Genomic DNA, 131,592 nt, shown 5'->3' on the forward strand with positions numbered 1-131,592 from the left:
ATCACTATATTGCGTTGAGCGCGTGCTTGGGATACATTGCGCGTATTGTGTAGTTAAAAAGTGTACTGTATCGTGTGATTTCCCTTGAAAGCGTGATCCCGTTAAGGTCGATCTTTTGTGCCTGTAAAGCCGGAAAAAAAACCACCACATAAGCTCTACTTATTTATTAAGCTAGCTAAGTTAAGCCGAGGTCTCTTTTTATTTAAAAAAACTTAGAGCTTTATATAAGTACTTTATAAATAAACTACTTAAGATTTTACTTAAATAAGGAAACCTCGCTAATTAAGTACTAAATTTCCTTATTAAGGGTATTTATATCCTTTTATAAACGCTAAATAATATAATAAAGTTTTTAAATAGTTATAAATATAATAAATAATAAAGAACTTAGCCCTTAAAAAGGTAATATAATTAGTTAAGAATTATAACTACGATTACGGATCTTTTTAAATATAATTTATAAATTATATAAGTAAATACCTATCTTTTTAAATACTAAAAGAATTATAGAATATTTAAATACTTTTTTATAAATAAACTATATAAAACCGAGGAATTTTAGTTTAGTAATATTAATATAGCCTTTTTAAACTACGAGGTTAAGTATTTTAGTATAATAATATTTAAAGAGCTAAAAAACTATAATATTAAGAAGTTAGAGAATATATATACTATATAATAAAAATTTAAAAAGGATAATATTGTATTTATTATAATACTTAATAAACTTAATAATATAATAAGATTTATATTTATTTATAAGTAGTAATCTCTTAGCTCCCCTAGTTCGACCCTTTATATATATATTAAAGTATTTAATCTAATTTAAAGTTATTATATTATTTATATAGTTAATAAGTAAGACTCCTATAATAATATTAAATTTAAGCTCTTTAATACTATATTACTTAGTTATATAAATAGAGCCACTAAGGATTAAAAAAGCTAATATATAATTTTTAGTAATAGAAATAGTTTTTATAATAATAGTAAACTCTTTATTAATTAAAAAGGTAAAGTAATAGGCCCTTTTTTTTTATAATAATTATATTAAATTTCCTAACCCCTATTTAAAATCTAATTTTATTTATATTTTATATATTAAAAAGCTAGATCTTATACTCGTTAATGACCTCTTTTAGCTTAAAAAAGTAAAAATTAATAATATTTTTATTTTTAAATTTGCGCCGCTTAGTATTTAGTACTTTCTCTTTAATTAGAGAATAATTATACTTTTTAATAAATTAACTAGTTTATTAAAAGTTAATAATTAGAGGAGGAGCTAGGTCCTTAGTATTATTAATATTTATAAGGTCCTATAACTTAGTAAGTAAGTAATTAGTAATATTAATAACGAGCTCGTATTTTATAAATAAGTTAATTTAGTTTAAATAGTTAATATAATTATAAATCGCTTTTTCTTAGTCCTAACTAAGCTTATAGCCGTAGTTAGTACGCTTTTTTAATAAATATTTACTAAAAATCCTCTAACTAAGCTTTTAGTACGGAATAGAGTACTACCGAGCTATTATTATAATTAATAATTCTAGGTCTTTATAAATAACTATAATAGCTACTTATATACGCTCCTTTTTAATAATATTAAATTTAAGTATTATAATAAAAAGTAGTAAAAGTGGTAATATATAGAGATAAATTGCGATAATTGTGCCCGTATGGCTGACGTGGCCGTTTGGCTAAAAAGCACCTACTTTAGTGGGTGATGAGTCCCGAATGCCCAAAAAAGTAGGGGCGGGCACGAGTACTGCGTAGACATGTGTTGAATGCAAGGAGTCTCAATGAGCAGTTCATTTTTGTTTTTTCAAAAGGTGAGGTCAGGGCTCAGTAGACATTATCTTCATTACTCATAAGCTAACTCAACCAAAGTGTTGGCTACATCTACATCCGCCGTGACCGCGACGCTGCTACATCTAATAGGCGGTTTCTTCACCATTGTCTCAACAGCACTTAGTAGATCTTCTTCTCGTCGTTGTGAGAGCATGTCTTGCCGTGGCTGGTGTGCTCAGCCAGAGCCTTCCAGCGACGCATCTGCTGGAGAACACCAGCGCGGCCCCGAAGGATCGGGGTAGTGTTGGCGCGAGGGGGGACACCCTCAAGAGAGTTGGCAAGGGTAGCAAGAGCGCGGCCAGCAGCCTTGGTGTTGACGGTGATGGCATCCCAGTTGATGTTGTCAATCGTGTCGCAGGCCTGGTGGTAGCAAGGGTCGTTCTCGCCCTCACCAGTGAAGATGGATGCGACCGGGATGCCGAGCTCGACGAAACCGGCGTAGTCAGAGCGGCCGTCAAACTCGGCGGAGATGGTCTCCTTGCCGTTGGCCTCGAGGTAGTCGGCGATAAGCTGAGGACCAATACCGCTGTTGTTGTAGGAGGCGAGCTCGTAGATGGGGTTAGGGGATCCGATCATGTCGTAGTTGAAGTAGTACTTGATCTTGTCGGCGTCCTCGGAGCTGAGGTGCTCAGTGTAGTAGTAGGATCCCACCAGGCCGGCCTCCTCAGCGGCCCACCAGGCGAAACGGATCTTGTGGGGGAAGCCGCTGTACTTTTTGACGGAGCCCATCAGCTCAAGGAGAGCGGCAGTGCCAGAACCATCGTCGTTGATGCCGGGACCCTCAAGAACGCTGTCGAGATGGGCGCCGAGCATGATGACCTTGTTCGGGTCACCCTCCTTAGTCTCAGAGATGACGTTCCAGGTCTCACGCTCCTCGAAGATGGCATCCACGATGAGGGTGACGATCACCTCCTCGCCGGCGGTGAGAAGGGCCTTCCACGCCTCTCCAGTCTCGAGGGTGATGATACCCAGGGGGACGAGGAGACCAATGTTCTCAGCACTGAGAGTGGGCTTGGTGATATCGTCGCCAGGGACCTGGTTGTACAGGATCACACCGAGGGCACCAGCAGCCTTGGCGTTCTTGATCTTGTCAGAGACGGCGCATACGCCGCGCTTGATCAAGGCAAGCTTGCCGGTGGCATCGATGCCCGTGAAGGCCTCTGGGAGACATCCGGAACCATTCACGTCGTCGACGGGGGTATCGATGAGAGGAGCCGTGATACCGCCCGGCAGGGGAGTGGCGGTGTTGTACTCGGCACTGATGACAATGACATCGCCGTCGGGTCCGGTCACGGAGATGGCGTTGGTCTGCTCAAAGGTGTGGTTGAAGGGCTGGAGGTAGGTATCCATCTGCTTGGCGAAGCGAGTCTGGGCGCGCTCCAGGACGAAGTCGACTGAGGCCTTGTAGCCCGGTGTGCCAAAGGCGCGGGTGCCGCCATTGTCGCGAGCGATCTTGTTCAGGTTCCAGAGAACACGCTCAAGCCTGTTTAAGCCTTGGTTAGCCAGAGCTGCACATCATAGGAGATCGTGGTAGCATGGAATTGACTCACTCAACGGTCTTGATGTCAGCCTCAATCTTGTCAGGAGTGAGGGGATCGGTGGCCAAGGTGGATGTGGCCAGCGCCAGAGCGGCTGCGGAGAGGTAGGCGGTCTTCATCTTGGCGGATGATCTGGTGATGCACTCAGCGAGACCAGGAAGGAGACCGCGAGAAGAACAAGGCGGGTTGAGCTCTCAGAATCTCAGAGACGCGCTCAGGGGCATTGCCCGCTTCTTTATAATGATCACAGCATGCAAACACCGCATGTTGAGTTGCTTTTTCACCCTGGCTTTCCATGTCGAATGGCACGCTGCGCGGCGACATTGCGAGGTCTTGCCTAGAGTCAGAGCTCAAGCTTCTGGTTAAGCTTGGCATGCATTTGGACCTTGCCGATTGCATGGGTTCTGGGGCGGGGAACATGAAGGCATATCGAATCAGCGGGCCCAATTGATGCAACTGATAAGCAGAACTCGAGCCCAGCAAGTTCTGTCAGCAAAGCCGGGCTCGCCTAGCCTGATTGTTCTGCTAGCCTTGGTCATGCAATAACGGGTGAGTGTTACCGCAAGTAGTTTGCCGTTGGGAAAGAAGGCGAGAGGCATAGAAGAAGCACTTTCGATGCTGCTGCACCCGAGGGCCAAGACGCGGGTCACAACATCTTGGCTCAAATATTCGCACGCCACGATGTAACCCCAAAGGGCAGGTGCCAAGACTTTTTCATATCGCGGGGTGGCGGGTTGGGACCAACTGTTGCTCAGCACCGCGTCAGTTGGATAAAGGACCTGCCCATCTTGCTCTTCTGCCGATGCCAGGGTTCTCGTTTGGTGGTTCAGTAACACGGTTCTTGGGCCTAAAGTTTCTTCCGTAGTCTTGTCCGCCTTCTCGGCTTCCGTCCGGGATGTGGCCACGGCGCACGACAACGCTGCTTCGCGTGGCTTGCGGGGTTGGGGATAAGGGGGACTTTTGGAAGCTGATGTCTTGGACGGTCGGCCTTAACGTGCTGCACCTGCTCTCTTGGGGTTCATTCCAGCTTGTTGCCAAGACATTAAACGAGCTTTTGATCGGTAAGCCGGCTCTGTCAGATGTGATGCATGGCAGAGTATCTGAGCGTCGGGGAGTTTACCATTTGCAAACAACAGGGGAAGATAACGCGATAATGACTTTTCAGGACTACTTATGGCTGAAATATCGTCATGGTTGTGTCTCATTGGGGGGTTAGACGTGGAGAACTGGGAAAAGTTCATCAGTTGCGGACTCTCCTTTACAAGACTCCGTGTGTTGAAGTCTAACTATAAAAAAAAATATTGAACTTGATGATGGGTAGATTTGCCCCATTAGTGACCACATCTGAGAGTTCAACAACCCAATTCAAGTACCTTATCAAGAGTCTCAATTCGATATTCTTGTCTTACCAGAGATATCGAGACTCTTGGAATGACACGTTCATTGTTGGCTCTTGGGCAGTAACTGCACGGCTTTAGAAGAGGGAATAGGGTCTAGCCAGTACCGTGGCTGGCTGCAACGTTAGGCAAGAGAGTCCGTAGAAGTTCTCCATCTACACTTGTCCCCGATGCCAGTTTTCCGGGCCGTCCTGCATTATGCATAGAATGTTGATCTAGATGTACCTTGCTCAATACTAAGCTGCAGAGCCAGCCACATGGCGTCCTGACAAGTCTCCGAAACCATCACACATTCAATACTTCCATAAATGCCTCCTTACATAGCCTTCTTCAACAGAAACTAGCATTCGTCAGCACCCGATCGATGGCTCAGGGTCGGCTCACGCGCTTGCTTCCCTATTGGGCTGACAAGCCTGACCTCGTCACCCTAGTCAACAAATAAGCTTAACAATAAACTTTGGAGTTAGCACTGCCTTACTAAAACCTTGGGCGGTTGATCAGGAGCTTATTCCCCGCTGCCTCCAAACCTGTGTGACTCTCATTGCAAACGCTTATTGTAACTCCTGATTGCGAGAAGTTCTCTTCTCCTCAGGATGGTCCTGCACGTCATGACTCGCCTTGCAGTTGCTTCCGAGGACTCTACAGAAATTGGCTAATTTCCAATGACCTCAGTTATCAATCATTGCGGTTTGCATGTTGATGAAATCGAAAGCAAAGCCAGGACGGCTTACTTGTGGTTGGTTCTTGCCGTGATTTGAATTTGTGGATAAAACCGAATATCAGACGCGCGCATTTCGATCTCTGAGCAGCCTCCGCCCGTTGGCCTTTTTCGGCAGATCTAAATCCAAGTAGATCGAATCCTCATCTTCCACCACTTCGATCAGACCAGGGCACTTTACTCGTCCTCCAGAGCCGGTGTGATGTGATCCCTCCCTGCGACCTGCCAGCCTGGGCTTGCTACATGAGATTGGCGCTGATAACTGTGGCGCAAATCTGGTACCGTTGTTCGGCGGTCTTTCGGTATTATTCCCAGCGAGTCGAAGAGCTACGGCAGTCCGCCTTATTCATTACTCGTTATCAACCTGCAGAATAACCTGCAGTCTGGATACAGAATGCGGCTTTGACAGCGTTTGGAGAGACCATCCACCGTCATTATCAATAAAAGGAGCGGAAGAAGGAGGTCCCGATTGAAAGAAGAAAAGTAAGATCCAGTTCGGGTATTGTTCAGAAGCTGAATATGCAAACATTTCTGAAATTCGCGTTATGCAGATTAATCGTGCCGAAGTCGACAAAGTACTTAATCAGCGGCCAGACATAACAACGCGAACCATTGGGTCTGGTATCCCAGTCCTAACATACCGGTTACATGTTCGCATAACAATCAATCGGATCTTGAAGGTGCGAAGGGCAGAAGTAAATGGATGGATAGATGGGGAGACCCGAGGCTCTGAGGCTCGTACATAATGTCTCCTGACAAGAACTACCTTATGTCTTATGTCAAAGACAACTTCGCTCTGGGGGTAATTCTACAGCATGAGATACACAAGTCTAAAACACTTACATGGATGCAAGAGGTTGGCTATCAGCAGTAGTTCAGTGGTAAATATGTGCCTTGCTCACACTGTCACATTCGAATTTCCGAATCCAAAATCCCCATAGTGATAAAAGTAGAACAGATCATAAGAGTAGCTCAGTTTCGAAGATGAAGCAGACGCACTATCGAGTACGAAAGCAGATATTTGAGCATTTCATAAGCCCGCGCACGTCGTCGACATGTAGGTAAGAGAGCCTCACTCCAGACTTAGACGCCCTTTAACTAAAACTAAGTTGACGGCCAAGCCAATAAGTATCATGTGGCTGTTCAGCTTACTGCATTCTGACTATTCGTGAGCAAGATGTCACATTCCCGTTCGGGGAGAAATACATGAACAACGGCAGAGGGTGGGATGACCAAGAGACGACACGGAGGCAGCTCTTGCGTTGTTCAATTCGGCTTCCTGATAGCTCATGCCACAATTCATGCTTCGTATTGGTCAGTATCTGCTCGTTCCAATTTCTGTATTGCATTCTCCATCGCAATTGGGCCCCTAAATTTCAAGGACTTCATCAACGCGTACGAATCTCTCAAACTTCAAAGACTCATCTTCAGGCTGAATTATTTGTTCTTTAGCTATTTGAGAGATTGTCTCGAAACGAAAATGTTTCCTCGGCATTGCCCGCAGATTTACAAGCATCATGAACCGGCATGGTGACACCGCAGATCCCCCCGCAATCCAAAGCCACGGCACACAGCATCACGGAAGCCGTGCAAAAGTTTGTTGCGCTCTGTCGACATAGTAGTAGCAAGATCCAACCTTGCTTATTCGTCTTTGTTGTTCTCTTTTAATTAAAACACGGGTGGCATTGGCGTTTTGACTTGCGACGATGGCTCGGCTGATTAATTGGTGGAAACCCCGCCTCCAAAGTGGAATGCGGGTTTTCCCCATTTTCATTGGCAATGCCCCTTGCCAGAGTTAATAAAGTCGAGCCGTGGCACTCGCTCGTGTGGTTCCGTTGTTTCCTTTTTGCGCTGCCCTCTTAGTTCCCGTGATGAGATTCTAGGGGGGTGGGATGAGGAGGCAACGTCGTCGTGCCAAGGAGTTTGCTGGCTGGCTACGCTGGCTTGGTGTCTTGGATTGAGAGGAGTGGTCCCCATTGGAGACGAAAAGGAGAAGAAAGGATGAACTGTTTTTGAGTCGGGGTGTTGATGATATATAGCACGGTGGTTCCCATGTAAGAGCAAGTTTCTGGATTTAAAGTGCTCAGCTCCAGGCAGGCAGTGTCAGTCGTTACGCAACTTGCTCTTTGTCGCAGCCGTCGATCTCTCGCTTTTGTCCATCAGACGTTCGTCCGAGATATTCGAAACATGCAGATCGCTGCTTGCTTCCTAGGCCTTGCGGCTCTGGTCGCTGGTCACGGATACGTCGACAATGCTACCATTGGTGGCACCTACTACCAGGTTTGTCATGACATATCTTCGTGTTATGGATAATGGTTGCTAACTCATTTTCAACAGTTCTACCAGGTACATTAGACTATCAAAGATACAAATGTTCTATTGTATATCTAACAACAGACACGTACCTAGCCTTACCAAGACCCGTACACGAGCCCTACTGTAAGTCTAAGCTCTAGCTTCATCCCCCATGCGAGGATATCACAACTCACACAAGTTTCAAATAGCCCCAGAGAATCTCTCGCCCGGTCCAAGGCAACGGTCCAGTCGAGAGCGTCGACTTGATCGATGTCCAGTGCGGAGGATACACAGCCGGCGGCGTCTCGGGCTCGACGCCCGCGGCCCTGCACGCTACTGCTGCAGCGGGATCGACCGTCACCCTGCGATGGACTCTCTGGCCCGATTCTCACGTCGGTCCTGTGATCACCTACATGGCACGATGCCCCGATTCCGGTTGTCAGGCATGGCAGCCTGGCACTTCGTAAGTAAAAAGTAATACGTAAATGTGTCTAGGTGCCGTGTCTAACCTCTGAGACAGTGCTGTGTGGTTCAAGGTCAAGGAGGGTGGACGCACCGGAACCACCAACACTTGGGCTGATGTAAGTTGGACCTGCGATGTCCAACTCGATTAGTTGGCACTAACATCTGTTAGACCCCCCTCATGGTTGCCAACTCCGGCTACCAGTACACAATCCCGTCCTGCTTGAAGTCGGGCTACTACCTCGTCCGCCACGAGATCATTGCTCTGCACGCCGCCTACTCGTACCCTGGCGCACAATTCTACCCCGGATGCCATCAACTCCAGGTCACTGGTTCCGGCACCAAGACTGCGACTTCGCTGGTTGCCATCCCCGGCGCGTACAAGTCGACTGATCCTGGTATCACCTACGATGCCTACAAGGGTATGCTGTACAATGTCTCTTGGATTCTTGACTCTTGACAATTGCTGACCTTTGACTTTCTTTGAAGCTCAAACTTACACTATTCCCGGCCCGGCTGTGTTCACCTGCTAAGCACCTTCCGATTGCTGTTGACAGTAGCAAGGACTGAGCTCGTCCATTCATTTAAATTCGTGTACATATTGAGACAAGTGAGAAAGTATATACCTTTGAACACGATCGACGAGCTTGCCGTTAGGCTCGATCCATCATCCACGTCAGATGCATCAACTCAACTGGGAACATGTCATTTGACGAAAGCTCACAGGGCACCACCCGTGCATTAAATTTCAGTCTCAGGCGTGGCTCAAATCCAAAACCCAGTTCAATCAATGAAGACTGCCGAGGGTGACTAGGAGTGCCATGTGCCAATCATTCTTCTTTCTTGCTAAGGATAGATTTATTGCTATGACTTTCGGATATGCCATCGGTGTTGAGGTTGCGCGTTGCATCAGCATAAAGTAATAACGTCCTGTCTACATACTTGGTCAAAAACCTGTGAGCTTTGCACTTCAGCACATAATCAATCGAATGAAGTTGTTTGCCTCACTGTTTGCCATGAAACAATGAGAAGAATTCAGCTTCAAGGGGGATTGTTGGCGGGGACGGTTCGGCTGAAGCCTTGATCTAGGCACTGAGGGCTGTTCCCGTCAACCAACTATCACTGGATGTCAACATCCACCAATCCCCGATAGTCTAGTGGTGAGGATATCTGCTTGTCACCGGGGAAATCCCACGATTTAATTCCCCGTCGAGGAGTCTTTCTTTTGCTTTTTTCCCCACACCATGTGGGCAGTTCTTTTTGTTTTCGGGTTGATCTTGTGTTGATTAAAAATGTCGCGTGGCCAGGCCCTTTTGTGGTTCTGCTGGAAATGAGGGTCGGGGGCCCGGGCCACTTTACAGTCCAGGGGTATGCCATGTAGGGATCCTTGTAACTCGTGTGGAAATGAGCAGTCGTTTATCTCTTGGTTTCTTGGCACAAAGGCTTAAAGCAGAACATGGGTCAATTGCGAGCTTGAAGATTTTGGAGTCACGAAGAAAGGTAACGATGAGGTTCATCCAGTATGTGATTGGATTCGTATGTATCTCGCCTCAAGACATCTTGAGAACGACAAAGGAAATTATATACAGGAACAAATTTGCGCCCGGCTGACTACTTTGCAGACACGGCTCAACTCATTACAAGAAAGTCCAGCACAAAACAATCCGCGTCAGCGTTCCCACCAGGGAAAAGAGACTAGCACCCCCGGGTGGGTATCACCGACTCAGAAGAGAGCGGCCGAGAAAACTCGCAAGTGCGAGACGCTTAGCAAGCAGCACCGCTGCCGCTGGGGATGTTGGAGCACTTGGTGGACTTCTTGCCACCGGTGACGCTGACGCCGCTCCACTTCCAGTTGCTGCAGGCACCGGAAGCGCAGAGGATGTAGACGTTGGTGCCGGAGGAGGCGACGGAGCCGGTGATCTTGGAGAGGGTGAGGCCGGTGATGGGGACGCCGTTGGTGGGGGTGCCGGTGGGGGAGCCGTTCTCGTAGTCCTGCTCGATGACGATACCGTACTTGGCAATGTTGGAGAGGGTGATGCCGGAGTAGGTGACGCCGGAGACGGAACCAGTGGCGCCGGAGACAGTCTTGATGCGGACACCGTTGTCGGAGTTGACGATCTTGGAGTTGGAGATGGTGACGGTCTTGACGGTGTTGTCGGAGCGGCCGCCGACGGAGCCAATGGACAGACCGTGGCCACCGGAGCAGGTACCGCCGGTGAAGGTGATGTTAGTGCCGGAGTTGATGGCGAGGCAGTCGTCCTGGTTCTTGACGTTGGCGCCGGAAATGTAGACGCCGGTGGAGGAGCCGACGTCGAAGGCGTCGGTGTTGTGGCCGCCGGCGGAGTCACCAGCGGAGTTGTCAATGGTGACATCGTAGACACCGAGGGTGGTGGCGCTGTTGATGGAGAAGGCCTGGACGGGGGTGTTCAGGACGTTGAGACCCTTGATGTTGGAGCTCTTGAGGCTGTGGGCGTAGAAGAACTTGGGCTTGGTCTTGCCGCCGTTGCTTCCCTTGGAGTCCCACCAGCGGGAGCCCTGGCAGTCGATGGAGTGGCCAGAGGCACCGTTGATGTTGATGTTGGTACCAGAGAAGGAGATGAGGGGTCCCTCCCACTCCTTGTAGCCGAAGGTGGTCTTGCCCTGGAAGGTGACCTTTTACGGTGTCAGCTTAGGTGTTATTCAGTAGCCAGAATCTCCAAACTTACAGTGGTGCCGGACTTAAGACCGGTCATGTCGAGGGTGGTACCGGCAGGGACGACGATGCCGTTGAGGATGATGCTGGTGCAGCTAGCCTTGCCCTTGATGGCGGCAGCGGCATCGGTGAAGGTGCAGCTGGCGCGAGCATCGAGGGGAGCAGCGATAGCAGTGGCGGCCAAGGCGCCGAGGGCGAGAAGTGAAGAAACCATTTTGTTGGAAGGAATTTGTTTTGGTAGTAGAGAGTGACTTGATACACAGTATCAGAATGCTTGTTAAAAAATAAGACGAAAGAATGAATGAGCCAAGACTCTAGAATGGTAAACTGGATGAGATCTGCGGGAGTGATGTCTTGGAAGCTTCTTGGCAATCTGGGGAGGAACTGCAGGATGGTTTATATCCAAATCGACGGGATCTCTTGGCACAGCCTTGCCAAGGCCTGTCAATGAACTGCTCCTGTTTACCATCCTCCTCTGCTCTCTTCCTATCCAGTACGGATACCTTGTTCCACGTACCGACTGCACAGTCGGTCGTCTGGACGCATCATGGGAACAGGGAAACACTGGCCGAGTCAGTTAGATGGAAGATGGAGCTCGACCGGGCCCCAGGCCAGAAGCAACGCGAGTGCCGGGGATGGCCCTTGCTCGTTATAGTCCCATGCAGGCAGGCAAACCCCACCGATAACTCCTGAATTTCTGGAATCGCACTAGATTCTGCCCAACAGTGCCATCTCCGCGATTGACATAGACGAGCACCACTGCCACCATGAGCTCCGCGTCTGTGGACTACTTTCGTACGCCGCCAAGGCTAAGGCTTGTTGAAGCAGGGTCGTCCGGCCCTTGCACCGATCGAATCTAGGCACTCTATTCAATAGGTGGTTGTATCAATCCTGGATCTCAAGTTGCCGAGTTCCGTGCCGTTCTTCCAGCCGCAACTTTCAACTGGGGCTTTCGTCCCATTGTGGTAAACATCGAACCTCCCAGCATTTGGGGGGGCATCATACAGAAGGAGGAGGGGACGGGAGCCGCGAAAGGGGGATTGCCTAGGAGCACTGGACGCGTAACGGACCAATTGTTCCCCAGGGATGCCAGTACCGGGGCGGCTGGTTGGTGGAAAGTTTATGGTCAGACAATGTGAGCTTTAAATTGAACAGAGTTCGACTGATATTGCGTGCCCTCAGGGTTAGCTTGGTTGAATCGTTGGTAATGTGATGGTCATGGCCTCCCGAACACGTATAGCTGAAGGGACTTATGGGAGTGGGGTGGGGGGTTGATCACATCACGGTACGGCAGTCGATTGCAATAGAATTGACTTTCGGGGAGCGTCTACCAAAAAGCCACGAGAATTGGTGCTGCCATGGAACATTTCTGCCTATTCTGCCCATGATTGGCGGGAAAGTTCAGAGTTTCGGGCCCATCCTCAACTGTTTTGCTGCCCTCCAAACTTCCTCAAGATGGCCTAGTCATGTTAGCGCTGGCCCGTCACGCGTGCAGAATGTGCAGAATATTGCCAGAACCGGGTCCCCGTCGACGAGCTAATTTGAGTCTTGACCATGAAATGTCGAGCATCCAACACCTTCGGCTGCTCGCGCCTTTTCGCTTGACGGCGCGACGTAACTGATGCAGGTGTTTAACTCACTTTGACTTGGCAGATTTTCTCCTTCCCCCCTCTCACGATCCTGAAAGGGAATTAGAGTTTGCGCCTTTCTTCGTGTTGACCATGTTGGATGGCGGATGAAACACAAGTCATCTGAACGGCAGCTAGGGAGTTGACAGTCCTTGAATTTGCACCAGTCAAAACTCTGAATCTTCAATTTCAACGTCGCATCATGTTTGGTTTTTCCGTCCGACTTGCCGGCTCTCTTTCTACATGGCACCCTCAAGTCTCAGCCGCATATCATCATTCAATAGCAAACATGACATCGACATGACTCTTGAATAGCCGGCAAGCGGCACAAGTCTCTAGAGGCAAGACAACGTCCATCTAGATGCTTCAGCGGCTCCATCCTAATGATGGGTTGATGGGGCGCGCGTCCTATCTAGCTGGAATCGTTTACCCCAAAAATAATATGGAACTCGGCACTGACATGTATGCAGGTGGGTGAAGAAAGATAGGACCAACATACGAACAGAGTGCGATAAACTGGGGCGCGAGCGCCCAAATGCTCTTTATTTCCGACTCAATGCGACGCATCAGTTGTCTCTTGTTTCAACGGGCCTTTTTACATCAGAAAACTGGAAATCTCTGTCAATTTCGTACTACACCTCTCCTTTTTTAACTTTGAGAATTTTATAACGGACCGAAAAGTGACGATCACAGATTGGCAGAAAAGGTTGCAACGTGGAAGTTCCAACAACACTACAACCAATTCATCGCAGAACTGCAGAAAGAAGAATTAAGGGGCCCAGAACTTCGCCTCTCATTGCGGAGCCCGGCGAGAAATGGGCATGATGGCAAATGGGATTATGGGACCACACGGATGATACAGCACACGTGCACTCATGGGAGACCGGATGATGGGTACTGCGGAATCCGGTATCCGATTGAGTTAGTACGGGACCCGTTTGCCTATTTCCTAATCTCTTGCAATATTCAATGTGCCCCCTGTTCAAGCAACTACATGCAGACTAGCCTGCTGAGAACCTCTAGACTCTCAGCGGTCTAGATCGTCGGGCCCAATTCAACTTCCAAGCAAGTAGCTCCTTTTCTGGTGCGAAGTGCAGCCAGCGCACTTTCCGTCATGAGTCGATGCCTCAGAGACATGAAGCCATCGTATCTACGAAAGGAAGGAGCTTCGGAACTGCCGGTACTATTGAAGCTGTCTTGTCCTTCTTAGACACAATGTCTCGGTACTCGACCGGTAGATGTCAGCAACTTTCTTTTGCAGAAGACTTGCTCCGTACATACGCGGAGAAGTGAAAGGCGATGGAAACCTCTGGTGGATCACAACTCCAATGAGCAAGGGATAATGCCGAGGACCACAACGCCTTGCCCACGGGGGGCTTGACAACAAACGGGTTGACAAGGGTACTCTAGCCGTCAGTATTTCGCCGACGGACTTAGTAGAGACCTGACTGATGGATGGATGGATCCCACAACAGCTGATTTCTGATTCATTACAGGACGTAAACAGATGGAGCGTATGCACTCGACAATTTCCCCGTGGGTTAGACCGTTAGAAGCGGTGTAATTATCACGGGGAGCGGGTTCCAATTGTCCGCCGAAGCTCTCAATCTCTCTTTGGGAATGATTGCTCTCCGAGCAATAGCACTTACTAACCCTCTATTTACAGAATCTCGTATTTACTCTCTCAACCAAAGTTCCCAAACCAAATGTCATCACTAGGCCGAACCCCTTTCTCGACCCCAGGCAACCCGCAGAGCCTTACTTCCTCTTCGCTCGCCACCTTCCACTCTTTGGCCGTCTCGACTCTCGCTGCAATCATCATTACCATGCCCGCCTCTGCGTGCCATGCGTTGTGGCAGTGGAACGCCCACACGCCCGGATTGTCCAGCAAGACTCTGACGACTGCCCACCCGTAGCCTTGGACTGTTACGGTGTCCCTTCTGAGCGGGTTCTCCAGAACACCCGAAGCCGCGAGTTCTGCTTCCAACTCGGCCATGTCTTCGGGTGGGTAGCCCGTTGGAGACTGCTTCAGTACGAAGAACTTGTGCCCATGGATATGGAACGGGTGTGCGCCGTCGTCAAAGTTGCTGATGATGATGTTGACCGTTTGGATGCCTTGCGTCTGGTACACGAACTCATTCTCTGGATTGAAGGTAATGTCGTTTACGCCGGTTGTAGACGGCAACAACGTGTCATTGTCGCTTTTCGCGGCGTCCATGAAGCGATACAGAGCCGGCGAGGTGGCGTTGGCGTGCCACGTCGAGGCGTTGAAGAAGCCCCGCGATAGACGCCATGCTCCTATTTCGAAGTTGGCGCGGAGGTACATTGTGGCTGTGACATTGGGTGCTGGAATTGCATCGACAGGTTTGAGTAAAGTTGTGTTCATGTCTCGACAGTCGACATCTATAGCTTCGTCCCAGCTCTTGCTTTGTGGTTCGCTGAGCTCCGATGCCGATTCATACGTCTTTTCTTTGCTAGAGAGTCCTGGTGTGGCATACCGGATGATCCCCTTCACTTCTGAATCGAGCCAGGGATTTTCTCGTGCGAAGCAGTGCGTGGTCATCCTAGCTCGCAACCAGAACGAGTCGGCAGTGGTGAGATTGGTCTCAATAATCACACTGTAGCGCTGTGCCGGAAGGATATTGAGGCGGTGGAAGGGTTCAGGGCGTACATCAGTCCCATCAACCTCGGTGATGTAGAGCGGATGCTCGTCGATTTCGATCTGAAATTCGGCAAAGGCACCAGTATTTATGAACCTCAGGCGATGTCGCTCATTTGGAGCCAGGCTAAAGGTTTCCAACGAGGATACACGAGATTTCTCGTTCTGGCAACTCCATCCGTCGAAGTCGGCACAATCGCGATAGTTGCGCCCGTTGATGAGGCCACTCGACGGCACAGGCTCTTCATTCTCCTGGTCTGATTGAAGATAGTCCATCAACAACTCGGCCGATGTGTTGTGATAGTGGTCTGAGATCATGATAACCCGATCAGTCGAGTACTGATCTCTCGTTCCCTGGTTGTTTCTCGGGTGGATGACGAGAGGCCCGACGAGTCCATCAGAAGCTTGGTTGCTGTGATGTGCGTGGTGCCAATACGTTCCTGACTGGTTCTCGACCGTGAACCTGTACGTGAACGTCGCGTTGGGTGCAATAGGGCACTGCGTCACGCCGACGGTGCCGTCCATGGAGTTCGTGCCGTTTTGATACATGCCGTGAAAATGAATGGCTGTGGCATTGACGGCTTCGTTGCGGACGTGGACAACAATGGTGTCTCCCTCGTTGCACTCAATGAGAGGTCCGGGAAACTGGTTGTTGATGAGCATCATCGGCCGAAAGATCCCATCAGGGTTGAAGATCGCATCGCTGATGGTCCAATAGTACTCTCTGATGCTTGGCACGGCGTTGAAGTCCCACGAAGAGCCCAAAACATATTCCGACGAGTCCCTCAATTGTGGCGACGATGGTATCGGTTCTTTGACCACATAGACCGCCGTTTGAGAACGATGCGGTGCAGCCGCAGGGTAAAGCAGATCTGATGCATAAAAAATGAAGAAGAATATGAAAACGCCAAAGAAACCTGTAGAGACTCGACTCAGTAAAGCGCCCTCTGATTGACTCCTCAGCAGTTGCGGTGTCTCATCATCATCTTGGGGGGGAAGAAATGGCGATTTCTCGCCGTTGTCCTCCGTAGCTGAACTGTAAGACGAAGATTCCAGATGGTCCAAGTTGAAATCGGTGGAGATCGTTAGAGATGGACTCAAAAGCCTCTTTTGATCGCTTCCTCGCTCAACGTCGTCCATGGCGTGAATCTCATTGCGTCTTGACGAATGGACGGAATAACGCAACGCAAAGAAGAGATTCAAATTCAGACAAGAGGTTGAAAATGCGAACAAAATGCCGCTCACGAGCCGAACTGCCGTTCAAGGCAGGTAAGTTTTTGGAAAATGGGGTGGCGTAGCATTCTGTTTTGTTTCTGCCCGCTCGTTGCCGCCCTCTCGGGAAGCCGGCATGCCTGTCCTCTTACACGTGCGTTGGAAATGGCCCAATCAGACCTCACACTTTGACAACCTGCGTCTGCAATTGGAGTTCGGACGGTCCAAGTCGACTGAGGGGAAATGGATTCAATGCCATCCACTAGATCGAAAAGTACTGACAGGCTCCTTTTTTCGTCCCATCCATCTGTTCGTTTAATGGATCGACGAGCGTTCCCGTGCGCAGGGGTGGCGATGCTGTCAGCCTGTCAGGGATGTGACCTTCCCCATTCCTCGTCTCGATACTACAGAGTCACCGACACGGAGGTGCCCGACAGCAAATCATAGAGAATATGAATAATCAAGGAGTCCCGGCCTTGAGGCTCTTGGTTTACTTTGTGCTCGCCACGTCGTTCTTTCAACCACTCGTTTGAAGGCCTTTTCAGCTTCATCATCTTCCACGATGCATTACGCAGTTGCCGCAGCTATCTTCGCGGCCGGCGCCCATGCTGCTGCCGTAGCGCCTCTCTGTGCTCGAGCGACCTCTTCAAGCTCTTCTGGAGGTTGGGAGACTCGGTACACTGCCACCGGCACCGCTGCTGTCGCTGCTGCTGCTGCCACAGCCAAGACTAGCAGCCCAACCAGCAACGTCAAAGGCAAGGCTTTCGACCGCTTTGTCATTATCTGGAATGAGAATACCGATTACGATAAGGCTATCGGTGATCGTTAGTGCTTCCTTGAGCCCTTGATCCCCTCAGAATCTGACCTGTCGCAGCCAACTTTGCTTGGCTTGCCAAGAAGGGCATCACGCTGTCCAACAACTTTGCCGTCACTCATCCTTCTGAGCCCAACTACTTTGCATCGGTTTCTGGAGATTATCTGGGCATGAATAACGATAACTTCAATCGCGCCGATCGCAATGTTTCTACTGTGTTTGATCTCCTGGACACACAAGGAATCTCATGGGCGGCCTACCAGGAAGACATGCCGTTCTCAGGTTTCGAAGGCATGGCATGGGTGAACCAACAAAACGGAGCTAACGATTATGTCCGCAAACATGACCCGCCAATCTTCTTTGACAGCGTCACTAGTTCGGAGCAGCGCCTGTCCCAGGTCAAGAACCTGTCCATGGTCTACCCGGAGCGATCACAGTTCCACAAAGACCTCAAGGCCAATAAACTACCCCAATGGTTATTTTGCACGCCGAACATGACTTCGGACGGTCACGATGCGTCTGTCACTACTGCAGGTGCTTGGAACAGGAAGTTCCTTGAGCCACTGCTGGAGGATAAGAACTTCATGAACAACACATTGGTTTTGGTCACTTGGGACGAGAATGAGACGTACACGCAAAAGAACCGCATTCTTGGCATTCTTTTAGGAGACTCAATCCCTAAAGAGCTCGTTGGCACTACGGACTCAAACTTCTATAACCATTATTCTGAGCTTGCTACAGTTGAGGCCAACTGGGACCTCCCGACCCTCGGAAGGTGGGATGTCGGCGCCAACGTCTACAAGTTTGTCGCAGACAAGACCAAGAGCGTCATTCGTCAGTGGAGCAACACCTCGACAGTGCCCGACCGCTACTTCAACCAGTCGTATGCTGGTTTCTTCAACAGCAAAACCGCGAAGCAGTACCCAAAGCCCAACTTGGCTCTGGACGAGAATGCAGCCGGCAGGAAGATTCTCGAGTCCATCAAGGCGACCTGGAAAGACAGCAAAGCTCCTACGTACTACGAGGATACTGTTCAGGTTTCGGACGGACTTAACCCGCCTCCTGGCTACAAGGCATAAAGTCTCGGGACAAAGCACCTAGTAGATACTAGCATTGTAATGATAAATTTATTATTACGACTTTGAATGAATATCCTCTAAGTAATTAAGTTATAATACAATTAGAGTCTAGATATTTAGGTCTTATAGGATATACTTCTAATAAGAAGCCTTGTTAAAGCCTGTTCTTTTTTATAACCTTACTAGATTTCTTTACTAGTTTTCTTTAGCACTTTTTTTTTCTCACTTTTTATTATTATCTCTATTACAATCGTCTAAAGTATACGTCCTCGAATATGCGTACATGTATCCAAGATGATAGACTATAGAGACGCCAGAGGTACCTAGAGCGACAGAAGTAACAGTCGCGACAGTGATAGAGATAATAAGAACAACACCGCTCAGAGAGAGGGCAACGGGAATGGCATCGGACTTGGCCGAGCAAAACCAACCACTCAGTATCTAAAATACGTCACCCGGATGGTACACGGCATGCAGAATCAGCCCTCGTGATGTCGACGAGTCGTTCCACAAGGATGTTCATTGACAACGGCCCGAGCAGGGGAAATGTCGAGTGGAGAAGAGATCGTCAACGGCTATCCCTGCATTAGGAGCCCAAAATGTCCTTCCTGGTCGGGAAGGTGAGAAATTCGTCTCGATTCATTGGCCCAAGATTGAGGGGTTATATTCTCCGGACTCCACACACGTGGTCGCTCTTGGCATCGCCTCTGGGCGAAAGCTTGTGTCTTGACAGATGTTTCTTGCTCCCCCACACCCCTCTTCGACTTCGATGCCGACTATTTCTCCACTAAGGGAAACATTTGGGTATCACGGCATCTCTCAGCCGACTTTTTGGTTGTGTTGTGGCTATGCTGTATCGTCCACTAAGAAGCGCAGAAACTGCGCGTGGACAGAACCGTTGATGAATGGGAGACTGAGCCATGCGTGAGGGGCAAAATGCAGCCCGTCCTTTGCCGGTGTATCATTCCCAGGATTCTGCTCCCGTTTCTCTACAGCTTGAGCCTTCTGGATTGGAACCTCCAAACTCTGTGTTTCGATCGCCGGAGTTCAATGCGAAGTTGCCCCAAATCTCATTTGTTTCACTCAAATCAACAACCCAGTTCACCATTCCTGGCAGCCTTGATTCAGCCCGACAAGCCCCTTTCAAAGTGTTGGGTGGTGAACCCCTCGCTCAAATAAACTCCCCAACTCGCAGAACACATACATCGCCTCCACAATGGTCTCTCCCAAGCTTTCTCGTTTCCTCTCAGACTTCACACTCGGCTTCTCAGATGGCCTTACAGTACCATTCGCCTTGACCGCCGGTCTCAGCTCCCTTGGCCGCAGCGAGACGGTCATCTACGCCGGTCTCGCGGAGATATGCGCGGGATGCATCAGCATGGGAATTGGTGGCTATTTGGCAGCGCGGGACTCTTCACATAATGACTCGTCAACGGTGCAGCCATCACCGGTAGATGAAGAAGAACAGGGCATGCTGTCGTCGGCAGGAAGACCCAGCGAGGACGAAATCGATGACGAGAAGAGCCTGACAGGCGGAGCGATAGACGGAGAGGAAACAGTGCTCCGATATCTCCAGCCACTGGGCTTACCTGAGACAACCGTCGCGATGGTGATTGGGGCCGTGAGGTCTCGGCCGGGAGGGTTAAGCTGGGCTTCGGAGAGAATCAATGGCACCCAAGCTAGCCGACTCCACGCTCTTGTTGGAATTGACAACGTCGACAAGAGCCATCTGCTGATATCGCCAATCTTTTCGGGCCTGTCAATCGCTATCGGATATCTTTGTGGTGGGATGATGCCCCTGTTGCCGTACTTCTTCGCCTCGAGCGTCGGTCACGGGCTTCTGTGGAGCATCATCGTCTGTCTCATTGCTTTGTTCATCTTTGGAGCCGGAAAGAGCTGGTTATTGAGCGATAAGAAGACATCACGGACACGATGTCTATGGGAAGGACTTCAGATGACGTTGTTCGGATGTTGCGCCGCGGGGGCTGCGGTGTTATGTGTACGGTTGGTTGACCAGAAGTGGACGTGAGGTGGCATATCGATAGAAGAGAGTTGCACGTTGATATGATCACATTCTTCAGCAATGAGGTGATCGAGCATGTGTCGCAAAAACGACGCAGTTAATTGCAGGCGGCAATCAACGCCACATATACCCTACTACAGCATGCAAAAGCCCGTTAAAAATACTGATTAGAAGTTCTGGCTATGCCTTGCCCTGATATCATTGCTGAATACTACGATTAGAGCTGCTGCGCAATCCGAGGCAGAGGACCGTCTGGATTTGTTAATGACCAAGTGAAGGTGATTAGTGAACACGAATCGAAGGAGTGGCGGGGCTGACGGATGCGGCGTGGGTTGATCACTAATCTTTAGTGATGGGCGATGCCTTGATACAGCTTGAAAATGCTCACAGCTTACGCTTCCAACTTCCAAGCGATCCTGATAAACTTGGGATCATCCGCTTTGAGATATTCTGAGAAAGCTCGGAGTCTCAGCCAAGAAGGCCCCTTATTTGATAAGACAAGGTGAACGAAAGAACAGGTGCTGTAGCGTAGGACGAAGTCAGTTCCTCAGCATCCCACGAGGAATATCTTAGAAAGAGGCAGCTATCAATACATTAGACACGAGTAATTCTGAGACCCAGTGATTTACGTCGAATATCAAAGATTCAGCATCCATGATCGAATTGAATTCATTAAATCGGATGAAGATTTTTTGAGGTACGGGAATGCAATTCCAAAATATACGCTCAAGTTTTGAATCTTGGAACAGGCGCCAGTGATGCTTTTGTACTCGTCCGAACGTCCTCATGTTCCATTCTCCATCTAGGCTACCTAAATTGGATGAATCGTGCTATGGTGACAATGCTTGCCATGAACGACATGAAGTAACCTAGATCCTTTTAAGGGTGAGCCAATAAACTTGTCGTCTTACTTGTGAGAAGCTCGCTAAGGGAAACTTTATGATCTTGACTGGCTCAGATGATCTTATCAGAATGGCAAAGCCCGTAACGCTCCGGAACAGACCGCGAGACTTTCAGACGAGTATCAATAATAAGTAATTGAACAGAGCCTTGATATAGTCTCATGCTTTGTAATGATGCAGGTGAGCGCTGAGCCCGCATATTTGGCGGCGCGCACTACTAATCCCAATCCCATTCTTAGCTCGTAGCCATGTTTCTGGATTAGTGAACAGTACACACGCCCAGACTTTTGATACTGCGACAGGAACTCTGCCGTTCCCAAAACTGCAGTCCATCCGAACCACGATTATCAATCTGTTCAGACGCTATGCTCGGCCCCGGAACTGAATGGCGAACCCTGGGAGTGGTGTTCTGCAACACTTCGATTCCCTTCGAAGATAGGCTACTCCGCAAGGCGTGCGAGCATGAGATGTGATGCTGCATTTGTCAGTCCATCAGAAACTATGAACGTGTCAACTCGAACGATGAATCTACACAAGTTATTTAAGATGTCTTCTTTGGCCTCGTTCTGCTATTTGAGTGAATCCTCATCATATTCCACCTTCCACAACCTCCATCTCAACATCGACTAACTCAATAACAATCACAACCCTTCAACTTCATAACCTCAACTTCCAAAATGTCTTCCGGACTCACTTATCTCATCACCGGTGCCAACCGTGGAATCGGAAAGGGCTTCACCACCCTCCTCCTCCAGCGCCCCTCAACAACAATCATCGTCGGTGTCCGCGACCCAGCCGCCGCAGCCTCCAAGGCCCTCTACGACCTCCCTAAGGCCGACGCCGTCTGCGCTGTACGTCGCGTTGGGTGCCGAGAAGTTACCAATGGCGCCTTGGACGGTATCGCACATTTCGTAGAAGGCAGAGTATCCCGAGTACAGCTGGATGGACTGCCAGTAGCCAAGGGGTCCGACGAGAGCCCTATAGACATCACAGATGTGAGAATCGGATCCAAAGTCTCCATTACAACCAAGGCTTCAACTTACGAGGCAAAGTCCTCCTTGTGAGCAAGGTCCTGGAGGCCAAACTTCTTCTTCAGGGAGTAGATCTCATCATCACTGCCGGTGAGCAAGACGTTGTCCACGTGGTCGACGATCCGCTCAAAGTCGCGACTGCAGTTCTTAGGCATGCCGTTCTGGATGGGGAGGAAGTAGCTCCAGTAGTCGTAGGTCGCTTCGACAGGGCCACTGCTGGAGTGGTAGGCCCAGAAGGTTCCCGGAGCGAGCTTTGCGATGGCTGCGGCCAGGACGCCGGAGTATGATCCGCCGGTGTACACCCAGGGCTACGGGTCGTCAGTTTTGTCGGTCTACTTGACAAAGGCCTGGGCTCGATACTCACTGCTTGGGGGGCGTTGCTGCTGCCGTTCTTGTCGAAAGGCAGTTGGACGTTGCGGGCAAGGTTGGCAAAGTCGAGGACAGCATTCGTCATGGTATGCTGCTGGAGGTTCTTGGTGTCTTGGACCGCGTACGGCAGGGAGGTTCCCCAGTTACGGTCTGCGCAGCATTAGTCTTCTTGGCTCTGCTCCAGTGTCTGTGGCAAGTTCCATACGCTCAACCATAACGACGGCACCGCCGATTGCCTTGGCAATGGCTCCTGTGATGGCCCGATCCGTGAGGTATCCGGTGTAGGGGGCAGCCTCTGATTCTCCAGGCGTGAAGAACACCACCTACAATTCATGTCAGTGAGATGGTCACAGCATCAGGCGAGACAAGTCGTACCGGAGAACCAGGTCCCTCCCAGTACGTGGAGTTCCACCAGTATCTCTGCTGGAAGGTCCCGAGAGATGGGTCATTGTGGTCAATGAGCTGCTCAAAGAAACCGGCTTCTCTCTTGGAGAGGACTCCTTCCTCTTCATCTTCAGCCCTCAGAGGAGGCTGGATGGGTTGGAAGGCGAAATGGGCCTGGGCCACCGCGAGGCAGCTGAGCAAGGCGAGTGAGACCTTCATGGTGACGTAGAGCCGAGGATCTTCAGAACACAGAACGACTGGCTTGGCACGCTCGTCAACCAAGAAGGAATTCCAGCTCCATGATCACGGCCGCGGGGGAGCTGCATCTTTTAAGAGAAGCGTTGTACATGGGTCCAGGGCGCAGACCCCGTATCTCATGGTAATACGAAGCGATGATCGGGTCCGCTTAAGCAGCATGCCATGCAACAGCGCATGCCTTGACATTGTCGACATTCACAGTATTGCAACAGTGAACAGGAACAAGCTTTCCAAGTGTTGGCGGGAGAGGTACTAGCCCCGGTGCGACCCCGGCATCGCACGGGGCCCAAGGGCCAAATGCGACGAGGTCTCCATAATGAGACCGGGGGGTTGTAGGCGGGTTGACAACGGCTTTACGGTCTCTGATAGGCATTTGCAGGTGATGAGAAGTTCGTTGCGTGGGCCGACAGGTTAGCCGGAAGCGGAAGGTGAGCGTTGGGAGATGGCGATGGCCCCAGGTCGGGTGGCACGCCTCGGCACTCCGGCAGGAACTATTGTCTCCGGTCCAAGGGCCGACCTGCGACAATGGGAAGGTGTTTTGGGGTTCTGGATGAATTCATAGGAGTTGGTTTTGCGTGATCGGCTCTTGTGCAGAAAAGTCTCGGATGGTGAGCCTCTCAGCTCGGCTTAAGAGGCAAACATCTTTCCCGTGGAAACGTCGAGACGTTCTGCCATTGAGAAGTATGTACTTGGGGGGAAGAAATACCGCACAGAGCTCATCGATAATGAGTTGAAATGGTTAGATAGACTGAAGGCCGCTGCCGACGATCGACTCAGGGAATGTTACGTTGCTGCAGGCGGGCTTGAAGGGTTGCGCTCACCACCACCCCACGGATGATTTTACTTGGGTACCTCGCCATTCACCACACAACTTATCAGTGAATCAGGGATTTGTAGATAACCAGATAAAGAGACTATCGCGTTCGGGAAGTGGGTATGCTATGTTATGTGGTTGGTTGCGTACAGACTGAGTACTGTAGGTACATGAAGAGTGCGTACAAGTCGTCGAGTTAAGGGTGTAAGCAGCTACAACTTAGAGCTTGTAAAGGCGCCCGGCAATGTAAAACCCGGTGTAAAGTACTCTGTAGTGCAGTATGTAGTGTAATAAAGTTCAAGTTGGTAGAGACATGGAAGAGGACTGAAAAGGAGGCTTCCTGGCTCTGGAGCGACCGTGCTGGTGGTGAACCCACCCAACCAATCAAATGCCCCAAAAGGTAATCAACCGCTTTTAGCCTCACAAACCAGGCCATCAGGGAATTCACTGTCGGAAGCTCCACAATCCAATCCAAAGCTCCGACGACATTTCAAGATCCAGAATCCCAATTGACCATCGACGATAGCCTCATTCGCCCATTACAGACCCCAATCGTCGTCACAATGGCCGGAGACTCAGCACCAAGGGGTCCGTCTCCCCATAATATCACCCCCATGCTATCCACCCACCCGCAATGGCTGACATTCCTCTCCAGAAGCGACCCGCGAGGAGATGCGGGAGGCGAAGCTCCCCCTCCCGTACCGCGACAGCTGCGCCGGTCTCCTCATCCCCCTCAACCGCTGCCGTGTCGACACTTGGTACCTTCCGTGGAAGTGCAATGTTAGTCTTTCTCGCCCCTACCATCCGCCCCTATCCGGCCTCCCTCTCGACCTCTCAATCGACCCGTCCGATGAATCCGAGAACACAGTTTGTCGCTAACCTAGAATCCAATCGAAACAGGACGAGCGCCACAGCTACGAGAAGTGTCAATACGACGAGTTCAAGAAGCGTGTCGCCAAGATGAACGAGCTCCGCGCGGAGAAGGGAACGAGAAGCAACTAGAGTGGTAGCAACGGGACGAGACGAACGAAACGAGCCTGGGACGGCGAGCGTCTGTGTACATAACCTGTTATTTGAGGATCAAGGGGCCAGAAAAGGGCAGCATGGGATTGATCTTGCCGCGAGGGTCATAGATCGAGCCGAATTGACGTCTTTTTGCGATTCCATTATGGCCCGATGATGAGGAAAGTTTGTTGCGGTACGAGGGCTCGACATGGCGAAAAGCGCTACATCTGCGAGGAGGACGCATCACGAGAAGTCAAGTGTCTTGAAGTGTGGAAGTGGAAGGGACCATTTGCGTCATGCGCCCTGGCAGTAGGAGAATGACATGACAGAGTGACAGACGAATATTCCACGAGGGCTCGTGGGCAGGGGTTACTCTGAAGACAAAGCTAAGCAACTGGCCATTCAAACTTAGATTGCCAGTCGGAAAGAAACGACAGGGTGGTAGAACTAAGCCTTTCGATTTGACTGCGCTAAATTCCAAGACTCTACAGTGGCCCAGGCCGATGCATCAAGATGCCTTCACCCGATCCAGAAAGTCCAGCAGTCGCTTCTTAAGCACAACGCCCAGGACCTTCGATGTCTCCGGCTCAAGGATGATGATGTACCTAGGGCCCAACTTCCCGAACATCTCCAAAACGTGCTCCATCGGAGCCTCGGCGCAGACTGTGAGCGGCGTTCGGTCAACCAACTCAGTCATGACGCCAGTCCGCAAATCAAGTTCCTCCGCTTCGCCGCCAGTCAGCACCGCATATTCTACTTCTGCCTCGGGCAGATAGCCAAACAGCAGTCCAGCGTCACTGACGAGAACGAGGCCCGCATCCATGAGTCCCCTGGCCTTCAGCTTCCGCAGCTTCTCCGCCAGCACATCCCTACGGACGCGGTACTCGCTGCCCACCCACAGAGTGATCTCCTCCATTGTCCCGGCCGGAGGAACCAGCTCACGGGCGGTGGCTTCTCGCTTCCGCACCACCTCGTGAGCTTGCTCCGCATCAAGAAAGGGGTGGCCTAGCAGGTGTTGCGAGAGATCGTACACTGATTCCCCCGAGATCGCGTCCGCCACCCATTTGGCGGTCAGGATGGCACACATAAAGGCTGGCACGTACGTCACCTCGCCAGTCAGCTCAAACATGATAACAGCCAAGCTCACAGTCATCCTGCTCACGCCCGCGAGGAAGGCCGCCGCGCCGACCATTGCGAAAATACCGGGTGAGATCCCACCAACGAACTGACCCACCAATCGTCCAAAAAGAGCGCCGCCGTCGAGAGCGGGGATGATGATGCCAGAGGGGACTTTACATCCAAAGGTGATGATAGTCAGGAGCAACTTGATGACCGTGCTGCTTGCAAGCTGCAGCATGTACAATCTCTTGTCGTTGCTTCCCTCCTGCTGACATATCCAGTTACCGTCTGGCTCCTTACAGTCAACTAGTAGCCTCGAGAGTGCCACGTCGCCCGTGTCGCGGATGAGCACGTTTGGGTACTGCAGCAGAGCGGTGGCCAATACGACACAACATAGCTCGAGCACGGGATGCTTCTTGACGATGTCGTATCTGCGGAAACGTTTGGACCAAAGAAAGTTGGCCTTGCAGAATACTCCGCCGAACACGCCGCCAACGACACCCAGCAACACAAACACCAAGTAGTGCACCGGGTCATAGTCGACCCCGTAGCTCGTCTCGAAGAGCACCAGCTTCCCGGTTCCCGTGGGATTCAGCGCTTTGAGAGCAATGGCCGCGATGAGCGAACACAGGAACGCGCGCCACAATACGCGTCGTGGAAAATACGTGCTGATTTCCTAATTAATGGGTTTCGTCAACATCATCAATCCAGTCCGATTGGAACCACGAGACCAGACACATCAAAACAATCAACAACATACCTCGTAGCTGAACAGCACACCGCCAATCGGCGCACCAAAAGCGACGGATAGGCCAGAAGAGCATGCCACGCTCAGCATCTCCCGCATCTTGCGCGGGTTGTCCCTGTACTTGGGGAACCGGTTGGCCACCAGCCACCCGACGCACGTCGAGATGTGGACAAAGGGACCCTCTTTGCCCAGACACATACCCGTCGACACGGCAAAGGTTGCGCCCACGGCTTTCACGACCAGGACCTTGAAGTCTAGGAAGTGAGGGATCACGAAGCCCGATAGGATCGTCTTGATCTCGGGGATCCCGCTGCCGGCGGCCATGTACATCGTCTTGCCCTCCGTCATGGCACCTGCTGTGACGGCAGTATCGGCGTCGACGGCTGGCAGGGAGGCTTTGGTGGTCATGGTGACGTTTCCCGCGACGATACCGAAGAGGAGGGCAAACAAGACGTAGACAGCATAGCTGGCGACGTAGCCCCCTCCATCGCCCTCACCAACCCAGTGGTTCCAAGCATCGCAAGTCCCCGTCTCCGACACCCCCCAACAACACTGCCCACGGTCCAGGAAAACATTCGTTCTGCAGTACCCCTCCTTCCAATCGCTCACCGTCGCCACGGAGACGTCGACGACAAAGGCAACGAGGGCAGTGAGCGCGCCGATGACCGCGGCGGCGATCCAACCCTGGCACTGGTCGAACCAGCGCGCTGCGGTGCCGCGGATACCTGAGCGTGCGCGGAGGCGACGGGCGCGGGAGGAGTCCTTTGTCAAATCGCGGAGCCAGTCGATGGTGGTGTAGTCGTTGTAGGGCAGGCGGTCGCCTAGAGGGGGCGATTGGCCTAGGGCTTGGTCTGCTTTGGAGAGTGAGGGTTGGTGCGATGGTGTTGAGCTGGACTGTCTGGTTTGGGATGTTGGGAGGAGGGGGCTATTCTCGTTGGTTTCACCGTCGTCTGAGGCCATTTTCTCATTAGTGTTGTGTCTTATCTATCTGCGGTGAGAATGTTTGTCAAGAGCACCGGCAGGAGGGCGAGAAGTCATCGATATTCCAACATTTGGAAACTAAGGTCTAAGGGGGCAGAGGTACTCTAGATATGAATACTTCTACAAACGCCATTTCTATCCATATCTCAACTCTCCCAATAGATTCAGTGAACATCGTCCCAATCCTGCAGCCCGCGGAGAAACAGATCGGCGCGAACGCACATGGTCGAAAGTCTGGAGATAAGATTGGGCCGTAGATAAGGTCGTTGGTCTGGCCTCATTAGCCCGCCCGTTGCTTTTTGGCGCTGCCCGCTTCCCCTAAACTCCAACCCCAGCATTCGCCCTACCGTGCTCAAGGTAGTTGCCGGAGATCTCCAAATGTGGCGAGGGTGAGTACCGAGTGTCGTCTCCGCGGGATAATCCTCACGTCGCGATCCCAAATCTCTCGAGACTCCCCCCCCCCCCCCCCCCCCCCCCCCGCCCTCCCCCTCCCCGGGCCAGGGGAGCTGCCGGGGACCTCCAAATGGGGGGGGGGGGGGTACCCAGGGTCCTCCCCCCGGGGGAATCCCCCCCCCGCGATCCCCAAACTCTCCGGACCCCCCCCCCCCCCCCCCCTCCTGCTCACTTGCGGTAGACTTGGCGAAGTGAAAGAATGCGAACGATGCCTGCCAGCTAAACTTTTTCTTCTTTTCTTGGGTTGATGCTTCATCTTATATACAATAAACAAAGGAACGGGAGACCATGCGAATGGGGGTATATGTTCTAAATGTACAACGAAACAGACGAAATGAAAATGTGCAATTAGATGAGAAATGAAACATTGCCAATCTGTAAAGGGGGCAAAACAAATGAGTGTGAAGCGCTGATGATAGCGCCGATATTTCTCCCACCAAAAACTCCAAAGCAATGAATGAGAATCAAACGCCGTCCAGTGCCAGCACCTTTGGGACAAATGTACTCCATAAGAAACCTGATTTTACACAAGTTTTTTCTCTGCGTCTTTTTTTCACGCTTAGTCCTTTTTTCGTCTCAAGTCTCGAGACAAAAACGTATGAATCCCCCCTGTCAAGGGCGAGCTCAGCAAACTACCTTGACCATGGGCTCCCAAGGCTTCGCCGTGTTCCAGAGATACGTCTCCGGCGGCGCCCCGTCGTCCGAGGTGAGCAGGTACTTCACGTACGCCGGCGGCACGACGGAGGGAATCGGCGGGAGGAAGTCCATCTTTTCTTCCTCGGCGACGTCGTCGACCATCTCGTCGTCCGACATGTCGTAGTCGAAGTCGTAGTCGCAGTCGTAGCTCAGATCGAAGCCGAGGTCAAAGTTGAAGTTGTAGTAAAAGTCGCAGACGTCCTTTTCGTCGCGGCGGACGAGTTGCTGGTCTTCTTTTTGAGAGTAGGAGTATGAATGGTTGGCGAGGATGGAGGCGAGGATGCTTGCGTCGAGGTCTGGTGTTTTGTCCTCTGGTGTCGCTGCTGCTGCTGCCGCCTCTGCGATGATGCCGGCGCTCTCGAGGCTTGACATGAAAGTCTCGACGTTCTGATTGTAGACCTCTGGCCGGAGGACGTGCGCCTCGTTGATGATGACTTGGAACCGTACGGTCTGGATGTCGATCACGACGCGGTCGACCATCGAGGGGAACCCGTAGCTGCTTCCCGCGCCGAGAACCCAAGACTCGCGGGTGCGGTCGCCGGAGCTGGCGCCGTCGTACCAGACGGCCGTGCCGGTGTGCGAGGTGTCGACGAGGACGAGGCGGTGTGAGGCGTCAAAGGTGATGTGGCAGTGGGCTGGGGCGATACCGGGCAGGGACGGGAGGAGGATGTCTGCAAGAGCAGGGTCGGTGCCGAGGACGAAGCCTGGGTTGGATTTGGGGGGCGATGTGAAGGTTAGGGAGAGGGCTGGGCGGGGTTTGGTGAGAGATGCCTCGAGGCTTGAGAAGGAGGATTTGGTGAGGAGGGAGGGATCGATTGTTGGTGTTGTGGGCGGGAGTTGGTTTGGGTTTGGTGTTTGGATGATGGGTTCGTAGGATGAGGGGATCGTGGAGACGGTCCGAGTTGCATTTTGGGGCATGCGGATTGCTTCGAGGGCAGGTTGGTTTGTGGATGAGGGAAGCAGCCAGGCGATTACGTTGGAGGATTCCATTTTGAGGGTTGTTTGTGGTGTTTTTGTGCCGTTGGTGTGGTGATGGTTAAAGATTGTAAGTGATTGTATAGTTCAGTCGATGGAGTGAAGCTGACGTTTGTCGAGATAATGAAAGTGTGAGATAAAGTACTACTGAATGAAGGTTGGGCGATGAGATGAGTAAGATAGATATGCTCTTATTAGTGACCTTGAAAGTAGCCGGTATTATCGAGGTCCTCGAAATGAGTGGTTAAGTATTTGTCAGATGAGCTGCTGATTCTTGTTTTGGTGAGATGCAAGAGAAAAGCAGTGAGACGAAGAAGTCATTTGATCCTCTTATATCACTCGAGAGTGAGTGTGTGGTTGTTTGAGGGACCTGCCAGTTGGCGATGTTTTCGTATCCTGGCTGCATGGAGCACTCCACTGGACGAGGGCAGCGTGTTGGCCACAACAAGAAACAAGAAACAATGAGGCCTCGACGAACCACTGGGCCGTCGCATTAGTCTGGTGGATCACTTGATCCATGGAACCGAAAGTAAACAAAAGAAGGGGGTGAAGAGAAGCCTCATAGCTTAGAGGTGGCCGACTTCCCATGATGTGCCTGGCATTTAGCATGGGGGGGACTGAAACGGGATGGGAAGTCTGGAGACTTCGGGAGGAGGCGACAAGTGGTTGCAGCAGGGACGGGAGAGTGTAAGCCAATGGTTCCCGCGCCACCCGCACGGGCTGGTGGGCATGGCATCTCAAATCGGTGATGGGAGGTTGCTGATTGTACTGGATTGAGACGGGAAGAGACGAAAAAAACGAAACGGGTTGCATGGGTGATGATGGGGGCGTTGCTGCGGATGTGACTCACGTTTTGACAGCACATCCAGAAACGCGAACCACCAATGCAAGTGGCCTGTCGAGATTTTTTGGTTCGATGCGCGTTCGCGTTGGTTGTCTCGGCGAGGAGCGTCAAAGCATCTAACGAGCTAATTGGTTCGGTAACTTGGCCAATCTGCACTCGTGGCTTTCATCACTTCAACTCCAACAATTCTATTCTTCTTCACTTGAAAGAAAATAATGGACGGATTGCATAGAGCTCTGAGATGTAGGCAAGTCATCAGCGACATTCGCGATGTTGGTGCTTGGTACCCTGCAAGTAAGGAAGCCGTAGGAAAAGTCGTCAAAGAGGAACCTCCGATGCTCCAGGAGGCAAAAGAGCAAAAATGCAGTGCGGCCAATCAAACAACACGCATGTCAGAGTTCGAGTCTGAATTTGGCGACACTACTTTGAGATCTCATTCCGACTTCCACCACAGTCACTACTAAGGTACGACTCTATTCTTGCTGGTTGTCTTGTTATCCTATCACAGCGATGCACCTCAAGAAGTCGAGTACCTAGTATATGACCGCAGTATTGACCAGGGGCAGTGGTGATCGCCCACTTACAGATTCAACTCCATATATAGAAAAGACACGTGTGATGATATTCAGGTCAACTCCAGCCACAAAGCTGCTTTTGAGGTTGTGATGGCTCCCAGGATTGCGGCCGGGATAGAAACATAATGGACGGGAGCCAGGCTGGGATACAACAGAGCCGCACCGATGCGATGCAGGAACCCGCGACACACCGAAAAATAGGATATCGGGTGGGAGCCTTTGTACTTGCACTTTGATGGCCTTTTGGAATAGTAGACGGGACGCATCCCCGTTAACGAGCTCAGGTCGGAGCCGACGACGGATGGTTCGTTGGTGATGGAGAGCTTTGTCTGAAGCACCGCGCGGTTGATTTTTAATGCTGACACAGACATCCTGGGCTTTGGCGGAAACGGAACACTTGATTGGCTCAAATGTCAGGTCTCGTTCTGAGCCGTCACATTTCAACAATGGGCCAGAGATTGAGGAAAATAGATTAATGGAGATATGAAATGAACAGATTTTATTAAGTATGCGGAAGAAGACAAGAGTAGATCTCGAGACGTTTTCTTTGGCCCAGGGATAGTATTCCAGAGTAAGGTGATGCTGGATTTAAATCAACCCGACCTTCAGTGCCAGAGTCATCCAGTGCACTTGACAGTGAGGTGCGATTCTTGAATTTGCCGATACCAGGATGTGATGATGTAATCAGGAGAGCCCCACAGACTGCGTGCAAAAAGCTCAGCGCGGAAAAGAGCCGACCCCGCTAAAGAAACCCTGAAATCCAAGTTGGAGACCGCTAAAGTGGACTCAATCCGCTCGAACCTGACCTAAGCAAGGAGGATTACACCAAACACCCCGAAGTCTCCGCGCGCGCGAGATCACCCACCTCTCTGGAGTAGGTACCTCGAGGCCCATAGCCGTCGGATCGCTGGAACCTCGGCGAAGTGCGGTCGAGGGCCGACCTTGCGTGCCCGCCCACTAACTTTAGGAACTTCCGCCTGTGGAGGTACCTAGCCGGCGCAGATTGCCATGGCAGATGCACCCGTGCTGTCATCATCTTCCTGCATGACTAATGCCAGACACAACCACCACCTGCCCACCACCACCACAACCACCGCATTCCACCACCCCTCGCCGTTCGGAGCGGAACCGGTCACCGATTTAATGTTCTTGCCGCTCACGCCGCTGTTCCGCCGTTGAATCTCTCTCTCCCGCTCTTGACATCTGGCTTCTTTTCAACCACGTTCTGATTTACTTCCTCCGCCAGTATACCCTGTGGACGATTGTAACCCCTTTGGAATTGACCGTCTCACGTTCCAACGTTACCTGTTCTGCACAGCGCACCAATTCCCTACCCCCACTTCCGCGACTTTCCATCACCAAAAACCCCCCGCCATGCCCGACTTCGAAGGCAAGCCAGACGGCGCGGGAGCGCCCAATGACTGGCGCGAAGATACTCACCAGCTCCCTTCTTTCTATTCTCCGAAACAGAAGACAGTCGACGGCCCATCCGACCATGCCTCGGGCACCGCGCACCCAGAGCCCGAGCAACTAAGCCTCTCCAACCCCGCCGCCGCAGCAGCCCCCGCAACAGCCGACGACGACGCCGCATCGACAACCTCGGCCACCCAGATCCCGCCACCCTCCCTCCTCTCGCCAGCCTTCACACCGCCCGCGACACCGGGGACATCAACCCCCCTCACAGCCGAGGCGGCTCCGCGCGGCGTCCCCGTCGACAGCTCCGTTCCCTCGGGCGGCTGCGGCACGAAGCGCCCCCGCCTCCTCGAGACCCTCCCCGAGGTGCAGTGCATCGTGCGCGCGCGCATCCCCACCGTCAACGGCACCGAAATGTTCCTGCACTTGTATACCAACAACGTCGACAACAAGGAGCACCTGGCCATCGTCTTTGGGCCCCACATCCGCAGCCAGTCGCTCGATGCGCCGCGGCCGGGCGAGACCGAGATGGATCGCATGATTCGCGGTGCGTACACGGGTCGTTTGTTCCCCGGAAGGTCGACGAGCGGTATGCCGGGCGGCGTGGCGACGCCTGTTGGCGAGGAACCGCCTGCACAGCGCGGGCCTGCGCTGGTGAGGATTCACTCCGAGTGTTACACGGGTGAGACGGCGTGGTCTGCGCGGTGCGACTGCGGCGAGCAGCTCGATGAGGCGGCAAGGCTGATGAGTCTACCCGGGAACACGAATGGTGGTATCATTATCTACCTGCGCCAGGAAGGGCGCGGTATTGGTCTCGGGGAGAAGCTGAAGGCATATAACCTCCAGGACCTCGGCTCGGATACCGTCGAGGCGAACTTACTGCTGCGTCACCCTGCGGATGCCCGGAGTTACGGGCTGGCGACGGCGATGCTGCAGGATCTTGGGCAGAGCGAGGTGCGCCTGCTGACGAATAATCCTGATAAGATTAGGGCGGTGGAGGGCCCCAATCGCGAGGTGAGGGTTACGGAGCGCGTTGCGATGGTGCCGCTTTCGTGGAAGGGACGAGGCGGGTTCCGGAGCAATGAGGTTGAGGGGTACTTGAAGACAAAGGTAAGTCTCTGTTGTGTTTGGTTGTGTTTGGTTGTGTTTGGTTGTGTTTGGTTGTGTTTGGTTGTGTTTGGTTGTGTTTGGTTGTGTTTGGTTGTGTTTGGTTGTGTTTGGATTGCTGGAACTAACAGAACTACAGATTGAAAAGATGGGACATATGCTTGACATGGGTGGCATGCCTCATTGAGGAGAGATCAAAGTGCAGTGGGGTCGCATATTTTCCTGATGATTAGTGATTGGTGTCGAACGAAAAGGAGGTGACGAACGTGGTTGAGAATCATCAAGCATATGGTAGAAAACGGCGTACGGGTTGTTTTGATACGAATACCTGGGACATTGGCGTACTTGGCATACTTGTCCGCTGGGAGCCCCAACGACTGGAAATGTTCATAGCATCGTTGGATAACTGGACTCATGGCAATTTACGGAAAAAGATCATTGAGGCGGCGGCTAGTTTTATCTGGCATTGAGGTGTGCATCTGCCAGATACACTTACCTACCTAGTACTTAAGCTTGAGTGGTATCTGTCTACCCAAGGTACATACTTTGGTGCAAGTTACCTAGTGGTTGAACAGAAATGTCGAAATGACGGCTTGCTGCAATCTTGATCCCAGGAAGGCTTGGGAGTGCAGTGGTCAAAATTATCGCAGTATATTTGAGCGCAATTCCGGGATTGTCACTGAGATGCAGATGAAGATAAAGCGCGGGCCGGCTCCCCTCCAAAAGTCGCTCCGGGACCCCTATATAATGATGTACTGGTACGGCGGTGGGCGCACTGACCCGCCGACAGGAAGCTCCAACCAACGTCACACCCAACTCGCCATACGCAAACTCTCACTTATTCGCATCCCAGCTTCAACCCAGATGCTCCCCAGAGCTTCCACCACCAGCCCACCATGTCGCGCAGAGTAGCGAAAGGAGACTACATTGAGACCGTACGCCCTCCATCCCCTCAAAATCACCCCCTTCAACACAATTCACGCACCGAGTTTACCGACTAACTCCCGAGTAAAACAACAGGACACAGGCAACAAGGTCGCCCGCAAAGCGACCCTCGTCGGCACCCAGAATATCATGCTAGGCGGCAAGACGGTAATCCAACCAGAGGTCATGATCCGCGGTGACCTCGCCCGCTCAGCACAGCCCTCTGCCGGCGGCGCCCCGGCCAACAGCACGGCCGTCGCGATCGGGAGATACTGCTTCCTCTCCAGGGGCGCGCTCCTCCGGCCTCCAGGACGGATGTACAAAGGGTATGTTCTCCCCAAACCCACCACCGCAATAGCCACAAACACCATCGGACCCTATGCTGACTTTCCTACGTTCATAGAGCCTTCACATACATGCCCCTCCGCATGGGCGACCACGTCTTCGTCGGCGCAAACGTCGTCATCCAGGCCGCCTCGATCGGGAACCACATCCACATTGGCCGCGACAGCGTCATTGGCGAGTTCGCCATCGTCAAGGACTACGTACGCATACTCGAAGGCACCGTCGTGCCGCCCAACATGGTGATCCCGAGCTTCAGCGTCGTCGCGGGCCAGCCGGCGCGCGTGGTGGGCGAGGTACCCGAGGGCGGGCACGAGGAGTTTGAGTTGAGGGAGCTGTATAAGACGGTGGGGAATAATCCGCAGCCTTTGACTGCGTGAGGTTGGGTTGGTGTTTTAGTGCCTCTGGGGGTGGGAGGGGGAAGAGATGCGTGTGATGTTAGAAGTTGGTTGACAGCTTGGCATTTGCTTGCGCGATAGAGACGGAGTTTGGCGTAGGTCGAGCTTTGAGCTCAAATGATACCCTTTCTTTTTCGCAGTGAGGACTTTGTTCCTGTCTCGTTCTGACTTCCACGTGTGGCAAAATTCCTTGACTTCGCGCGTTAGGGAACTTTTCAATGGTTGGTCGATGCTCCGTCGGAGCTCTTCATCACAGAGGCTTCTGGCAAGGCATGTTCGGTTCAAAGTTGCTGCAGCTATGAGCTATCACATACATATAAGCAGCCTCAAAGAAAACATCTGACAGAGGAAGATACACTTCAGCACAGCGGGGCCCCTTAAGCCCCATGCAACAACCCGTCCCGAACGCCGCTGCTCACCCAACTTTCAAGACTTCAAGGCTCACCCGGCCATATCGAATCAGCCAACTCCCTTACAAGCTTCAACTTGTTCACCATATCCTGATGCGAAACCGAATTTCCCAAATGATGACTCGCAAACCCACACTGCGGACTAACCCCAATCCTCTTCAACGCCTCCTCGCGCGTCTGCCCCGCCCCCTGCGCAACATAATCCGCCGCTTGGAATACCCTCTCCCTCAGCTTCCCAACATCCTCGAGCTCAGGGAACTTTGACGTGATGACGCCCAGCACGACGTTCTTGTGCGCCGGTAGCTCCTTCAGCGGTCCGAACCCGCCCGCGCGGTCGGTGTCGTACTCGAGGAAGTAGGTGTCGGCGTTGATCTCGTTGAAGAGGCGCGAGGCGATGCGGTCGTAGCCGCCTTCGGAGAAGTGGCGCGAGTAGGCAAAGTTGCCGCGGCAGAGGTGGATGCCGAGGTGCATGTCTGCGGGGCGGGAGGTGATGCAGTCGTTGTAGAGTTTGATGTAGGATTGGAGGAGGGCGTCTGAGTCTTCGCCTGCTTCTTTGAAGCCTTGGAGCATCTTTTCTGAACAGAAGTCTGGGAAAACACGGTTTCTGTCAGCGAAGGATGTGGAATAGGCAACGGGGCGTCACTTACACGCCAGGTTGGGATCGTCAATCGTCACATTGCGGACACCGTGCTCATAAAGAACCTCAAGCTCGGTGCGGTACGCTTTGGCGATATCGGCAAAGTACTCTTCGTCGTTGGCGTAGACGTCCTTGGGGTAGGCGTGGCCCTTTTGGTAGCGGAGATGATACCACTCGGGCGCGGGCAAGGTCAACTTGGCCTCCTTGACGCTTTCAGGAGGGATGTTGCTCTTGAGGAACTCCCACTCTCTCAGGTAGGTGCTTCCCTTGTGCTTGATCTTGCCGGTGCAGACAATGGACTCGCCGGGCTTGTGATCGCTCTCAACTGGGTGTCACATAGCGTCAGTCTCCCTAATCTCGAGGGTATCGAGTATCCCGTGGGCCAAAACTTACTAAACGCCGCAATGTCTGGCACGTACATGCGAAATATATCCCAGCTCGGCGTGTCGACCTCCTCGAACCCCTCCAGTCCGGGGAAGAAGTTGCCCCAGAACTGGTGGCGGCGGTACTCGCCGTCGTTGATGGCGTGGAAGCCGAGGTCCAGCTGCGTCCGGACGATCTCGCGCACGCCCTCCTCCTCGAGGCGGTTGAGTTCCTGGTCGTCTGCAATCTCTACGGCTTTTTTCCCGTCCAAGGCGACGCGCTTGTCAGTGAGGGCCTTGGGCCGCAGGAGCGAGCCCATGTGTTCGGCGCGGAAGGGCGGTTTCTGGTGGTTCTTGGATGTCATGGTTTCTATTTTGCGTAGACAAACAGAAAGTTATTGGTATTGCAGTGGAGTAGAGCACGAGAAGAACCCTCTGGCCACGGCGTATATATAGACTTTGGTACTCGCGACGAAGCGTGGGGTTGCGAAAGGGGATAGGCCTTCGGCATTGCGAGATCCAATGGCCTAGCTAGGTAACTTTCCTAGGTTGGCCAGCCACTCAAACCAGGTCTCGCGAGGGCGTCCATTCTGGTGTAAGGCTACCCGAAGCAAACAGACTTGCGCTTTCTTGGACCTGGACCCCCGTCAGGACGATGTCATCCGGTGCCACCATCACCACTTCCCCCAAGCTGCCCATCCACCAAGATTCCCCGCTTTCCCCGCCCTTTGTCATAGCTTAGTCGAGGGGGTCTGATCATAAGTTGCTGGACGGCAGATGAGTAGAGCGGCATCGGAATCGGCTATCAGTCGTTGGCCGCTTAAGTAAATGCGAGCGTTTTGGAATTGGTGCCTGGTTTCTGCTAGGTTGAAGCCATTCTCGAGGTTGATTTGCTTCTTCTCAGCGCAGCCAAGGCAAGGTACCTATGCGCCGTAAGAGCGCAGCGGTGGAGACGCTGAATGATTGTCGTTCGAGGAAAAGAAACTTTTATATGGCTTGCATTCATTTCAAGATCATAAGTCTTCCGACATAAAATAAAGTAATGTCTAGTATGTAAGTGCTGACTGGACTCTTGTGTAGCTCAAGTGCATCGCCGATTCGTCGGCTGCCGTGCTTCTAGCTATTCGCGGTGTTATCGAGATTGGTACTGGCAGTTTCCCAATCACTGACCCCAAGACATGATCCACTTATGGTCAGTTCACGAATTGATAAAACCCATGTCTGTCACATGCACTTAACGCCCTTCGAGAATCTCAGACAACAAAACTAGAGGTACCAAGAGATGTCATGGGAGGGAGGTGTGAAGATCCGGAGCTTCGAACTCGGAGCTTTTATCGTTATCTTATCGCAGGAGCTCTGGTGGAGCACTGTGGCGAAGGCCGCCCGTTCCCGTGGCGGGGCAAACGGACCAGGACCCCGCGGTGACATGTCGCCCCCCTCCAGGACAGGTAACCTCGGAGCTGCATCTCATTGTATGGCAAGATTTCCATAATAGCATCCATCATTAATCCTCTTCTGCTCCAGTCTCTTCAGCCATGGTGTTGGATTGAATCCGGGACTGAGATCCTTCCATCAGCAAACTATCAGCCTATCTCATCCGGGGCGGCTTCATCGCTTCGTCTGAACTTGAAACTTGCCTCGGCCGGGACTATTCCGTGAAACATCGCCCTCTAGGCCATATTCTGTATTTCGTTCGACGACATAGTCACTTCGCATCAATTCATCGAGACGACTTCCGCATCTGCGATAAAATTCTGACAGCCTCTGCTGTAATACAAGCAACGATGGCCACCTCCGTCAATGATCTCCCAAACGAGATCCTAAGCCAAATATTCTCCCACCTGGACCGACCTGCGCCATCAGACTCGAAACTCCATGATCAACCAAGCTCTTTCATGCTGCAGAACCTCTTTTTTGACCGCGATCTCAAGACTACTTCTCTCGTTTGCAAGCGATGGCGAGGTGCCGTGCTCCCTCTGCTGTTCCGCCATGTGGTCTGGACATTCGACCGATTCGAGTTACCGCTCATGGAAGAGACGGGAAACCCTGCGTCCGCGATCGAGTTTTTGTCATTCCTCCGGGCGAACAATTTGACCAACTATGTCGAAACACTTTCAATGTTTGTCGAAGATGCCATGGGCGGCGTATCGGACGGCACCAGCAGTGCCACTCTTATGGAGACAGGCTTTGCGAACAAGGCCTCGTACAGCGAAGACTACAACTGGCTCTGGACGACAATCTTTGAACATATTGATCCCACCCGGCTTACAATGATTGCGTCGCCACGGGTGTTGGCCCAGATGCTATCGCGTATGCTCTTCCTTGGGGATGCGTGGAACTTTTCCATGCCTCGGCATGTTCTTTCGCTATCACGCAAAGAAAAAAGGTCAAAAGAGACGCAACTCGAGGCACCGGTGACAGCATCATCAACAAGTCAGGCATCTAGTTCTGAACTCACACATCAGAAGCGTGTTCCATGTGGCCTCTTCACCATCCGCCCATGGCAAGCTCTCTTACTGAACGAAGGATCCTCGACGCGAGTCTACAAGACATACGAATTCTACCTCAAACGCCCACCTTCCATCCTCGGCGCTCTTCTGGGCGCAGAAGAGTTCCCCAATGACGAATCCATGATCCCCTCCTCGATCCGCGACCTCTCCTACGTCGGCATCTTCCCCCTATCGAGCCACTTCAACACCCTTGTCCAAAACGTCCCGCGTCTCGACCGCCTCTTCGTCCAGCTCGTCCCCCGAAACGACATCCTCTCCGACCACGAAGAAATGCGCAACGTCGACCTCGCCGATCTCTGGATGGAGCGCAACACGGCCTACTCGATGCTGTTCCGCGAGCTCTTCAACCCGAGCCCGGACAGCCCCTGGCTCGAGCTGAGCGTCTTTGAGAGCGGCGACGCGGCGGACAAGGAGGCGTGGGATATGGCGGTGCAGTTTGTGCAGTTTAGCGGCGTGCAGGGGTGGCGGGTCGCAGGCGAGGGCGTCTTTGCGAGGGAAGGGGACGAGGACGACGTCGGTGCGATCCTCGGCATGTCTCAGTCAGTGGCGCCAGCGGGATCGTCAAGATCACAAACATTGTCTGGGTGATGTTTACTAATGCGGCAGGTGCGAGAAAAGACTCCCGGGTAGACTCAGACGGATGGCGTTCAACGGAGTTGCTTCGTTGCCAGTGTCTAGCGTTACGCTTTACATGAGAGACGCAAACGCGCCGTAGAGGGGCGTTTGTGGGGCATATGTAGGAAGATCAGGACATTCCTTGGGCCAGCTGAATCAAGCAGTTCATGACGATTCTGCCACGATCTAAGGCTATGGCAGGCTAGACACACAAGGTATGATGGTGGGAACTTCACATGCTAGGATGTGGGAAGATACCGTAGGGACATGAACCATGGAGAAATCACCAATTGCAAATTCAAAATTACCACCGACATTTCAAAAGTCCCAGGCTTACATTGGCCCATCGAAAGATCATGCTCCCAGCGTTGTCCTCTTTTGTGTCTTCTAGAGAGGATGTACAATGCAAGACCCTCAATCACCTTCTCAGTAAATATCACGCCGACCCCTGGCTATGTAGTTTAGATCCGATCTAAGGCCTCGTATCACCACCCAACAACGCCGAAGCAAATGTTTGATGTCTCGGTCTATCGCAACAAAATCAATAGCCAATGAGACTCATCCTCGAGTATCAAGCAAAGCGGTGCGGTCGGTGGAGAACATTAGACCATCTCCATCATCAAACGTTTCTCCACAAGCTACCATACGGCATACACGTGGGGAGTTTCAGACGTAAAGTCAAAATCCGAGCAGCGAGCTTCCATCTTTGAACTGAGGTTGAGTTCCGAGGTGGGGCCAAGGTGAGGCTTAAACCAACGACTGACAGCTCGCACCTTGGTAAGCAGGTAAGGAAAGGTAAGTTCTCGGTGAGCTCGGTGTACTCCACATCATGTGATTTTGCCACTCAGACGGCCCAAGCTCGTCTGACGAAAAGCGGGCGCAAAGGCGTCTCTCAGCCAATCATTAGCCGCAATACCTGCAGACAAAGCCAATTGGCGCCTCCTCTCAGTGGCTGGAAGGACCTGGTGTGGACGGTGCGGCATGGTCGGGGAAGGAGGCACTGGACCCAGACCAAAAAGAAAGTCGCACCGGACGGGAAGCTTCTTCCCCAAAATCATCGACCTATCGAACGATATACGCACGAGCACTACATCATTACCTTACATCCGCCCTCTCCTCTCCCCTCCCCTCCTCATCTCCTCCTCTTCGTCCTCCTCGTCACCATCTAACCCCCTCTTTAGCTGCGGCCACCTCCCTTTCTTCATTTCTCGCATTCCTTCGCCTTTCATACCATTTACGACTGCGGCGAAGACTGGGCGCAGATCAAATCCCGACCCTGACAAGAACCGACGACTTGGTGGCCGAGCTTCCGGACGAAGCTTCAAATTCTTCTGTTCCTTATCCCTCGAATCAACAATCAATCAATACGTGCATTGGATTGCCATCTCGAGGCTCTCAATGTCAACGCCTCTTGCATCCCGACGAACGTGAGCGCCTCCCACAACAAATACTCGACCCACGACGATTGAATTTCTTCAAGAACACATCGACCCGAATACGCTTCTCGTCAACATGGTCCTCTCTCACACTACGAACCATACCTACTCCCACCCCTTCCCGACCGTGACACTCGCCTACTTCCTCCGCTACTCTTCGCCCAAACTCAACCCGTTCTCCACCCATGTCCTCAGCACCGACACCATCGATAGTCGCCTCGACCCGGTGACGGGCCGGCTGCACACCACCCGCATCCACCTCAAGAAGTCTCGCATGCCTGCGCCCGTCTTCAAGCTTCTCCCTACATCCATCACCGGCGGCGGCTCCAGCGAGAAAGTGAGCTATGTTCTTGAGAACTCAGTCATTGACATGCGCGAGGGTTGGATGCGTACCGAGAGCAAGAACCTCAGCTTCATGAATGTGCTCTCCGTTGTGGAGAAGCAGGACTTCCGCCTTCCCACCGATGCGGCTGACGCGAACACCGACGTCACAACCACATATGTCTACAAGTCGCGTCTCGGCGAAAGGCTTCGCGGCGGCAAGAAGGACCAGATGCAATCTGCCGTCGAGCAGCCGGAGCAAAAGGAGGGTCGCTGGATGCCGGGCTGGATGAGCGGACTCGGCGCGCGCGGCGTTCAACGCAGTATTGAGAGCATCGCTTCGAGCAAGACACAGGATCAGATGGGCAAGAGCCGTGAGGGCATGCGCGTCGTCCTGGAGAGACTTAGGAAGAATGGCGTCGTGGGCGTGCTGGAGATGATGAGACGGGAACGCCAGTTGGCCTGATGGCCGTGCCCGGCTCGACGAATGCGCATCTCGGAACGTGACCTGGGCTGGAGGGGAGAGAACACCCATGTATACCATTCACCAAGGGTCATTGACGACATTGCCCGGTCCGCGGGTCACGTTCGGAGGTTGCTGTACCCCTATCACACCACTTGTTGTACATTATTCTATGACCATAGCGCGGCGTCTTTATGGCTTTTTTTTATGGCGGTTTTTTATGGCGGTCGGGAGGACACGGCAAATATGGAATGGACTGCGACGGATACGGAAAATTCTTGGACTCCTGTCATGCCGTCCCTGTATGACATCCCCTCTCTTGGATTTGTCACTTACGTAGTCAAAAATAACATGTAAAAACTTTGAAATATTTATAAGCTGGGCCAACCCGATCTGTGCAACTTTTTCTCAGCTTGACGGCCAGCATAAAAAGAATCTGCTCTGATGGCACGTAAGCCACCAGACTATTGAAACATTTTCGTTTGTGAATGGCTTATTCTATCAGTGCCAGCGGACACAGCCGTGAACAAGGTATTTAAGCTTGCGGCCCCGGATCTTGGCGATCTGCAAGACATGAGGTTGGGATGGTCGAATAGGAATGAGGTCAACAGCGACCAATGCAAATTTTCTTTTCTTTTAGCCTTTCCCATGACCCGAAATAGAAGCGTACAAAGAATTGGGTATTGTAATGTCGGTTGGTAGTGATTGGATCAGGTGCGGGTTGTTGAGTATCAGGGGAGACGGCAGACCATCTTGGGCAGTCAAAGTGCAACTGCTTTCCAAAAAGCACCGTCCGTTGTAGTCGATGACCGAGCGATATGATTCTAGCTTTCGTTAGCAGAGTTGTATGTTGGCTCACGGTCCTACATAATGCCATGGATAGCTTGTTTTTTCTGAGACCATTTGTCTGCGTATTCTGTTTTGTATTCACTTTGATGGGTATCACCGTTTATTCAGGCTCAGCAAGTCAATCATCTGACCAACATCGACCTTGCCTTGATCATGTCTTCTTTACAAGTTTACAGTATAGTACACTTCTATACAAAGAGTCGTGTCCAGCGTTCACTTTTGCGCCTTCTTCGCTTCAGCGTTGGCAGCCTCCTCGTCAGCCATCATGGCCTCGATATCCCCAGACACAAGCCAATCCCTGACCTCGTCCACAATCTTATCCAGCGACTCGCCCCCCGCAATCACGTCGGGCAGATTATGCACATCTATCCCCGCCCGGTGGTCCGTCACGCGGTCCTGGTTATAGTTGTACGTCCGGATCTTGTCCCCGCGCGTAATCTTGTGCTTGGACAGCACAGAGTTCCTCAATTGGGCGGCGGCCTCCTCGCGCGCCTCGCGCCGCTGCAGAGCCACCCGCGACCGGATCAGCTTCCACGCGTCGTCCCGGTTCCGCGACTGCGACCGCGAGTCCTGCATGCTGACGACGGTGCCCGTGGGGATATGCGTCATGCGGATCGCGGACTCGGTCTTGTTGACGTGTTGCCCGCCCGCGCCGCGCGCCCGCATCGTCTCGATCTTGACCTCGGACGGGTCGATGAAGAAGTCGCTCTCCGGGTTGTTGATGTCTTCCATGTCGCCGCCGTTGTCGCCCTGAAACGAAGGGAGGACCCAGACCGCCACGGCGCTCGTGTGCACGCGGCCCTTGCTTTCCGTCGCCGGGATCCGCTGGACGCGGTGCATGCCCGCCTCCCCGCGGAAGAGGTCGTACGCGCCCGGGTCCTGGACCTCGATGACGGCTTCCTGGAGGGGGCTCTCACCCGCCGCAGAGGAGGAGTCGCCCGCCGCGTCAGCCATGTCGTACTTTATAACGTTTGCACGCAAGCCCTTTCTTGCACAGTAGCCCTTGTACATCTTGAACAGCGTGTCGGCGAAGAAGCGGCCCTCAAGACCGCCGGGACCGGGACGGAGCTCTAGGAGGCAGGGCATGTGCGCGTAGGGATCCTTGGGCGTGAGCGAGGCGGAGAGCTTGCGCGAAAGGGAGCTGAGCTGGCCGTTTGTGGCTTGGAGTTCCTCGGCGGCCATTTCGCGGAGCTCTTTATCCTTGGAAAAGAGAAGGCCGTCGAGCTCGGCGATGGAGGACTGTGCCTTTTCCCATTCTCGGAGGGCGGTTACGACGCTCGAGAGCTCGCCTACGCGGCGGGCCGTTTTGGAGTCGTAGTCTGCTTCGAGGGCCGCGGCGAGGGCGTCATGTTCTTTTGCGATGTTGCGGGCTCGTTGGAGGAGGGCTGGTGGGAGGGTTGCTGTTGCGTCTGGGGTTTGACGACGTATTAGCTAGGGGATCGTAGAGGTTCAGAGTCGACGTGGATTGAGAGCTTACCGGAGCTAGCATGGCGGATGAATTGGGTCGCTCTGGGCTTCAGAAGCCCTCCCAGGCAGCGACGACACACCCATGGTGCTGCGAGCATACTCGGACAGCGAGGTGGACTGGTGAGAGAGAAATTGGGGGGGATTGGGTGACTTTTTGGAGGTGGTCGAAAAAAGTTTGGGACGTCCCAGAGCTTCGGTACAAAGTTCCGCGCCAGTGACATCAATTCACTTGCAGTCCAAAAAAAATAGTGCATTATGTAATACTCTGCATTTCATCTCATCAAACAACTCAACATGAATGTTTCTTCCCACCCAAGTTTTTGTCGGCTTTTCCCCTGTTATTCATCTTGATTCTTATTGAATCCCATCTCTACTGAGATTTTATCTTAGCTTTTATCATAGACTTCAGTCTCACCTCACACAGTTCACCGCCAGATAACCACTGCATACGCTCGTTTCTTAATATCATTAACTCGTATTATTCATACCGTCCTTTGACGTTTAGCACTTTGGCTTGTATCGTCCAAAGATGCAAGCCACTCACGCACACGGCCCTTGTCCTCTCCGCCCGAGGGCATAACATATTGATCCAAAGGTTTCTGAACCGTACGGGAGCCTGTCAAGACCCCTTCTCTCTCCAGGTATGCTCGCTTGGCCGCCAGCGGATAGACTAGGTACATCTCGGCCATGCCTGGCTCCATCAAACTTCGGCAAGCGATCTCCAGCCCATCAGGCACAAGTCTATTCTCAAAATTGAACCGTACGTCGGCTACAGCCTTCTTCATGATGAAGTCTCGAGGAGGGATCAAGAGCCCTTGGCTTTTCAGGTATGCCCGTTTCTTCGGCAGCGAGAATCTCATGTACACTTCGTCCATTCTCGTCTCGCTGAATTCCGTTGCAATGGTCTTCAGTCCAAAGGGTACCAGTTCGGGCCCAAAATTGACCCTCACGTCGGTCATGGCCAGCTGAATAGGGTCGCGCATTTCCTTTTCTATGCTCTTCATTATGCCCGTGCACTGATCGAGGATGCGGGTGACCCGGTCACATGTCACCTCCATCAACTCTTGCCGCTGCTTCGACTTGGTCCGCCGCGGTGTAAGCCGGACCGGATGGATTGCGACGGCGTCCAGTGCCGGGCCCATTGAGGCTATTGTCTTCGCCCTCTTTGTCGTGTGTTCACCGTCGGCGGCAGCAGAAGCAGCTGTCATGGCCTGTGTTCTCTTCACACCAGCGATGGACTTCTGCAATTCGGCTTGGCTGCGGTGGAACTTTTGGACGCCTCGCTCAATCGCCATGCGTCGAGATGCGGCGGGCGATGGTAGTGCTGGCCAGTCGCTCAGAAGTGGTACGCGACGGTTGCCGTCCTTGTCGTATTTGGTGTCGCTGTCTTCTTCTTGCGCATCGTCGGAGGACGAATCCTCCTCAGTGAAGTACTCGTCGGACGATGCATCCATCATCTGCCCCTCGAGTATGCCAGTCACCTTGATTGCCGCCGCGGCAGCTGCGCCTGCAATCGCCGTATAAATGACTGGTGTTTCTTCGCCTGAGTCTGTATCTGGATACATTGCTGTGGTATCTTAGCAATATATTCGCTTTATTCAAAGTAGGCAGATCGTGGCTAGTTTAAGTGCGAACTTAGCTTCCCCTGACAGAACTCTGCGTGAGTGAGGGCGAGTCGCGTGGACCTCGCAAAACATTCACCGCGTTATGGAGTTGCCCAATCATGAATACTGAATCGTATTATGTAAACGTCATCCAATCTATTGATCTGCTCGATGGTTCCCGTTCCGCAAGATTGAGTTTACAGAGTTCACATATATCCTTGCGACCGCACCACTATTTCAACGGCTTTCGATGGAGGCTGAATGAGTTTCAACTCAGCATTCCCCGAGTTCGTCGGGTTTCTTCAACACCAACAGTTCATGCTCATGACTCTGTGTTCATCACGCGCCATTAATGCTTTTCTCTCCCTCTTCCCAAAAGAGCTCTCGTATATCCGTATATCCAAGCCATGCTTATCCCTTCACTTTGCCTTGCCAACGTCCATGATCGAGGTTTCCCCAGAACTTCTAGTCCCAGGTATGCAACCTCACGAAAGACCATAAAGCCCCTACTTCGTGCCCAAGTCATTTCGGCACGAGCGGCATTATAGCGAAGGATCAAGCCCATGCAGCTTCAGTGCGGACTCAGGTTCATGACCGGATGGTATTACATATCCGTGCTAAGAATTTGTATGCCCACGCAACTCGGCTGAGCCACATCCTATCTCCGAGTCAAGCAAGCTTAGGACATAGTCGTAACCTACCGACAACCTTCCGGATATCCGCCTCGTATGGCTTGAAAGGTCTTTTCGTTTACCAAAACATTTTGTTTACTAAATCCAGTTTCGTTTCTGATTCCCGAACTCCGTCGTCGTTTGGACAAGCTAAGCTGCAAATACTCTGCCTGTCCTATCAATGTATTTCTAAGCCTCAGCATCAACTACCCTAATTCCCGAAGACCTTTTTCTACTCGTTTCCCGAACGTGGCTGGCGGAACGTCAAGCTAGCTTGAATGGCGGGCCTTTGCTCACTTAGACACCGGTCACGGCATGCATGATCCGACGTTTGTGGGGATGTTTGTTTCCTCAAATCATAGTTGTCGCCTCATTAGCCGACTGATGTCGTCTAAAGTCTCACTTCTGTCTTGAACACCTGACTCCGCTTAAGACATATCATATCCCAGTTTAGTATGAGCGTAAGCCTCCTCCATCGGGGCCAAGGGTGTTACAGTTTTGAGGACGATGAGACCAACATCTCCTCCTTGAAATTGTGACTATCATCCGAAATCATGGTTATAATGGTAGGTCTGTCTTTGTTTCTGGAAAGAATCTCAAGACAACATTATTATTTCTGAAGCTTGTGTTACTCATCAAACCCGACTGTTTGAACTATCATTGAATAAGCAGGGTCCCCGCAACATGGTCGATAATGAGTTCAGGAGATTGACCACATTGAGAGAATACTTGATTAACCAGTCTTCAATTCAGGGGTGTCGCATGGTCAGGAACTTCGCGCTCGCCTTTGCGGAGTTTTTTGAAGCCCGGATCGGCTCGAAGTCGGGCATTTTAAGCGGCTGAATCCTTCCCACAGACTAAGTTATAGCGTTGAGAATCAAACAGGTCTGCGAACCACTCATGTTCTTGAATAGCACCAGCACTCCCGTATATGCGGAACTGCCTGTGAGGATTATTTGGGCCAAGCTCTTCTCAGTAAGCGTCAGGCAGAAGCGACGCTAAAAGTGGCTTGACCAGAGTCAGGTGGATATTGTGCTGCTCGTATTCAATTCAGGGCTGAAAGCTCACCCTCCTATGACGCAGCCCTAGCGAGTGAAGATCATCCCTTCAACTGGGGATTTAAGAACTCAGCTAAGTCGCCCCTAAGTAAGTCCCAGAAGCAGTCTATAAGCCTCATTCAGCCCTACAATTCCGCATTCGTTCCTCACAAGATTCAACGGTTTCTAGTTCCGAGGCTGTACTTTCGCTAAACATCACAATGAAGTGCTCTACCATCATCGCCGCCTCCTCCTTGGCCCTCGTGTCAGCAGGAAATTGCAGCCTCCCCCAAATCAACCTGGGTCACTTCTCCTTCCCTCATACCAACATGTTCGTCGCCTGGTCGCCCTACACACCGACCACGATCCAAGAGCTCGACGACGTTTGCGTCAAGGCGGGCGCCATCAAGGGTACTGCTACGTGGACCGCCGTCCGCACCGCGAGCACTTACACGTCGGGACCCATCTGCGGAAACCCCTTCAACATCACGAGCGATGAGACGGGCGTCACGTACCGCAACCTCGAATTAGCTTGCAGCGACGACAACAGCGAAGGACTGGCGACGCAGGTCACTGCTATTGTGGACTCGACGTCCCAGACTACTGTTCAGACATGCACGCCTGTGCTGGTGGATGGTCAGCCGTTCCGCTTGGGCGATGGTTGCTCCAACTATCGCGGCAGCTCTCTGTCTTTCGACTTTGCTTGTTCTTCATAAAGCTGAAGACAGTGGCTTTTGGGTCAGCTGCTGAGTTTCAGGTATAACTATGCGCATTATTGGGACAATCATGAAAAGTTAGAAAAGTTGGGCTCAGCCTGTTAGACACAAGCCCCAGCTTGGCATGAGGTTTCCACTTTCTCGTACCAACATAGACCTCGAACCATAAAAGCCAATCAAGCCTATATCAGAGTCAAATCACTAAAGTTTTAATTTTCTGATAATTTGTCTGCATGTGATACGCAAGGTTATAGACATAGGGTGCCAACTTGGAGCTCAACTCATTGTCAATGAATATCACACAAGCACAGTACCTTAGGTATTCGAGATACGCCAGCCAACGTTTGCCACTTCTCTCGAGTTCCTATAAGGCAGCTAATAAACATCTAATTCATTTCTCATGCGGCACAGTAAGGGGTCTAAACCACTTGTCTGAGCCAATTTCTGGGCATGCTCGATATACACTTGGTGACTGAGAACGGCCACTAATCATCGTTGGACAACCATGTGGAGTCCCTAACAGGTCTGCCCTGTTACGTTAGTTCAGTGCCAAGTGGCAGAGCTTATACGCCTTAGGGCGGCTCTCCGCGTTTAGTTAATCAAGCTAAAGCTTATTGGCACTGAAACCCTCCAAATCGCAACGCCCTTCCACTGACATCCGTCCCACACATTGACTTGGCCTCCACATTTTGCCGGTCTTAACCTGCCTCTTCGGCGTGACCAGTCGTGATACCAGCTCAATTCGTCATAACTTGGCGGAGCTTGCAGCTTGATTAAGAAAGTATTGGATCAACCGAGTTTAAAGCTGTGGGCGATAGGACTAGTGTTCATCATCTGTCCCTGCTTGGCGACCCCCACCGTCACGAGCTTCGATCGAAAGGCGTGACAAGATATCTAGAAACCAGCACTGTTGCATGAGTCAAATCAAGTCGATAATCTCAACTTATATAAACCACATCTAGGGGTTCAACCATACTTATCCGCCCCCGGCTGGTGACCATCCTTCATCAAACAATCTCTTGTTTACTCCGGCTTTCCGCAAGATCCTCGCAAGTCCCCCCCACCCCCGCCTAGACACTCACAATGGGTTACGTCCTCTACATCGCCAACAAGCGCTACTCCAGCTGGTCCATGAGACCCTGGGTCCTCCTCAAAGCCCTCAACGTCCCCTTCGAAGAGCGCCTTCAGACTTTCGTCGCCGGTCTTCGCCAACCCGCGTTCCTGAGCTTCTCTCCCTCAGGCAAAGTCCCCACCCTCCAGGACGGCAACACCACCGTCTGGGACTCCCTCGCCATTGTGGAATACATCGCCGAAGACCACCCGGCCGCCTGGCCGCAAGACAAAGTCGCCCGCGCCTTCGCCCGCAGCGCCGCCGCGGAGATGCACACCGGCTTCGAGGCCATCCGCGACCAGTGCTCCATGAACGTGGCGCTGCGCATCGACCTCGGCGGGCCGCCCGACGCGGCGTTGCAGCGCGACCTTGACCGGCTCGAGGAACTCTGGGTCGAGGGTTTGACGCGCTTTGGCGGGCCGTACCTCGCGGGTGCGGAATTCAGCGCCGCGGACGCCTTCTTTGCGCCTGTTGCGACGAGGATCCAGACTTTTGGGTTGAAGGTTTCGGAGCCTGCGATGAAGTATGTGGAGACGCTGTTGGAGCATCCTGCTGTTAATCAGTGGGTTGTGGAGGGTATTGCGGAGACCGCGAGGGAGCCGTACCATGAGAAGGACGTGCTGAGAGGCCGGAAGGTCTTGAAGGACTTGACTCAGACTCAATGATTTACATACTGGAATTGGCGATGATGGTTAGGGTTTCTTGTTACATGGCGCAAGGTGGCTATTCGGGTACATGATGCTAGGCCTGTCTCGACTGCTCTAGGCTCTCTCGGGATGTCGATGGGAGATCCATCTAACGAAGACTTGCTTGCAAATAGAGATTTCACTTAAAGTTGCTTCTTCTTTGAACTGACTGTGAACGAGTTTGAGGCGGCGAGAGACTCCATGTCACCTGCTAACTTGACTCTCTAAGTGTACAAGTCTAACCCCTTCGCGGACCAGGCGTACCTGTTCCTTCGAGCATCACAGACGTTTGGAGCTTTGAAACTATTATGCAGTTGAGAGACTCCTGAATTGATTGCACACTACCTGATATGTTTCAAGACTGGCCTACAACCCGGCGTCTTGAGATTGAGCAGCTAGACTGTAAGTCTGTGAAGATAAATATATACAAAGAAGTTGTAGGCCTTTAGACCTCTCGGCAGCCATTTGATCTTCGTACACCTAGGTACATCGAATTTTCCATAACATCAAGTCTTAGTTGGGGTTGCAGTAGAAGCAGCCCATGTTATTGTCAATTCCGCTGGCCAGGTTGCCGCCGGGGTATCTGAAAATTTGGTGAGAACCCTTGGTGGCGTCACAACCGCTGCCAGCTCTATGAGGTCGTCAGTTTCTCACACTCAAAACACATCAAACACGGAAGACTAAGAAAGGGTTCCCGTACTGGTAGAAATCGCACCAGCCGCCGTTGTCAGGGCCTACAGAGCTAATACGGGAGACCCAGTAGGAGTCAGGGTAGATGCCGACGCTGATGGGGTAGCAGCCGTAGTAGCAGGAGCCACTGAAGTTCTGCCCGTCACACATGTAGACGCCCTCGCAGATGCGCTTGTTGAGACTGCGGGCGGCGTTGGAACCGTCGGACTTGAGCTTGGCGACCTCAGTCTTCAGCTCCTCGTACGGAAGGGGACCGGCGAGGACGTAGGAGTTGGCATCCTCGGGTACGGGGCTAGGGGCGGCAGCCACGAGGGTGGCCGAGACGAGAGCAAGGAGAGAGGAGACGCGCATGTTGGCGGTTGTGATGGTTTTTTTTTTTTGAGAATGGTGGAGAGGTAGGACTTGTTGAGATGGTTTGTCTTGTGTGAGGAGTGGTGAGAAGGGTTGAGGTTGACGGGAAGGCACCAGACTTTATATACCCGAAATTAGAGATGACTTCCTGAGGAGAGCCACCCGAGATACTGTTAGCAAGGCAAAGGACGGTGTTCAGCTGTCCAATGCATGGGTTCCTCGGCTCATCTCCAGCTATCACTCATGACAAAGACCATGCTTCAGCTCGGGGTGGATATCACAACAGGAGACTAGGTGGGCTTACAAGGCGTCGACCATCAACTCAGCTCCGAAGCATCCACGAAGGATTTTGCGAAGCCACCATGTTTGATGGATATTATTTTAACGGACGGCGGGGGTTCTCAAAGAACCTAGTCTAGCTTGAGGGTATTGCAACATCGCGCGTGCCCCGTTGTGCTTCTAATCGGAAAAGTCGGAAGAGCTCTTACATGATTGGAACTGGCATCAACTCAGAAACGATAGAAGAGACTAGACTTCACAGGGTTCCGCCGCATCCATCGCCTCATAGGGATGAAGCTCACCAGGATGTCTTTGGAAGATGCCTAGACTTCATGGGCTCTTCCTGATGAAGAGTCTCAGAGCATAAGCTTATAGGCTCTAGATTGGAGCGGGGGCGTTATTGATAGGCTCGAACACCGAATCTCAAGGGTAATGCCGGGAGACGGCGGACGGTGAATGGCCCATGATCCACACGTACGAAAGGTTGAAGACTCTTGTATGGACCGGCAGAAATAGATCCATGATGTAGTAAGGTTGGAATTGACGTAAATATGGCATGGGAGCATTGTAGGCTAGGAGTAGAAGAGAAGGTCCAGATGAAGGACAGATGAACTAGAGACTAGGCAGCGAGAATTCGTTCAGCCTAAGCAGCGGTTCTACCGTTACATTCAACGAACCTGGCTAAAACTACGTAGCGTAAGAGGTGTCAGCGGGGACTTGTGCCGTTGACGGCAGTCCTTCAGCGTTGAGAAGTCTGCACTTGCAGTCGTTATTCTGATATCCATTGGTACAACATGGTGGGCGAGCGAATAGTATCACTACCCACCGCAGGTGGCAGAGGCGGGTTAGCGGGAGCTGCCTATCCGCAGTAACCATGTCGAAACATGCCACGGAGATCATGTCCGTCGATTGTAGTCTTCACGCTAGTGAAAATTCAAACCCCACACTTTAAAGGCTTAACTTAGGATACCAGGGTCATTCAAGATACGGGTTGGGAGAACGAACAGCTTGAAGTTGTTGTTCTGAGCAACAAGATGGCACGGAAGGATGGCTCTTTGCAAGTCGGCAACGGTTGGCATGGCTTAGCCCAAGACGACGCAGAGCTCTCATGATTCAAAGTCCTTCGTCAAGCACAATACACTCGCCAAACGTTGATATCGTAAGATGAAGAAGTTGGAGATACGAGCGCTGTATGAGGCATGGTGGTTGTGCAGGTGAGACCCTTGGCTTCGCGTAGCCTGAAGGATTCGAATCCCGACGTTCGCAGCTGCGGTAAGCGACGTGAACTTATCAAGGGGGACCCTGAGCCAAGAGGAGATTACCATTGCGGCGGGTCTAGCTTGGCCAGCTTGGCTGTGCAACGGCCATTGACGAAGGTGATAGGTATAATGCACTGGCAGTCTGTCCGGGAATCGATTCTCGAACCTATCGAAAAGATCGAGGTGTTAAGAGCTGAAGAATGAGATAATTCGCGGGAGAAAGGCCAGCCAATCTCAATGAATTGCGAGGTATCCTATACGGACGAGGCATTGTTTAGGAAAACTGCCATCTCGTCATATGTGCGTGAACGTGCACTTGCATTTGTTGTGAGGAGCGTCAAATGCCTGCGACTTTTCAACTTCGGGATCTGGAATGGCACTTTTTTCGCGCGCAGCGGCACAGCCTGCATGATCGCGGGCTTCTGTAGCTTCAAGAACGGTTAACCTGGCGATACTTTCAACAACCAATAATCGCACCAGCCCTGATGGTCTAGCGGTATGATTCTCCCTTAGGGTCTTCATGACACGATTGGGAGAGGTCCCAGGTTCGAATCCTGGTTAGGGCCCCATTCTTTTGTTTTGGCCGATAAAAACCATCGGATAGGTTAGATAGACTCACACCTGTTCGCTGGCGTATTTTTGGCACGGATATGACCATTTTGTTGACTGGGTGGTGACCGGATGGACCAGCCTGCTGACCTCATCTTGTGTTAGTGGTGTTGGGGTTTTTTTGGGCTGTGCTTGTAAGGAATGGGAGCATAGCAAGGAGGATCAAAGATATCAGCTCTACCTGCTGGGCGATCGATTGTGAAAATGTGATTGAACGAAAGTAAGATCAAGATAGGGAAGACATGTTAATGGCTCAATATTGCCTCCAGTTCAAGCTCCAAGTTCAAACATGAGAGTCCGGACTTAGAGTTCCTTAGGCTCTGATGGCCAGAGGTGTAAAGGATATGCTTCGGAGGCCTACTGGAGGCCTACCATCAACTGCCAGAGATTGAACTCTAAGTAAACGTTCGAAGATAATTCTCGCTTTCTTGCTGGAGAGAGATACAATAAATCATCAATTGCCTCTTCAATATGTTTCAAACATGTCAAGAAGAAGCAACCGAGATAGTTGTAAATCGTTCTTGATAACCCAAACCTACACGCAGTCCGACGATCATTCTTGCAATGACAACAATCAAGATAGGACTAGGAAGAGATACAATTTCAGCTCCCAAATTCAGCGACATGTTTCGCCTTGCGGAGAAAGGAGGCAGGCACCTCGACCACCGCCACGTAAATCTCATGACGGCCGAATCCCGGACCAAGAAGATCACCAACTACATCCGCCGCAGCGTCAAAGTCTTTGTGCGTCTGCGCGATACTGTTACTGAGCTCTTGAAAGAAGCCTTGGGCCTAGCGATCAAAGCGGGAAGGATAATGCTCGAATTCGACAAGGAGCACCCGTACCTCGTCGCTCTAGTTGTCGGCGGAGTGGTGCTGGCCGTTGTCTCCCCTTAGGTGATGCGAGCCCTCGGTTTTGGACAACTTGGACCTGTCGCTGGTGAGGTTTTCAGCAGATGACTCCTCCGTCTTCTCTACCTTACGGTAAATCCTGACGCAGTTCCCGCTCAAGGTTCTTCCGCGGCAAGGTGGCAGGCGCCAATAGGCGCGGCCGTTGCGACGGGCTCTCTGTTTTCTATCTTGCAGTGGCTTGGAATGACTTGGATTTGAATCATAGGAAGGCTCTTTGGCTACAATTTGAGGCTTTCATGACCCGCCTAGTCGCATTCGAGGGCCATAGCAAGCATGAGATAATACGAGTTGAAGAAATCTATGTTTTCTCTTTCTCTAACTCTAGAAGTGCTGCCCACTTGATTCATGAGAAGCTTGACCTCTATCAGGTGTCTCCAGTGCGCTAGTTGATTAATCGTGTTGCATTCTATCCGTATCATCCTCTCTTATTTATTGATCAAATACGTTTGTGATCGAATCGTAGTGGTTCGCATGTGCCGCCTCGTATATTAGTGGGAGCAAAGCATCGCGAATCGGGTTCAACCTGCCCATTTAGCTCCGGCTACATCATCAGTTGAAGGATAATTGAATTGATGCAACAGAGAGATGGAAAGGAGCTGCTCTCTCGATTACTGGTAGCTTTCTGATCCAAGATTGTTTGGAGCACGAGCTGTTGGTTCATGTGTTTTTGGGCCCAACAATTGCACAGGTGAGTTGCATTGAACCAACGGGCGGCATATGAACGAATGAGCAGGGCGGACTCCATGTGGGAGGCCAACCATGAGGAGGCGCGGTGAGCTCGAGTTGAGCCCTTGTCTCATCCCGTTCATTCGTTAGTGAAATTGCAATAACAGCGGCAAGGCTGTCTCTCTCGATCATCTCGCGACCTTTAAGGGAGGAGAATCGTATCTTTCTTTCTCTCACACAGCGATCTTTTTGGCTCTGTATCCGCAAACTTCGCATTCTTGAAACGATTGCATTCACAAAAGACACCAAGATGGAGCACGACAAGAAGGACAACTGCAACCTCCTCGCCCACTGCCTCCCGCAGTTCCATGCGGACCCGAAGCCAATCACGCCCGAAAAGCAGACGAGCATCATCAAAGACCAACGCATTCAGTCTGCCCAGGACGCCGCTTCCGAGTTCATCGATATCCTCCGCACCGCCGAAAAGGGAGGCAAAGACCTCGAGCGCCGTCTCAGAAACATCGTCACGGTCAACTCCTGGACCGAAGAGCTCGCCAAGTACATCCTCTCCGGCGTCGAAGGCCTCGTCCGCCACCGCGACACCATCGGCCAAGTCCTGCGGGAGACTGTGGACAAGTCGACCGAAGCTGCTGACAGCGTGTTTGAATTTGCCAAGGGGCATCCCGTCTTTGTTACCATCATCGCCATTGGCGTGTTAGTTATCGTTGCCCCTTGGGTTATTGAGGCCCTTGGCTTTGGCGAATTTGGACCTATTGCCGGTAAGTCTTGTAATCTCATGCCATCGTTTCGTTTTCATCGGTCAAATTCTTACCAATATCAATCTAGATACCTTTGCCTCCTGGTGGCAGGCGCGATATGCCGGATTCGTTCCCAAGGGGTCTCTCTTCTCCTTCCTCCAGCGGCTGGGAATGACTTGGAAATGACTCCTGGGGTTACTTGGGAAGGGATTTCGATTGCGGGCCAAGCTTTAACGCTTGAGGCCAGGCATATTAATGACTGTGGAAAGGACAAGGTATGGCGACATGTCGCTGAGGCGTGTAGTTCAGGGCCAAGTTTTCTGCAAGTCTGTTAGGCCAACGGCTAGTATCCCAATTGAATCCTATTGCCTCGCAGATCATTTTCACTGCACTACTTGTGCTCGTTCATAGCCAAGCGTTTGTCAGAGCGAGTAGCTCGCGGTCCTGAAGTATATGCAAAGTATTGTATCATTGTCAAATTTTCCCTGACCCTCAAAACGCCCGAAAAGTCGACCCACGGGGAATCATAAGACACAGAGAGCAAAGCTTATCTATTACAAAGCCCCCCCTTCTTATGCCTCCTCCGTCGAAATGCCCGTAAACGCCTCCTTTTCACCATCTGCGCCCGCCTCATTATCCGTCACGGGCTCCGTCGTCTTCCACACATCGTTCCTCAACGCCTTGTCCTCCTCATCCTCGACCTCGCCAAACTTGGTGACGCTGAACTCGGGCATGGCACGCCGTTCCTTGGAGAGGATGCCGCCGCTCTTACCGGCTCTGCGTCTGCGCTCCTGCTCTGCGTCGCGCTGGATCGCCGCCTTCTCGCCCGCGGCGTCGAGCATCGTGCCCTCCAGGCTGAGGTACCCGTGGTCGCCGCTGACGCCGACATCAAACGCTTTGATGCGGAAGCGCACGCGGCCCTTGACCTTGTCCCCGGCGCCGTCGACCCAGAAGCCTGTGGTGTGGATCTGGCGCACGGCACCATGCTCGTCCTCGGCGGCGGCCTCGGTGTTCTCGACGTCAAAGGGGTCGGCCACGTAGGAGGCGGCCTCGGCTGAGCCGGCGTGCACCCAGCGCCATTCGGGGGGGAGACGGCTGGACTCGATGCTGGCGTTGAACTTGCCCCAGCAGACGACGCCGACGTGGCCCTCGTTCTCAAGGTTGATGCTGCCTTCCATCCAGGCGCCGCGGCGAGGGACAAAGAGGTCGACGTCGACGGTCACGTAGCCGAAGCCGACGGCGTACTCGTCGACGGAGGTAAGGTCGCAGTGCTCCGAGTCGCTCTTGGCGGCGTAGCGGCGGCCGGGCTGCTCCGAGACGGCGACGTTGCGGAAGGAGAGGAGGACGCCCTTGAGGTCCGGGACGTAGCGGTTCACGAGGGGCTCGAGGTGCTGCGTCGCGGCGGCGGTGCAGGGTGTGTCCCAGCCTATGGGGTAGATAGGGAGGTATAGCGAGACGGTCTGGGTGTAGAAGGGGAACTGGGGCTTGGAGGGCGCGTCGGGGGGTTGGTGGACTCGGCCTGTTGATTTCGTCTTTGCGGGGGAGTCGACGTCCATGGCATCGGCGTCTGCGTCGGCGACGGTTTCGGGGGACGCTGCTTGCTTGCTCTTCTTTTCCTTGTTTTCGCTCGCTGGCGGCTCTGCGGCATCTTCGACTGCTTGCGCTGACTCCTTCTGTTCTGACTTGCGCTTCTTCTTTTTGTCCTTCTTCTCTTTGCGCTCGGCATCCGAACCGTCTTGTTCGGCGGACTCGCCTACTGACTTTCTGTGCTTGTCCTTCTTGGACTTCTTCTTTGCGGATGATGGCTCGCCATTGGTATTGCTCGTCGCGGCGGCGTCCATTGAGAGGTCCTGTGAAGCCTGAGGAGATTCTTCTTCTTCGTCGGTGGCGTCGTTCTTGGCTACACCGAGGCTCTTTGTGCGCTTGTGCTTGCGCTCTTCGACGGCATCGTCGCCCTCCTCGCGCAGGCGCTTCTTCTCCTTCTTATCCTTTTTGCTCCTCTTGTCGGACTTGTGCCCATTGGTCGCTGGTGAGTCGGTAGACGCCATATTTGCGGTTTGGAGGGTTGCTCGGCGTTTCGTGGTTGGGGTGTTGTCGTCGTCGAATCTCGCCCGGCGGGTCGCGAGGTAGCTGCGATCCCGACTGTCGAACCAAAAAAAAAAAGGTTGAACTTCAAAAAAATTTCTAGGGAAACTTCAACGATCGGTGGTGGGGTTGCCCGTCTCCCGCGTGTGGGCCCGTTGTCCTCTCAGAAAACACCGTGCCGACAGGGATACCTAACATGGTGGGGCCTTGAGGAGTACGTACCCGGTCCGGTCGGAGTCGGGAATCTCGCTGGGCTTCAATGGCGTGCCTCATCCGAACATTTCGCTTCCAGTTGAATCCGGGATCACCAGAGACAAAGTTTCATTCTACCGGAGTTCGGAGACACAAGATGGTTGCTTGTGGTGGAGAACACCGGTTCCAAAGACCGCTTACATTCGGCTTCTTCACAGCCTGTTGTCTCTTTGAGGGAGTGTGAATGGGCGAGATGAACGGCGTGGGGCTCGACGGTTCTCGCATCCGTTCCCCTCATTGCTTCCCCCAATGCCCCTCCATCTCATAAGCGCACCTTGAGATGGCGTCAGACTCGAGGGGTCGAAGCACAGCTTGCATGTGTCTAGTAGTTTCAGTGGGGTGAACCATTGAGCCGTTATCGCTCTGTGTTTTGTAATACACTTGAAGCTATAAGAACCAGACATCCGGCCACAGGCACTCACTTCCAGGACTTGGAGACCCTTTACAACAACCAGATATCTTCTACGCTAATAAATCGTATTCGTTCGTAACACGACATAATGGCTACCTTCAAAGCATCCAAGATCTTGGTGTTCGGTGCGACTGGCCAGATTGGTGTTTTCATCACAGCGGCATTGCTAGATGCCAGCCCCTCTTTTGACCAAATCACCATCTTCACATCGCCGACCACAGTGGAGAGGAAAGCAGACTTGCTCGATGGCTGGAAGAAGAAGGGACTGAAGATCATCGCCGGCGATGTCGACGACACGGAGCAAATCAAGGCGGCTTACAAGGATGCCGATACCGTTATATCTGCGCTGGGTAGAAATGTGATTGAGAAGCAAATCGATCTCATTAAATTGGCCGAGGAGACCGACTCTGTCAAATGGTTCTTCCCCTCCGAGTACGGAACGGATATCGAATACGGTCCCAAGAGCCCCAATGAGAAGCCTCACCAGGCCAAGCTCAAGGTGCGCAAGTATATACGCGAGAGTGTTCAGAGACTCAAGTACACGTACCTGGTAACGGGCCCTTACGTCGACATGTTTTTGACTTTGCCGTCGATTGCGCAAGAGGCTGGCGGGTTTGACACAGCTGCCCGTAAGGCAGTCTTGATTGAAGACGGCGAAGGGAAGACTGGTCTTATCACCATGAAAGAGTACGTTTCCAATTCCACACGCTTACCTGTGTCCCCCAGTACTGACTTGAGTGTTCAAAGCGTTGGTACAACATTGGTGGCATCGCTTCGTCACCCCGAGGCATCCTTCAACCAAGCTCTCAAAGTTCAGTCCTTCGTGGCGACCGGCAAGGAAATTGTGGCCGAGTACGAGAAGCAGACTGGAGAGAAGTGGGAAATCGTCTATTCGTCGCTGGAGACCTTGAAGAAAGCTGAGGAGAAGGCGTGGGCTGAGGGCATCCCTTACGCCACCATCTTTACCTTGCGACGCATCTGGGCTGAGGGCGGCACTTTGTACGACAAGACTGACAATGAGAGGATCGGGCTTGGACCAAACGACGTTGAGAGCTTAGAGATCGCTGTCAAGAGATCACTGGGTAAGATTCAATAAATTTCGAGCGTGGAACAGACTACGATTAATTTTAAACTCTTTTATCCAACAGTTTCTAAATCCAAATTGTGAAGGTTAAGAAAAGATTGATTCCCGGTAGGCTTATGTTTACCAGATCATGTATCATGCTGGACAAACTGAATGTTACTTCTTAAAGATCCATTAGTAAAATCGATTCATTGGAAGAGATCGATCAAAAACCATCTCATGATTTCAACATTGGCATTGAATGCTTCATAAGATATGGACTCATCAGCCTGGAGCCATAGCTTTATGCGATGAATGATCAGGTACCTGAGAGTGCAGCGAATAACGGCGCTAGGAAATGTACCTTAGTTACTGAACCGGATCCCGGCCCGCTCGCGGATCCTGGAACAGCGCGGCGTGCCAGGGACTGTGGCTGCTAGCGGCGCTGAAATGCGTAACAGCGACGTGTGGCAGCTGTGGCAGCTGTGGCATGTGGGCAGCTTCCCCATGACCACCGGCGACTTCCCCAGCTTTCCCAACTTCGCTTTGTCGTCCCGATTGCACCCCTCTCGAACGAGGCAGGTTCCTTGTTCTCAACTGATTCAACTTGCCCCAAACACAAACCACCGTCTTCACACAATCCCGAGCTCACTTTAGACGACACACACAACCTCGCAGCATCCAGCGTCGTTCGCCAACATGGCTCCTTCGGGTCTTCGACAGTGCATGCACGATGTCAGCCTATACTTGCTTGTCTTAATTTCTGTCTCGACTTTGGGCCCCCTGCAGTTCGGCTTCCACCTTGTATGTCATTGCATCATTCCGCTCCAACGTCGTTTTGCTTAACCACGAAACGTGACTTGCTGACCCGCTGTGTCTCTCTTCCAGGCCGAGCTCAACGCCCCTCAAGATGTCCTTACCTGTCGAAAGAAGTCAATTGCGGCCAAGGGAGTGAAGCTTACATGGGTGCACTCGAAGGCGCCGGACCCCGAGCCCTGGCTCCCCGAGTGTATTCCCATGTCCGACGCCGTCTTCGCGACCGTCTCCTCCATCTTCACTGTCGGTGGCCTGCTCGGTGCTCTTTGTGCCGGCCCCTTGTCTTCGAAGCGCGGCCGACGTCCTGCTATGCGAGTCACGTCCATTTTATACATTATCGGTGCCATCATCGAAACCCTCGCTGGAGGTGCTGCTGCTCTTGCAATCGGCCGATTCTTCACGGGTATGGCGGCTGGCGCGTCTACTGTCATTGTTCCGCTGTACATCAGTGAAATCGCGCCGCCAAAGGAGCGTGGTCTGTTTGGTGCCATGACTCAGGTCTCCATCAACGTGGGCATTCTTGCCGTCCAAACTCTGGGCTTCTTCCTGAGCTACGGGAAGGCTTGGCGCTGGATCTTGGCTGCCGGCGTCTTCATTGCGTTGGCGCAGGCTTCCGGCCTCATGTTGATTCCTGAGAGCCCGGCGTGGCTGGCTGCCAACGGCGATGTCCCGAAGGCTCGCCGTACTCTGCAGCGTATCCGTGGCAAGGACTTCGACATCAGAGAGGAAGTCGAGAGCTGGGATGGGGAAGTGAACGCTGAGCAAGAGGGTCTCTTGGCCCAGAGCGACGACGTGCCGCCAGTGTCTCCTGGCCTGCCCAAGCACACCTCGCCTGTCCATCTTGGATTCTTCGACGTGATCAAAGACCCGCTTCACCGACCTGCTATCGCCGCTATTATCGGCATCATGTTTGCCCAGCAGCTGTGTGGCATCAACTCTGTCATCATGTACTCGGTATCTCTCCTGAACGACTTGTTGCCCGTCAGCTCCGCGCTACTGACGATTTTGATTTCTGTCATCAATCTCATTACGACTGCGGCTTGCTCTCCGCTGCCGGACAAGCTCGGAAGAAAGACCTGCATCCTGATCTCCATCATTGGACAGGGAATCAGCTCGCTGGTTCTTGCTCTTTCTATCCAGTTTGGGGTCAAGATCCTGTCAGCCGTGTCAGTCGTGTCATTTGTAGCATTTTTCGCCGTTGGCCTTGGTCCGGTTCCTTTCATCCTCGCGTCCGAAATGGTTGGACAAGAGGCCGTTGGCGCCGTCCAGTCTTGGTCCCTGGGATCCAACTACGTCGCGACCTTCTTGGTTGCTCAGTTCTTTCCGATCGTCAATAATGCCTTCAACAATTGGCTCGGAGGAGCTGGCTGGGTGTACTTCCTCTTCGCCGGCTTCGCTGCACTTTTTGCCCTGTTTGTTTCGGTCAAGGTGCCCGAAACCAAGGGCAAGAAGGACGCAGACGAAGTTTGGGGACGCACTAGACGGCTCGACTAAGACATCGTCTTGCTTCTTGTAGTGTTGCATGGGATTGAATAGAACGGTAAAAGGTATGGCGTTGGAAATGGGTGTCAATAGCATGGGTATTATTAATAGATCGATCAGTTTTGGAATAAGCGTCTGCTTCTGACTGTTTGCTCGAGCTGCAAAATGCCAGCTTTGACACCATCCACGATGAAAACCTGGCTGCCTTTCTCCGGACCATAGACGTCGTTGGCTGAGCTGCGGACAATCTCCTCGAGCCCGGCCATACCTGCACAACCCATGACCACACACCGCACATCTCCGCTACTCAACAGCTTCTTGGTAGCTTGTTCCAGCTTGACCCTGACTTCAGCCGGACTGACGTGGTGAAAGTCTCCGGCTGTCAAGCCGGTCGACGCAACGCCCCCGAACTTGACATTATCTGCCTGATCAGATTGACCCAGGTAGCCCTTCACGCCTTGGCTGAGGTGCTTCTCCCAGAACTCGCCAGTCGTGACAACACCCCATTTGGATGCGAGAGAAGGGTCAGAGCTGTGAGGCAAGAGTGAAGTCGCAGTCAGGATGCTGGCCTCGAAGATACCGGTGACGGCCAGCGAGGAGTGGAACTGCTGAGAAAGCTGCTCAACCAAGGTGTGGACACTATAGCATGCGACGAGCACGCCGTCGAAGTCTTGGAGCCCGCCACTCTTGGCGAGATCGTTCATGACGACCTCAGTGCTCAGTTTGATGTCGGCATCATCGTTGATGCTTGCTGGACTGGCAGGTGGTGCTGTGTATGTGTGAATTTCTAGCGACTAACACAGAAAGAGGGAAGTCAGCCCTCGATCGATTGTGGTTGTGACTTGGCCGCCGTGTCCAGCCTGTTGGTTCATTTTGACTTACATCGTGCAAGGGCATTGCTTGTATGGCTTTCTCCATGCCCCTCGTCATATCCTCTGACGAGTTGGCGTTGATCACGAGGATCTTGATATTCCGACGAAGGAGACGAGTTGCCATGATTGCCTTATGACTGCGCAGAAAATGTGACTAGAAAGGTTGTTCCTTACGAGATGGTCGACACTTTGTGAGAATGAAGATCAACTAAACTGTGCTACTCACCCCTCAAGCGCGTGAATCATCATGGTCCCGCCGACCAGCGGCCTTCAACGAGTGGAGATTCTCCCGTCAAGGTGGGGCTGCCGGTCCGGTGACGCTGGGTTCCAGTGCACCGAATGAGCCGACCACGGCTCCTCCAGGTCCTTCAGCACCACTTCTTTCAGTGACAGTGCACTGGAGTCCACTGTCATGGACCGTGACGACCGCTGGCTGCGGGGTATCACGTGACACGAACCTACGTACTCAGCCACGACCTGGCTGACGATCCAGTGGCAGGACAGCTGAGAAGCAGTGGACTTGGCCCAACCCCACTATCGACGACACAGACGTAACAGCTTCCCGGACGCTCTCCCAACCACACCTCACCTCACCTCACCTCTCCCCCAAATCGAAAGAAGCTCCAATCTCGAAAGCCTGCAGCTTCTGCTATCACAATGGCAGCCGAGGCCCCCATCGGTAAGATGCAATGCCCCTGATACTGCAGCTACGGCTGCATAGCTATGCCTGTGACCGCTTTCCCCAGTAGTTGATGCTCTCTGTTCGGTTCGGGAGGTGGCTGACGCAAGATCCACAGTCCTCGACGGAGGAACAGGTTTCCTCAAGGTCGGCTACGCAGCGCAGAACTTCCCCGAATTTCAATACCCATCCATTGTCGGCCGACCGATCCTGAGAACCGAAGAAAAGGGCGAGGACAATGACTTGGTTATCAAGGATATCATGTGCGGTGACGAAGCCGCCGCCGCCCGGACGATGCTTCAGATCAGCTACCCCATGGAGAACGGTATCGTCAAGAAGTGGGATGACATGCAGCATCTCTGGGATTACACCTTTTTCGAAAAGATGAAGGTCGATCCGCGCGGCCGCAAGATCTTGTTGACCGAGCCCCCGATGAACCCGCTGCGGAACCGTGAGCAGATGTGCGAGGTCATGTTTGACCGCTACGGATTCGGCGGCGTCTATGTTGCCATCCAGGCCGTATTGGCCCTGTACGCCCAAGGTATGTTGACCACACTAGCTACAATCGACTTTGGATTAGAGAGAGAGAGAGAGAGAGAGAGCGCGAGAATGTGCAACGAGGCTGACCTTGTATGCTCCCTACAGGTCTCAGCTCCGGTGTCGTCGTCGACTCGGGAGACGGCGTGACCCACATCGTGCCCGTTTACGAGTCGGTCGTCCTGAACCACCTTACCCGCAGACTAGATGTCGCGGGCCGAGACGTCACGCGCAACCTCATTGCGCTCCTCCTGCGCCGCGGCTACGCGCTCAACCGAACGGCCGATTTCGAGACTGTCCGTCAGATCAAGGAGAAGCTCTGCTACGTCTCGTACGACTTGGAGCTGGACAAGCGCCTGAGCGAGGACACAACGGTGCTGGTGGAGAGCTACACGCTGCCCGACGGCCGTGTCATTAGAGTGGGCAGCGAGCGATTCGAGGCGCCAGAGTGCATGTTCCAGCCTCACCTGGTGGACTGCGAACAGCCCGGTATTGCCGAATTCCTGTTCAACACGATCCAGGCGGCCGATGTGGACGTGAGATCATCGCTGTACAAGGCCATTGTGCTGTCAGGCGGCAGCAGCATGTACCCTGGTCTCCCGTCACGTCTGGAGAAGGAGTTGAAGCAGCTGTGGCTGACGCGGGTGCTTGGCGGTAACCCGGAGAGATTAAACAAGTTCAAGGTCCGGATAGAAGACCCACCTCGCCGGAGACACATGGTCTTCCTCGGTGGTGCGGTGCTGGCCAACATTATGGCAGACAAGGAGGGTATGTGGGTGACCAAGGAGGAGTGGGATGAACAGGGACCGCGCGTGCTTGAGAAGCTCGGCCCGCGATAGATGAATGGTCTGCCAAGGTGATGGATGTGATGGCCGCGTTGGTAGTAGACGTAGCATGCATGTGGCAGGTTTTAGAGCCTCGTTTTGTTTTCTAACGAAAAAAGTTGATGAACTCTATTATGACACTGGCGTACAGAAAGTCTTTTCTGGTCAAAGGAGAGCTATCTTTGAGTGTTTTGGACAAGGTGTTAAATCTCTTTCTATGCTTAAGCTTCCATCGATGAACCGCGAGGCCAACACCGTGTAAGATAACACAACCTCAACACTGTGCAACCAGGCAGCGGCTTCCCGCTACCAGAGAGAGCGATGCGCCTACCTCTACGGAGTACGCCCAAGTCGATGGGAAGCCACGCCGCCTCGTCTGTTGCTTGCCGGTGAAACGTCACTTCAACTCACTCTTTGCTCTCTTCTGGAACTTCAACCTCTCACTCGCTTGCACTCTATCAATCATCCTTCGTCCGCCAGCTCGCATATTCTTGGGTCCCTTCTCCGTGATCTTTCTCCAGTTCTACCTCTTCCTCAACCTTGCGGCACTTTCGGCCCAGGGGGGGTTTTCTCCGCACTTCAAATCGTCATCGCTTGTGATCGCACACAGTAAACACCACAGAATCCAGAGACTTTGCGACTCGTGCCCGACGCGCGACGCCGATCATCGCATCGCGTACCTACTCTCACTTGCCTGGCCACCAGGGCGGGCGCGCATCGCCATTCAACGCGGACTGATAGCCTGTCATTGACCCTGTCGCGAATATCGCATTGGTCTTTTTTACTTCGGCAACTCGCGAAAGGATCCGCGAAGCATCTAAGAAGATCCCAGCCAGCCCACTTGCTCAGCTCAGCGGCGAAAAAGTCCGCCGTGTGGGCGCATCTCTACGCAAGCCCGATCTCCGAATCTGAGAGGGGGAACAGGACCTCCAAACCAAAAGAGTCGTTGACCCCCGCGCGCGCACACAGGTTCGCGCCTTCATCGGCCACCCCCAGACAACGTCGTTCTGGATAAGCTCACCCACGACTCGATTTGGGGTTTGACATATTCCTTTTTGTCGTGTTCAGCGCGGGGCCGTTAGTTTCGGGGCACTACACCCGTCTCCTGCGGCACAGGACCGTCGCTACTCTGAGATAACCATAGCACACACCCACCCACCACATTTACGCGCAGACGCATACGCGAGCACACCTTTGACACCTTTGCGGAATCGGGATCTTGCGCCATTCATCCACTCTTGCGCCGCGCACGAGTCTCTCTCTGGCTGGTCTGGCGCGGACGCCTGTCCCTGAGCTGGAGCTGGTTTTTTGGACGGACTGTGGACTCGACGTCTTTTTGCTGCTCGATCACTAACCTGACCCTGCTCGCGCCGCCGCCGACACAACCTTGACTTATTTGGAGACCCAAAGCCGGAGCTACGGTGTCCCTTTCCTAGCTCAGATTCAGACTTTCGCCGGAACGATATCCACTGACAAGTGTGCGTGCCCCATTTTCGCCACGTTTCGGCGGAGATTTCCTTGGGACACACGAAAGCAAAGTCCTGGTTCCTGGGATAGGGCAGTTGTGGTTCAGTCTCTCAGGCGGGGGCAGAGACTATTGTGACTGTGAGGTAACTTGGATGAGAGAGGCGAGCCTCACTTTACGGTTGTCGAATTGAGAGTTCCGACTTGAGCCAAGCAAGCACGACCGCAAGGCACTCTTTGAAGCGAAAAAAGGACTCCACGAGTTAACTGTGGTTACTTTGAGGGGAGGATACCTAATCGGATACTTTGGAACCTCGAATTTGCGACTCCAATACGGATATTAAAGTCAGCAGCGAACCACCACCCCGACGGATGATGAGTCTGACAAACCCGCCATCCGTTGCATCGGGTCCTGGCTCGGTGCGGACAGGCACGCTCAAGAGAAGCGTCCAGGCAGCGTTTGAAGGTGAGTCTTGATGTTTGCTTGTCGGTTACGTTCATCATACACTTCTGCAAACGCTCTCGTCCGTAACTGCCGTTCACTTTTTGCCCCCTTGGCTTCCCAATTTTTGCCCTTTTTTGCGGCTTGCCTGACTCGAGTTGAATGTCAATGTGTCGTTCCGGAAGGCAACCCGAGAGTCAAGCGACAAACATCAGGTGCAGCAAGTGAGCGAGCATAGCAGCGGCAAAAGACAAAAATTTGGATGAGGAGTGAAGCTAAAGGCAGCAAGCACACTTGACACTCCAGACTCAAAGTGAGAGAAGAGAGACAGAGAGTTCGCACACACGCAGAGCACGCAGAGAGTACCTATTGTACATTTCTTGTTCATCCCGCTGCTTCGCTTCCACCATCCATCCGTTGCGGCTGTCGCCGCGGCCGCCGCCGTCGCCTGCTCGTACCCTATTTGCAAACCCCGTTTCTTTTAATGTATAATCTTATCCACATTTTCTCCTCTTGTCGATCGTCGACCACCACCCCGGGTGTTCCATCCGTCTTGTGTATCGAATCGTATCTGGTCGAATGCACCCCTCCCACTCGCAATCCTGCACGTCTCTTCCTGCACTGCACACACACTCTCTCACTCACTCCTCCACTCACTCTCACTCTCATTCACCACACGCCATACGCCATACACCACACATTCACTTCCACATCCGCGGTCCTAGGCATTGCGCAGTAGTTAGTTTCACGCTCACTCCTCCGCAAGACCCTTTGGATCTTTGAGGAAACGAAGCTCTCGGGAATCGGGGCCATCATTCAGCGGCAGCTCGCCTGTTATTGCTCTTCCACATTTTCGCCTTCGCCCCATTTTCCGAGAATTTTCATACACACCCATTCAGAGACATATCCCAGCACATATCCTCACTGCGTCTCCAAATCCAATCCAATCCAATCCTAATCCTCCTCGACCTCCACCCATCCTATCCCATCCTACCGGGTATCCCGCCGTGAGAAATACAACCTATACATAACTTTCGGGGGTCCTGCATCTGCCGTCTCCTCATTTTTCCCTTTCCCCACCGCCACCTTGCATCTCACACGATCATTGAGCACTCAGCCGAGAGGAAAAGGGTTCCGGCGCAACTTCGCGAGCTGTGCCGTGCGTGCTGTGTGTGTGTGTGTGTGTCCAGTGTGTGTTTCGACGGGTGGCAGGCTGCATTCTTCCGCCGGCGCCGCTTCTCTGCCTATTTGCTCTTTAAAGCTTAGAGCCACCCCGCGAACTCCAGCCCACACTGCCTACTGCCTGCCGCAGTCAGCCCCAGACCCAGACCCCGAAGCCTGAACCTGCTGCTCTTGGATCGGCGGTGAGCTTTGCCTGCTTTTGGAGGTGTTCTTCCTGGCGATTGTCACCACGTGTGTTGCTGCTTCCCGAAAGCCTCACCTGATATTCCATCCCTCCTGGTGTATTCGGGATCAAGAGACATGTGTTGTCTGTAGAGCGAGTGCATATTGTGTTTACTCCCTAAATCCTCTCGTCGCTCGCATCGCCTGTCTCATTTCCTTTTTTTCACAAAAAGGACCTCTCTCACAATCACATATTTTTTCTCAAACATGTGGAGGGGAATAGGCTACGGCGGCCTGCACAGTCATAGCTCTTGTATATGGCATCCTCTCCCAATTTCATCTCTGCTTCTGCTTCTCACTCACTTTCAAACCCGCTGACACATTTTTCACAGACCCAGCAGACCGCGGCCTCGGCCACATCAATTATCAGCCCAAGGTCCGGGTTATCGAGCGATATAAGGTCGTCGGATTCATTAGCTCCGGAACCTATGGCCGCGTCTACAAAGCCCTTGGCCGCCAGGGCCAAACCGGCGAGTTTGCCATCAAGAAGTTCAAGCCCGACAAGGAGGGTGAACAGATTTCGTATACGGGCATCTCTCAGTCTGCCATCCGCGAGATGTCTTTGTGCAGTGAGCTGAAGCATGCCAATGTCATCAAGCTCATCGAAATCATCCTGGAAGACAAGTGCATCTTTATGGTCTTTGAGTATGCCGAGCACGATCTGTTGCAAATCATTCACCACCACACGCAAAACCCTCGCCATCCCATCCCGCCACAGACGGTCAAGAGCATCATGTTCCAGCTCCTCAACGGTTGCCAGTACCTACACGCCAACTGGGTCCTGCACCGCGATCTCAAGCCTGCCAACATCATGGTCACCTCAGCTGGGGAAGTCAAGATTGGCGATCTAGGTCTGGCCCGCCGCTTCGACAAGCCCCTGCACTCCCTCTTCAGCGGCGATAAAGTTGTCGTGACGATCTGGTACCGCGCGCCGGAGCTCATACTCGGGAGTCGTCACTACACCCCCGCCATCGACATGTGGGCCATCGGCTGCATCTTTGCGGAGCTGCTCTCGCTGCGGCCCATCTTCAAGGGCGAGGAGGCCAAGATGGACAGCAAGAAGACGGTGCCCTTTCAGCGGAACCAGATGCAGAAGATTGTCGACATCATGGGCCTGCCGTCCAAGGAGCGCTGGCCGCTGCTGTCCGCCATGCCAGAGTATCCGCAGCTCGCTACGCTGCAGCCGCCCATGACGCCGCATCACCACGGTCACCACGGTCACCACCGCGGACACGGGTACGGTCACCACCCTCCCGCGCCGAGCGGCTCGAATTTGGAAAAGTGGTATTACAGCACTATATCGCAGGGAGCCTCGAGCAGCGCGACGTCGGCGCCGCAAGGTGGAAATGGGGGCGGCGCGCCGCTGGCGAGCTTGGGGGCTGAGGGGTATAAGTTACTCGCGAGCCTGTTGGAGTACGACCCCGTGGAGAGGTTGACTGCGGCCAAGGCGCTGCAGCATCCGTTCTTTTCGACGGGTGATCGGTTGAATGCGCACTGTTTTGAGGGGTTGAAGAATGAGTACCCGCATCGGAGGGTCAGTCAGGATGATAACGATATCCGGACGAGTAGTCTGCCTGGCACCAAGAGGAGTGGGTTGCCTGATGATTCGCTCGCTAGGCCTACGAAGAAGTTGAGGGAGATTTGAAGGTGGCTTGTTGTGTGTTTTGGTCTTGGTGTATGTGGTATGGATCAAAGCATTGGCATGGTACGGCGTTTCCACTGGTGTCATGTGAAAGATATAGACAGTGGTACAATGGCGTTTTTTTGAGGTTGGGCTTTTTGGGGGATGGGGTTTGCATGAATACCACCATTACACGATTGATAGAGAAATAATTCCAAAGTTTTGAACATGGAGAATGAGTGAATTTTTTCCCTATGTGCTTTGTGATGGCCCTCTGGGTGAGATTTGGTGTTTCTGGAACTGGGAGGCCTGTGGCTAACGGTTGAGAGATGCAATGGACAGATTTTATGGTGGGATAGGAGAATAGCGTCGATGGGCTATGCATGGTTAAGGGCGGAAGAGATTGAGTCTTATAGGATTGGTAGAGTGGTCACTGAAACGAGAATTCCGAATACTTTGTCTCTTCCCTACGATATCTACCATGACTCGCAGTAGTCATTCAGGTATTATTTGATAAATCCCGTCGTTCCGCTACTATTGAACTGTCAGATGAGGAGTACTTTCAAACCCCAGGATAAGTACAAGAAGTCTCTGTAATTCATGTAGCTTCAATCTCATTCATCCATCACGGCCAGCCATAGGGATGACGAATGGGTATATCTAGACATTTCTGTCTGAGTAGGGTGAACTTGACTCTTGGCAAGTCAAAGGCGGGAAAACCGTCTCACTACGGGTTCACAGGTGGACTACGATCATGGGAAGCCTAGTGGGTGTAGACGCTGTTGGTCTGGGAATAATGACCTTTGCGCTTGAGTTCCGAGAAATTGGATGGGAGAGTGATTTAAGGATTCGAGAATTGTTGCTTGTTGACAGCTGGGAATATATAGATGGGAGTGTAAATGGGGATTACTATTGGCGAGAAAGATCTCGAATAGGATACAACGCCACCAAGAAACCTCTATTATCGATTAAGGTATTTTGTAATGGTAGTCAAAGGTAAACCTGTGTATAGCAGCATACCGGGCATGGAGCTGTCGTGTTTTCGTGGCCCCAGTCGTGGTGTTCGTGGTGATAGTTCGGTCAGAAAGTTTCTCCACTTCCACTGCACGAGCATCGGTTAAGAGGACGTGGGCCAGGCTACCAGGCAACTGGATATCTCCGATGAAGGACCTTGGCCGCCAAAGAGCTGCTGCTGGGAGAAGGGATGGGCTTCATGGCAAATTAGACGGGGAAAGATAGCCACCCCGCAAGTGGCAATATCGTGCACTAAGAAAAAGTGTCTGAATAGAGCATACCGACGTTGAATGGGGGTCGTGATAAATGCTACGCACCTCCAGGTTGATCAACCCGAACGTTGATGAAGTATTGCTACTGGCGGAGGGCGATGGAAGTCGCGGTGACACTCAGACGAACAAAGACACTCACCCAGCAAGTGGTAACGTCATGGACTGAAAGTAGGGGGGACAATCGGGATACGTGTTTTTGATGCATTTCATATTTGAGAGAATCATGAACCCATTCCCCCGTATCACGCCGCGTAGACTCTAGTTGTTTTTGCGTGGCCGACATAAACCCAGCCGGACCGACGCATGGGGATGATGCAAAAGCCGCATTTGTTTCATCGAATAAGATGCACACAGCCAGAGTTGGAACAAACTCCCCATTTCGGAAAAAATGAAAGGACATCCCCCCCAAGCGGAAGAAGAAACAACCACATTGGCCCAAGACGACATTTTGAATTGTTCTTTTTTGATTGTTCCACCAACGCCGCCCCACGGTCTCTTGCGGATGATCCGGGGAATTCCCCTCGTTTTGTTGGCCTGACCCCAGGCAACAAGGGCGAACCGCTTATTCCTTCTTCTTCTTGGCACCCTTGACCTTCGCCGTTCCGCGCAGGGTCTTCTGGCGGTTCTTGCGCTGCTTGCCTGTAGAGCGCGAGTAGTGTTAGTTATCAATGCTTGATGTGGGAGGTTGTTATCAGATTCGCCACCGCGACCTGTATCACGACAAAGGTTCGGGCCAGACGAAAAGAGTCTTGTCCCGATACCCAGCGATACGATGATGCTGCGGTGGCAAAGTGCTGACTGGAGCTTCGACGTACGCTGCTGTCTGCTGGCCTTCTCGATCTTGCTGGCGAAGCCAACGCGGACCAGTCTGTAGTGGGGCTCGAACTTCTTCATGGCCTCGGGGGAGTCGTAGACGAGGGCGAAACCAGTGGTCTTGCCGCCACCGAACTGGGTGCGGAGACCGAAGACGTTGATCTGGTCCTTGGTGGCCTTGTACAAGGAGCCGAGCTTCTCGCGAAGCTCATCCTTGGAGATGTTGGCGCGGCCGGGGTGGAGGATATCACTTTGAGAAAACCGTCAGCATGCAGTTCCTCTGTCTCTCGAAATTCCCATTGACAATGTCCCATCGATACCATCCATCGCGCGCGCGTCCGTCCGTTTCCCAATCCGAGTCTCGATCCAGTCGTTGTCGATATATCGCAGTGTCGATTGTTGGTGTTCCTCCTCTCCTCCTCCCGTTCGATATATCCTTTCGTACGCGCGCGATTCTCTCTCGGGGAAAAATGATGATAAATCTGGAGGGGCAAACTCACACGACCATCTGCTTACGGCCAAGCAGGGGGTTACGGATGAACTTGCGAGTTCGCAGGGTGACGGGGGTGTCGACGTCCGCCATCTTGTCGGTCGGGGGGCTGATCTGTCTGTCGAGATGGGTTGGCGCTGAGACAGAAGAGTCGAAAGGTGTGATATCGTCAAATTCGAGAGGTTTGTGACGGGGCTACAGACGTGAATTTTCCTGGGCGGGGATTGGTGTCGCTTAATGGGTGGGCAAGCCCTAGAAAGTGCCTCAGGATCCGCCGCACCTGCCTGGGTCGAAAAATGGAAAGTCACGTGGGGTCAGTGGATGCACGGGCCAGCATGATTTTTGGAATTGGTCATGTGATGTTTGGCTTCCCGGGCACTGTGTTTGCACCGTGGTCGACGTTCCTCTGAGTCAGCATACAACCCTTGCGCATTTTGTGCACTGCAAACCAGAGATCAAGAGCATTTCCAACTTCAAGCTCCGACTACCACCGTCTTTTCAATAACCCATGTCTCTGGGATTTTGCTGATGGAACCCGCAGGACCCTTTGTCCTCGGAAATTAGTTCCTCATGCAAAATCTCATATCTTGGCCAGACGATCATCTCTCTCCGTAAAAGACAAATCGGACCATCATCCAGAACTGAGGCTCTACACTACACCGAATCAGGCAACATACGATATTTATCAGAGTTTCACATCACCAACCCCAATCATGGCCGGAACCCAACGCATATCAGAGTCCGTGGACCGCTTCTGTTACCAGTATCTTCAACTGGAGCCAACACTTGAGTATCCTACCGCGGAGATCATTCGTGAAGCCTCCGCCCAAGATACCATTTACAAGAAACTCTTCTCGGATGAAGCACCACGTTATAGCCCTCCTGCAAGATATCGTCTCCGGGTTCTAAAGGAACTGGTCGCCAGGATAGAGTCCAGCATCGAAGACTGGGACCAACATGTAAGTCTTGACTCCCTGTAAACGGCGCCGTGGCATGACGTTCTGCTGCCAGCTACCGGCATATTCTAACTATGACCAGGAAGTTTCCGAGGATCTCATGACGGTCTTGTCCGAATCTCTCGCGACTCCAGTCCCATCTGAGGTGTCCTCTGCCCAGCAGAAATCCTACGTCACGTATCACCTGAGTGGTCTTGAGCAGAGCCCCCGGTCACAGCACTCGCCTTCCCCTGACATCACACTGCTTGAGGCCCGCTCGCTGATCTCTGCCTCTGGCACCACGGGTCTCCGAACTTGGGAAGCCGCGCTGCATCTAGGGCAGTTCCTGTGTGAAGACCCAAATCTCGTCAAGGGAAAGCGAGTTCTCGAACTCGGTGCAGGTACTGGATACCTGGCGATCCTCTGCGTCAAACATCTCGGCGCCACGCACGTTGTCGCTTCCGATGGATCTGATGATGTGATCAATAACCTACCAGAGAGCTTCTTCCTCAACGAACTGCAAGAAAGTACGCTTATCAGACCAATGGAATTGCGATGGGGACATGCTCTCGTGGGGACAGAGGACCAGAAGTGGAACAACGGCGAGAGCGTTGACGTTGTGATCGGAGCAGATATCACCTATGACCAGAGCATCATCCCGGCCCTCATCGCAACCGTCGAGGAACTATTTGCCCTATTTCCTGCCGTGCAGGTTTTGATATCCGCGACGCAGCGGAACGAGGTCACGTTCGAGGCCTTTTGTAGCCTTTGCCGTCAGCGTGAGATGGGCTTGAGCTACATCGAGTTTCCTATACCACCGAGGGAACAGCAAAAAGGACCGTTCTATAACGACAGCGTACCTATTCGGATTTGCCGACTCTCAGCACCGCCAACCACCAGGGCGCTGTGGTGAGGCGGCATGTCAGGCGAGGCGTGATACCTTGACCATGAACACAGCGCATTTCTATCAGCTTTGGCCATTGATCATGATCAAATAATCACACATCAAACGGAGACCCGTTTATTTTTACACGGACTTTGTCGCACACGAAAAGGCACGCGCGCAGTCTGGTATAACATAAAGTTCAGAGCGCCATGTCGGTTTTCTCTTTTTGGGGCGAGTTTGCCTTCGCACCCCACCATTGAATACGTTGCTTAGTGAGCAGCATCATAACAAGCAGGCCGTAGTGTAAGGTGCAGTAAATACCCGTAAACAATCAGGAGAGTTCACGGGCAAAAGTAGCTCGCTGTGATACTTCGGGGTTGCATTCCACCACGCAGCCTGTAGGGAGGGCCAACAAGGGTCTGCGATGACTTGCGTGGCTACTACGCAGGTCACAAACAAAATCAGGGTCCAAGCCGAGCTCCGGAGCAGGCGATTCGTCGTCTCACTAACAGCAAGCCCCCCGAAAACCTAGGATGTGCAGATACCTACTGCGAAGATGGAAGTGGTGAGTTGACCTTGGATCAGGCGCCGAATACCTAGCGAATAACACTCGTCCTTGGGACAAACGATGAAGAGTCGGAACTGTACTCAGGCCACGGCTAAGATCGAAGTCACAACTATGAAGATGCACCCCAAGTTTACAATCATCATGCCACCATGAACAAGATTCATTGGGAATTCTGGGGACCAGTCGATTATCATGTTATTGCCTGTCAACCTCATGCACACCCCAGTGCCAGCTTCCCCGCATTCTGGGTCCAAGAACGAATGGTCTGATGCTTCGGCAGTCTCAGGACGCGGAGAGAGTTGGAAGGCACCGGATGCGTTCTGAGATGAGGGGTCACCTTGTTCGATGGCCACCCTCGGTCTGCACCCCAGAAACTCAATTCGACGCGGAAAGCTTTGTTGAGTACATAGAAATGGACTTTACGTAAGGCTCAGGCGCTTCGCTGGCAACCGGGAACGGACATGACGCTCCGGCTGGTTCGTGAACAACGAAACGACCTTTTGATGGACCAGCTGGACGTCATCTTGTCGATTTCCAGATATGTGGCTGAAAGTACGATCAGAAAAATGAAGGATGGCAAACACCACGCAAGCAAGCTCAGTCACAGTGACGTTAGGGGTTGGTCGTGTGGCTCGCACGAAGGAGCTGACCCCTGCACATCGGCCAAAATGCCAAAAGCCTTGGGGCGCTTCATAATTGGGCGGACTGGCATGTTCCAGAGCACAAGCGTATTGCCAATACACCGAGACTCTGGTCTGGCCCTTGATGATTCCTCACTTGCAAGGTATTCAGAGAACGGGGAGTGAGCATGGCCTCCTGGAGGTCAATACAGAGAAGCGGGAACGAAGAAATGCGGAGACGAGCAGGGCACCGTGAAGCGGTTGAAACGAGGCTATGAAGTCATCGCATCCGCCGAGGATGAGCATCAAAATGTCTCGGCTCGAAAGGGCCGGCGCTGGCCCTACGAGAAAAGATCGGTCAGTTGATTGTGTGCTAGTACTCAGGAGGGTGTGGTCCGCGACTTGTCAAAACATGCTTGGATCGACCGCCAGCCGCTATTCCTTCTGTTGGGACCCGAAAGCCGCCTTCTCTGCAAGGTACGAACCCCGTGCCTCCAGGCTCTTGGTCTTGTGGTTGCGGTTAGGTTGCGTACGCTGTCCGTCGATCGCAGAGCCTGGACTGTCAGAGCTACCTGGCGCCAACCGATCATTTGACGATGAAGCAAACCCCAAGACTTGGTCGAGCTACGTATACAGGCGCCAGTAAACCGAACTGAGAAGGTGAAGTTCTCTCCGGACGTATGTCCGGTTGCATACCCACTTTCGACCTTGGTGTTGAACCACCACAACCCCATGGTACCCATCCCATGCACCCACACACGAGGTTGATTTACCTCCGACCTGTCAGAAGTTCAGAACCGAAGTATCTTATCGCCCCCGAGCCGCGCGGTGTGTACACCTTTCAGACACTCACCGTTCAGCCGTTTTTCTTGGGGGCCGTCATATTTCCCGCCAGTCTCGACCCTGGGCTGTATTTGAGATCATAGACCAACCATATGGCTGAACGAAGGCGTTCCGCTCAAGGGATCTCCCGCGACACGAAGTGTGAGCTTTCATCTGAAATGAGAGCAAGAAACCGGATCCTACCCTTGCGCTTGCGGGAAGACCTAACACCTTCCAGCATTGGCCACACTCTGTCTGTTCGGAAACGTGTGCCGGCCGGGGAGCTTCCATTCAAAGCGAGTGCTAGCGGGCCATGGGCAATACCTAACCTGGGGCCACCAAAGAAACAACAGAAAAAGAAATTGCCCGACGAATACCTCATCGGGGTAAAACCAGGCTGGAAAACGTGGGATTGAAATTCGTACCTATGTGAGACCTCAAGCGGTGTTGAGCCACATGGGCTTTTCTAAGGCACGTACGTCACTTGTGCTCAGAATCATTTCGTTAGGGATGAGACCTATCCAGAGTTACCTACATAATGCCACCAGCCTCATCAGCGTCAAGCCCCCTCTCGACACAGAGTTCACATACAAGTCATCTATACCAGACCTCGACGAGACATTGTTGATTATCGCCAGTCTTCCCTGCATTGCTATGTATCACTGTGATATAACTTGGATCACCCCCGAACGACCCTCGGAAAACCAGCAAAAACTTGAACACGGACCACAATTCCTGCATCAACAGCGACAATCACGAGAACAAGAGGCCGTCTCCGCAGACACGAGAACGCATAGCCACCGGCCTGCGCAGCAGCATCAGCAACAGCATAAACAACGCAATCATCAGCTCAGCTTCGTGAACTTCCTAGTCTCCAAAAGCCGCGGGCAAGAGCTGAAAGAGGCCCGGTTACCGTTTGCCAGAGACTTTCTGGCATCACATCATCGGGACGGCAACAACATTGCTAGCGAACACACGAGCGGCCAGCTGAGGTCGATTTCGCTTCTCGCACCTAATCAGCAAAGTCTGTTATCGTCTCTCCCGACCGCATCGTCGGTATCACAATCTTCCCAAGTCGGCACTAGCAGCGCCACGCCGACACGACCCTGCGTATCATCATCACGTCGCCCCTTTGGGTAGGAAACTCGTACCAGGGCGCCAACAACCAGCAAAAAAGGACAACCCAAAGATAGCGCTATCGTCTCCGGCGGGCTGCGCTACGGAAAACAGAACAAGGCCCAGCCACAACGTGGACCAACTAGTCGCGGCGTTTCTCGCCCCTGAGCTGCATGAACCAGACGCACGCCGTGGCCGTTCTTATTCTTGTCGGAATAGCGCAACATTGAACAGGTTTATTGCACCACCGACAGCGAACCGGCCTCCACCCTCTCCCCTCCCAGCCTGGGACTGAGTGACTGGCCGACCGGTGGCAGCGTCTACGACTTTTGACGCAGCCAGCACGCAACTTGTCAGTCTCTTTTCGCTCCCAGCGGTGCCTCTTCGTATTACGCTGTTGTTCCCACTCTGTTCAGCATCACATCCGGGCTGGACCGGGTCTATTAATTGGACCAGGGGCTGTGGAGAGTATCTCCCTCCACACCCATTTCCCAGACATCCATACCCCCGTCCCATCCCGTCTTACGCTATCGGCCGCCATTATTAGGTAGTCGGGCTCCCCTCATTATCGGTATCAGTATCATCACGCACAAATCAGAGGCAGAGACAGACGCACACATCACCGAGACACACTCACACACAACCCAAAAGTTGTCTGTCCAGGGGTTACCTACACCTCCTCTTCCCCAAAAAGCATAACTACCAACTCCAACAAGAGGAGAGGGGAAAACAAAAAAAAAAAGTTTCCGGATCCCCTCTGTCACGGACGAGGAAAAACACCGCCAACCACTTGCAAGCTAGCAAAGTTTTTAGTTGGTTGGGCTTTGACTCTGCGGCGACAAACCTGAACCGGTCTACCCAAGGCATCGTGGGTTCTCAAAAAGGCTTCCAGACCACCTCTCGGTTGTCGGCCGGCACCATTCCACTCCCCTACGCACTTGGCAACCAAGCTCGCGCGCACATATTCTGTCTTATTTTTTTTTTTCCAATTATTCTTTTACTCCTGAATCTTGGTCTTGACTACCGAGTTCATTACCCACCCCCATTATTACCCTGTTTTTCTCTGCAACGCGGGTACTCCGTACGTTGTATATTAGCAGTGGGACTTGTATACACAACCTGAACCGGGACCTGAACATTGTCAACCACATCCCGGCTGGGGGTTAAACGCCCTGTGGCTTGCAGTTTTATTTGGCGCCATTGGACGTGCCATTTCCACGAGGGAGTCCAAGCTTTGATTGCTGTACCTGAGTCTTGCCATATCCTGGAATACCTTATTACACGGCCACACACAGAGAGACGAGATCGGAGACCGGCGACAACGCGATTCTTACTGAGAGTCTCCAGAGTTCTCCTCTTTACGCATCGCCCAAGACTCCGCTTATCACTTCCGGGTCATCCACAAGTGCCTATTAATAAAATACAACCAAGAAAGCCAAAAGGCCATCATCAGCTTCGACTACCGGGGAAGCTCCCTAGCTGGCTGCGTTATCCTGCATCTGTCTGCATCGAGTCTGCATCGGACGTGCACACCGCAAACTGCAAAAGGAGGAGAGAGGCACATAATAAACCACACCGTCCACTCACACGCCTATCGCAAGAGAAACAAAACAAGCACACCTTACCACACCTTACATACATATTACTTGATCTTCCTTTCCCCCCTTGCCCTCTACATTTCCCCAGAAGAGGCCCTCAATCTCTGACCAAACATCTGCCCGACAACGGCCACGCCCTCTTGTGCTGCTGCATCTACTCCTCTTTTTCACATTTATTACCGACAGCTGAGAGGGGCTTTTCGAGACCGTTTACCAGCGACCCCCGCAAGCTCCAACGCACGCCCGCCCGCCTTCTCCTCTTCTCGCACGCCAACGGGGGTTCGATTGAAAGGAGACAAAGGACGCCGGATCCACCATTGATCGACACCATCGACAGGGCAGTAGCTCCAGGAGTCGCAGAAGGCTCAAAGTACCTCATTTGGTATTAGTACTCGACACCTGCTCACTCACACTCGAACGATTTGGCCCAAAATCACGAGTCAACTACTCTTCCCGTCTCCCAGCCATAACGCCAACCTGAACCAACGCCTTTTTTCTGTTCCTCCTCGAAGGCGAAAAGAAGAATCATAAACAAACCAACAGTGCCAGCACTCTATATAAGTCTTATTGAGAACCGTTGCGGTGTTCACTCGACCACATCACATTGACGACATCGGATCGACTTATCCACCTCCGTCACTACGAGAGCATCACTCATCAAGGCACGCACAGACTCACACTCAAACAAGCACCTTTCGATATCACTTCCGAACATTGTCTTCGCCTGGGTTCTTTAAAAAGCCCATATACTCGTCTTATCCACACCCTCAAACACACATATTTCCGATGGGCTCGTCAATAGCCCAAAGACACATTACTTGCACACTATCATTACCATATCCACCAACATCAAAAATGGCCGCCGCAACCACTCTATCCTCGCAGGAGCAAACCTCCAACTTTGCCCTCCAGCAATATCTAGTTCTTCAATCTCAACATGAGGAGCTCCGCCAGCACCTGGACACGATCCGCCCCATGACGACCTCCAACACCTCGCTCTCCTCATCACCGTCCGTGTCCCCGACGCGCAGCACCTGCTCGCCCTTTGGCCAGTACCCCAACGGCGGCGGCGGTAAGAGGCACCACAGCCGAAGCCGTCGCTCGTCGCTATCGAGCCCCAAGACCCGCCGCAGCAGCTCACTCGCGCCCATCGCGGACGAGACCACCATCTGGGCGGTCGCCGAGGAAGAGCAGCGCCTCTTTGACGTCAACGAGGGCATGAAGCGGGCTCTGATGGAGCTCCTCAACTGCGAGCAGGTGCGGAGCGACAGCTCGTTTCGCATGTGGGTGCAGTGCCGTCTTATGGACACGGAAAAGGAACTTCGTTCTGAGAGACGACGCAAGAGCGCGCCATGAGCTTTCTAATCAGAGGCATCTCACGCTCTCATCTTTTTGCGGATCGACACAAAAAGCGCAGCATATTTTGAGCCTTTTTGGTCCTACCTCTTTTTCAACCTACCTAATTATGCACCGGATTCTTCTTTTTCATGAGGCGTTGGATTTGACAAGGAGATTAACCATCTCGTCGAATGGCGTTGAGAGGGGATTTGTGTGGGAATTTCAACATTTTGCCGAGGACAGGCATGACATGGATTATGGCACGACATGGGTCGTTTTGCCCATCACAAAGAGGGAAAAGCTGGGTTTGCATACAGGTGAAGATGCTCTTCTCATCTCGCCTGTCGGATATTTGGTGTTTTACTGGCGAAGGCTTGTTGGAATACACCACAGCCAATCTGCCTTTTTTCACTTCTGGTTTCCTTTTTCTTTCATCGGTGGTTGCAGGAATATCACACACAAACAGCCATCTGGTCCATAGAGTTTGTAATGACTGAAACGACACCAATTACCAATTTTTACCATACCTTTCACTCCATCCTTGACATTTGATATCATGTCTGAATCGGTCTGGTTAGACTCGTGATGAATGCATAGCTTAGTGGTGCTGAGGTGGTGTTGAAGTGGTCTGAGCATGACGGGACCCGGGAGATCACCATGATGCATGCGGAGTTGGAGGTGCATGTCTAGTATAACTCACCTACCTTTGGGAGCTCCATGATGTGGAAATGATCACCATTGCTCTGCTGCGGTGCCGAAATAAGAGAATGGACGAATCCAAAAACATCAGACTTTCCCAAAAAGCCTATTCGTACGCCCAATCGGCCAAGCTCCAAAAGCTCTCAAACTGCTGAAAACCGGGGCACGCAATCCGCACAAGATTCCAAACATTGTGACATTGTCCCTGCCATCCTCTAATTCGCCGATCTCCTTTACCGTGCAAATGAAATATAGTTTGGACGCACGCACTATGTGACGAGAGAGCTGCTGCCGTTGGCGTTGCCTCGCGGACTGGCCCGCACCGCACCTACATCACTTTGACTGCAAACATCTTTTTTCAAGCTGGAAAAAAGCCAACACGCACCTCACACACGAAGCTGCAACCCCCACCACCGAACGCCCGCCCGCCTGAGCCTAGCGGAAAGCTTCGCATTTGGGATACCTCTTGTTGTTCTTGGCGAAGAGAGACGATTCGAATTCACTGATCTTCCTGTGTTTGGTCAATCCGCTGCGCCCAGGGCAAAATCCACTTTGGAAAGCTCCGTTCAGACCAAACCTGCCTACGGCTAGACAGACGACGACGACAACGACGGCGACGCGATCGAGAGGAGGCTCCTACTGCCACCATGTCAGTGCTTCTGGAAACCAGCTCTGGCGATATCGTGATTGACCTGCTGGTCGATTACGCGCCAAAGCTTTGCGAAAAGTAAGTCGCGATTCACCGCCAGCGCTACAACGCTCTTGCTCAGCTAACCAAAGACCTCTAGCTTCCTGAAGCTTTGCAAAGTCAAATATTACAACTTTTCACCAGTCCACTCTGTTCAGAAGAACTTTTCCTTCCAGACCGGCGATCCTCTCGGACCCTTATCGAAACAGTCCGATGGAGGCACCTCTATTTGGGGCCTGCTGTCGGGCGACAGCTCCAAGAAGATGTTCCCGGCCTTCTTCCACCCGAAATTGAAGCATCTCGAGCGAGGCACCGTCAGCATGGCGACGGCGCCCCAGGATTCCGACCCGGATACGCGCGTGGCGGCTTCTCAGTTCATCATCACCTTGGGCGATGAGACGGACTACTTGGACGGCAAGGCCGCTGTCTTTGGCAAGGTCGTGGAGGGCCTCGACGTGTTGGAGAAGATCAACGAGGCCATCGTAGACGACAAGGGGCACCCCCTTATCGACATTCGAATCAAGCACACCATCGTTCTCGATGACCCGTACCCCGATCCCCCCGAGCTGCGAGAGCCCAGCGCCTCGCCTCCTCCGACCAAGTCACAACTCGATACTGTTCGGATCGCGGACGAGGCTGCGCTACACGAAGACGATGATCTAGATGAGGAGGCGATCGAGAAGCGGCGGAGGGACCGCGAGGCACGGGCCCAGGCTCTCACTCTGGAAATGATGGGTGACCTGCCGTTTGCCGAGGTCGCTCCCCCTGAAAACGTCCTATTCGTCTGCAAGCTCAACCCCGTCACGACGGACACCGATCTGGAGCTCATCTTTGGCCGATTCGGCAAGATTCTGAGTTGCGAGGTCATTCGTGATGCCAAGACAGGCGACAGTCTCCAGTATGCCTTTATCGAATATGCTGACAAGGCGTCCTGCGAGGCTGCCTATGCCAAGATGCAGGATGTCCTGATTGACGATCGGCGTATCCACGTGGACTTCTCGCAGAGTGTGAGCAAGCTGCAACAGGTCTGGAGAGACGATACAAACCAGAAGCGCAGAAAACACGCGTCCAGGGGTGGATTCGGAGGTGTTGACGAGCTCGAAAAGAGGCGGCAATACCGTGACGAATACGAGCGAAATGGAGACGATTACGATCTGGTGTACGGGGACGAGGAGATGAAGGGTCGCCACCAGCGCGCCAAAGACCGTCGTCCCGAGTCAGATAAGCAGCAGCAGCCTGAGCAAGACAGAGATCAACGGGAAAGAGATCGACCCAGATCGGAACAGGTGCGGAGACGCAGTCGAAGCCCTGGACGCTCAAGGGCCATGGATAGGGACAGAAGAGGAGATGGAGATCGATACCGATCCGATGATCGCGGTTCCGGCCGACGGCACGATCAATACGAACGGCGACGTGACGATAGGGATTCGGGTCGCAGAGACCGCAGAGACTGGGACAATCGGAATCGAGGTAGGGATCGAGACTCGGACAGACGAAGATAGTAACAGCAGCAGCAGCAGCAGCAGCAGCAGCAGCAACTGCAAGACGCGCATCTCATTTTCTTCTCGTCTCCGACAATGCTCTTTCAAAACTATACCCAGCCGCCGTTGACCAGACCGCACCTTGCAGCAGTCCGGTCAGCCACAGATGTAGACCCCAAGAAATACAAAAACAATTGACACCACTATCGCCACTGCCGCCCGCGTAAGGCTCGTGTTTCATGAACAACAACAATATCTCGTTGACCTGTCGAGATGCACCGCGGCAACCTGCCTGTAAGCCACCCCTTCGCATCTCGTCGTCGACCAGGGAAGTCCGGATGTGGGGAACGAGGGAAGGGAGAGAGATTGCCCTAGCAAAGGCCGTGGGGTTTGACTTTACAACTTGATGTCGCACATGGCGAACGGCTTGCCCCAAGTAGGATTGGTCTCATCGTTTCTCGCCGTTGCAAACATGGCTATCGAGCCCTGTTCCTTTTCCACACTCGCAAGGGGCCATGTAAGTAAGCGGCCGGAAGCACCGCGGAAGTGGGGACCGACACACATCCTTGGTGTTGCCGAGGGGAGCTTGCATCAGCCTGCTGCGTTTGGTGAAGCTGTCATCTGTCAGTTGTCATATCTTCAAGGTGGTTCCTGTGCTATGGGAGAAGCTGCAACGGAGCGGCATTGAGAGACGCACCATGGGCCATGGACCGCCATCTCAAATGAAGTCCGCAGCCGCCTCGTGCGAGGTCGGCATTGTGCGACAACGTCTTCGACCTGTCAGGACAATCTCCGATCACATCCTCGCATCCCTCAGAGTTCAGCTCTACGAAGAAGACCATCTAGAATCCTAGAACGAGGTTGCCTTCGGGACGAGAGCTGATGAACTTAAGTTCGCGGTAATTCGTAAAGTTGCTTCCGAACCTGACCGATTTCCTTTATCGTTCGCATTTCGTTCTCGTTCTCGTTGCCGCTGCCGCCTGCAACCTCATCGCGGCGTCTAATAGATGCGGTCTCCTGGTGTAGGGCCTCGCAAGTTCCCCCCTTCAAGGCGTCCTGTATCATCAGTTGCTAATGTCGCACAGGATCACGAGAGTGACAGCACGTCGAGTCTCGCTGCAGAGCTGCTGCAGTTATTTCTGTCCGTTCTGGCCCGCTAGGCATCAACTCCCCAATCCTGTGCGACCGCGTCTGTCTTTGCTTCAGTGCGAGCAAGACATGAAGATCAAAGCTCGTCAGTTGTGCTATTCCGTGGGGCTCAATGGGCCGGTCGATGATGCTGAGGTTGAGGCGGAGGAGGCCGATTGTCTTCCCAATGCAGAATCTCGTTGCAGCCAAACCACGGAACGGCAACTTTGTTAGCACAGTACGTCGAGAAAGGGCACTTGGAGAAACTCGCAAGGGCCCCAACCAACGGATCTGATATTCTCCATCGCCAATGTGTTAATTGTGGAGGCAGCCCGGCTCGGCTCGTCTCTTCTCGTTCTCCTGCGCCTCCTTCGCCTCCTTCAGTCCCTGGCTCTGGTGGCTGTTCTCCATCGCTGACGACCTCAATCAATCTGCTCCGGACGTGGCCGGCCCCCTAGTATGGGCTGTCAGATGGCATTGTGTCTCTAGAAGCCGGTCCAATCGCTTACGTCCTGTGTACCTGTTGCAAACGGCTGCCCGCATATGGATGGGAGAGGGAAAAAGAAAAACTGGTTCTGGCTATGACTGGCAGCTCCCCCAAAAGTACAGATGCAGCGCCCCGAAGATGGCTGCAAAAAATTTCCGTTGTCAGCGAAGCCGTCGAGCCATGTGCGTTCTGCTTGCTGCCTCCCGTCCCAGAAGCAGGCACGCACAAGAAATGCCCGGTAACAGGTGAAAGGTGAAGAGAGGATCTGCATCACGACAGCCTGATCGCCGGCATGACGGCCTCACCTTGTTGGGCGAGGCTTTTGTTGCTGCATATGATATCAGTCTTGACGCTGTGCTACGCTGCCAACAACATCTCAGTCGACTCTCGATACGAACTGCTCTCCTAGAGTTTCAGCGAGGGCAGCTCGTTTCTCTTGTCTTGGAATTGCGGCGTAGGCTTTTCCATGAGAGCAAGACGAGAGTGATTCGAGAGACCTGCGCGCTTCCAGACCATCATCGACGAGGCGAGGACATGTCTCAAATACTGCGAGGGTTTCTCTGGCAATAAGCTCATGCGGAAACACAAGTACTGCCTGGATCTTGAGACTTTGCACCTCGTTGACCTTGCACGCCGTGAGATGATGGCAGGACAAGACTTCGCTGCGGCGACAAATATGTGCTTCACAATTCCAGTCCCACCAGCATGTCAAAAATCAACGGCGAGAAGAAAAAGAAGCTTCTCACACGGATCGAAAATCATCCCTGAGAAACGCATCATTACAGACGTTAGGATCACGATGGAGAATAGGATCCGTCGGCTCCAAGCATGGGCTTAGCATCCATGACAGAATCCTTTTCTCCTAGTTGCTAAAGCGCCATTGGGAACGACGACGCCACGCTGGGCGAGTTTTAGTTACTTAAACTCCTGCAGCTGGACATCTACCCCTGATTCAAATGCACGGGGATATCGGACGACGTAGTATTGCAGCCTTCTTCCTTCCTTAAACCCTCATCACCAATACCGTCAACGGTGAGGGACCGACCATCCTCCGATGCGGGGGCCTTTCGCGGCAAGCAGGCGGAGGAGAGTGCATCACGTCAAGAGAAGGCAAAGGCATGGCACACATGCCTAGCTATTCGTACAGGATTCACGTCAACGGGCATGCATCACCAGCTGGCCGCCCACGGGCGAAGCAACAACGGCAAAGCAGGTGCGGAAGGGAAAGAGAACCACACACACCGACACATTACTACGCATACACGCGCACATCCCACCATCGCTCTGTGCCTCAGCGGCCCGTTTGCTATTTCTGTCCCTTCCTTGTTTTCCTCCAACCCCCCCCCCCCCCTTCGCGTGCCATGTATCGAAGCTCTTCCCGCTATCTTTATCCAAAAGCAGAGGCGCGGCCGCGGCCGGAACTGCAACGTTGTGGAGGGAGAGGGCGAGAGGGGGGCAGCCAAATCCCGGTCGCCAAGTCGCGGACGATCAGGTTGCAGCACAAGCGAGGGCGAGGGGTCGAGAAACGTGCAGGAAGACACCTCATCTGCCACAAGGAAGAGTGCGAGGCTTGGGGAAGGGGAGACTGCTGCTGCTGCACACCGAGGCTGGCTCAAGAAATTTCTAGAGCTACTCCGTACAACGGCGCAACAGCAACAGATGCTCTTGTTTGGCAGCTCCCCCATCCCAATTCGGAGCCAGGTGTGCGCCCCCTTCGCCCCTCCTGGGCCTATCGAGGCAGCCTTGGGCGGCCGTCTTTGGCGGCCATATTCATGCATCTCGTTTGCCCATGTAAGAGTACTTTGCAATGGAAGCAAGGCAAACACCGTGACCGCCGCCAGCTATTTTGGAGGGGGCATCTCTTGTGAATCCTCCTCCGGCCGTATCTCTTCGCCAGCTGAGCTGTCGGTTTGCCTGATAGAAATTCTTCGCGGAACCTCCCGGTACCGGGCTGGCAAATCATGGCTCAAGTTTGTTGCTTGTAAATGATGTATGCAGATGACGGGCTTTGCAGCATTGGCCCCCATGAGTCCATTTCTCCAAGATGCTCATTTCTTACAGGATTCTCCATCTCGACCGGCCAGGGAGATGTTTGGCGAACGAAACCGCTGCACGCACCATGCAGCATGAAGCATGCAGCAGCAACACCGTTGATTTTCCTGCTTTTCTTGCTTTTTCTTTTCTCTTCTTCTTGCTTTCGGTTCGGCCTTTGAGTCTTTCTTGGCCCCCTCCACTTGTATATTTTTTCTTCTTCTTCTTCAGCGAGTTGGCGGTGTCACACTTTGACCGGGCGCCAAGTGGTAGCAGCCCAGTAGGTCTAGTACTGCTTGATGGTTCGTGCCGGGGGTTGACGTCGCTGTTGGTTTCTGGCTGGAGAGATCTTCGGCCAGTTCTCTGTCCTTTCTGTATTTGGCTTTCTCGGTTCTATCATCCTGAACTGTGTGTGTGTGTGTGTGCGTGTGTGTTGCAGCAAAGGCCGCTTCCGCAGTGTGACACAGGGGACAGCGACACCCACCACAAGCGTATTCACTGTCGATGGCTTGCGTCACGTAACCTTCAGCTTTGTGCATTTTTGTCTCTCGCTCTCTTCCTATCACTTATGTACATGAACCGGGGGAAAAGTGTGACTTGCCCTGATACAACCCAATCTCTCGCTGATGATGGCTCTGCTCTTCTCCATCCATTAGTTATCGTGGTAGGGTCACACGATCAAGCGTCCATGGTTTGAACCCTCCAAGTGGGACCGAGATGGCCGTTTTGCCCGACGAAAGGTCGAGCCAAAAAAAAGTGTTTGTCGTGTCGGTTTCTTCGGTGTCATTTTGGAAAAGATACCATTCCCATTTCAGAAGCCTTTTTGCCCAAAGCAGATGCTACTTCTGTGCTTCCTCCTTTCCCGTATCCCATTCTTGTTTCTGTTGACGACTAGTGAAGTCTGGAATCTTTGGAAGACAGAACGATTGTTGTGGGGAAACGAACAGCCTGGCTGTTGTTCCCATGATACACGTACCTCGTCATCGTGGGAGGATCATCCGTCCAATACATGTTGTCTTTTCCGTTGGACGCACTTGCACCGAGCGTTTATACAAGTCTCGGTTACCATACGACAACTCGGCAGTTTTCTTCAGCAATGGAAATTGCGCGCGTGGGGGGTACGTTGAGGAATTGAGTGTTCTCACGGGGTTGGGACACCTGCCTCCTCCCATCACCTTTAAAATTGTTGTCTCGATCCCCAGCAATAGGCCCAGGATGGGAACTCTCCTTACGCGATGGTGGCGATAACATAGGAACAGCAGTCTCGCTTCCCCAAAGCAAGACGAATATCAAACGTCAGTCTGATTGGATGTGCAGGGGTTTCCAAGTCATCTTTACGGCTGAGAAGAAGATGATGCAGTCTCAAAAGGTCTAAGACCGTTCTTCTCACACTGTCATTTCCTCTTCTCTCAAGTTGCCAATGAGCTGTGCTGCAAATGGGACGAGGTCCTTCGGGTCTAGCTTGGCCTAGCCCCCGAGAACCCCAGACCCTTTTTTCTCCTCATTAAGAGTTCCAAGATACACCCAAGATGAGATCGACTTTCCCTCCCGGCTGGCCCTACAAGATCTTTCAACGCAGGACTGGGGGCCCCCCTGCTCAATTAACCTGTCCGCCCCTCGTCCTCCTACCTCTCCGCCGTCACCGCCCCTCTTCCGTTTGCTCTCCACGTTCCGTCCCTCCAGCCCCAAAGTACCTCCCCCCCCCCCCCCCCCCCCCCCCCCCCCCCACGCGCAACCGGAACCACGCGGGGGGGGGGTGCGTGGCTTTGCTTCCTCTCTCCCTCTCCCCCTCTCTTCTCTCCCTCCCCCCCCCCCCCCCCCCCACCCCCCCCCCCCCCCCCCCCCCCAATCTGCGTTATGGAAGAAGAACTGGAGACAGGAGTGGAGGGGTGTTGATTGTATGTAGACGCTCTCTCTTTCTCTCTACCTCGCTGGGTGTATCCATTCCCCCACCCACCCCAGTAGGCCATGCTTGTTTGTCACTGACTACCAGAGCCGAAGTGAGGTCTCCTTCTCCCCCGTTCTAATGTACGTCTTTCTGTGGCTTCCCGCGCCGTCGGTGCTACTGCAGCACCACATGAGTCTCTTTTTTTCACTCTCATCTGTTTATGTAGGTAAATCAACACTACATCTGCTTCTCTGTTGCTTCGGTCTAGTTCAAGGGACCCCCCCAAAAAATAACATGCTGTAGCAGCCTTGTCTTCCTTCGCCCGTCCGATGACAGATGTCGTGTCTGTGTGGTCCGCAAGCTTCCATGGGGGAGAATGAGAAGAGAGGGGAAAGGTATACACGCCAATGTAAAAGGAGAGAGAGGTGAGAGGGGGGGCGTGTATGGAACAAATGACCTGATTTTCATATCCATGGGAAATCAACTCTGTGTAAAGAGAATATTCAAGATGTGGAAAATGCCTCTGATGGATGTATTCTGGACAGACAGTCGGAGGGTGTGGATACGTTTGAAGGCATGGTGCAAACACAGGAACAACCAAGCTATCTCTCCTGCGTTGCCGAATCAAAAGATGCGTTCTCCAAGACCAGGATGCGTATAACACTCGCTGGCTGCAGCTGCTTCACGCCTGTTTTCTCGTCGGTGTTGTTTTATTTATCTTTTCTTTTTTAATCCGGGGGGTTTTTATCAATCTTTTCTCCCCATCTTCCCTCATAAGCTGGCCTGGCTCATATCATTGCCTCTTCTCATTGACTTATTTTGTTTTTTCCGGACTTCCATGTGGAACACTGAATAAGTCTCGAACCTTTTTTCGCCCTGCCAGATCTCTACACCTGGGAAAGGTATTCCATCAGCGGACTTGTCTCAACACTTTCCTCTTTCTTCAAGAAAGTAACGTCTCACAAAGAGGCGTGAGGAGAAAACAAGAACAAGATCTACCCTCATCCAGCAACTCACCTCTTATTTCCTCCTTTCTCCTCTTTCTCTTTCTCTGTTTCTGCCTCTACCTCTGCCTCCTACACATACCAAACAGGTCCCATCCCAGTTAGTCTCGAATGAAATCAGACTTGCTGAAGAAGGGGAAAAGCAAAGCACGACGTCCCCCATCCTTCTCTGAAACGAGACAAGGACTTTGACGCCTGGTCACGACAGCATCAGCATCAGCATCAGCATCAGCAGCATCGAAAAAAAGGGGCTTATTGTCCCCCTCATCGACGAATGCGAAGCACAGCATCTCTCCAATCCCACATCTCTCCAAAGACAAGACTGACCACATACACCGAAACAAGAAACAAGAAAAGCCCAGTCCAGCCCCTCGCTTCCTGTGACAAGCGCGCCAAATCTTGCCCACGCTACCAGACATTGCTACACGATCGGAGCCCACCACCCCAATCGTCATCGTCATCGTCTATCACACTACCTGACCTTCTCGCTACGTCTTTAAGCCTTGTTTTAGAGCAAGATCATCCGAGAACGAAGTGAAATTTGGTGCGAATACAACAACGATGGTCAACCCAGCATACTACCCAGACGGAAGACGATATAGCCGCGTCGACCCGACATACGTCTATCCGGAACGGCAGCAACGACATCACTCGCATTCTTCTGAAGCGCGGACATCTAATATGACGGAGCGAGAGACTGACACGGATACCACCCCCCGCAAGCGTATTGCCGTTGCTGTAAGTTCCTTTCCTTCTCCTTTGTCATTCCACTCCTTTCTCATTAGCTTGGATATGCTTTACATCTCTTGTTTGTCTCTTCTCTTTCACGTATGTTTCTATATCAAAAACGAGCTAGTCCTCGAAAGGTTCGACTTGAATGCTGGAAGCCGTACAAACTAGGGGAACTTGCATACCCGTTGTTTGATGTAACAAAGATGGGGAAAGAAGAAAAAAGAAAGATCTGACAAGATTGACAGTGTGGCCGTTGCCGGAAGCGCAAGATTCGCTGCAGCGGAGATACGGGCAACGGACTTCCATGCCAGAACTGCAAGGCCGCCGGCGCCGAATCCTGCATGTTCTTACGAGTAAGTCGAACAATGCCTATGGGGGTCTCGATGCTGCCTGCCCCCTTGGAGTCCTGGACTAACACGAAATTTCTAAAGGTCGCCTCAACAGAAGCTCCCTGGGTATCTACAGATCAAACATTCACATACGATCTCAAAGCCGCAAGAGCATACGCCCACACCGCCATGGCCTCACCCCTGAACTCGTCCCCGCCTCACCACTACACCTCCGACATCCACGACGGCCTTCCCCGCTACTCATCAACATCAGCCAGCTACTACGGCGGAAAATACTACGCCTCGCCCGCGACTATGCCGAGTTGGTCTACCACGCCGGGCTACTCAGAGGACGCCGTGGACTACAGCCCCGCCGCGGTGGCCTCCATGGGATACCCGTACTCTTACCAGCAGCCCTCTGACACGAGCTACTACTACCGCGTAAACCCCACCGCAAAGGTCGCCGCAGCGGCACCGAGCACGGGTGACTTATACGTCAACACGGCGGACGCCGTAGCAGCGGCGGGATACGCCTATGGCAGCAACGCCGGCACCGTCACCCAGCTTCCTCACCGGCCCGCTACAAACGTGGCAGCGGCAGCAGCAGCAGCAGCAGCAGCAGCGGTGCAGCAGAGCGAGGGCCAGAATTTCTCCTTCACTGGCGTCGCCGCTTCTTTGCCCCCCGCCGGTGGCGACCGTCGACTACCCGACCCGGCTACGCGTCAACCCGTCGCCAACGCAAACGTCCTAGCCTACCGTACAGAAGGCGCCGCTGCTGCCACATCCTCAACGGCATCGGCGTCGACAAAGTCCTCAGGTAGCCCGACGTCTCAGCCATCCCCAATCTCAGACGTGACGACAAGCTACACAACTTCGGGCCCCAGCGGATCAGGAAGCTTCGAGACGTCGCCCGTGTCAGCGTACCCTCCGCCATCGCACACCGTTCCGTCTATGACGCATCAGCAGCAGCGTATTTCCAACGCTGAGATGGCAGGATACCCGCCCTCCACGACCACGAGCGGCGGTAATGAGCCCATCTTCGGTGCTTCGGAATCGAGTCTCCGATCCGCGTCTGATTCCGACTTAAGCTACAAGTACACAGACTCTTCCACTGCACCGTCAGGGGTAGGCAGGGACGGCAGCGGTCGTCGCGGAAGCGGCGAGACCACGAGTTCCACTTCCTCTTCGTCGTCCACCACGCCTGTGGGCGGAGGCGGCTCGCTCTCCAACGGGCAGCAGTATACAGTCACCACGCCGTCGCCGGGCATGTACGCCTCCGTGGGTCACCATGGACGGCATCACATCGGGCAGTACATGCTCTCCGAGGAGGTCGCGGCCGAGCAGCACCATCACCAGCATCATCACGATCATCACCATGGTCACGGTCATAGCCACCACCACAGCAGTCATCATCACCACTCGGGTCGCAGGTCTGCGGGTGGCTTGTCCGCTTCCTAGGATGAAACCTTGCGCTCCGGCCGGCCGGCTGGGGCGCTTGATGCTCACTTATTGGTGGTGCCAGCAAAGGAATCGGGGGCCCCCTTTTCCGCCATGGCAATTACTGCTTGCTGCCACATTCTTTTCGCAATCACTTTTGTTTTATTCGCCCACTCCTTTTATTGCACTTTTCGATTCTAAGCACAACTGCGATGCTGTCGACGCTCATTCTCGCCAAATGAGGACACATCCCATGACACTAACCGGTGAGAGAGGGAATCCCAACTCGGTGAAAGCGGAATACGAGTCCAGGGTATGAAAGGTGAAGAAACGTACGTCACCGAGTTCTCAAGATCCGGCATTCATATTCCTAGATGCTATTCTGGGATGTGAGAGAACCTGCAGCGTAAGCCGTGGCGGACTTTCGACTTCCTGGGTTCCTGCACGCCTTTTCATCAACACGAAACATACCGGTATGCATACTCCAATGATGAATGGGAGGTGCAGGTTGTCATTGAGGAAACAAAACCGCCTCCTGGCCGTATACTGTCGAAGCAGAGTACGCCACAGCCTTGTTCCCCCTCTCGTACGTCGTCGAAACACAAGACGCCATTGCAGGGGAGAAGCTTTCGTTTTCAGGCAGAGGTGGTACATCGCCCACCCTCTATTCTTCTCCAGCAGGAAGCGAGACGTGGCTTGCCCTTTTGTACGAAGTCCAGGCACCGGATTTGGGGGTTCCTTTCTTCCCCGGTGGAGAGGGTGTGGTCCGCTGCATGCGTGTGGCCCAGCCTTGCTTGGCTTTATCATCGACGGTACCCAACGACAATGACGACGTCTACGCCGCCAACGTACATACCGTTACCGGAGGCCAAGAGAATCGAGAAAGGTTCCATCTCTGCAGGCAGTGGGAGGCCCAAGAATGAAGCCGTTGGAAAATACTACCCAATGTGGCCTTGCGTCCATCAATGACATCTCAGGACGCACTCCGTTCGTGTCTTTCGGTGTGGCGTGGTGGCTGTCATCGAGAACGAGAGGGGGGAGGCAGGAAGCCGAATAGGATCTCACCTCGAGATCCCGGCGGCATGATGCGGCTGCCCGAACCCGGGACGCCCGCCCCTGACACCCGCCCAGTCCTGTCCCGTTTCCTCCCTCCATTTCCCGCCTCGCAGGTTCCAAGTCAGATTTCCCCAATATTGGACCAATACCTCTCGACCGGAGTTATGAGCCCCCTCCCTTCTTCAGCCCCCCCTTTCGTGTTCCCAGAGAGCATTAGTTAACTTCTTCTCGCTCGTCTCTCCTTCAATAGTACCCCGCCTCGTGTCCGGCCAGCTGGGGTCACTGGCGAGGGATTCGAGTTCCGAGAGGAGAGCAAAGTCTGTGGTCTCTTTGGGTTGTGTCTATGTTTTTGGTTATTGATCCTGCAATTCACGCCTACACGCATGGCATCATCCTCTCTCTCTACTTTTACACATCCATCATTCATTACCTTTCCCCCCTAGTCACTTCCTCAATTTTCATGATCTTTGTACCTCATCGCACTTGCGTGGTCTACGTTGGGTAATCGTGTACCAGTCTGCATATCTTCCTTTGATGTCCTGTGTTTTCTCGCTCATCTGCTACGGTTTGATTGAAACGGTGTAATAACTGAATGTTGGGGGAAAGCATTCGGGTGACGGAACGGATGGACGTTTACAAGATCCCCGGGGAAGGTGTCTCGTGACAGGAACCTCATGGAAACGGCGATACAAAAAAGAATGGCAGTATGAATTAGTGGACATTGATACCTGGACAAGAGGGGCTAAGGGGTATGGGGTCAGGGAGCTTTGGGGCATGGTACTTCATAAAAAAATTGAGTTTTATCAGGGGGGCATTGTTTGGTCTTATCATGTTGCCTGCAGGCATCATGGGGCATTGGGCTGGCTGAATTCTTTTTCTGTTGCTCTTGACTTCCCTTTTTTAGTTCCCAGTCACAGCAAGCCGTATTACAGGTGCAGCTTAGGCATGGGGTGAGTATAATTAATCAAATCACCAAAAACGGTGCGGTCCCTCAAAAAATCGCCAGGTTAATCACGCTGAAAAAATAATTCGTATGCCCTGCTCGTGAGCCACCCATGTCCAGCGCGTGATTGTTCTCAGTGCGATATACCGAGGGTCCTGTGGTATGGGCTGTCTAATCAGAGATAGAGAAGAGTCATTGAGGTCAAGAAGCATTCAGCCATACTGGCGTCAGAGACAAGGGCCCCAGTCAGGATCGGACTAACGCCTTACACGATGGGCAGGAATCGAGCAAAAATCAAATAACCTCTCTCATGATGCTTTTCTTCGTGGTCTTCTCGTATGGATATTGGGTATGAACAACTTGCTCCCCCCTCGTCTCAAACACGGAGGGAAACATGGATAGTGTGTGCGCTGGCACCTCTGCAAAAAATCCCCTTTTACAACTTTTCCTCCGGCTTCTCCTCAATCTCGCAAAACGCCTTGAATGTGACAAACTCGTCATCGTCGTCACCCTCGGACTGCAACACCAACTCCGCCGTCGATCCGACAAAGAAGACGTTACCCTCGCTAATCTTCTGCACTGTCGGGCCAACGGAAATGGTGCCCTTGCCAGAAGTACAGATGATGATGCTGGGACCCTCAATGGGCTCAAAGGTAACCTTGGCCCCGTCGCCATTTAGCAGCGACCGGACGACGCTGAATTCCTCAATCGGCGGGTCGTACAAGATGACGGCAGAGCCAGAGCTGTAGGCGGCGCGGTTGAGGGTGGCGTAGGGGTACTCGGATGGAGACATCTTTTGCTCGTCAATAGGCGCGTAGTTGTAGGTGAGCATGTCGACGAGGGTGGGCACATCCTTGAACTTGGGGGTGAAGCCGGCGCGGACGACGTTGTCTGAGGCGGCCATGCATTCGATAATGTCGCCCGAGAGGTACGCGTGGATGTCGTCGGCGACAAGGAACATGGCCTCGCCGGGCTCCATCTTGACGTAGTTTAGGAAGAAGAGGACGAAGAGCCCAATGTCTGCGCCGAATTCGGCGTGGTTACGGAGGATCAGCTCCGAGAGGGTCTCGCCGTCTGTCGTGGCAACGCCGCCGCCGGCAAAATTGCTGCCTTCTGACTTGGCGAGGGCGACAAGCTTCTCCGTCTGCTTCTCAATCTCTTCGGGTGTGGCGGACAGAAGGGCGGCAAAGGCATGCTGCAGGGCCTTCTTATTCCGGTCCTTGGTCTCGGGGTTCTCGGTCTCCTCCTCACCCTTGACTGTATTGATGAATTCGTCGGCCTTGTCTTCGACGACCAGGCTCTTCAAGGGAGGAACCGTCGCGAGAAAGTGTGAGATCTCGGAAAGGGGTCGGAATCCGCAGAGACCCTCGAATGGGGTGATGGCGATAGCCATCTCGGGTTTGTGGTTGTCATCGGGGTAGTTCTTGGGGTCGCGAGCGTGCAGCTGTTCGGCAAGCTTCTTATTGGGGTGGGCCTGTATCGAGAGGGCCTTGTTGATGGAGAGGACCTTGAAGAGGAAAGGAAGCTTCGAGTCGTACTTGGAGGAGATAGGTGCGGAGAGAAGTTGCTGGTTGTCTTGGACGAGTTCGAGAAGGGTGCGACCAGACTGCAGGTCTTTTGAGGGGTTTGAGGGGTGGGTGCCCATCCAGAGCTGCAAATACCAGTTAGCAATGTGATTCTTGGGCTTAATACAGAAACAAGGTTGAGCTCACCTCTGCGTAAGGCTTCTCCGATTCAATGCTGAAGCCCTCAGCTGGCGTTGTCGCCGCAAAGCGCGCAGCTGCTGAGTCCCCTCCCTTCTTTCCCCATTCATAGGAGTTCACTCCGCATTGAAGCTTGAACAGAGGGACCTGTAGGACCATTGCGACTGAAGTGATGGAGCCAAATCAGCTCAAAGCAATTGAAAGAAGACGATGAACAAAGGTTCCAAGGGAGAGGAAAGACGCGACGACAATGGCGTACTAATAAAGTTGGGAGTGCGTATGCTCACCCCACCATTAGATTTGACGTCAGGGAGAGCTTCACTTGGGGGGACCCCGCAGAATGGAGCCAATACCTCCGGACCCCTCCAAACGATCATCCCGTGAGGTCGGAGCACGGGCCCCGGGCAAGTGGTCGGGCCGCATGGCGGAGGGCCGTTTGAGGAATCCCCGACTTGATTGGCTGTGGCTGGCCAAAAGTACGAGGTATCTTATCTATTGACCCACTTCGGCTGTATACAATGCCGCGGCGGATCGCAGCGGCACATTGGAGCAGTCGCGTTAATGAACCAATGAAGCTCTCAGCACTCCGCTTTCCTGCGCGTCACCCGATACCGCCCGTATTCTGCCATCAGCATCTCCATGATCCTTCCCCCATCTTCAAACACCTTGATTGCCATGGCATTCAGAGACCTGGCCAATTCAAAAGCTTAAATCATTGCCTTTTTTCTTTTTGGTCGCGTCATGGGCTAAGTTTTCTTGGTCGATTTCTTTTCTTGTTTCCTTACATAGCGTCTTTGCGCCTAGATACCCCAGCAACACCAGAGAGAAAGAGCTCAAGACAAGCTCTACCGAGCTTTGGAACTGAACGTGACCCCCGACCTGCCTGCGACAGCTGGCGGAGCAACAACCAAGTGAACGTTACGCTTTCCCTGTAAGTGCCTTCATGCTCGCCTTCCCTGCTTGCGCTTAGCTACCTTGCCTCCACCTACTTGTCTCAACTTCCTCCTCCCGCATTTCTATACTCTTCCTCTTCCACCTTATCATCTCTACACCCCAGTTATGCATCTCCATTGTCAGCTCAATCTGGAACTGATATCAACATGCCACAGAAACAAAACGCCGAAGCTGAGCACCCGCCTCGCAGTGGTCGGAGACGGAAACCTATCGCTGCCGAACCGAATCCCGGGAGCACATCCTCGAACATACCTACGAGTACATCTTCTGCCTCGGCTGCCCGAGACGAGTCCACCTAGAAGAAGCGCGACTCGCCCAAGGTCCAGCCCAGCCCTTTGGAATCATTGCAAGCCAAGATGTCTCAGCGAAACCGAAGCGGCCGCGGCTCAAACCGCAACAATGGCAGCGGCCATGGCGAAGAGGTGCAGCTATGGGAATCTGCGAAGGAAAAGTTCCACGAGGTTGTGAACGGTGTCAACCAAGAAAATGACAACTTGGCCGAGCTATTGAAGCTTGACAAGAAGGCAGCCATGGCCAGCATGGACGGTGGAAACCCATCAGGCAGCGATCTTAACAAGATGGAGCAGAACTGCCGTTCTGGTGTCAAGCTGTCGGAGAACAACTCGAACAACATCAAGAACCTCATTGAACAGCTTAAAATTCTCAAGGCTGTGCAGCAGGCCAAGGAAGCAGCAGAGGCTCCAGCGACAACCGGCGCTTCATCACGGACCGGCAGCTCGACCCGCAATCGGGACGCTGCCGCGGCAGCACTCTACGACTTTGACGGAGCCGGTGACTCTCCGGTGCCTAGCCCCATCGGCGGAAGCTCGCGCAAGTACGGCGACCGGGGTAGCAACCGCGACAGTATGCCTCCCAAGGCAGATAGTGTCGAGCCACAGGGTTCCACGGGCTCCAACACGGCAGGTTCATCGTCAGGCGCCTTGGGGTCAAGCGCTTCCTCTGCCGCTCGAAGCAAGATATCGTTCTCCAAAGGAGACAAGGTAGCGTTCAAACGGAAGAAAGATGAGCCGCAGCAGGGTGAGGCACCGTATGATTGGATACTAGGTGAGGTGGTCGGCGTCATTGGCGAAGGCAAGAGCCGGCGGTACAAGTGCTTGGATGTGGAGCCGGAGGACAACGTCAAGCCGAAGGAGTACAAGACCTTTGCGTCGGGCATGATACCGATCCCGGCGGAGAACCAGACACACAATCTCGCTAAGCTGGAGGGGGGCAGGATGGTCCTCGGGCTCTACCCACAGACAACGGCATTTTACGCAGCAGACGTTGTCGGCACGGAGCCGGACGGCAAGACGGTCAACCTCAAGTTTCATGGCGAAAACGACTCATCGACTACGCATCAGGTGGAGCGGCGCTACGTGCTGGAGTACCGGCCCTGAACCCAAGAGGACAAGGTCCCCGAGATGTAGATGTACCAGATGATCCAGATCTGGTGATGCGGAGAAGGAGAGGGCCAAACGCTCAAGTTGGGGAGTGCATGACGTTAGCGAAGTGTTAGCGAAGTGTTAGCGAGAGCCATGAGCGGGCGTTCGCTTAAAGTATTGAGTTGAGAGTGTGTGTATTGGCCGAGAGATCAACGGCCCGGACATGGGATATCTGGTGTGTCTATCGCCAGGTCTCATTAAACAAACAAAAGGGGACATGACATGGCGGGTCGAAACGGAACTTAACATGCTTACTATGCATCCAAGGCAGGGGTAGCAGCTAGCGGGTATCCGTACCAGTGACAGGCTGGCAGTATTAGTAGTACGGATAGAAATGACTATGAACGTTTGCATGCTTTGAGTCTCTGTGCTGTGCCGAGTGTATTACGTAAGATACAGACGAGTCATCTGTCGTTCGGTGGCTTTTGAGTCTGTCACTCGTGATATGCGACTCGGATGTTTACATGCACCGATATGCGAGGCAAGGAGACGCTGCAATCAAACTATCAGAGCCCTCAGAGGTTGGCTTCAGAATGTCAAATTTCGCCCCTGACTCCGGCATGGCACGTGCATAGATATTTTATTCGAATGCCGTGACTTGGCCATGGCAGATATGGAGTGAGGTGGTGGTGTACCACAGTATGTATCCGTACCTGCAGGTCGCTAAATACGCCTATTGGCTAGAGCAACAGCCATGATAACAAGGGGCTTGGGGTATGGAGGTATGTAGTCTCATCATGTCATTGACGGGAGAGATAGAAAGGTATCCCATTTTGTTGTTAGGAAAAGGAACGAATGGGGCTATGGATTGACTCGAGTTGAAGAGAGACACCAGATCGCAAGTCGAACAATCAGAGATGACAAGGGAAGAGAGGAGAGAGAGGCAACCTGAACACAGGGGGGAAAAAGAAGACCCCTTTGGGCCCTTGCTGTTTGGGATCCACCTCGAAAAAAGGTACACGAGCAGGCTGATTGGCTCCGGGGCGGCTTGCATGTCTCCGTTTGGACTGGAGATGTTCTGGTGTGGGAGCGGGAGCGGGTACGTACCTGCGTTTGAATCTCCGAGAATTGGTGTACTTTTTTATTCGTACCTTGCCAAAGATGGATAGGCCAGGGGGCAATATCCATGGAGGGAGACGCAGAGACTCAAAGAGAGAGACAAAGAGGAAGAGAGGGAAAGAGACAGGCCATCATGTTCCACAATAAAAAGCTTTGGAAAAGGTATGGAGTGATGGAGTCTGCGTTTGTTATTATTGACGATGACTGATGTGGATTACGGTTGAGAGAGTTGCTGGACGGAGTTGTCATGTCATGTGCAATGTGCATGCGCCCCGGAGCGAGCGCTGCATTGCTCGAGATTCAATATTTCCATCTAAACGTGATTGCGAATATCCATACATCCATACGGATTACTTCGTACAGATGCGGCCCCTCTCGCTTCAATTGGGCCCCCCCGCTTCGCTTCAGAGAGCGTTCAAGTTACGAACCCGAGGCAACTTTCAAGTGTTGAATTGCTGATGTAACTACCCATGGTGAGTGGGATGGTTCCATAGTAGACGATGAGGTGAGAAGTGTTTGATGGTCTGTGGTTCGGTCTGTGGTTCTGCCCGCCTGACCAGTCACTACCAACCAGCTGGTGGGCAAACGGTTGAAACGCATGAGAAGCCGAGCCGCATATGCCCATTGCCATTGCCCATGTCGTAGGGATTTCATACAATAGCCAAAGACGGCTCTTCGCTGGTTTCTGTCAGATAATTCGGAAAGGAGACAGGCTGTACGTACGCTCATGCCTCATATCTGGAGTCAGCAGCCAATATTCTGTAGCATGGCAGGTTGCAGGTATTCCCGTACCCATGAAGCACGGATGGTTTAAAGTATCTGTACTAAAGTATCTGACAAGAAGGTACCAACCTGACCTTACTGTGTACGTTTCCTTACATGAGTGAGTGCATTCACTTCGTTTCGGATGACGGCTAGCATTAATCACAGCCCAAATATAGCTGTCCATTGGCCCGTTTCGATACCGTCTTGGCGTCGTTGCTCCCTCCCTGCTTCTGCATCTGTCTCCCAGCCATCCTTCAGTGTTCACACACACACACACACACACACACACACACGTCTCGGTTCCTGTACGGTGTGGTGTACTCCAACGTCCCACGCAACGCCCGAGCGAACGAAAGGCTGCCCGGTCGCTACATAGTGGAAAGTGGAAAGTGCCCAACTCCATTCGACCCCCAACCTCCGATCCCCGACCAGGTAGTCAGGTACACCGCACAGCGCCTGCACCAACAACTATTACCACCACTGCCCAAAGTACCTTACTCCAGCAAGTCGCAAAGTTGCTCGTGTTTTTTTTTTGTGATAGCTTCTGCCATTCACCACACACTCCTTCTCTTCCGCAACTCTCCTTCGCTCAACCCCGGAACCTTCTCCCACCACCCCGACGACCGCTGCGTCTTGGGATTCAATTGCGCGCGACACTCTCCGAACCGTCAATCCCGCCCGTCGTCCCCCAAATTTTCGAGGCGAAGAAATCCAGAGTCAACGATCTATCATACGTTGCGACGACGTCCCCTTAAAGCCCGACACCGCACCACCGGTGGCCGCCCCTCCCACCCACGACAACAACAACACCGACCGACCGACTCGACCCCTACCGCCACGAAACCCACGATAACGATCCCCCGGCAGTCACAATGGGTGGTCAACTCTCAAAGATGATGGGCAAGATCTTCGGATCAAAGGAGATGCGCCTGCTGATGCTGGGTCTCGACGCCGCTGGCAAGACCACCATCCTCTACAAGCTCAAGCTCGGCCAGGACGTCACCACCATTCCCACCGTCGGCTTCAACGTCGAGACCGTCACCTACAAGAACGTCAAGTTCAACGTCTGGGACGTCGGTGGTCAGGACAAGATCCGTCCCCTCTGGAGACATTACTTTAGCGGTGAGTTCTTCCCGCCCTGTCTTCTCCTCTCCTCTATCATGCCCCTCCACCCTCCAAGGGTAGTCTGTTCTTTATGTGATTCAGTTGTGCTGACGATACCATTACCCTCGCACAGGAACTCAGGGTCTAATTTTCGTCATTGACTCGTCGGATCGCGCGAGAATCGAGGAGGCCAAGTCGGAATTGCACAGAATCATCAACGACCGCGAAATGAAGGACAGCTTGCTGCTGGTCTTTGCCAACAAGCAGGACGTCAACGGAGGTAAGTCTAAACAATCCGCACCCTCGAATCCAGCGGGTGGCCGTACTGCCCATCGGCTCGGGTTCTGTCCCGCTGGCCCTCTTCATCAGGACACGTTTGGAAGGCTGACCATGCGTGACTGCAATCACAGCCATGAAGCCGCAAGAAGTCACCGAGGCCCTGAACCTCTCAAAACTGAAAGACAAGGTCTGGTACGTTGTGCCCAGTTGCGCGACGACGGGCGAGGGCCTGCTCGAGGGCCTGGCCTGGCTGTCCAACAACGTCAAGGCACCGCCTGCCCCGGCCAAGAAGTAGATGACGAGATGACCGGCGAATGCCTCTCTCGAACACCAATCCGACTCTTTCACGATTCACCGACTCACCGATAACTCCAAGCCCACCGCCTGTCTACCCTAACTCGCCTTCCCCGATTCGTGTTCCCATCGAAAGAACGCGTACCGAGGCACTCAGCGATCCCGAACCGAGTTCGACGGGGGGGGGGGGGGGGGGCTTTTGACACGCCCCCCAAAACCCCCAAAAAACTCCCAACCCCCCCCCCCCCTCACCCCCCCCCCCCCCCCCCCCGTGCTCGCCCCACGAAGAAGGGCCCGCGAGCGCGCCCCCGCGCCAGCCGGGGGGGGGGGGGGGGGGGGGGGGGGGGACGTTCTAGATCCCCAACAAACGTCCAAGCACCCACCGCCGCCCGGGTAATGGATACAGGAAAAGATCTCTGCAAGGACGCGCTGCCAGGGACCTACCTCGAAAAACAGAGCGACTCATCCCTCATAATCCATTTTTCGGCAGCAAGGGAATTCCGCTAACCACGCCGAGACCTTTTCTTGTTCTACTTCTTTTACTAAACCAAACCTCTTGATGTAACGTCTTTTAACTACGCTGATATGGAGAAAGAGGCGGAGAGAAAGGGGGGAATAGGAGGAAGAGCCAAAAAGGAGGGACAAAGGGGCGGCTTTTCCAACATATCATCATACGTTTTTCTCTCTTCCCCTCGGGCTGCTGGCTTATACTCTTCTGTCGCCCCCCTTCCAACATTTTCGTTTCTCTGGTTTCTCTGTTCCAATGTTGTTCTGAAATACCCGAGCTTTAGAAGGTGAAAGAAAAGAACGTAGGGATTTTTTTTGGGGGGCGGGGCCTAAAAGGCAGGTAGTGAGTGTTCTTTCTCTCTTCCCTTTTTATTTTTTATTTTTGTGTTCTCTTATCTTCATAAGCTGTATTCAAATGATGTACAAGAAACTGTCCAAAAATGCCCGTCTGCGGTTCCCATCCTCGTCCATTTCATCCTTCCCGTGAAGCAGGTCTCCCTCGGCATTTGTGTGCCATAACCGTGAGGCATGTGGACTGTCTATGCGGTTCATACTAGCCCAGCCAGCTGGGCGAATCGGTCTTATTCGTCATTCATTATCATCATTCGTCAGGGGGCCCAAGGGAGGGAGGCTAAGCTTTTTCGCTCCCTCATCTCCTCCCCCACCCGCTTTGACATTGTGTCCAGCCGCACGAGGCTATTACCATCGTTGGCATCTCCGCCCGACATCTGTCTGGCGCCTCAGCCACGGTTCCTGCCGCTTGTATCGTGCAAGTCTTAGCCCCCGTGAGACGTGCTAGTCGGATTTTCTCCGAGGAAGTTCAGGGGGTGGGACAGGACGCTACCAGCACCCCGAGAACCCGGCCGACAGCCGGCCGGCTTCAGCGTATAGGTCAAGGTCTCGCTAGGTAAGAAAGAGAACGATTCGTCAGGTGAGTTACATCTTCCGCCACCATTGGGCCAACTCATCTGCCCACGAAGACACCGACGACGAAGGCGACGACCAACGCCCCGACGCCGGCTTTGCGGTTCATCGCGCCGGCGCCGGCGGCAGCGTTGTTCGCGGGCGCGACCATGATGGGTCTGTGCCAGCCGCAGTGGGTCGAGGTGCCTTGGGTCGCGCAGGAGTAGTACGTCGTCTGGTAGTATCCCATTTCGGCGAGGTTCGGCTCCGGACGGGGGGTCACGCCGGGGGCCGGGGGGATGAGGGAGGCGTAGTCTCGGGGGCCGGAGTCTGTGGGCGTTTCTACTGCTGCTGCTGCGGCGGCGGCGATGCCTGCGGCTGCGGTAGCTTCGGCGGGAATTGTGGTTTGAGGTGTGTTTGTTGGCTGCGGAGGGGACGATGGTAAGGAGGTTTGGTTGTGAGGTTTCTTGTGGAGGCGGGCTGGGCCTAGGCGGAGGGGTCGGCCTGATGCGCAGGGCGATGTGGAGTTGTGGTGCCCTGATGGGAAGGGGGAGGACGAGTTTGAGGGGGGGAATTTGGGGGTGAGAGTTGTGTAGATTGGTGATGGTGCTGGTGATTGTGATTGAGGCTGGTTCGGGTTCGGGCGTGGAGAGGCGGGGATGCCTGTTGGGAGGAGGGCTGCGCCGGTGGTGGGGAGGAAGGGCTGGATTGGAGGTGGTTGTGTGTCTGGTGAGGATGTTGATGTTGGTGGTGGGGTTGTGGGTGTTGCTGGTGTTGCCGGGAGGGCTGCTGTTGAAGTTGCGAGGAGGATGAGGCAGAGGATGAGATGGGAGAGGGGATGCATCGTGAGTTTCGTTGTTCCTGGATGTACTGGGTTTAGAAGGCGGATGGGATATTAGCAGGACGGGGGTTTGGGGTGAGTGAGACCGGCTCTCTTTTTGATATAAGTCTGGTAAGAAATGGACAGGAATTGCGCCTTGAGGCTATTCGGTGTTTAGGAAGTATGTGTAAGGTTGGAAGAGAATGTTGGAATGCTTAGTTGAACAATGGGTGGTTGAACATTGAAGTGTCAACGTCAATGAGACAAGGAAACAAGGCGTTGTAAATTTCGCCCGGCCACGTTTGTGCCTTTATCACTTTCTTCGTCATTGTGGTCACTGAGTTTGGGGGCGAGAAGCACCTGGAACATTTTGATTGACGGTGAGTCGTGACGCGGAAAGCCAAAAGAGTGGTGGATGGATGGTAGGTGGTGGTGGGTTGGATGTTTCTGTCCTGCGCTTGGTATGTGGGAGGAGTCACTGGGATTCGCGTTCCAGAGGATGGATGGATGAATTGGGGGGTGTGTGTGACTGGACTGAAGCGCGTTTGGCGATGTTGGTGGGGTGTCAGTCAGGCACCTTTTCCCCCGTGCCTTTTCTAGAAGGCGAATGGACAACTTTACGTGTTTCTTGTTTGGTGATTGCGTGGTATTGGTGGTTTGCGTGGTGTCTCGTCAGTTTTTTATTCGCGTGCATGTTTGAAGGTGTTGATGTTGGATGAAGAATGATTGGGTGGGAGGTCACTGCACGGTTTTTGGGGAGGGGAGGATTCGCTAGTGCGATGGGTTACTCTTCTTGCTCTATTGGAAGCGATTACTTTGGATTGGAGACGGCTCTAATGCAGCTACATGTAGCATCTGGGTCACTGTGGACGAACCGGTTCAGGATGGGTTGCTTGGGCAGGTGCCCGATATCTTGTCCGCCCGCTCAGGATGAGTACCTCTCCGAATACGGGACGGGAGAGTGGCCCCCACCGGCGACGGAAAGATGGGGCCGGCCGGGCCCGGGCCCACACGGATCATGGGTCCCGTTCCGTCTTGGGAGACGAAGGCCAATGTACCTCAATCACTTCAGCGCACCTACTAGGACTCGGTAGTTGAAAAGACGGGAGTAGCACGTGAGAGGACGCCGGAGAATCAGAGAATCCGAGCATCTCTAAGAGCGACCGCACATTACACCACAATGTGTTACGCGAAACGCGGAAAGTACGGCATTATCTTCCATCTTTACACATGCACCAGGTCAAGGTAAACGAGAAAGAGCTCACAGAAGATTCGTATTGTAATTTCTTAGCATAAGTTCCACTTCAAACACAATGCGAAACACAATGCGAAAGGTGGCGCGACTTCGTCGCCTGCTGGATCTAAAAGCCCACGTTGTAAGGCAGGCAGCCCTCAATTCCTGGCCCATCCGTTCTCTCCTTGGATGATTTCACAACCCCGAAATTAAAGACCCATTTCTGCTGGATGCGCTGGTGGCTTCAGACTCCAAATTATTCACAATAATTAATTAAGGTAGAAGATCTAAAGAGACAAAAGAGTTCACCCCCCCCCCCCCCCGGTGGCGAACGGGGGCTACGTCACTGGCGCACATGCTGGGATTCTTATCGACTCGAACTCGGGACCTCTGAGCCTTCACCGATTAGGCTGTTCGTGGACTTCAACCACTCCACCATCCAGCCAGTTTTGACCTGACCCCCAAGGGGTCGCCTGCTGGCTGGTAACAGAAATGGCGTTGAGGGGGGTAATATACCCTTCTCGTTTAGTCAGTTGGGAAGGTAGGGTGCTCACGTGAATCGTTTGATGCCTTGAAATAAACATAGGATGAAATCGTCTACCGACTACGAGATGCAAATCCTTCTTAGCCTCACTATCTCATCCTGCCTGAACCCGCGGATGCAACCAATTCTACATCAAGCCCTTTCCAAGAGGTCAAATGCATCGCGAATGACACTGTTCTCGTAACTGAATATTTCAATGTCCTCAATAGTCTCTGGATGTCCCGAGAAGAAGAATCGGTGATTAGTACAGGTACTCGAACGACATAGATCCAGGGGGGAATATCCTTACGTGGGACGTTGCCGTCAAAGTGCTGTCTCTGCTCCTCGGAAACACGAGTTGGGTCCCACTGATGCATCGAAGACGCGGTCTGCGTTGCGGCGACGCGCTTTACCCGCAGCTGGTTGAACATGTCCAGTCGGGTTGAGATGTCGTCTTTCGATGTCACGTTTGAGAGAAGCACGCCTAGCGCTCCGGCGTCTTCGATCGCCATGGCTGCGCCCTGAGCGCGCACTGTATGAACAAGGGGATTGTCAGCCATCATCGAGACCCTGGCTTGATACTGGCATTGCTGGATTCTGTGATGATATAGTAGGATTCTGCTTACCTGGGGGCATGGGATGTGCGGCGTCTCCTATGAGGACCACTCGGCCCCGGACGAGCCTGTCGAGCGGCTTTCGGGTGAAGACCTTCCATTGTCCGACGCCTCTTGCATTGCTATGAATCACGAGATTGGTTAATGAGACCTGTTTCTGTTGCTGGAATTTCTCGGAAGCTCGAAACTTACATGCAGACGGATTGTACAGGCTTCGGATACTCTTCGACGACTTTGTAGACAAAGTCTTCTCTCGCCGAAATGTCGTTGCCTTGATAATGAGAGGTGAGCAGAGAGCTCTCTCATGGAAGTTTGGCCTGAGTCGCTCACCTTCTGAATCAATGGCAAGGTCAGGATGGTACAGCAAGCCGATGTTTTGAAGCGAGCCTCTGTAGTGCGTGAACCTGTCAGCTCCTAGGAAATACAGGGGGCAAGCGGCGGAGTTGACTAGGGTGACGCCTACCCTCGACATCCGTAGATAATGGCACTTCGCATGGTCCCATAGCTGATGCGAATCGAAGTTAAGCCATCTTTAAAAAGAGCTACGACATCCGGGTCGTCACGGAGGTCCTCTACTGGAGCCATCAATCGGAGCATCGACATGTAGTGCTGCGCTTGCGGGGCGTTGTCCACGACCTTTGAGATGAAGGAAGACTGGGACCAAAATTAGTCGTTACAAAAGGCTCTGCATTTCTGGCTTTCATCCGCTTCAGAGTCAGATGAGTGAGACTTACTCGTATGCCGTCGGCCGCGATGAGTATGTCTTTTTGCACACTCATGCCATCTTCAAAGTGAATGGTGCCGTCGGTGTCGATATCAGACACCTTGACGCCAAGGTGCAAGCGAGCAACGCTCTTCCTCTTCGGTGTCGGCTCCGTGGCTAAAAGCTTGAGCTCGTTGTGGAGATCAACGCGATGAAAGAACAGCCAGGGGGCGCCGTATCTGGGTGTGTAATCCGTGCATGTTATCATTCGCGTTTTGTCAATGTTGTTGGGGTCGTCGTAGTAGATGTACTTTTTCCATGCGAATTAGAATAAAAATAATTGAAGGCTCTCTTCATTGTATAAGTGGACTTGAGGCGTAGTGATAGAACATACCTTCTCCGCGGTGGTGGCCCTGGCCCGCTCGAAGTCGAACCCGTAGTAGTCGAGCACTCTCGTGGAGTTGGGAGGTGTCGAGATTGCTGCCCCTACTTCGCTCTTGAACTGAGACCTTTCATATATCTTCCAAGGTTTTAGTGATTTCTTAATGAAGGAGGTAAGGCTTAGCCTCAAAGGCTTACCTCGACATCGTGGCCACTCTCCAGTAGGGTGATGGCGGCCATCAACCCTCCAATTCCCGCTCCAATAATGCCAATCTGAAGCCTCTCGCTCTTTTCTGTCGGGTGGAGGGCCTTTCGAGGCGGAAGCCTCCATCGTTCATCTCGCGTATTGCAATAAGACGTCATGCTGGTGAAAGGTACGTGTACTTTTGGCGGGTATGAGTAACTCAAGAACCCACACACGAGGATTTCCTTGGGAGATGGGGTAGTTCATAGAAAGCTTGACCTGGAGTTTATTAAGGAGTTATAATCACTAAGAAATTCTCGAAGGATTATAACGTTGACACGTTGACGTAAGAATGTTGCTTACCTTCAACTAGGAGGGGTCATCCGGAGGTGGAGAGCCGAGCCGGCGATCTTAGCACGGAGGCTAGTTAGCTGGTTCGGCTCAGCTGCACCACCTTCCGCAGATGCCGTTAGCGTCACTTTGCATAACTGATCCGATATGTATGAAATTCGGTGAAGTGGAGGAGAAGTAGCGACAGAGGGATGAAGGTGCTGCGTGTTTCGTTTAAGCCGCTGCTTAACGAGTGGATTGATGAGCAGCCCCAAGGTTGTATCGCGTGTCTCTCATTCAACTCGATTGTGAGGGGGAATGCAGTCAACCACAATAACAATGTCTCCCATTTTGGCTTCTATGATATGCTTCTCGGATGGACCGTTCATGACGCTGATCAGTAAAAGTATGCATCAACTTGTTCCAGAACGCGACACAAGGAACAGAAGCATTCCAAGGAGAAGCGGTCTAGGAGGAAGAGGCATAGGTGGGAATGTACACGTAGTTCTTACATAAATAGTCAAACAGTGCCCAGAGAGCTGTTGATAACAAGGCAAAATCTTGGACTCAGAATCGGCTGGTGGAGTGAAGCCGATCGGTGTCCCACCCACGGTAGTCTGCTGAGTTGCCAACTGCCGCCTTCAGCTAAGAGACGAGAAGGAGGTGTTGATACGGACTTCCTGCTGAATGACGCCACACCTCATCAACAAATGCAAGTTGCACTTTCACTTTGCGTTCTTTCTCCCCCGGCGACATCTCATGGACCGGACACCTTCCCAAGACCATCCAACAAGTAACAAACCTCCTCAACACCGCCCGGCACTCTCAAGCCTTTCCAATTTCCCTCAATAATCCTCCGTGATAGCCTCATCACACCCGCCATGTCCTCGAGCGCCACATTATCCTCTTCCGTTCCGGTACCACGCAGCACAAGGCGAACGTTCCTGTCCAATACCTGATACTCTGGCACATCCTCCTCTCCGTCCAGCACCAACACAGCAGCCGCGCCAATACCACATCTCGGCACCGGACGATACTGCTCTATCGCTGCTTTCTCCCGCAAAGAAATATTCCTCCCCGCTCGCCAAAGGAGAACAGTAGCATCCCGAAGAGCAACGCAATAGACCCCACTCAACGTTCCAGGCTCAAGCTGCCTCGCCATACGAAGAACCTTACCCGCTCTCCAAACCGCGCTCCGGTCTTCCGGGCTTTCCTCAACTCCATTCATCGATCCCTCGTCGTGAACGCGTTGCGACAGTGGGGGTGATAAAGTAGTACCACGAAACTCATCCCCGTCGAGCGACGTCGAGATATACATATGAAGAACTTCATACATCATCTCCGCACCAGGAAACACCGCCCACCCCGTCGCTCGTAAAGAAGAATGAAACAGTTTGAGAATCGAACCCAGCTCCATCCGCCGCGAGGATAAAATCATGTCGCTCCATTTTCCGTGGCCGCTGATAGCCTTCAGCTGGCGACATTCTTCGACAAGCACCCAGAGGCCAGCATAGAAGCCTAGAGTGGCGAAAGTCTTGTCCACCTTACTGTGGTTATGGGATCTAGCGACCAGCGTCGGATCACCCATCAAGTCCTTCAAAGACAGTGACGGCGATGGCGAGGAGGAGACAGAAGAAGAGGAAGGAGGTCTCGTTGCCCCCGGCATCAACCGTACCATCTCCTCCCTCCACTTCGCCGCCGATTCAGCCCTCCACAACCCTTCCGGCGCAGGGAGCGAAAGCCTCATGTCTCCGTATCTCGTCATCCCTCTAATCCCATGCACTATCCCGACATGGCTATCCATGATGTACGTAGCATACACCAACCTCCTTCTTCCTTCACGGACAGACCACCTCCGCCAGACGTCCTCAAGAGCCCCTTCATCCAGATCACAAAGATTCTGGAGTTGAAAGAGGGCCTGATCAGTCTCCATAGCCCCTTGAATATGCCCTCCGTTCTTCATCATCACCTGCATACATCCAGAACAGGCTTCCGCGAATGCAACCTTACGCTGATCACCACTGAAGAAGGCGACGTGCTGCTGCAGGAAGAAGGCCTGGGATAGACTGATGTCGCAGAGGTTCGCGTTGTTTTTCTCCCACTATCAATCTCATTAGTGAGTGAACAACGACAGGAAGAGCATATTTTTATCCCTCCTCTAAGATGAAAAGAGACACAGGAGAAGGCTGAGGAAGACACTTACACACCGAAAAGAAGAAACCCTCACGACATCCTGCATTGCGTAACCGAAACTCCTTGCCACAACCGAACCAGTCCTGATGGCGCCAAAGGCAATCAACGCACCCAACAATTCCGGTCTCTGCTGATCAAGACGTAGTGTAGGGAAGTGTACCACGTCGATGATCCCGTATTTTGCTGTCGCCGCCGAGGAACAATGTACTGATGATGCTCTCCCCCAGCAGTCGCGAGCATACACCTCCAAAATCGCATCGAGCGCCTCCACCGACGGGAAAGCAGCCAGAACAGGTCCAGCGTTGGCACGGGATGTGTTGTCGAGGATCATGCCGACAATAGCGTTCCGCGCCACTGGCGAGATGAATAAACCGACAACATCGCTGCCATTTCCAACACTGAAGCTACCGAAGCAAGGCCTCTCCGATGTCCAGGATGTTCCCCCTGCTTTCAAACTCTCCTCGTCCGCCGCGAGGTGCGGTCTTTCCATTTCGCTGTTCTCATCACTCGACGGCTCCCATGATCCAGTCCTATGGCTTTCCGGCGTCATGGGTGGAGACATTGACATACCGGTACCGCCGTTCTGCTCTTGCTCCTGTTCCTTCTCCTGTGTCTGTCTCGAACTATCAGATGCGATGGCATCCAGCCCCTCCAGCCCAGCCGCATCGAACCGAGTCTGCAGGTACGACAAATCCGACATCGCGATGTTCCACTCCGCGCCAAAGGGAAAGTCATCCATCGTCATCATCGCCGGCGCTGTCTCGCCGAGGATTCCTTGACCATCCAGCCGCGTTTGCGTGTAACTCTCCGATCCAGCCTGGACCTCGTCCAAAAAATCAAAACCAGAACCAGAACCGGGGCCACCAACGCAGTTCTCCCCCTCAACCTCACATAAACCTCCCCGTCCAATACACCTCGCACAAGGCTTTCTCTCAGAACACTTTACCTTGGCAGCTTTGCACGCCTTACACGCCGATCTGACCCTCTCGGCCCCATCAACCTCCTTCGACAACACATCAGCCCCGTTCCTCTCTCCTTCCACGACAATCACCGCCATATTAGACTCAGACCGACTATCACCGCCATCATGGGTGTTTGTCTCATGCCTCCTCAAAACATCCAATCTGCCAAACCCCTTCCCGCAGACCCTACACGTATACGGCCTCTGCTTAGTATGCACAGATCTAACATGGCGCGCAAGATGCTCCGTACGATGATAGCGGCGTCGACATCTGGAACACCGGTAGAGAGCCTGTTCCTCACCCCCTACTTCCCTGCCAGTTATCATCGTTTATCTTTTTCGAAATTGGCAAGGAAAATGGTCCAATCTAGTTGGGATATAGACCCCTGTCGTTGGCTGATTGACGGAGTGCAAGGTTCGCAAACGTGAAAGTTTATGAGAATGCCAAGAATAAGCTTATTCGTCGTCGTCAAAAAGCAAAAAGTCAAGACGAACCACGAAGCTCAGGGATCCTTCACTTCACGGGTGGCACGCACAGGTTCATCAGCTCAACGCCAGTCGGCGAAACAACCGGCCCCAACCACCGACCACCAACGGACTTATTTCCCCAGACTCGGCCATCGGCTACCTTCAAACTCCGTGGTCCGTCCATTTCGGACCCGATCCGCAGCCCATACAGCGGGACTCGTCGCATACAGCTGACAAGACGCCCACATTGAGTGATTTACACGCAACAATGCAGGCGACAGCGTCCGACGCGATGTTACAGCGGCAAGCACACCCGTAGATCTACACCCTACTAGTCCGGAATTCCACAAAACCTGTTTCGATCAAACGGGTCACTTGCACGATTGCACCGCAGCCCATGCAAGAACGGCGTGAATGGATAGAGGACGTTGACTTTTGCACAACATGTTCCATTAATGCAGAGTACCCTGCCGGGTACGGGTATCCTTATTTCTCAAAGCAAAGAGAAAGCTAGTAAACATGTCGAGAGAACTTCTCGACCTCCTATTACATACACATGCAGACGCCCCGCCACACTATCTGCCTAACGCTTCCTACCAGACAACATTTCCTAGAACCTTGCCGATGACTTGCGTGGCCCCTTCCCCTTTGCGGCGGATCTCGCGGGCATCGAGCTCGACGGAACGGATCTACCCGCAGTCGCCGTCTTGGCCGTGCCTCTCGCTGCCGGCACACTCTTCGTCCGCGGGTTGTTTTTGGGGGGCTTGCTTTTCTGCACCCAGCCGGATCCATGCGGAAGACTACTGCTGTTGTTTTCCTCATAGTCCTCGTCAACATCGTCTTCCGCGTAATTTTCCTCCAGCGGCGAGCTAGGCGGGCTCGAGGATAATGTAACTACCTGCGATCCAGGAGGAACCACAAATGGAGAGGCTGTGCGGACCCGCTCACGTAGTCGACGGGGCTTGATGTCCTCCACCTCGACGAGTGATGAGGGCACTGACTTAGTCGGCTTGAGATCTGGCAAGTCTAGTGACTCAGAGAGAGTCACTCCCTCTGGCTGGCTCGATTTGGGGAACAGCTTCTTCCATGCTGTCCCAAGTTCATTGGGCGACTCATATTCTTCTACCTCATTTTCACCGTCTTCATTAGCCTCGTCGATTTGGCGCATGGCGGCTTCGTATTCTTCATCGCGAGAAACAATGGACTTCCGTGACTCTGTCACCGACAATGCCTGGGACTTGAATGGGCTCTGTGTGTTCTTCTGCGAATTTCGCTGCGAGGCCGTTTTGAACAGGCTCTCCAGTGACGGAAGAGAAGACTTCTCGCCCGAGTTCGGCTCAGGTGTGTCATTACCTCTGGTTGGCGTGCGGACCTGGTCTCTCGGAGTCGATGCGTCCACAGAAGGGGACCCATGACCAGCGTCACTCATCAGCTGGGTGTCGTCGCCTCCCATATTAAAGGTAAAGTCATCCGGGTCGAGTTGCCGACCACTGCGAATACTACTCATAGATGACGGCGGCGGAATGACCTCTTCAGCGGCAAGTTTAGTAGCCGCATCTCCACTATTGTCCGGCGCTGGCGCAACGTTCTTCGCAACGCTGTCTTGGGACAGCGGGGACTTTGAAATGACTCGGGGTGTATTGGCAGCTTGCAGCTGGTCGAGCAACTGGCGGGATGGGCTGCTTGTTTTGTGACGAATGACTGACGGTGACACATCTTTGCGAAGGCCTGCTTCTTCGATCATGATGCTGATCTCATGACGACGATCCGTTGAGATGGAGAGGGCATTGGCATTGGAGTTCTGAGAGTCGTCGTCTGTTGTCGGCACTGTATTATTGTCTTTCGATTGGCCTTTGGCTCGGGGGGTGGGCACATCGCCTTCGTTCATACTGTCGTCATTACCATTCAAGTGTGTATCGAGTTGGATAGACTCATCGCCGTCCGCGGATGCATCAAGACGGGGGTCACTACCCACGACGACTTGAGGCTGTTGTTCGTCCGTATTAGCCCTGGCTCGACTTCCCTTTGCATCGACTTTTGACTGACTTCCAACTTCACCCACCTCGGACTGACCGGAAATTTCTCCATTAACCTGAGACGGCTGGCTTTGGCCGTCGTATATGGTTTCGTGAATGACGCTGTCTGTAGGGCCACTTTCGCCCTCCGAGGCACCGGATTTTTCGTTTCCGCCCTGTTTTGTGTCATCTTCCAGAGGAAACTGTACAATCTTGGGCTCGATCAGTTCTAGATAATTCACGCGTCGATGTCCTTCTTCGAGTTCGTTTTCTGCATCCTCATCATCCTCGTCATCATCGGGGGCTTCAAAGCGATCGTAAACTCTCTCCCCAGTCTCTTCATCGTAGGTCTTTTCGGTCCGATCGACGCCTCGATCACGATGAGCCAATATGAATTCAAGATCGGATGCGTCCTCATCATAGATCCTAACGAGAACGCCGGTCAAGCTCACCACTTGGGGTTGCCAGTTGGTTTGTGATGACAAGACCAGTTGCTTCCAAGTGACAACCATGCCTAGTTTGGCTTCTCCTGGGCGAAGGTTCGGAAGAGTGGACAGATCGGATGGAAGTGAAGGGAGATCGTCAATATCCGTCGCCTGGCTTTCTTCAGCTGATTTCTTGGTTGCTGGTGGATCGTCAGACGGATCGTCATAGTTGAGTGTCGTGTCTCCCTCTTGAGCAGACTCAACCGCGTCGGAGAAGGTCACACCAAAAATGTCATCGGTTACGCGACGCTTCTTCGACGATTGAGAGTCGGCATTTTCTTGATATTGAGCTTGATCGCGCTGTACGCGCTTACGCTTGCCCCCGCGCTTATTCTTCGAACCGAACCATTCTTCCACCTGTTGTTGGGGGTCCCAACGCTGGACAAAAGGGAAGGGCGGTTCGGAAAGCTCGACCCCGTCGTGGCAGCATTCTACGGCTCGGTAAGCGATTTTCTCGCGCCATGCTTCGGGATCTTCCTGTACCGATTCTTGGGTCCGTGTGGATTCGCTAGGCTGAGAAGCCCCTTCTGACAGACGAGCGTTGGTGTGAGGCCGGACACCCTTCATCAAATCTTGACGAATCTTGTCTTCGTCAGCCTTGTTCTTCGGGTTCTTGAGCCCCAAAGATCCCATGAGCATGCGGCGGGCAGCTCCAACATTGGGCTTCATGCGCCGCTGAGAGGCAGCTTCTTGCGCGACAGGGCTCTGTGAAGCCTCCATCATGTCGGCATCAGCAGTTGATGTTTCAATATCTTGAGGTGCAGAGTCGGGTATCTGCAGGGACTTCTCTTGGCTAGTCTCAGCCGGGCCGTCGGATGCAATAGCGTTCAGTAAGGCTTGCTTTCTTGCTAAGAATACTGCCTGCATCTCAGACATCTCCGCTGGGGAGAACTCTTCGCTATTCTGAGCCGACGGAGACCTCTTCTGGCCGGCCATTTTCTTGGCAAGTTTGCGCCTCGCATTTCTTTTTTGCGTCTTGCTCAATCCCTGACCAGGAGGCACATTGGGCTGATCTTGCTTTGTCTGGGCTGCGGCGACTGGTGCTGCTTGTTGCAGCTCCAGGGTTTCGTTGGATTCAAAACGAATCCGTTGGGTAGAGAGGGTCTTGCTGGGAAGCTCCTCAGGTTCGGAATCCGAGCTAGAATCTTCGCTGCTGCTGTCGTCTGAAGATGAATCTGACGACGAATCGGATGAGACCTCAACGATCGCGGCCTGTTTTGCGGACAACCGGTCTTTTGCAGATGTCACACTTGACTCATCGCTGGATGAATTGTCGGAGCTCGATTCGTCGTCTGAGCTCGAGGCTTCTTCGTCGGCCGAGTCTGAATTGTCTTCATCCGCAATAGCCCCCCCGCCTCCCGCTTGACTTGATTCGCTGTCGGAATCGTCATCGGAAGAAGAGGCAACTATATCATTTTCGGAAGCGTTGCCCATCTCCTCATCCGACTCAGATGTTGCGCCGTCGGAACCTGATTCGGAGTCCGAAGTTGAGATTTCGTCACTGCCAATCGAAGCACGATCGGCGTATGCATTATGATTTAGGGACCCTGAAGCTTCATCGCTATCCTCATCCTCTTCCTCCTCTTCATCCTGGTCATGGGATGTGGCGTGAGAGGATCGAGCAAGTGGGCTCGATTCCCGGAGAACGAGCTCACGCCCCGTGTTCGAGTTCGCGTGTCGGATTGGACTGCTGGACAGACTCCTCGCCTGATGATCCAAAGTCTGCTGGAGGTTGAGACGGGATTCGAATGTCTTGTTCAGTTTGCGATATACTCTAGCGAAGTTCGCGCCGTATCTCAAAAGCGCCCTTTCGATCGTCGAGACCTGAGCGCTAGGGAACGCGGCTCTCAGTGCAGCAATCTTGTCGAGCGTGTCTAAGTTTAGCTGGAACCTATTTGACCTTCCTCCAGATCTGACTAGCGCATTGCTCGCTGACGGTACTGGAGAGTCATCAGACGTCTCCAACGAGTGCCTGCTGCTAGCGGTTCCACTGGATGCTCTCCTGTCTCTAATGTTTCGCAGCTCTTCGAGAATGTCGCCTTCTCGAACGGCGGCATTGTCTTCTCGAAGCATACGAAGCTCATCCTGAATATCATCATTATCCGAGTCCAGGCCCTCATCGTCATCGTCGGCGGCGGCAGGCTCAAAATCGTCCTCATCTGTTTCAGAGTCGCTGCCTACATCTGCATCGTAGAACCGCGTGCGGAGCTGGACGCTCGAGGGATCCTCCTGTGCTCTTGTGGATTCGTACTCCAGCATCGGCCGCTCTGCCTCGGCCTCAGAAGGGGAGTCTTCATCTTCGCTGATGTATGTGATTCGAGCCTTCTTTCTCGGAGGAAGACTGACAGGAGGGCGGTCTCGGGGGGCTCTGAGCCAGGGGCGCCCGAAGGCGAGGCCGTCGACAAGGTGCTTTCCGTCGGCGGAAATCTGGTGTCGCCCGCTGAGTCGCCGTCTTTTCAGGTCGCCGGTCAGGAGGGGGCGAATACTAGTAAGTGTTAGCTATCGAAAGGCACTTGAGAGTCGATAAATTCGTGAACCTACATGACTTGATCATCGTCCTTAAGTACCTTGGAGACAAGGTGATAGTGGACGCATTCGAAGCCGTCGCCGGAGGCATCCTTAAGCTCAACGGCGTAGTCCTCCAGGCCCCATTCGCCGCTCTCGAGGGGAACAACATCGTTGACCAGGGCGAGGAGCTTCGAGATGGTGAGGTCATCGTTGGCGGTGACGTTCCAGAGAAGCTTGACATCGGGCACGGCATGGCGCCGAACCACAAGGCGCAGACGCAAGTCCTTCTCCATCTTCGCCAAGTCGATTGATATCCTGCGCTACGTCTGATCTATTCCATGGAGGGTAGAGCTCGCCGACTGCGTTGTAATGTGATGGGAGTCGATAAAGAAAATGAATGTAGAAATCTTACTAAAGGGTGATGCTGGAAAGAAGAAGGGTCGGACGGTGAGAAAGGGACCTCAATCAGAGAGCTCTGTAAAGAAGGCAACCGCCCAGGATTGAAAGGGCTTTCTAGGTTGAGTTGACGCGCATGGGGAAAGAGAGCTCCAGACCGCGACTGACGCAAAATTCTGGAAGGTGGGGCCGGGCCGTTGCGGCGGCTCCTCCAGGGGTGTGTGGAGCCCAAGCTACGGGATGCCTTAGTCAGCAGCACTCTCACCTCTCCAGGCTCCCGACCTCATTCACTCACTCACCTTGCTTGATTCAGCCCAAATGATCACCACCACCACCATCCGTGCATGCAGATAGGTAACCCCACTTGGCCGAAAATCTTCCCTGACCAAAGTCTGTTGGTAAGAACAGCAAAAAGCGAAGATGCGGCCAGTGTGGATTGAACACACGACCTTCAGATTGATAGAATGAAGTTTTCCAAGCCCTCTTTCGAGTGACCCGCTTCAGTCTGACGCTCTCCCAACTGAGCTATGTCCGCCGTTCATCTTCGGGGTCCATCCGGTCTCTGGGTCTACTTGATTCCACTAACGAGCCGTGTCACTACCATGCACCGCTGGTACTGAGAGTTCTGATGAAGAGACTGAAATAAGTAAACCAAGGTTCTCTTAAGCTTTCTCCAGTCTGTTGAGAGGTATACTATATGGGACCTATAGAAATCAATATCTTAAGGACATAAGTATCAAGAGAGAGACAGTGGGACTTCGCAGGAGCAGCTGGTTGTTGACTTTATTAAAAAGAGTTCACCACTGGTGTGGCTACATCTCTTGGCGGTTATCGTAGTGCTCATGCTGGAATCGTATGCGGACTCGAACTCGTAGCCAGTCGAATAGGCTGAAGGGGTAATCGATTGTTGAACCATTTCACCACCCAGCCATTTTGTCCTGAACCCCCGATCTAGAGGGGCGCCTGCTGTTGCTGGTGACAGGAATGGGATTGTGAGGGTATATAGGCTTTGTTTGTGGCATATTGTGTAGACATGGGTGACGACCATGAGATGATTCACTGTGGCTAGATAGAGTGAGACGCAGGCTGTCCAGACAGGCAATCATGCACTCGCCCTAACGATTTGAGGAAAGTACCACCTGCCAATGTGCGAAAAACAACGCGAGCGGTTTGAGACTCGCAGTGTGTGGAATGATTAGAACCTCACCTATGTTGCGTTATCGACTTGCACTGCTTATAGCGGCATGCTGCTCTCATAACGGTAGAAGCATCTTGGTAATAATAATGCCTATCAAATACAACATGGTATCGTGAAGTGATTGAAATTCCAATAATTGCTTTACAACACAATCATGTCCCCGAGAATGAAACCAAGGGTGAGAATACGGAGTCCAGGATTGGACATCAGTCTGCGTATAATCTGTGGTCAGGCTTACACCAAGCTATAACGCTCCACACGAACACCCCGTGACTTCAGGGCGTCCACCGTCAATCTTGGGTCCGAGTTGATCACTTCCCTCGTCTTCCGACTGCGATATCGAGCAAAGTTCCACGGGTCATTGCCCGTCCTCACAGCCTCAAGCCTCTCCCAGTCTGCCGGGTCTTCGCCGAGTCGCGGATCCTCCTTTGTCGTCTTGTCCGCGGTTGTTGAGAAGAAATGCATAGAGTCAAAGAACCCTGACTCCCTGGCCATACGTACCCTCCAACCCTCTGGTAAGGGACCGAGCAGTGCCTCTGTATCCATTAGGCCATGAGTGTACGTCGCTCCTACGACCCTGTACCGTTGGTCCTCTGAACTTGACGCCGGATCCGGTCGTATAAGCAACGGCGATGGACAACCCAGCAGGACTACAAGCTTGTCTCCAATCTCTGGCCGTGCATGAGATGTACCCATGTATCCCGTGTCCGTTTTGATGAAGTACCGGTGCCGCACGCGGATGAAGTTGAGCGACTCATGGGAGACTGCATCGCCTTCGGCATTGATGAACTCCTTGCCGTACAGGTCTGCCGCCTCGGGTACCGTGAGAAGACTGTTGCACTGCGGCCACCTCTCAATCATATATCCCAAACCAAGAAGAGTTACGAAGGCATCTATGGCCCTCTCGTTTGTCGGTGCGTATCGCTCTGTTGAGAGTGCTTCTGCTTCCCAAGTTTTCACGGCGGCGAGAAGACCGTCGGAGTCAGGGGGTGACTTTTGACCTACGAACGATACGGTACCGCAGTGGACTCCTGCGGCATCCATGGCTTTGTCGTCATTTACACCATTTTCAGACTTGAAGCTGACTTCTGCCGCTGAAGCTCCGGCTGCGTAAAAGATATCGGCATACGGAAGCCGTACTGCTCTATCGACGGGGACGGACCAATCTGGAATCCAGGTAGGCCCGTCAATTTCGCGAGCGTCGATGTTGCAACGGTCAAGGAAGTCCAGCCTCTCCAGACACTCGAGATATGCCTTACAGAACTGGCCATACACCTTCTCAACTGGCAGGGAATAGTCCGGGGTGATACGCTCCCTGATCGCCGCCGGAGCAGCCCCCAATGCTCCGTAGATCTTATCTCGGGGGTTCGCGCACCCCTTCCAGTTCAGAGTCTGCAGCTCTCGAAAGAACGGCTGGTTGGAGAATGGCAGCATCACCTCGACAGCGTCAAGAATCAGCCCGCGCACCTCGTTGCTCGGAAGGAACTTCTTGTCGCTGGCACAAAAGATTGCGCGACGGAACAGAGAGAGCGAGATGCTGTCGGGGCCGCATAGCATGAAAGAGCGCTCATCAGCTAGACGAACCTCTTGCCATACCCAAAGACGCTCGAACCAGGAACGCTGCAACAGGTTCGTGATAGACCGCCAGGTCTGCTCGTCGTATGGAAGCGGCACCGAAGCGCGAGCCAGCTCCGGGTTACTGCAACCGGGCGGATTCGTCCTCCACGCCCCGCGCTCGGTGTAGACGGCCTGCTCGCCGAGATGCCGCAGAGCAGCCATGGCGATCTTGCTGTCCTCCCTCTCCGGCCCCAGCCAGACGACGACGTGACTTGCACGGCGGTAGATGTCGCACATGATGTGGACCTGCCTATTTCGCTCCTCGAGATCGGTCTGATTGATGCACAGCGCGTCGATCCACATGCGTCTTGGAATATCGCGGTATCGCAGGTGACGAAGGGCCGCGGCGAGGTTCGGCCTGATGCTGAGGCTCGACGAGGCCGCGCCCGTGGACGGGGCTGTTGGTTCTAGGACGAGAGCATCTTCTTCGCTGCCTTCAGGGGCCCAGACGTACGATAGACCTTCATACTCGAGCTTGTTGTCGTCGAAGCTCACGTTTGGGTCGACGCCCGTCACGGGGTGCAGCCAGGATGTCTCATAGGGCTCTTCTGGTTTGTAATCCTTGATACGCTCGAAGATGAAGCGACCATCGAGACAGACCCGGACGATCCAGTCTGATGGAAGGGTCTTTTGGATCTCATCGCGACTTGGGGGCAATCTGATTGCGGAAGGCCGCCGCGGTGCTAGAGCGACATGATGAAACTTGATGCGGATTCTCTCTTGGAAAGTACCGGGCAGAAGCTCGACTACGCGGATCTCCTTTGCGGTCCAGTCAAGGTCTCGATACTGGTATCTTGGTTTATCAACTGGACTCTCCATCTTGAAAGAATTCGGACAAGGTCTGGCCGGTGGAATTGCGTGATCAAGAAAAGACCCGAGAGCTTAGGCGGCAGCAAGGAGAAATAGTTGATCGCTTGGCTGGCCTCAAGCAGCACAGGGTATTGTATGCGGCATGCTGTGATCAATCACGACAACGAGGCAGGCTGCCCTTCAGTGAAGAGGGGGTAGATACACTTTGCATGCCCTCTCATGCAGCTAGCAGCGATCCTTCGCAGCCTGCATATCACCACCTCAATTCGAGATGGTTTGGCCAATGGATGGCTTCCCCCAAAGTCTTGTTTTGTTAACTAAGAAATCAGTCAACTGCACAACGTTGGGCTGGAGCATTCTAGCGCACCATGCATCGTTCGGTAGCGACTGCTGCAGTAAGCACTATGCACTGATGCAGCCACAACAGTTGGCACAAGGCAGGCTTCAGTCACCGGATCAAAGTCTCCAGCGAGATGTATGCATTGGCGGCCTCTAAAGACACTGCGAATCTCTACTAAGACCTATGGCCTCAACTGTTGTTTATCATTGACGAACAACTACTGGAAACTCATTCTTCTACTCCAGAAGACCTGTCTTCGTGTAAGTTGAGACTGCCCAGACCACGTATTTGTCTGCCTGTTGGGTGGTTGGTCACATGCAATGGCGCCGAATTTGACGCCCGTTTACATTCGTTTTCAAAATAGAAAAAGTTATCGACGCCTTCGTGTCTCTTTGATCCTTTTCCCAGACAGTCGAAACTGCCTGAGGTGCGGGCTCCCTCTTTTTCCGAATTTGTTATTAAGCCCTCCAAGCGACAAGCTACCGAGACATGATCGGATCTGCGTTCTCAAACCATGATGCCTCACGCGGGGGATGACTTACACCAACGCAAGCCATGTCACCTCGGACGACGCAGGAAAGCTTGGCAAAGAGAGCACGAGAACGAGAAGCGTATTCTCAATACGCGCATGGTCAAGTTATCAATTTCCATTTCACCAGTCTCCATAGTGCCGATCTAAGACAAGCATTCACAGGAGCGGGCTTGTTATTCTACCCACAGAACCCTATACAGTAGGGTGTCAAAAGTTCGTGTACACCCTCCCAGTGCGTCACCTATAGCCCACTAACTACGTCTCTTTATTACTATAAATATTTTTCTAACTTAAGTATAAATAATATAATTTAAAATTTTAGTAGAATACTTTAGTATATAAAGTATATAAAACTATTTTTTTATATATTTTAAAATACGTTATATTAGTACTTTATACTATAATATAAAAATAAAATATAAAATAAAAGAAATTTACTAGGAAGTACAGTGCTATTCGCACTTAAAAGGCCCTATAATCCACTATAATAAAAATCTCTTAAAACCTATTTTTTAAAAGACTTATTTAACGCTTTAATAATTAAGAAAAACATAGTGCAACTTAGGTATATACTAGTATAATAGCTAATTAGTTATATAGTAATTTTTAATCTCTTTTTCCTATTATATTTAACTTTTTATACGCTGTTGAAAAGTAGTACTTTTGCGGGATACTGTGCGCTGCACACGAACCTTTGACACCCCACTGTAGCTAGGCTAGTAGCCAGCCCGCCGCCAAATGCGGACCGAAGATGAGATTTCAACAACTACAACAAGTTGGAGACAGTAATGAGTGATACAGTGCACCGTCCTCGACAGCTTCATTCTCGCCTTCAGAATGAGGCTAAAAGGGGGAGGCCAGTGCCGGCGGGGCAGTTCCGAGGGTTCTTAAGCCAAGCGGAAGTAGCGGCCTGGATGGAGCTTCGTGTCATGCCAGTGCAGCATGCGTTTTTCGCAACCGTAAAGCCGGAAGCCCGGTTGCCGGCAGGTTGTGACACTGAACGGCTCCATAAGTACGGAGCACTCCGTACGGATAGAATGTATCGTATTACCTGAAAGTAAGTTTAATTGCCAACTCCTGTATGTTGTGGAACAGACCCAGATCCAGCTACTGTATATGATAACTTGCGATGGAACTTCGGAACATGCCCGCGCTGAGCAGATATGCACCAGACGGATTGGTCTTCGGCGTTCTGAGCCTCCTGCTGAAAATGGAGTCAGTTGCGCCTCATTGCTATCTGTAGAAATTGAAGAGTATTCAGACGATCTTCCAGCAACACATCTTTCAAGTTGGATCAGACCACCAATCGCAATCTTTCGTCCTGAAGCGCTCAGCCCTAGCCTAAGGCTTTCCACACTGAGAGCCCTAACCTTGGCTTTCTTGGGCTGATTACCGCGTACTTACAAGCATTTTGACTCTGGGCTGGTCCGCATCACTCAAAATTAGCCCTGACTCGTTACCGGGCCGCCTAACAAGGGCTCAGCCTCCAGCAGGAGTCAGGGCTTCAATTTCAGGGGCCTGTGTCATGGTCTACCTATCGTACGGGGTACGGTGGCACCCCACTGTACCTCCAGGAGAATGAGTTAGCTGAGCAGCCCATCCGTACGGGCATGGGGGGGTCATAGTCAGCGATAGCACATAAAGTCAATGAGTTTGCAGTACAAGCGGACAATGACTGTACTGGAGCAGTAATCGACAAAATTGTTACAATTTTCATGGCGTACTTTTCTACCCAATTTCGGCAATGCTTTCCACTAGGATTGTAATGCATTTGTATCTAAAGTTTCAATTCCACTTTTCAACCCTAGTTCACCTCCAAACGAGGTCCTCGTACAAGGTAAGAGGCAATTCCCTGTAGCCGAGCATGTGGTCTACATTGAGGACCCATGAGACTTACATATAGTAGATTAACCTTTCACACACCTCCGATAAATGACTTCAACGTTGTATGCTCAACTGATGTCCACGCCCATTGACAAGTCCCATGCATCAGTCAAGGGTGTATGACTGCGATCTTTCGGTGGGAGTTTGCCGTCATAGCCGATATCGCCGTCACGATCTCTGTTCGTGCGGTTGCGTACGTGGCAGAGGAAGAGATTGGGATAATAGTGTAATACTTCCGGAGCTCGCGGGGTCCTCTTGTATCCGAGTTGACCGCCTCCCCCCCGCCCCCTTCTCGGGTGATATTATAGCCGCAAAATTGAATGATTCGTGCGCTCGACTAGGTCTTCTGTTGCAATATGCAAAAGTGATTTTGGTTGGGTGAGAATGGCCTAAGAAGCCATCATTAATCTAGGCTCCTTGTTGGGCCCATCAGCGAGCCTTCATGTCCTTGGCCTCAACTCCTTGACGACAGTCTAGCGACATGAGTATGTTTGATCAATATTCAGGTATTTACCCCCACGGGAAAACTACAAGAAGACGCAGGCTCCAGTATCAACATTAGAAATGTCCATCGCCCAAGCAGCTTTCCATGCCACTCCGCTAGGGACAATTTTTCAAACCAAAGGTGAGCAGCGCCGATGGTGCATCAAATTTGCCGGGTCCATGAAGCTGATCGTATGATACCAGAAACAACTAGCCCGCAATGAAGTTCACTGCCGCCATCTGCCTTGTTGCAGGCTATGTCAGCCTCGCTGCTGCTGCCGGTTGCCAGGTCGAGCTCCTTAACATTAACCAGGCAGTTGTTGGCACTGGTTGCGTGCAAATGAACTACTACGCCAACATCTACGACTCCACCAGACGCGCAGGCTACACTGTCAACGCTAATAGCAACTGCGGCCTTAGCTTCGGCAACATTCAAGTTATCCCCGATGGGTACTCTTTGCGTCAAGCAGGCTACTGTTAAGTGGAGAGGCGTCGGCATTAATCTCGATGATTCTCATGGAGAAGGTTCTTGCGTATTATATAATAAAGACATCAATTCTAGTAAAGCATTGTTTCGTTGTATGCAATCCCATCAATCCACAGTGTGTTGGCTTATTGTTGTCATCAACTCATGTCAAGATCGCTTTGCTGGCCATCAAGTTGACGGAACGAGTGCACATAGCACAACGGTTCCTACTCGCCTTCATTGTTGATTGCCATAGAATGAAGATTCCTGAAGGAATAATCGACGCTGTAGAGTCAAGTACTGTCCTCTGCTTTCTTGTCCGATCTTGCCGACGCTACTAGTAACATATGCATCGGCAGTTAACTATCTAGAAGTGAGTTGCACATCCTTAGACGCTAAAGGACTTCCCGGCCCTGAAACTCAAAATTCCCGTCATAGTAGACTTCTTTGAACTTAATTATGACATAAAGTATTGAATCCGATTTAAGCTTAACTTTAGCTTATTTGAATCAAATTCACCATTACCTTACCCCAAACAAACGCACATGAGACTTGAGTCTATGTCGGGACACTCCTATACAGTCCGAAAGCAACACTGCCGAATTAAATCCGCCGACCTACCTTATGCTCAGTATTATGTGCAAACATCTTTTTTCTTGGCTCAACATGTAAGGTAATGCATACTCTTTCTCAGGCTTAACGGATGTCATCCTAGTAACGTGATTGATGGGCGGCTTGGAAGGCCGGATCATCATCTTGTCCTGGCTCCTCGTATGCATCTTTCACGGTTTGCCATCCCACCTCACAAGATCCACTCAACACTCAAAATCGGGACACTTTGCGGGATACCGTCTGATTGCGAACTTCACAATTGCGAGAATTTCCCTGCTTGTCTCAGTCAAATGTGTTTGCGCTTAGTGCTTGGAGCTATCATTGAACTAGAGCAGCGTTTTGGGCACTGATTGTATTGCAGCTTCTCTTCGTTGATTCATTGCTACCGGTTCTCTCTTGCTTAGACTTCAAGGCCGCTCTCAAGAGAAAGGCCAGCGGGCATACTTCTGCAGGCCAGGCTGCAACATCCCTACTTGATTATCGCCATAGTAAAGGATCTTGGCTCAGGCGTCTGGAGACATCGTATCCTAGCTTCATGTTGTTTAAGGTCTTCTCTGGTTCGAATTATGATGACACATGATTATATGTATTCACTTCTACATAGTACCACCCGGGCATGGACTTGCGAGCTCAAGACCTTGAGATAGAGGGTCACCTGCGGCCGTTTGGTTTGGTTGGGAAGCCTGGCTTGACTGCGGGTAACTCTCAGAGGACTGCAGGTGTGCATGACTCTTGCCCCGGTTACGGCACGGTCGAGCAAATAGAGTGTTCCTCTTCCGCAAATGCATCTTGCTGAAGTGGCTCCTCTGCATTGATATCGTCATTAGTGAAGAGTTCATAGAAGAGGCCACTGGAGCTGAATAGGACAATGTCTCCGGGTGGATGCTTGAAAGGGCGCGGAGAACTCACCATGTTATCCAACCGGCTGAACAGCCTGCCACATAATGCGTAGGGGCATGGAATGCTTGGTTTGTGAGAACGAAGATGACGCCTATAGTCCTTGGGGTATGCGAATCCAATACCGGATGACGCACATTCGGGGCGCGGACAGAAGAAAGTCTTGGCGTGTGTTGAATGGTGCTTCCGAAGGTCACAGGCACGCTCAAACACAGCGAGGGATCGGCATGCAGCGTAGCTGCACCGCCAGTCACCATTTTCATCTTGAAAGCCTATCTGGTAAACGTCCTGAGGGACCCAGCTGTCGTCGACGTCCGTTGGTTCGGAGCTGTTCGTCTCGCTCGGACTGGGTTGAATATCGCTAGTAGCAGCGTGAAACCGGTCGTCAGACAGAGCAGTCATGCTCTCGTTCCAACCCGCGGTGTACGTTGTGGGTGATGTATCGAAAGAGAAATCTAGCCCTGGGTCTAAGTCACCCCCTGGCGTGGTAGGAAGTTGATGAGTGATGTCGTGAGTCCCTCCAACTGTATCGTAAGTGGTGGCGAGGTTGCTGATAGTAAGACTGTGGTGCGTGGCCGTATGCATTACGTTCATCAGACCAGATGTTTCTACGTTGACCAAGCTTTGCGGCTCAGGCAGTGTGTCCAGGCCAGACGCCATGGTAGTCTGAAAATCGAAGTGTCGGTCAGATGCATCATCTCTCTGTACTCGAGTAAGTCTCGCCGTTACGAGTAAGATCAGCAGTACGTACAATTGTATCCGGAAACTCTCCATCATTGAAAGAGAATGTAGCAGCAAAGTAGTGGTATTCGTTTAGAAATGACGCGTCGAACATGGTGAAATAGAAGATTTTGTCCCGTGGAAGATCCGTATCAACGTGAAAAGTTGCTTCTACAGCACGGCGTAGTAAGAAGAGGCTGGTTTACTTGGAGGCACTCGACCAGATAAATGTTTAACGGCATTTTGGTTGAAGATCTCTCTTAGTTCCTTGGTTTGCGAGTCATTGCAAGCAGGGCCTTTTGTTGATGAGCATGGAGGAAGAATCACGAGGGCCAGGTTTCGCGGCATTCCCGTCAGATGAGTCGCGTGCCGTAGACGAAATACAGCTGTAACTTAAGACTGGCAATTGATAGGATGAGCGGCCTCCGTCAAGGGGCTCCGAGATCGAGTAAACAATTGGTTGGCTTGGTTCAATCTAATTATCAAGGACTTGAAGTATCCGTATCTACGAGCCGTAATCGGGGTTATGGAAACCCGCCCCTATGGTTCAACAACGATGGAAGATGATCGGCGAGAATAAGCTTTGCTGGCGTCAAACCATGATATTGAGTCAATTTGCTGCCTGATTTAATTAAATAACCTAAGCTCTCAATCCATCTACCGCGGTGCCTAGCGTCAAAATACCACGTTACAAAATCCTCAGCCATGAGCTTTGCAAACGTATGGTAATTCTAGGGTATTAGACTGACTGCCCAGATCCAGGTTACTTTCTGCCTTGTCACATTGAGGCTGTTAGTGGGAATCCCGTATATCTCTCATCGTGGGAGACACGGGCTGAAGTCCGCAGATAATGAACATTGATGAAAGTCTGAACACCGTGGGGCATCTCGCCATCACACTAAAGAGCCAAGGAATGCTCTGATTCTTTTGCGACCTCTGTTCCATCAGATTGGAGTTACTTGGGGCTTGTGCTCTCTGGCATAGAGAGAAGGACGCTTTTAGGGGTATCAGGGGTCTAGCCTTGATAATCCTCCTTTCGAGAGGACTTGATGCGACTTTTGGCCTTTCGTCTCTTGGTTAAGGATGACCGCAGAACTTTTGACATGCGGTCACCTCCGCCGATCTCTATTATAATTTCTATGGCGTAGGTTCACCTGTAACTTTGTGGTTGATTGTAGAGAAATGACTATAGTAGACAATCCTGTCACCGCTGCGGTTCGAGGATTTACGAGTTGCTACGGGAGGTAGGCTAGCCACCTGCTTCAGCGAATCCGGACACCAGTTTTTGCTGTTCGAAACCAACCTGATAGTCATTCTACCGCGTCATTCCGCGAGACCACGCTGGCCGGTTCTAATTATCATGTGGCGATTGATGATGCAATCGAGTAAGTAAACACACTGGCACGTCCCGAACTGTCGAGGAGACGGCGTGTCGCAAGATGAGGGGTATTGCACGCCTAAGTATGGCAGGTCGCAACAGAGCTCCTAAGCCAGAACTACCTAGATGGGTGAAGCGTAGAAACAGTGCTTCTTGAAGTTGAAAAGCATGGCAAAATACAACGCAGAGAGGTGTTCCGTGACTCGAAGCCAACAGAACCTCTAAAGGTCATTTTAGTGGCTTCAAGGGATACGCAGAGCTTATGGAGTATATGCAGGGCAACAATGCCAGAAGCTTGTCTTGTGACGTGATCAGATTGGTAGATTGTGGATGGCCGTGCCATCAACGCTATACACATTAGCCTGTCGTCTTTTCCACCTATGGCGCTGTGGAAACATGTTTGAAGCAAATAGAAAGGAGAGGCTTCAAGCAAAGAAATACACCGAGTTGTACGAGTTATTAACGATGCTTCAAGTTTGTTAGTGGAAGTGCTGTGTGCCCTGTGCCTTGATGTGTATGGAGGAATAGTCACTTGGTAATGATGCTGCTACTCTGAGAGTTGCCGTGAACAAAAAGGCGATCAAAAGCTGGGGAATCAAAAGACCTTAATGATTTCGACCCTTGCACTTGATCAATGCGCCCGGCAAGCGGAAACTGATGGATCAGCGACGCGGGTGTCTCCAGCTGCTTCATGAAGGTGGGCCGACGGAGTGCTGGCCGCCAGTATCGCGCGAATCATGAACGAATCCGACCGGGAATAATCCACTGAGTACACCTCTTCAACGTTGCGGCCGATGCAACTGACAAGGGTACGATTTGCTTCTTGTTCAAAGACAGACTACAAGTCTTCAAAATGTATATAAATCTTTGGCCGACAACGAAAAGGACAGCCAGTCAATCCAATTCAAATCATCGCTCGTTCTCATTCATTACTTCTACGTCCAAAAGAACACCATGTCGCCCAAGTCGAATCCCCATGTTCTCATCATCGGTGCCGGGCTAAGCGGCCTCACACTTGCTCAGATACTCCGCAAGAACAACATCTCTTTCTCCATCTTTGAAAGGGACAGTAGAGCCGATGCTAGAGCTCAAGGATGGGCCATCGCCTTACACGGCCCTCTACTAGCTGAACTATCGGCGTCGATGCCCGCAGACCTTGGCCCCATCGAACAAACCAACCATCTGAGCCCTCTCGACCATATCCCGGCACAGTTCGTATTCTACGACGTCAGCAAGCCCTCGTGGCGAGTTGGTGTCACGGACGATGAGACTGGGAAAATTGTTCGTGCCAACCGTCAGCGTCTCCGTGACTGGCTTCTACAACATCTGCCGGTGCAGTTCAATAAACGTCTAGTACGACTCGAGGAGCAAGACGACAAGGTGGTGGCACACTTTGAAGATGGAAGCTCGGAGACCGGAAACATCCTTGTTGGGGCTGAGGGAAATCGGAGCTTGGTGCGTCGGCACATCTTGGGCGGGCAAGATGTCATGACGCCGCTCCCTGTGGGTTCGTTGGTTGGCGAAATTGAACTCGAGGTTGATGAAATGAAGCATCAGCTTGAACTGGGTCATTCTGCCTACATTGTCTTGGACTCATCGTCCGAGAACCGATGGCAAGCAAGCCTTTTCGCCGCCATGAACAAGATCAGCCCGGATAAGAAGACGGGGTACTTCTACTTCATTCTTCACTGGATCGACCAGGAAGCTGCCAAGAGCACAGAAGAGAAGCCATTTTGGACCGTTACCGCCTCACGAGAGGAGTTGATGGCATTCGCGAAAGAAAACACGAAGAATTATCCCGACAGTCTGCGCGTGTTAGTCGACAAGGTGCCTGTTGAGAGATACAAGAAGCCGGGGATTGTGCTTCAAAGTGTGCAATTGACAGTCGATCAACTGCCTGCTGGCAGGATCACTCTGGCCGGGGATGCCGCTCACTCGATGACGCCATGTAAGTATGCAATCATGGATTGAAGGGAAGTCAAAGCTAATCCAATCCCCATAGTCCGAGGAGAGGCCGGTGTTTGTGCACTGACAGATGGCTTGAGGCTGGGCGACGCCATCACAAGCATCCACAACGCTGGGGGACAGGGTCCCGATGTGGTGAAGTACATCGGCGAGTATCGCGACGACATGATTGCCAGAGGAGCAAGAGCTATCAGTGTTTCCAATCCGGTGCTGGAGGATCATTCCAAAGACGCTGAATATGAGTTTTACACGTGTGGAAAGAAGGTCTTGCCGCTCTCTGAAGAGACTATCACCATTTGATGTCTAATTACCACTCCCGTCTATATTTTTCCTTCTCTATTAGTCTTCTATTCAGATTTCCTCTCACTAGACCTCACATACATGAGTCGTAAAACGCCTTGTTTCAAATCCATCGTCAAGTTTGTGTCTTACTTTGGCCATGTATCCTGCATTTATCGGCATGTTTTGATGAGATGATAGAATGTTACACTACTTAAGCATTTTATTCCATTAGTACAGTACACTCAGCACAAGACTTCCCCCATTGTCACAATAATCAAGATAGAACAAAGGTAGTTTACCCGCAGATCCTGAATGTGCTATCTTGTAATAATAGGCAGGCAGGACTGAGAGGGTGTCAACAGCATGGTGTTACATATCATCCAGCCGAGCTCCCGCCTGCTTGTTATTTGAAGCGCATGAAAAACGGAAGGAGTGGTTTCACTGTTGTAACTCTTTGTTCAATTCAACCGTGGTGTTAAGGCACCACAAGGAGCCTAAGTAGCGGGTGCTTGCCGCAACTATTTTGTCCCCCTCAGATAAGAGTTGGAGATACGACCTGCAACTCTGCGGCAAGTGGGAGCGCTATAGGCACATAATCAAGGTGACCCTAATGCTAGCTGGATACTTCATTCAGGGCAGTTGGCCACATTGGAAGACCCAGGACCGTTTCTCGTGCAAGACTGTCCTTCCTTCCCGTCACAGCTGCCTGAAGAGCAAAACAAGCGGACGCCGCTGATGTTCTCCTGACATTCTCCCTTGGCCGTGCATTTGCCCTCCTGAGCCTATTTGACGATCCGACACGCAGATTAGTGGACCGATTTAGAGAAATGGGGCTGGTTTGGCGACATACCAGAGCAGTGGTTGCAAAACCAAGCACCGCAGCGATGAGAAGCTTGTTGACCTGCATTTTGATGTCTGATTAGGCGGAGTGGTGATGCGGGTAGTTAACGTTAGCCGCTGCGGTGCTCGGGAATTCCAGTGGGTTCTTATATGCTCTGTTGACGAGGAACATGATCTGCATTGCGAGAGAGTTACAGCTCGGAAAGTATGGACGGCTTTGTGTTTGAGGCTTTGATCACTCTGGTGTACCACTCAATCTATTTCAGACACGACCACCTGGTTAGAGTTCATAA

At 52.6% G+C, this 131,592-nt stretch overlaps 52 protein-coding genes across 52 annotated transcripts; 29 read left to right on the forward strand and 23 right to left on the reverse strand.

The window, feature by feature from the left end:
* Positions 1-1,968: 1,968 nt before the first annotated feature.
* CTAM01_11042 (peptidase family M28) lies at positions 1,969-3,505 on the reverse strand (the record flags this gene model as incomplete). The annotated part of the gene is made up of 2 exons (XM_060527054.1): positions 1,969-3,331; positions 3,399-3,505. 2 exons carry the CDS (start codon positions 3,503-3,505, stop codon positions 1,969-1,971), a joined length of 1,470 nt encoding a protein of 489 aa, XP_060378224.1.
* A 315-nt stretch (positions 3,506-3,820) lies between these two features.
* CTAM01_11043 (uncharacterized protein) lies at positions 3,821-4,291 on the reverse strand (the record flags this gene model as incomplete). The annotated part of the gene is made up of 1 exon (XM_060527055.1): positions 3,821-4,291. A coding segment is annotated over one exon (471 nt), but the record flags the coding sequence as incomplete, so codon positions are not given.
* Positions 4,292-7,688: 3,397 nt separating this feature from the next.
* On the forward strand, positions 7,689-8,791 carry CTAM01_11044 (glycosyl hydrolase family 61; the record flags this gene model as incomplete). Its single annotated transcript, XM_060527056.1, has 7 exons — positions 7,689-7,781; positions 7,839-7,847; positions 7,911-7,940; positions 8,006-8,259; positions 8,317-8,377; positions 8,431-8,680; positions 8,748-8,791. 7 exons carry the CDS (start codon positions 7,689-7,691, stop codon positions 8,789-8,791), a joined length of 741 nt encoding a protein of 246 aa, XP_060378226.1.
* Positions 8,792-10,022: 1,231 nt separating this feature from the next.
* On the reverse strand, positions 10,023-11,164 carry CTAM01_11045 (endopolygalacturonase 1; the record flags this gene model as incomplete). Its single annotated transcript, XM_060527057.1, has 2 exons — positions 10,023-10,910; positions 10,964-11,164. 2 exons carry the CDS (start codon positions 11,162-11,164, stop codon positions 10,023-10,025), a joined length of 1,089 nt encoding a protein of 362 aa, XP_060378227.1.
* Positions 11,165-14,262: 3,098 nt separating this feature from the next.
* On the reverse strand, positions 14,263-16,377 carry CTAM01_11046 (multicopper oxidase; the record flags this gene model as incomplete). Its single annotated transcript, XM_060527058.1, has 1 exon — positions 14,263-16,377. The coding sequence occupies one exon, from the start codon at positions 16,375-16,377 to the stop codon at positions 14,263-14,265; it is 2,115 nt and encodes a 704-aa protein (XP_060378228.1).
* Positions 16,378-16,912: 535 nt separating this feature from the next.
* CTAM01_11047 (phosphoesterase) lies at positions 16,913-18,342 on the forward strand (the record flags this gene model as incomplete). The annotated part of the gene is made up of 2 exons (XM_060527059.1): positions 16,913-17,273; positions 17,324-18,342. Coding segments are annotated over 2 exons (1,380 nt in total), but the record flags the coding sequence as incomplete, so codon positions are not given.
* Positions 18,343-19,558: 1,216 nt separating this feature from the next.
* Positions 19,559-20,371, forward strand: CTAM01_11048 (uncharacterized protein; the record flags this gene model as incomplete). Its single annotated transcript, XM_060527060.1, has 1 exon — positions 19,559-20,371. The coding sequence occupies one exon, from the start codon at positions 19,559-19,561 to the stop codon at positions 20,369-20,371; it is 813 nt and encodes a 270-aa protein (XP_060378230.1).
* Positions 20,372-22,028: 1,657 nt separating this feature from the next.
* Positions 22,029-23,270, reverse strand: CTAM01_11049 (serine carboxypeptidase S28; the record flags this gene model as incomplete). Its single annotated transcript, XM_060527061.1, has 5 exons — positions 22,029-22,245; positions 22,311-22,606; positions 22,663-22,817; positions 22,873-22,990; positions 23,043-23,270. The coding sequence occupies 5 exons, from the start codon at positions 23,268-23,270 to the stop codon at positions 22,029-22,031; spliced, it is 1,014 nt and encodes a 337-aa protein (XP_060378231.1).
* Positions 23,271-24,686: 1,416 nt separating this feature from the next.
* On the forward strand, positions 24,687-25,125 carry CTAM01_11050 (NADH-ubiquinone oxidoreductase B18 subunit; the record flags this gene model as incomplete). The annotated part of the gene is made up of 3 exons (XM_060527062.1): positions 24,687-24,711; positions 24,779-24,903; positions 25,024-25,125. 3 exons carry the CDS (start codon positions 24,687-24,689, stop codon positions 25,123-25,125), a joined length of 252 nt encoding a protein of 83 aa, XP_060378232.1.
* Positions 25,126-25,636: 511 nt separating this feature from the next.
* On the reverse strand, positions 25,637-27,955 carry CTAM01_11051 (voltage gated chloride channel; the record flags this gene model as incomplete). Its single annotated transcript, XM_060527063.1, has 2 exons — positions 25,637-26,923; positions 27,008-27,955. The coding sequence occupies 2 exons, from the start codon at positions 27,953-27,955 to the stop codon at positions 25,637-25,639; spliced, it is 2,235 nt and encodes a 744-aa protein (XP_060378233.1).
* A 1,098-nt stretch (positions 27,956-29,053) lies between these two features.
* Positions 29,054-30,115, reverse strand: CTAM01_11052 (uncharacterized protein; the record flags this gene model as incomplete). Its single annotated transcript, XM_060527064.1, has 1 exon — positions 29,054-30,115. One exon carries the CDS (start codon positions 30,113-30,115, stop codon positions 29,054-29,056), a length of 1,062 nt encoding a protein of 353 aa, XP_060378234.1.
* Positions 30,116-32,893: 2,778 nt separating this feature from the next.
* Positions 32,894-34,226, forward strand: CTAM01_11053 (GTP cyclohydrolase II; the record flags this gene model as incomplete). Its single annotated transcript, XM_060527065.1, has 2 exons — positions 32,894-34,042; positions 34,179-34,226. 2 exons carry the CDS (start codon positions 32,894-32,896, stop codon positions 34,224-34,226), a joined length of 1,197 nt encoding a protein of 398 aa, XP_060378235.1.
* A 709-nt stretch (positions 34,227-34,935) lies between these two features.
* CTAM01_11054 (dynactin Arp1 p25 subunit) lies at positions 34,936-35,685 on the forward strand (the record flags this gene model as incomplete). The annotated part of the gene is made up of 3 exons (XM_060527066.1): positions 34,936-34,974; positions 35,060-35,289; positions 35,367-35,685. The coding sequence occupies 3 exons, from the start codon at positions 34,936-34,938 to the stop codon at positions 35,683-35,685; spliced, it is 588 nt and encodes a 195-aa protein (XP_060378236.1).
* A 452-nt stretch (positions 35,686-36,137) lies between these two features.
* Positions 36,138-37,477, reverse strand: CTAM01_11055 (5-methyltetrahydropteroyltriglutamate-homocysteine methyltransferase; the record flags this gene model as incomplete). Its single annotated transcript, XM_060527067.1, has 3 exons — positions 36,138-36,700; positions 36,761-37,075; positions 37,144-37,477. 3 exons carry the CDS (start codon positions 37,475-37,477, stop codon positions 36,138-36,140), a joined length of 1,212 nt encoding a protein of 403 aa, XP_060378237.1.
* Positions 37,478-38,896: 1,419 nt separating this feature from the next.
* CTAM01_11056 (F-box domain-containing protein) lies at positions 38,897-40,210 on the forward strand (the record flags this gene model as incomplete). The annotated part of the gene is made up of 1 exon (XM_060527068.1): positions 38,897-40,210. The coding sequence occupies one exon, from the start codon at positions 38,897-38,899 to the stop codon at positions 40,208-40,210; it is 1,314 nt and encodes a 437-aa protein (XP_060378238.1).
* A 1,539-nt stretch (positions 40,211-41,749) lies between these two features.
* On the forward strand, positions 41,750-42,460 carry CTAM01_11057 (PRELI-like family protein; the record flags this gene model as incomplete). Its single annotated transcript, XM_060527069.1, has 1 exon — positions 41,750-42,460. One exon carries the CDS (start codon positions 41,750-41,752, stop codon positions 42,458-42,460), a length of 711 nt encoding a protein of 236 aa, XP_060378239.1.
* Positions 42,461-43,519: 1,059 nt separating this feature from the next.
* CTAM01_11058 (RF-1 domain-containing protein) lies at positions 43,520-46,338 on the reverse strand (the record flags this gene model as incomplete). The annotated part of the gene is made up of 2 exons (XM_060527070.1): positions 43,520-44,715; positions 45,318-46,338. 2 exons carry the CDS (start codon positions 46,336-46,338, stop codon positions 43,520-43,522), a joined length of 2,217 nt encoding a protein of 738 aa, XP_060378240.1.
* Positions 46,339-48,306: 1,968 nt separating this feature from the next.
* On the forward strand, positions 48,307-48,801 carry CTAM01_11059 (uncharacterized protein; the record flags this gene model as incomplete). The annotated part of the gene is made up of 1 exon (XM_060527071.1): positions 48,307-48,801. One exon carries the CDS (start codon positions 48,307-48,309, stop codon positions 48,799-48,801), a length of 495 nt encoding a protein of 164 aa, XP_060378241.1.
* A 1,083-nt stretch (positions 48,802-49,884) lies between these two features.
* Positions 49,885-50,577, forward strand: CTAM01_11060 (glutathione S-transferase domain-containing protein; the record flags this gene model as incomplete). Its single annotated transcript, XM_060527072.1, has 1 exon — positions 49,885-50,577. One exon carries the CDS (start codon positions 49,885-49,887, stop codon positions 50,575-50,577), a length of 693 nt encoding a protein of 230 aa, XP_060378242.1.
* Positions 50,578-51,111: 534 nt separating this feature from the next.
* CTAM01_11061 (uncharacterized protein) lies at positions 51,112-51,639 on the reverse strand (the record flags this gene model as incomplete). Its single annotated transcript, XM_060527073.1, has 2 exons — positions 51,112-51,229; positions 51,299-51,639. The coding sequence occupies 2 exons, from the start codon at positions 51,637-51,639 to the stop codon at positions 51,112-51,114; spliced, it is 459 nt and encodes a 152-aa protein (XP_060378243.1).
* A 2,711-nt stretch (positions 51,640-54,350) lies between these two features.
* On the forward strand, positions 54,351-54,683 carry CTAM01_11062 (uncharacterized protein; the record flags this gene model as incomplete). The annotated part of the gene is made up of 1 exon (XM_060527074.1): positions 54,351-54,683. The coding sequence occupies one exon, from the start codon at positions 54,351-54,353 to the stop codon at positions 54,681-54,683; it is 333 nt and encodes a 110-aa protein (XP_060378244.1).
* A 991-nt stretch (positions 54,684-55,674) lies between these two features.
* CTAM01_11063 (uncharacterized protein) lies at positions 55,675-56,308 on the forward strand (the record flags this gene model as incomplete). Its single annotated transcript, XM_060527075.1, has 2 exons — positions 55,675-56,143; positions 56,211-56,308. 2 exons carry the CDS (start codon positions 55,675-55,677, stop codon positions 56,306-56,308), a joined length of 567 nt encoding a protein of 188 aa, XP_060378245.1.
* Positions 56,309-56,694: 386 nt separating this feature from the next.
* CTAM01_11064 (RNA polymerase Rpb7-like domain-containing protein) lies at positions 56,695-58,170 on the reverse strand (the record flags this gene model as incomplete). The annotated part of the gene is made up of 1 exon (XM_060527076.1): positions 56,695-58,170. The coding sequence occupies one exon, from the start codon at positions 58,168-58,170 to the stop codon at positions 56,695-56,697; it is 1,476 nt and encodes a 491-aa protein (XP_060378246.1).
* A 789-nt stretch (positions 58,171-58,959) lies between these two features.
* Positions 58,960-62,244, forward strand: CTAM01_11065 (uncharacterized protein; the record flags this gene model as incomplete). The annotated part of the gene is made up of 6 exons (XM_060527077.1): positions 58,960-59,558; positions 59,619-59,953; positions 60,125-60,132; positions 60,304-60,516; positions 60,613-60,738; positions 60,823-62,244. 6 exons carry the CDS (start codon positions 58,960-58,962, stop codon positions 62,242-62,244), a joined length of 2,703 nt encoding a protein of 900 aa, XP_060378247.1.
* Positions 62,245-62,348: 104 nt separating this feature from the next.
* On the reverse strand, positions 62,349-63,228 carry CTAM01_11066 (hydantoin racemase; the record flags this gene model as incomplete). The annotated part of the gene is made up of 2 exons (XM_060527078.1): positions 62,349-63,026; positions 63,115-63,228. 2 exons carry the CDS (start codon positions 63,226-63,228, stop codon positions 62,349-62,351), a joined length of 792 nt encoding a protein of 263 aa, XP_060378248.1.
* Positions 63,229-63,761: 533 nt separating this feature from the next.
* Positions 63,762-65,159, forward strand: CTAM01_11067 (actin-like protein 2; the record flags this gene model as incomplete). The annotated part of the gene is made up of 3 exons (XM_060527079.1): positions 63,762-63,783; positions 63,902-64,324; positions 64,429-65,159. 3 exons carry the CDS (start codon positions 63,762-63,764, stop codon positions 65,157-65,159), a joined length of 1,176 nt encoding a protein of 391 aa, XP_060378249.1.
* Positions 65,160-66,980: 1,821 nt separating this feature from the next.
* Positions 66,981-67,288, forward strand: CTAM01_11068 (uncharacterized protein; the record flags this gene model as incomplete). Its single annotated transcript, XM_060527080.1, has 2 exons — positions 66,981-67,074; positions 67,122-67,288. The coding sequence occupies 2 exons, from the start codon at positions 66,981-66,983 to the stop codon at positions 67,286-67,288; spliced, it is 261 nt and encodes an 86-aa protein (XP_060378250.1).
* A 1,373-nt stretch (positions 67,289-68,661) lies between these two features.
* On the forward strand, positions 68,662-70,099 carry CTAM01_11069 (serine/threonine-protein kinase SSN3; the record flags this gene model as incomplete). The annotated part of the gene is made up of 2 exons (XM_060527081.1): positions 68,662-68,707; positions 68,787-70,099. 2 exons carry the CDS (start codon positions 68,662-68,664, stop codon positions 70,097-70,099), a joined length of 1,359 nt encoding a protein of 452 aa, XP_060378251.1.
* A 1,824-nt stretch (positions 70,100-71,923) lies between these two features.
* CTAM01_11070 (ribosomal protein S24e) lies at positions 71,924-72,757 on the reverse strand (the record flags this gene model as incomplete). The annotated part of the gene is made up of 3 exons (XM_060527082.1): positions 71,924-72,000; positions 72,177-72,424; positions 72,675-72,757. 3 exons carry the CDS (start codon positions 72,755-72,757, stop codon positions 71,924-71,926), a joined length of 408 nt encoding a protein of 135 aa, XP_060378252.1.
* A 620-nt stretch (positions 72,758-73,377) lies between these two features.
* On the forward strand, positions 73,378-74,512 carry CTAM01_11071 (uncharacterized protein; the record flags this gene model as incomplete). The annotated part of the gene is made up of 2 exons (XM_060527083.1): positions 73,378-73,623; positions 73,703-74,512. The coding sequence occupies 2 exons, from the start codon at positions 73,378-73,380 to the stop codon at positions 74,510-74,512; spliced, it is 1,056 nt and encodes a 351-aa protein (XP_060378253.1).
* Positions 74,513-77,149: 2,637 nt separating this feature from the next.
* CTAM01_11072 (uncharacterized protein) lies at positions 77,150-77,635 on the forward strand (the record flags this gene model as incomplete). The annotated part of the gene is made up of 1 exon (XM_060527084.1): positions 77,150-77,635. One exon carries the CDS (start codon positions 77,150-77,152, stop codon positions 77,633-77,635), a length of 486 nt encoding a protein of 161 aa, XP_060378254.1.
* A 2,429-nt stretch (positions 77,636-80,064) lies between these two features.
* On the forward strand, positions 80,065-80,565 carry CTAM01_11073 (uncharacterized protein; the record flags this gene model as incomplete). Its single annotated transcript, XM_060527085.1, has 1 exon — positions 80,065-80,565. One exon carries the CDS (start codon positions 80,065-80,067, stop codon positions 80,563-80,565), a length of 501 nt encoding a protein of 166 aa, XP_060378255.1.
* Positions 80,566-81,893: 1,328 nt separating this feature from the next.
* CTAM01_11074 (RNA recognition domain-containing protein) lies at positions 81,894-83,436 on the forward strand (the record flags this gene model as incomplete). Its single annotated transcript, XM_060527086.1, has 2 exons — positions 81,894-81,973; positions 82,035-83,436. 2 exons carry the CDS (start codon positions 81,894-81,896, stop codon positions 83,434-83,436), a joined length of 1,482 nt encoding a protein of 493 aa, XP_060378256.1.
* A 375-nt stretch (positions 83,437-83,811) lies between these two features.
* On the reverse strand, positions 83,812-84,480 carry CTAM01_11075 (uncharacterized protein; the record flags this gene model as incomplete). Its single annotated transcript, XM_060527087.1, has 4 exons — positions 83,812-83,907; positions 83,978-84,036; positions 84,113-84,257; positions 84,340-84,480. The coding sequence occupies 4 exons, from the start codon at positions 84,478-84,480 to the stop codon at positions 83,812-83,814; spliced, it is 441 nt and encodes a 146-aa protein (XP_060378257.1).
* CTAM01_11076 (uncharacterized protein) lies at positions 84,114-84,269 on the forward strand (the record flags this gene model as incomplete). The annotated part of the gene is made up of 1 exon (XM_060527088.1): positions 84,114-84,269. One exon carries the CDS (start codon positions 84,114-84,116, stop codon positions 84,267-84,269), a length of 156 nt encoding a protein of 51 aa, XP_060378258.1.
* A 1,714-nt stretch (positions 84,481-86,194) lies between the features above and the next one.
* On the forward strand, positions 86,195-87,019 carry CTAM01_11077 (uncharacterized protein; the record flags this gene model as incomplete). The annotated part of the gene is made up of 1 exon (XM_060527089.1): positions 86,195-87,019. One exon carries the CDS (start codon positions 86,195-86,197, stop codon positions 87,017-87,019), a length of 825 nt encoding a protein of 274 aa, XP_060378259.1.
* Positions 87,020-90,514: 3,495 nt separating this feature from the next.
* CTAM01_11078 (uncharacterized protein) lies at positions 90,515-92,472 on the forward strand (the record flags this gene model as incomplete). The annotated part of the gene is made up of 3 exons (XM_060527090.1): positions 90,515-90,691; positions 90,931-91,038; positions 91,117-92,472. 3 exons carry the CDS (start codon positions 90,515-90,517, stop codon positions 92,470-92,472), a joined length of 1,641 nt encoding a protein of 546 aa, XP_060378260.1.
* Positions 92,473-92,512: 40 nt separating this feature from the next.
* Positions 92,513-92,770, forward strand: CTAM01_11079 (uncharacterized protein; the record flags this gene model as incomplete). The annotated part of the gene is made up of 1 exon (XM_060527091.1): positions 92,513-92,770. The coding sequence occupies one exon, from the start codon at positions 92,513-92,515 to the stop codon at positions 92,768-92,770; it is 258 nt and encodes an 85-aa protein (XP_060378261.1).
* A 2,116-nt stretch (positions 92,771-94,886) lies between these two features.
* CTAM01_11080 (phosphomannose isomerase type I) lies at positions 94,887-96,312 on the reverse strand (the record flags this gene model as incomplete). The annotated part of the gene is made up of 2 exons (XM_060527092.1): positions 94,887-96,101; positions 96,163-96,312. 2 exons carry the CDS (start codon positions 96,310-96,312, stop codon positions 94,887-94,889), a joined length of 1,365 nt encoding a protein of 454 aa, XP_060378262.1.
* Positions 96,313-97,463: 1,151 nt separating this feature from the next.
* Positions 97,464-98,504, forward strand: CTAM01_11081 (SAGA-associated factor 29; the record flags this gene model as incomplete). Its single annotated transcript, XM_060527093.1, has 1 exon — positions 97,464-98,504. One exon carries the CDS (start codon positions 97,464-97,466, stop codon positions 98,502-98,504), a length of 1,041 nt encoding a protein of 346 aa, XP_060378263.1.
* A 1,524-nt stretch (positions 98,505-100,028) lies between these two features.
* On the reverse strand, positions 100,029-100,262 carry CTAM01_11082 (uncharacterized protein; the record flags this gene model as incomplete). Its single annotated transcript, XM_060527094.1, has 1 exon — positions 100,029-100,262. One exon carries the CDS (start codon positions 100,260-100,262, stop codon positions 100,029-100,031), a length of 234 nt encoding a protein of 77 aa, XP_060378264.1.
* Positions 100,263-101,245: 983 nt separating this feature from the next.
* CTAM01_11083 (ADP-ribosylation factor 6) lies at positions 101,246-102,051 on the forward strand (the record flags this gene model as incomplete). The annotated part of the gene is made up of 3 exons (XM_060527095.1): positions 101,246-101,495; positions 101,611-101,757; positions 101,888-102,051. The coding sequence occupies 3 exons, from the start codon at positions 101,246-101,248 to the stop codon at positions 102,049-102,051; spliced, it is 561 nt and encodes a 186-aa protein (XP_060378265.1).
* A 1,470-nt stretch (positions 102,052-103,521) lies between these two features.
* Positions 103,522-104,304, reverse strand: CTAM01_11084 (uncharacterized protein; the record flags this gene model as incomplete). The annotated part of the gene is made up of 1 exon (XM_060527096.1): positions 103,522-104,304. The coding sequence occupies one exon, from the start codon at positions 104,302-104,304 to the stop codon at positions 103,522-103,524; it is 783 nt and encodes a 260-aa protein (XP_060378266.1).
* Positions 104,305-106,147: 1,843 nt separating this feature from the next.
* CTAM01_11085 (uncharacterized protein) lies at positions 106,148-108,098 on the reverse strand (the record flags this gene model as incomplete). Its single annotated transcript, XM_060527097.1, has 8 exons — positions 106,148-106,569; positions 106,664-106,773; positions 106,844-106,922; positions 106,982-107,040; positions 107,115-107,305; positions 107,386-107,664; positions 107,749-107,874; positions 107,934-108,098. The coding sequence occupies 8 exons, from the start codon at positions 108,096-108,098 to the stop codon at positions 106,148-106,150; spliced, it is 1,431 nt and encodes a 476-aa protein (XP_060378267.1).
* A 908-nt stretch (positions 108,099-109,006) lies between these two features.
* Positions 109,007-111,142, reverse strand: CTAM01_11086 (uncharacterized protein; the record flags this gene model as incomplete). The annotated part of the gene is made up of 2 exons (XM_060527098.1): positions 109,007-110,350; positions 110,453-111,142. 2 exons carry the CDS (start codon positions 111,140-111,142, stop codon positions 109,007-109,009), a joined length of 2,034 nt encoding a protein of 677 aa, XP_060378268.1.
* A 387-nt stretch (positions 111,143-111,529) lies between these two features.
* CTAM01_11087 (uncharacterized protein) lies at positions 111,530-111,832 on the forward strand (the record flags this gene model as incomplete). The annotated part of the gene is made up of 1 exon (XM_060527099.1): positions 111,530-111,832. One exon carries the CDS (start codon positions 111,530-111,532, stop codon positions 111,830-111,832), a length of 303 nt encoding a protein of 100 aa, XP_060378269.1.
* Positions 111,833-112,481: 649 nt separating this feature from the next.
* Positions 112,482-117,172, reverse strand: CTAM01_11088 (uncharacterized protein; the record flags this gene model as incomplete). The annotated part of the gene is made up of 2 exons (XM_060527100.1): positions 112,482-116,856; positions 116,913-117,172. The coding sequence occupies 2 exons, from the start codon at positions 117,170-117,172 to the stop codon at positions 112,482-112,484; spliced, it is 4,635 nt and encodes a 1,544-aa protein (XP_060378270.1).
* Positions 117,173-118,707: 1,535 nt separating this feature from the next.
* On the reverse strand, positions 118,708-120,909 carry CTAM01_11089 (uncharacterized protein; the record flags this gene model as incomplete). The annotated part of the gene is made up of 1 exon (XM_060527101.1): positions 118,708-120,909. One exon carries the CDS (start codon positions 120,907-120,909, stop codon positions 118,708-118,710), a length of 2,202 nt encoding a protein of 733 aa, XP_060378271.1.
* A 3,450-nt stretch (positions 120,910-124,359) lies between these two features.
* CTAM01_11090 (uncharacterized protein) lies at positions 124,360-124,620 on the forward strand (the record flags this gene model as incomplete). Its single annotated transcript, XM_060527102.1, has 1 exon — positions 124,360-124,620. The coding sequence occupies one exon, from the start codon at positions 124,360-124,362 to the stop codon at positions 124,618-124,620; it is 261 nt and encodes an 86-aa protein (XP_060378272.1).
* Positions 124,621-125,958: 1,338 nt separating this feature from the next.
* Positions 125,959-126,949, reverse strand: CTAM01_11091 (C2H2 type zinc finger domain-containing protein; the record flags this gene model as incomplete). The annotated part of the gene is made up of 2 exons (XM_060527103.1): positions 125,959-126,780; positions 126,866-126,949. 2 exons carry the CDS (start codon positions 126,947-126,949, stop codon positions 125,959-125,961), a joined length of 906 nt encoding a protein of 301 aa, XP_060378273.1.
* A 2,217-nt stretch (positions 126,950-129,166) lies between these two features.
* Positions 129,167-130,477, forward strand: CTAM01_11092 (early conidial development-2; the record flags this gene model as incomplete). The annotated part of the gene is made up of 2 exons (XM_060527104.1): positions 129,167-130,160; positions 130,215-130,477. 2 exons carry the CDS (start codon positions 129,167-129,169, stop codon positions 130,475-130,477), a joined length of 1,257 nt encoding a protein of 418 aa, XP_060378274.1.
* A 608-nt stretch (positions 130,478-131,085) lies between these two features.
* On the reverse strand, positions 131,086-131,366 carry CTAM01_11093 (uncharacterized protein; the record flags this gene model as incomplete). The annotated part of the gene is made up of 2 exons (XM_060527105.1): positions 131,086-131,241; positions 131,310-131,366. 2 exons carry the CDS (start codon positions 131,364-131,366, stop codon positions 131,086-131,088), a joined length of 213 nt encoding a protein of 70 aa, XP_060378275.1.
* Positions 131,367-131,592: the final 226 nt, after the last annotated feature.

Source organism: Colletotrichum tamarilloi (genome assembly GCF_030869305.1).
Source record: "Colletotrichum tamarilloi strain Tom-12 chromosome Unknown Scaffold_57.1, whole genome shotgun sequence".
Classification (NCBI taxonomy): Eukaryota; Fungi; Ascomycota; class Sordariomycetes; order Glomerellales; family Glomerellaceae; genus Colletotrichum; species Colletotrichum tamarilloi.